Here is a 128,423-nt window from a genome sequence, read left to right on the forward strand (position 1 = left end):
GTGGCCCAGCCAAGTTGACACATAAAATTAGACACCACACTCTCCTTGATTAATGCTATATTAATCAGTTTCCAGTCAGGTAATTCAACATAAAGTATTTATAATATTAATGAGGTATAATTCACATATCATAAAATTCCCCCTTTTAAAGTGTACAATTCAGTGGTTTTTAGTATATTCACAAGGTTGTGCAACCATCACCACTATCTAATTCCAGAAAATTTTCATCCCCCCAAAGAGAAAACCCATACGTATTAGCAGCCAATGAGAGGATTTAATATAGGGAATTGGCTGGACGGCTATCAAAGGACTGAAAAGGCAGAAAAAGAACACTGATGTCATGCAAACATGTAACTGCAGGAAACAGCTACCACTCTTAGGACTGGGAGAACAAAGGGAAGAGATCAGAACCCAGCACCCTGGAAGAGGGGTCTCACAGAGCTGGGACTCAAATCTCTGAGGAGGGGGCATGAACTAATGCCACTGAACCACAAGAGCCCAGAGGGAAGGTCTAAGTTACCTCTGATGGGGTGTGATGGGTCGATCGTGGGATCATAGAGAAACACTGGAAACTGGACCCAACTCTGCTGCCAGGGTAATGCTGACGGTAACAGCAAAACCACAGGAGTATGACCCTTCTCCATCCTCCTGTCTTCCGGTCTCTCTTTAGTGTTCCTTATTAGCAGGACCTGGCAGGGAGCTGTTGGCAACAAGGAAACTGAGTTGCAAAGTTACACCTTCACCGTCATAAAGCAGAGTATAGAAGAGCTTTTAGGAGTGGAGAGATGACAGCTTATAACACCACATCTCTCAACTCTGCATAACCCCAGCCTAGGGAGGGGAAAGAAGGCTTATCTGGAGTTTGGAGGACAGGGATGGCAGAAGTCTTGCTCTTGCCCATGATATTTTCTTCCTGTTGCAATGACTTTGGCACTATGTCCTCTCCCTGGTCCTAGGGCTTGCTAGCATGATTCCCAGAGACACCTGGGCATGGAGACTGGGCTGTTGTGATGTGGGGAGGTGAAGGATGGCAAAAGAGAGCACATTTGTGCCCAAGTGGACTGGATTATACCATATTCCTTTGAGCCACATAGCACATAGTGCCACCTGAGACTGAAGAGAGCTTCTGGGTCAGGTGATGTGGTCCTGGCACATAATCACACTCACCCATATGCAGAACTGCACAAGTTTTAAAACTGGCATTACCTTCCTCAATGAAGTAGAGAAAGACAACAGCACCAGTCTTAGTAGATAGAACTGCACTTCTCTTCAGTACACAAAGCTGGCACAAATGGGGGCAGTCAAGCTTCAAAAAGGTCTGCTGTGACCCTCGCTCAGACATTATCATACACAAGTGTGAGCCTATTGCGTGGTAACCTCTGCCTGTCCCAAATAATGTTGCTGGTCTCTCCACTCTGTGTCCTGACTTCATGGCCTCCATCTGTTTACTTTAGATAAATAAACACTGTTTGATTTACCCACGTAATGCCTGTGTCTGGGTTTTCCTTTAATCCAAGTCCACTATTGACATTTGTCTATACAGTATAGTGGTTGTGCAATTTTCCATTACCTGAAGAGCTTAAGTTTTGAAATGCAAAATGTCAGGGGGAAAAGTCTATTTTTTCTTTGCATTTTCACTATCATCTCCTCTCCAGAAAGAATCAACACAGAATGGCCTAGTTGCTTCAAAGTAGGTGGTAGAGTGGGAAACAGACGTGTCACAGTTGCTTTTTTTTTTAATTTGATTTTGTAATATTACATACATTCAGTTCACAAAACAAAAATGTACAGCTACAGAGTGAGCATCCATGTAGCCATAACCCAGGGCAAGAAATGTCACAAGCCCCCCAGAAGTCCCCATGTGCCCCCTCGATGACACTAGCATCAACCTGCCCTGCAGGTCATTGCTCTGCTGACTTCAGGGTTTGGAACGTGCCAGCTCAGCTAAACGGAAATTAGGCTTCCCAGAATCCCTGAGTTACCTGTAGAATAAGACAGTTACAGTCGTCCGCCTCTCCTAACCCCCAATTTTTTCTTACATAGATTTGGAAGGTAGAAGTGAAACAGCAGCTATGACTTTCTGAAGGTCATCATGGTTAGATATGGTGGCAGACATATGCAGGGGTCCCTCTGGACCCCAGCTTGTCCTCACTTTTCCCTGCCTGCTGAACCAAGAGCGACCCCTGCTGCAAACTCTCAGACCTGGCAGCCACACAGGGGCACTAGACTTCTGGATTCGATTTGCTAAAATTTTGTTAAGAACTTTTGTATCTACGTTCATAAGGTGTATTTATCTAATTTTATTTTACTTTATCTTTGCAATACCTTGCATAGATTTTTGGTATTAGGGTTATGCTTACTTCAAACATTTAGTCAGATAGTGGTCCCACATTCTTTATTTTCTAAGAGGTTTCATATAAGATTGGTATTAGTTTATTTCATCCTTAATTTCTTTATGGAATTTACCAGTAAAGACACTAGAGCCCAGAGTTTTGTGTCTGGGAAGTTTTGTTGGTGTTGTTGTGTTAACAACAAATCAATTTTATCTAATAGATACAGGGCTATTCTGAGTTTCTGTTTCATTTTGTGACATTTCCTGTCAACTGTATTTTTCAAGTTATGTGTCCATTTCATCTATGGCATTTGGTATAAAGTTATTTATAACACCCCCTTACTAACTTTTTAATGTCTATGGTAATAATGCTTTATTTATTCTTGATATTAGTCATTCGTCTTCTCTCTGTATTTTCATGATCACCGTAGCTAGGGATTGATTTACCAATTTTGTTACTTTTTTCAAGGAAACAACTCTTGACCTTGTTAATTTTTTGTGTTATTTGATCTTTTCTATATTAATCTGTGTGCATTTATCTTTTTTTAATTCTAATTACTTTGGGTTTACTGTGCCTCTCTTTTTTTGTTTCCCCTTAGCTTTTTTTTTTTTTTTTTTTTGCATTACGCGGGCCTCTCACTGTTGTGGCCTCTCCCGTTGCGGAGCACGGGCTCCGGACGCGCAGGCTCAGCGGCCATGGCTCACGGGCCCAGCCGCTCCGCGGCATGTGGGATCTTCCCGGACCGGGGCACGAACCCGTGTCCCCCGCATCGGCAGGCGGACTCGCAACCACTGCGCCACCAGGGAAGCCCTCCCCTTAGCTTTTAAAGGATAAACTTGGGCATTTGTTTTGGACCTTTCATCTTTTCTGATATAAGCATTTAAAGCTATACATTTCCCTCTAAACACTGGTTTAACTAAATCCACAAATTTAGTTATTGTATTTTCATTTTCATGCAGTTGGAAACACTTTTTAATTTCCTTGGGATTTCTTCTTTGACCCAGGGATTATATAGAATTACATTGTTTAATTTTGAATACATAGGTGTTTTTCTAGATATCTTATTATTATTGATTTCTCATTTAATTCAATGTTGGTCAGAGAACATACTCTGAGAGCCCCAAATTCTGAATTTAGCTCTCATAAATTCTGCTCTTCCTTAATACTCTTCATCATTATGTTAGCTGACTCAAGTCTTCGAGCAGATTTTTAAAAATAATATTGTGTCTGGCTTTTCTTACTGTGCTAAGTGGGAGAGCTAATCCAAATTACCTAGTCCTTCATTACCAGGCATCACTATAGTTGCTTTTACAAACATGTATCATTCAGACTAAGTCAATCATTTAGCGTCAAACCTATGCCATAAATGCTTTTTGGTGGAATTTTTCTGCATGGAATAGACCAGCTCTTGAAATATGAGTCAAATAAAGTTTGGGCCAAAGGTATTTTCTCCCTCTCCTAGTACAGCCTTCAGAATCAAACTTGGGCGATCTTTTTATTAGGACTTCCAACAGGTGCCCCAAATTGGGGTCCTCTGTCTCAACCAACTTTCACTGCCTATTCAGTTTACAAGAATGTCTCTGACATTTATTAGGTGGTAATTTCTAAGGAGGAAGAAACTTCATTTCCCCTCTTCTTCTTCTATGCCTTGATCCCTGTTTAATCAACCTAAAAGTCTCATTCTGGACTGCTCTCCACCTCGACAATTAAAAACAATATTTTCTAGAAAATTCTACAATGCTCTAGCTAGTCTTCCGTTTTCCTCAAACTCCAATGTCATTGTTTGGCGGCGAGGGTGGGAGGTGCAGGGGGGAGCTTATTCCCCCCTCATGTCTCATTCTGCATGGAGGGGCACCATCCTTTGTAACACTTTTGGCCTCACTCAGATTGGAGCATTAGAAAAAAGAAAGTGGGCATGTGCAGTCCAGCCTCTTCTGCACTTTCTCTTGGGCACATGTTGCCCTAAGGAAGCACATCTTCTGTTATACTCCTCCAAGAGCGAAAATTCCCAAGCCAATATTTCAGGTGGGTACATCTATCCAAATATGAGGTTAGAAAGCCCAAATATCAAGTTCAATCATAAAGGAGCTATTTTGGTGTTTATATGCCTTATTCTCTTGCTGTATTTCTCAGGACATTCGGAAACTAGTGTAGGGTAGGAAGGTGCTACTTCCGAGGCTCTCCTGAACCCAGTAGATATGCTAACCAGTTCTCTTCCTAAAGTGATCAGCCCATCCTTTGTTTAAAAAAGACAACATTCTCATGTTCTCAAACCTTCCATAGAGAGACTGTGGCTCTCCTGAAATGGTTCCTTGGTGCAGAGGCACTTGGATGTAACACATCCATGGGAAAGTTTTTCCACCTCGTGAATCATCTCATCATATTGGGTTGTCACCACAGATTGTCTGGACTATCAAAAACTTCACATGGCCCTTGAATCCATCAGAGAGTTTTAACTAAAGGAGTCTTCATTGTAACAGAGAAGAAAGGTCAAAAGTGGGGAGGGACGGCGGTGAAAATATGGGTAAGTTTCTCTAATGAAAGAAAAACAGTGCTCTTGAGTCTCCAGTGTGATGTGATGGAACAGAACTGAGCTCAAATTCCCGTTCTGTGACTTTGAGCAGATACTTGGCCTCTCTGAGTCCCAGTCCCCTCCCTTAGGAAAACAGACAAATAATGTCCATTTAGAGGGCTGTTAAATGAGGTAACATATTGGAAAGCTTGAAATGGAATGAGTACTCAGTAATGGCAGTTGCTTTTTCCTTCCAAAAAAACCAACTGGATCAAATTTTCTTGATTATCTTAGAATGTCTTGGGGAAGATTCACAATAATACTGAAAACCAGAGAAATAGGAAGATGGGTAAAAGCAAAACAGACAAAACAAAACAACAGAGTTCAGAGAAGAAATGATTCAGTAAGGCAGCTTACATTTGTAGAACTTAATACTTTGCCGAAGGGCTCCCCTAACTGTTATTTGATTTGAGCCTCACAATAGCTCTATGAAATTGATGGGGCAAATACTACTGGGTCCATTTGAAACATGAGGATCTAAAGTTAAGAAATCATACGTGATTGCTCATGGCTCTTCAATGTCCAATCTAGCATGTCTCTCCCATGGTACCCTCTACGTGTCATGGTTACTCTGAAATAAAGACCATATGATGCCACCCGTGTGCACATATGCACCTCTCAGAGTGCAAATCTCACATTCATTTTCTCATTTTGTCCTCACAACAAGGATTTCTGGATGTTTCACAGATGAGGGGCCCCAAGCTTCAGAGAAGCCAAGAAGCCAGCCCCAAGTCACACAGCTAACGCAGAGGCTGAACTCAGGCCTTCTGACGTGGCCAGGGCTTCTGTGCTCATGGATTTTAATCACACGAGGGATATCAAGGGCAATGGAGAGGTGGATTCATGTCTGGGGTGAAAGCAGAGCAAGTGTTCTTCAGCCCGGGAGGAGGATCTTGCACAAGTGGCCCTGGCCCTCATGGTCACAGAGACTGGCACAGCCAGCATTCTGCCCAGGTCGTTTAATATAATCTGCAGCAATGTTGTGATTTATTGATGGCTTTCATTTCCCACTGGGACGGCATGAAAATAATCAGATGAATAATGAGCTCGTGAAGATGGATGCAGTCTGAGCCAGCTCCCACAGAAGGGAAATATATGCTGGGGTTCTGCCTGGAGCAGCGCAGGACGATGAATGTTTCTGCACAAAGCTGGGTCTCATTTGCTCCTTTGGCAGTGAGGCACTGCTCTCTACAGACACAGAGAAGCTTAAGAGGTAATAACACTGGCATTTCCCTGTTCCAGGAGTGGAGATGAGATGAGCAGTGATGGGCTCCAGGATGACAAAACAGCCTGAGCCTCATCCTTGGGGGATAAAAGCTGCATTTAACCCTGTGGTAGCTGGCAGGAAGGCCAGTCCCTCCGAGGTTTTCTAATGCATGGGTGCCTGCCCTACTTGATCATGAGCCATGGGCCTTTCCTGCTGGTGCAGCCATGCAGCTTTACTCATCTGTTGCTGATCACAAGCCACCCCAAAACTTAGGGGCTTCACGTAACAATCATTTTATTACTCACAATTCTGTGAGTCAGAATTTGGGTGGCTCAGGGGGAACGCTTACCTCTGCTCCCTGTTGTGTTGGCTGGAGTGGCCCACCTGGGGCTAGAGGATCCAAGGTGAGCCCACTCACATGTCTGGGGTCATGCTGTCTGCTGTCGGCTGGGGGCCTCAGTTCTCCTCCGCACAGCCTTCCTCCAACAGGACAGCCTGGACTTTTTACGTGGCAGCTGGGTTCCAAAAGCAAAAGTGAAACTTGCAAGTCCACTTGAGCCTGGACTTTGGAGTCCCAGAAAGTCACTTCTACACATTCTCCTTGTCAAAGCAAGACAAGGCTTGAGGCCAGCTCAGATTCAAGGGGTGGAGAAATAGACTTCATCTCTGTATGTCACTGCAAAGGGGTGTGGACACAAGAGGTATGATTCCTTGGGGGTCATTGGGAATCAGACTCTGAGTTGGAGTTTAGTAAGTGAGAAGGATATTTAGGGCCTCTCCTCCAAGGAGAGCCCTTGGGATGGTCACCTGTGGAAGGGAGGGGAAAGGACCTGGAGGGGGCAGAGGGAGATGCTGACCAGCAATCAGGTCCAAAGGGAGCCCCAGCCTATGCCACAGAAGCACTGAAGGTAAAATGGCCCTTCAGAGCTGTCCTGAGGTGGGAACGGTGGCCAGGAGTTCATACACCAAAATCAAAGGATGTGGGTGCCTTGGAAAGGGGCATGACCTTGGGCAAGGCAGTCCCTAAAGGAGCTGACCCCTGGAGGCTGCCTGCCCACAGCACTCCCTGTATCTGGGAACAGGCCCTACACTGAAGGGGCACCAGGACAGCCTTCGTGGTGCCCACCGATGTTCCACCAGGCTTGCCTTCCCCAAGAATCTATTTTCCTCCCAGCTTCCCACCACCCAAAGGACAAGGCAAGACACCTTGGACTCCCCTGGACCTCCCTCTCCCAATCTACCACCTCAGCCTTCCCCTCCCCATTGTCCAGCATCTCCCTCCCTGCCCTACATGGTGCCACTCTTACCTGGATGACTGAGACAACCTCCTACCAGGTTTCCTCCCTTCTGCCCTCTCCCCTTCAAAACCAATGTTTCTGCAGCAGCCAGAGTTGTCTTTCTAAGACAGAAATCGATCCCTGAGACTCTCCTGCTTAAAGCTCTTCCGAGATCCACACAACCTCAAGACCAAACCCTGGCTTCTCGACATGGCTTCCCAAGCCCAGCACATGGTCTGGCCATGGCTCCGGCCACTTCTCCCTTCACATTCCCCTGGACCCTCAGGAGCCCTGAGCCCTCTCTTGTCTCTCTTCCATCTGCCTGTACACTCAGTCCTGTGTATCCCCCTTTCCTGCCTCCCTCATTCCCCCTCAGCCCACCCTTGGCTCACTCTTCAGCTAGCCATTTGGGCTGGCAGCCTTCCCAAGGTCCCAAGCCCACCCCAAGTGTGTCAGGCGGCCTTCCTCACATTTCTGTGGCACTTCCGCTTCCCCATTTCAGCACTCTGCACACGGGTGCAGGTGTAGGTGCCTGTGAAGTCTGCCTGTCTACCCCTGGATGGTGAGCCCACCAGGGCCAGCCCCGTGTTCACTGCACCCCAATGAGGAGAGCATGGCATCATGCCGAGCTATATGCTCAGCACATCACAGGGGCTCAGTCACGTGTTCTCTGGGTTACTTGTGATCTGATAGCTGGAGGGGTGACAAGAGGAAGGAAAAAGAAGGCTGCACCTGAGGTCCTGAATTAGACCAACCTCAGGAGATGAATGCCCTCGGGGGAGGAGGGAGACCTGTTCTGGAAAACGAGCCCGACCTACATCCTGTGCCTGGCCAGCCTCAGCCTGGCATGGTGAGAGCCCCATCTCAGATGCGAGGTTGACCCAGGGCCATGGGAGCCTGAAGGATGCCGGAGGGCACCACTTCCCTTTAAGACAATATCCACATCTCTACTCCCAACTGGGCTTTTCCACACTGGCAAAGCCCTCAACATTTCCTCACAGTCTATCTTCCTCCCGCCCCAGAGAAATGCTGCCAACCCAGTGCAAGAGAACTGTCCATCATTTCTTGAGCTCTTACACTGTCCAGTACACTCTACAGGGATTACTATCCTTGTTTTTCAGGTTAGGTAACAGAGGCTCAGAGAACTTAAGTGACTCACCCAAGGTCCCTGCAATTAGTACATGGCAAATCTGGGATTTGAAACCAAGTCCTGTGTCCTCTGAACACCTGAGATTTTGCATGAGGCCCACAACCTGGAAGACACAGAGCTAACACCTCAGCAGGTACCCACAACCAAAGAGGGATGGGGCCTTGGCAAACAGATCACAAAGTTCATAGTTCTAACTTCTGTGACCCACACTACCGTTCACAAACACAGGACTGGAAGGGACCTTGAAGACTATCTTGCCTAACTACTCCATTTGTATTTAATGTTATTTTGTGAGCCCTCAGGGCTACGGTTTTAAGATCCATCCATGTTTCTAAGTGAACATCTGGCCCGTTGCTTTTAAGTGCTTCCAATGCTGCATCAACGCTGGTTTACTGCCCACCACTGCGGGGATGGACAGCCAGATTACAGCTCACTCCACAGATTCTGCCACCCTCACCCACAGTCATGGCTCTGTCTTAAAGGAGAGAAATCCAGGGCCACGGAATGGGGAGCGGCTGGCAGACATATTCACCTGTCACAGTCATGTCTAGTTAGCCCCCTGGCAACCCCCAGGGGAAAGGCATTTTTCTCTCCTAATTTGTGCACGTCCATTCTGGAAAGGGCTCTAAGTGACCTTGCTTGCATGTTCATACACATGAGAATCCTGGGGCTGGGGCATTCTGATAGGCTGAGCCTGGTCATGAGACCATCCTGGTTTAGGGTGGGTGAAGCCATTCCTTACCTCCCAACAGGGGACATATATGATGGGGAAGGGACACTTAATTCTTCAAAGAGAAGAGCCGTCTTGGCAGAGAAAAACAGCAAGCGTCCACATAGGGCCTCACGGTCCCTGCCAGGCTAGGACACCAGTGCTGGTCAGAGGGGCAGGGTCCTCTGTGAGGGTGGGGCACAGTGCACTTCTCCTAAGGCACAGGGGTGAGTGCATGGCCCTAGGCTGCCCACTGAGAGGGGTGCATCTCCTGTGGTGTGCTGCCACACAGGGCAAAGAAGCCCGATCCAATGCCCCCGAGGTCCCTCTGAGGTGCTGAGCAGGGACAAGCAGGACCCCCTGTTTACCACACACCCCTCTCCCCACCTTGGTCCCAGCCAGAGCATGGAGATGGCGAACCTTGGCTGACACCCTCACCGAATTTGCACAGCAGCAGGCTCGGGGTGAAGAGAATCTCCAGACCCATAACGGAGATCCATTCTCCACTAAATGTGGAGTTCAGGCCCTGTTGACAATGTAATCTCTCAGAACACAGAGGAAGGAGAGTGACTCCTTAATTCTGGTCCCCCAAAGACTGGCTGTTGAAATGGACAAGAAAGGAAATTGAGGACATATGGTCAACCCAGAACATGGCTGAAGACTAGGTCTGTGCCCACATCCCACACTCTTTCCTGTGACCTGGGAGCACCTGAGTCTTGGCATGAAGCACAGGCAGGGCAAGCCACAGAGACAGAGCTAATGCCTCGGAAAGTGCCCACAAACACCGAGGATGGGGATTTGGCGAATCGACCGCCAGCCTCCTTTCCCTTCTGTGGGGCAGCTCTGAGGCCGCTCTCCTGGGCCTCCCAGGGCTCCCACTGGGATTAAGCTTTCCTTGTCCACAGTGGAAACGCGGGCATAACACACATTCCATGAGCTCCCTTCCTTTCTTGCCTCACTTCTCCACTCCCTTGACCATGTCTCCTGGGATCACTTTTCAAAAACTGACCTACACCCAAATCCTTCTCGCAGGTCTGTATCTAGAGGGACTCAAACTAAGATAATGTAATAACCGGGAAAGTAAATATGGAAACCTGGAGATGTAGTAGTAATAGAGTGGATAATCCTACTCTGGGTTTGGAGTCATATGTTCTGTGTTTAATCTGTCTCTACCAGTATATAAATATTTAATATTAAAATGCGTGTTTATAGACTTTAGGAAGGAGATTTCAGGACAAGCAGAGCTGGAAACTCTAGAAACAGGAAGATGACTCAAGAAAGATGGGAGCCTTTTACAAATTCTGAGAATACACAAATAATTCATTCCTCAGAGGCAAAAAGGGCAAAGGGCAAAAGAAGCACCGTGGCAGGCAGCAAAGGAGGCTCCACCCCCAGCCTGTAAACTGGGTGTTGGGAGAATGTGCTTAGGCTTGCGAATATCCCCAGGACAATAGAAGGGGCTTTGGTTAAGTAGTTTCACATGAATACGAAGAGGAAGGGACAAGCTGGTGCTTGTGGCAGAGTGGGCGGTTCACAGGTGACAGTGAGAAAGCAGAACTGCAAAACTCCCTTTTTACTCCTGTCTTTCCTACCAAGGCAAAGGTTTTGGAACTTAAAAGGTGAAGACAGACTGAGTTAAGAGAAATCAACACACAACTGAAGTCCAGGCAGGCGCTGGGGCTTGACAGGGTTCCAGGGCTGGTAGACCTGGTGAGGCTGAGCTTGGACTCCCCAGCTGACCAATCTCCATTCCGAGGGCAGCTGGCAAGTGGTAACTGCGGGTGGGCTGCAGGGCTCTCTCCTTAGTCCCAGCATGTTTTCCACAAACATAATGATGCTCCTAGCACAGTGCTTGTCACAGAGAAGGCTCTAAACCAGCGGTTCTCTCCCCAGGACATTTGCAAGGTCTAGAGACCCCATTAGGTTGTCACAACTGGGTGTGTGTGGTGCTACTGACATGCAGTGGTCAGAGGCCAGGGATGAGGGTAAGCCAGGGTCAGAGGCTTAACTTCCTACAATGTGCAGGGCAGCCCTCACCACAAAGAATTATCTGTTCCAACATGGCAATGGTGCCAAGGTTGGGAAACCCAGCTCCAGATGGATGATTGTTGAATGAATGAGGAGCTAGTGAGCACCCACTTCATGCCCTGTGGATGTACAGATGACTAAGACACAGTCTCTCCCCTCAAGAGTTTATACTCCAGTACAAGAGACAGAGGCAGGTGGCTGTGTAACACAATGAAATGTGCTTTAATGGAGGGGATGGGAGAATAGAGATAAAAGAATCACCAATCCCACTAAGCAAAGGTGCCATGTGAGCTGGGCTTTGAAAGATGAAGCTTGGTCAGGACACAAGGTGGAGATAAAGGGTGAACAGAGGCATTACACGTGCCTGGTGTGTTGGGGACACCACAAGTAATCCAGTGTGACTGGAGTGCATGGTTCTTAAGGAGGAACACTGGAGACCGGTGCCATGGGAGGGTGCCGATGCCATGGTGAGGTCCCTTGACTCTGTGTTACAGGCACAGGGTTAAGAAAGTTTTTAGGCAGATGGTAACATGGTCAGAACGATCTCGTTAAAATAAGAATATATTCATTATCTCTATGGTTAAAAAAATCTTCTCTCATGTAAAGAATTAGTATAACGTTAATCTCATTCATAAAGCCACTTGGATGATCTCACAAAAACCACAGTGGAACATTTTGGATCCTTCTAGAGGACACCAGAACCCTCTGTCCCGTCCACCCTCATGAATCCCTCCCTTTGCCCTGCACATGTGCCAGATTTTTTAAAGTGTACAATTCAATCATTCTCAGTAAATTTACAGAGTTGTGTAACCATTACCGTAATCCAGTTTTAGGACATTTGTTACCTCACAGAGTCCCACGTGGGCATTTGTAGTCAATCCCCATTCTTAACCCTGGCCCCAGGCAACCACTAATCTGCTTTATGTCTCTATACGTTTGCTATTTCTAGATACTTCATATAAATGGAATCACACAATGTGCGGTCTTCTGCCTCTGGTTCCATTCGCTCAGCATCATGTTTCCAGGTTCATCACATGGCAGCATGAATCAGCAGTGTGTTCTTTTTTATTGCTGAATGATACTCCAGTTGGACGCCTGTTTCAAAGACGATGGTTCTAGAATGTAAGATGGGTAGGAGGAGGAAGAAAGAGAAGCCAGGGGACCAGCTAGGAGACCATGGTGGTTGTTCAGGCTGGAGACAAAGGAGGCCTGAGGTGGTGGAGTGGCAGTGGGCATGGAGAGAGGAAGGGATGGAGGTTACAGGGCCCGAAGACAATCTGCTCACAGCGGGCTGGATGGGGAACATGAGAAGCCTAGGGGAGGTCTGGATTCCCACAGGGCTAAGGAAGGGGCAAGGGAGCTGACAGTACCTCTGGGCAGATCCCTACCTGGCTGATGGGGCGGAGTGTTCACAGACCCAGTCAGCCCCGAGGACCCTCCTGGTGGCCTGCTGAGAGGCTGCCTCCTTGGGCCACTGGGATGAAGACATTGAGAACATGTCTGTCACTGTGCTGATGACACAAAGCTGTGAGAAACAGCAAATTTGGGATGACTCAATTCAAAAAAATCTTGGCAGGCTCAAATGATGGGCCATGGCAGAATCTGGGCAGCTCTATGGTGGTTAAGACCTAAAACTACCAGTGGACTATGGCTTTCTGGATACATATCTGTCTTCCTGGCATGCTGTGAGCTTTGTAAGAACAAAGACAGTGCCTGGGGGTACAAGGAGGATCACCTGAAAATGACCCCAGTAGCCAGCTATGGGGCTATGGTTTTTGGGGCCTCCTCTTCTCAGCTTCCTATGGGACCAGAAGCTCCTTTGCTCCAGCAAGAGGGCCTGTCCTGCCTGAAACTCCCACAGGTCCCCAGGTCCCCATGTGAAAGGTGATTGCTTTCTTGGACCACTCCTCTAGTGTCCCTCCATCGGACTAGCAAGCCCAGCATGCCTCTCCATGGGATGTTGAAAAGATGGGGACCTCACGTCTCTTCTTGCTCATCTTTACTTTGTGTGTTTCTCCCAATAAAGTGTGCTCCTTAACCCCTACTGTGTATTGTGCAAGAATTTATGATACTATTTATCATAATTGCAACTAACAACACAATAGGGGTTTCTTCACCTTTGTATCCATGCATGCCAACAGAGTGGCTGGCCCACGCTAAGTGTTTGGTAAATAGCTAATGGATACCTGCCTTAAGAGCAATAGGTTCAGAATTCCAGGTGTTAAGCAAGGATCCTATCACTGTACTCTACTCATTGTGCCCCAATTCTTGGAAACCGGAGATTCTGATAACATTTACTGTAATTTCTAATTTAAAAAGTAGCATATGCTCTCTGAGGCAGATTTGGAAACTATAAGCAATGTTAACTTTTTGACTGACTTCTGTCTCTCGATACAGAAGGAATGTTCAGAATATTTATTCATTCAGACATATATATAGGATACATACACACACGCCACAGATGTTTACTACATAATTGGTATCCACAGGAGGATTTAAGCTTCAACTGAAAAACATCTTTCTGCCATTAAAACTCTTTGGAAACACCCTTTTTAATCAGGGCAGAATATTCCGTCACATGTGGGTTACATGATTTATTTGCCCATTTCCCTCTCGCTGCCCCTTTTGATTGTTGTTGTGTCTGGGGGCCGGCTTTGGTGATCCCTAAGTCTGCATGTCCCGCGTGGGGCTCAGGAGTCCTTCTGCAGGCACGTGATTCTGCTTCCCCCCTTTAGCCCACCTCTCTCAGTACCTGCAAACTCTCCTCTTCTGGTTAACTTGCTCTGGGTTTATGTGCATCCTCACCCCTCCCCCTGCTCCTCACCCCAGGGGCCAGTTCTGCCCCAGTTCCCCGTTTCCCCCCAACCAGCTAGCGTCTAGGCCTCCACAGCCTCACGGTCCTGGAGGCCGCAGTGGTGGTCGTTCCTGGCTCTCTCCTGCCATCTCCTGCCCACTTGCAACATCTCTGGTACTCTAGCTTAATTCCTACAATGCTGGGCCAATGGGGAAAGGCCAGGCCTAAACCAACATGACAACATTTAATAGGTTTAATTGTAAAGTTCCTTACTTATTTGTTCTCAGTTATCTGCATAATAACACTATGAGGCCTGATTTAATTGTATCTGAAAACAGTCCTAGAGGCTTTACTTGGTAATAAGCCCCATAAGGATCAGTAATGGAATGTGGCTGTCAAAAAAAAAAAGAAAGGTAATGCCATTTTCTAGTCACCTTTATAGACTGTTTTTAGGCTCAGGATCACTAGGGGGATGTCTTGGGAAGGCAGATTTCGTTAAAATAAGGAAAAGCTTTTGTAACAGGAGCTGTCCTCCAATGAAATGAACTGGCAGTGACTGTTCATGTTCAAGAAAAGATGGGATCCCTTATGCCTCCAAGACTTCATTGCTACCCACACAAACTCATTACGCACTCTTCTTAAGTGACTGTGGAGAGACTGAACACCCACACCAGCAGTAGGAGGTGTGAGCTCTGGGTTTACACGTGAACCTTCATTGTGCACCTTGCTCCGTGGAGTTACTGAGAGGCCTTCAAAGGCTATGTGAGGCGTGTGGTAGCTCCCTGAGGTGGGTCCTGGCCAGGCCCCGAGGCCAGCTTTTCACTGCTGCTGGGCCATGGCACAGCGAGGCAGCATCCGGTCTCATGAAGTGGGGGGCGGAAGTGTCCTCCACTCTCCCTGACCACAGGCCCCACCCTGCCTTCCCATTGGCCCTGGGGCGCTCTGCTGCTGTCACGGCACTGCCTGCGCTCAAATAAGCCAGGGCAGCTCCAACAGACACTTGCCTGGTACTCATTCAACTCACGTTTCCGTCCTCTAGGCCTGTTGGGTAGATGGGTCTGCAGGGGTGGGTGCTTAACGATCCATTTCCCCTGGGGAGAGGGAGCAAGAGAGGAAAGTCTTAAAGGGCCAACGCAGAGGACACATGAAAGGATGTGTCTGGCGGACAAGAGCAAGTGCAAAAGCAGGGGAGGCAGAGCGGCTTGGGATGGGGGTTGGAGACGAAAGCATTCAACACGGCAAGTAACTTAGCCTGGCTGGGGCTGAGGTGCTGCAAAAAAGGGTGGGTGAGATGTGAAGCTGGAGAGGTAGGCGAGGCTCCAAATAAGAACGACCATACTAAGGAATCTGGATTTCAAACTGAAGGCCATGGGAAGCCATCATCAGAGAACAGTACGCAAAGCCTGAGAATTCAAGGACTATGGGGTGGGCGGTTCCTTCCAAGAGCAATGACCGGCTGAAAGAAAGACTGAAAAGCTCGGATCCCTAAGTTCTTGATCTCACGGGCTCAGCTGGCCAGCAGTGACTGACCTAGGCTTCATACAGCGCTCTGTGGAGAGGGTGGTGCTTTGTCCTCACTGAAACACATTTGGATTCGTTTAGCACGCCCATCACACTTCTGCCAGCACAACCGCCTGTGGACCCACCTTCTACAGACTTGGTATCAAAGACCACCTTGCTCCTAAGGAACCCATTTTTCTGCAAAATTAGGAAGTTGGTTGACAGACCTTATTCAAAGTTTTTACCATGTACCAAATCACTCAGGGGCAACTGGCTTTATAGAAGGGTGTAATCACCTATGGAAAACTCAAGTTATAGCGCCACTGGAGAGACAACATCTTTGAGGTTAGTGCATTGATCTACAGTACATGATATATTCCTTGAACCAGCAACCAGTACCCAGGGCCAGGAACCAAACAGCGGATGTGGAGGTGCTTGCTTGTCACTTTCAGAACTAATGACTCACAAAATTTCTGCTTCCCATCCCTATAATTCTGTGCTCTGTTGGTTTACAGATTCTAATCTTGAGAGAAGAATGTTTCAGTCAGGAGACAAAAACAAAGGTTTCAAAGACTTGGCTAATTTACCTCCTCATACTACTGTGATATTGTAACATAGCTACTACATAATTCAGGAAGAGAAAAGAATAGATGCACCCTAGAAGATCCCCTGGGACTTCTCTTGACACTGCAGTGACCAGTGGTAAAAATGAATGAAAACTATAATCGGTGACACTGAATTGTAGTGTTTGCCAATTTCCTTAAAAACTCCTACTGTGGCCAATTTCAAGCTATCAATATGACATTACTACATTATGAACATGCAGTTAGGATAAAATGAACAGTAGCACACCATTATATGGTTTTTCTACCATACATACAAAAGACAGAAATAATCGCAAAAGGATGGATAATAGCAAAATAATTAGAAAGTGATGAGTTTGGAGTATTTATCACATTGTTTTTAATATAATTTATTTAATCGTGAGTTTATATAATTTAATTTTTAATAATGGCTTCTGTTTCACAAGTGGCCCAAAACATTGCTGAAAGTTTATTAACCTACTCTGAGGAGCCGGTACAAGATAGATCTAGCACACCACTGAGAAGCGACTCCCTAGAAAAAGTGTCATCAAGGGCTCAGATCCCTCAGAAATGAAGGTTTGGGTCCTGGTTAAATAATCCAGCTGAGGTTCTGGCTGAAGGCAAAGGGAACCTTAAATATTGCAGGCGAGGGAAGTCACAAACACCAATTCTGGCCTTGGGCCTACTTGCAAAAAGTAAGACCTGAGCATCTACCCATATTTTCTTCCATTCCATTTATACATTTTTGAGTTTTCAATCATTTTTCTTGTCTTTCCTATCATCACCCCTGACTCCTGGGAGTAGTTAACTGTACAGTTTAGTTTCTTGGTCAGATCACAAAATTGTGACAAAACTAGAAGAGGAAGACATCCTCAGAGACCCTGGACTTGGGCTTGGAACTGGTTACAGTTCTTATGAGACACTGGGTTGACTCGCCTTGAGAAATGGATGAATGCATTTTTTTATTATATGAGGGTTAGGATGGAGGAAGTTTTATTTTGTTGTATTTTGTTTTTGAAGCAAAAATGTAGAAAGAAGGAATATTATTGATATGGTAAAATCCCATAACACACCACCTCTTAATGCAAACCTGGATATAGCACAATTGGTGACTGCTTCAGTCCTCTGCCCAGCTCTGTTCTCAGAAAGAGGCAGGCTTAATTTATTATCTTCTACTTCTGCAGCAGGAGTGAGGAATATGGAAGGAGGATGAAGCTAAGCAGGAAAACAGCAGGCAACCATGTACAGTAAAGTAGAGAGATGGACAGTGTACTCCTACATCACTGGTTTTCTCCCCAGGTCAGGACAATTAGATGAGAACCAACTAAGTAGGAGAGTTTCAGAATCACTGTAACTGTTCTGGAATCCCTGCCTGATGCAGAATCCAGAATCATTCTCTTGATACTTAAGCTGGAGCTGACAGCTGCCCCAAACGGTACCATATGGCAGCTGGGACTTGGCCCTAATTGAATCAAGCAGTGGGACTCTCAGAACTGCCATCCAGCTAGTTCTGCTGTCTCACCCAGTTATTTAGTTTCTTTCACATTAACACATTCCACATTTTACAAGAGTTGAATTTTGGGGGAATTTACTCGTAACTTTGCAACAGTGTTTTACAGTATTGGACACCAGAGGGAAGTTAGTGGATATTTGTATTTTGTTGGTTTGATTTTTGGCTTCCCAGAATTTGAAACCATTTCTATAATTGGGAAACTCCCCCTGCATGCGTCTTAGTATGACGTGGTGCTGATGATGCCCCAAACTCACTTACCCAGCCCCCCTCACAATTAGCACAATTAGGGGCAGCTAGGATGCAGACCTGCCTCGGATCTGGCTCTGAGGAATAGTAGCAGTGGCTTCTCCACCGAACCAATTCTGCAACATGGTTTGGCTGCATAGCCTTCAAATTTTGTCTTTCCATCTTTCCAGTGATTCCATGAGCTTCCTAACACTTTTTTCAGTAAATTACCTTTCTTCTTAAACCAGACAACTGTTCTTGTAACTAAAACCCTTGGTTGACATAATATAAATAATTTCTAAGGGGAAGTAGCAGAGTCTCATTCTAACTTTTGGACTAATGACACAGGAAGTAGGGCCACTCGCTAACAGAGTTCTGTGCACATGGTGGGTTGAAATGAAATGATGAGCCACTTTGAGCAATTCTGGAATCCTTTCTGAATGAGTCTACCTCCAGCATCAACTTGCTACTTCTTTGGTGAGCTCTCTGAATTCTCTGCCTTTAATCTCTCCTTTCATACGGCTTGTCTTCTAGCCACCACTGTAGAGGCTGGAGGGGAGCTCTTATAACCAAAGTGGCTTGATTCTCCCCTGTATTATTTCCTCTCTGTTAATATACATAAGCAAGGACTGACTCCTTAACACCAGTGGTGAGGGGTTTGTAGACATGCATGCAAGCACACATACACCACCACCAAAATTAGTGTCAGAAAAAACAACTCTGAAGTTCATAATTCAGAGAAAGCAGTAAGAACATAATTTGGTCCAGGTGCCAAGACAAACCAACAATCATCCTAGAAGTAGAATTTTATAAAACTTTTGTGCCAAGAAGTACTTTTGTAATAATCAAAGCATCTCTCTTTCAATTCAGGTCTAGATACTAAGGTTAAGTTACTGATCTGCAGTCACAGCCAATAATCAAGGGCATACTCAGGACCCAGAATGAAATTTTGCTCACATCTGTACATTTCACAAAACTTCATAAATTCTCATCATTAAATACATCCCGGGAGGGCCCACATATAATACCTAATGTGATTATATACATACACATACAGAGTATCCAGTAAGACGAAAAGACTTTCTATAGAAAGGCAAGTCCCAACTTCCAGCTGAGCCCACTAATTTCTAAAAGACACCCCTCACTTGATTTAAAGCTCATTTCTCCCCTCAAGACATTAACCTCTTCTCCTACACAGTGCCATTTTAGAAGGATCTCAGCAGACTTTGCACTTTGGAAATTCTACTGTACTCGTTTTTCCATCATGCGCCCTGGCTTTTCCTGCTGACCATCACAGCCAAGGCGTAAATTGGGCAGACCAAGCTCTAGAATACACCCCCATCCAAATGCAGAAGAGGAAGGATATGGGCCGCTGCTCAATGTTTTCATTGTAACACAAAACAACAGAAAAACTCTTTGATTCACTCAGGTTCTAAAGGTGCTGTCCTCTAGATTAGAGAAGGTGTAGCTCAAGGGAAAACACAGAAAACCCTAACAGATCGACGTTTTTCTTTGGACTTTAGGAAGCTCATGAGCCGATTTTGCAGCCCAAGTTTAATTGTGATATGAGGACATTACCCCCACCTTTTGCTTAACCCTCAATTTCCTAATGTAACTACTTTTACTTTGCCATATAAATTTCTTATTTTTCTGAGGAACAAGGTGAATTTATTTTTACCATTTTAAAATTTTAAATAATTATAGAGTCACTGAAAATTTTAAAGATATTAGAGAGCTCTTGCTTTTCATTTACCTAGTTTCCTCCAATGGTTACACTTCACATAAATATAGTAAAGCATCAAAACGAGGAATTTGATATCAGTGCAATATGTGTGTAAAATTCTAGGTCATGTTCACATGTTCATCACATTCGTGTAACTCTGTAACCTTCACTGCAGTCAAGATACAGAAGCATTCCATCACCAAAGATCTCCTTTGTCTGTCCCTTTATAGCCACATTCACTCCCCTCCCTCCACTAGCCCTAACCCCTGGCGACCACTAATGTGTTCTCCATCGCTATAATATTGTCATTTTGAAAATGTTATATAATCCACTATGCCCAACGCCTGGCAACCACTGATTTGTTCCCATTGCTATAATTTTGTCATTTTGTAAATGTTATATAAATGGGTTATGTAGTAAGCAAAGGCGAATATATTTTTGAAGTACAGTTATTTGTTCACTCATCTCTTTTTCTCTAGGTTATTTTAATTTTCTACTTTATTCATACATTCACTTATTCAAGTGGAAGACTCTGGGCTGGGGCAGCCACCGCTGGAGAGAGTTTTTTGAGCACCTCTACTGTCCAGTAGCTTATGAATGGTTTAGGAGATAAAAACCAATAAAACTGATTTTGAACTTCTGGCTTCCAGAACTGTGAGAGGATAAATTGCTGTTGTTTTAAGCCACTGCTTATGGTAACTTGTTACAGCAGCCCTAGGAAACTAATATACTCCCCAACACTAGGGCAGTGCCTTTCTGGCAAGTACTCAAGAAATGTTTGATGAACTTCTCTGAGTTCAGAATAAAAGGAAAAACTCTTCCAAAAGGTAATTCCTGGAAGGCTTCATGGAAGTAGGATTTGAGTTATTCCTTGAAGAACTCGGTGAATTATAATGGGAAGAAATGGAGTGAGAGATCATTTTAAGAGGTGGGAATAAGATGGGCAAAGCAAGGAGGCAGGCAAGCCTAGGACCATGAGGGCAATGACATTGGCCCAGTATGGCTGGGATAGAAGAAGGCCCTTATGGGGAAAGCTGGGGAAGCACTGCAGTACAAATGCCCTGGTTCCCTCATTTATCAGTCTATGCGTGGGTTTTCATTGGCTTTCCTCCAATACAACCAATCTTAAAAATATGGGGAACTTTTACAGATTATCCTTCTAAGACCTGAGCATAAGAAGTGGTATTCTGTGGTGTGCTGTCAAAATCCAAGTGGGTTCTCTTGGATCCCCTGCCAGAAAGCTATTTGGAGCCTAGTAGGATAGAAAGAACATTTTCCCTCCCCTGGGAAATGGCTCCATGGATTACTGACCAACTGTTTACCATTGTCTTAGTTACCATTTTGTAATAGTTCTAGCTCACAAAGTCCATTCATCAGCTTAGTATAGATGTGGTAACTCACATAGCAAACTGATGGGCTTGCCATCTGTCTCCAAGGACCCTAACACTCACTTCACTCCCAGCATTCCGAAAGCAAATACAGTCAGCTCTGCTGTATCCAGTATTCTGCTCAGGCTCTGTTAATGAGCACATCAGCGCATCTGGAGCATAATGATAATTAGTATTTGTGGTGTTGCTGATGATCCTGAGATACAATCAGGTGTTAACAGGCCCTATGAATTCTCAAAGGCCAGCCAAATTACTTCAATACACTTGCTTCTTTACCAAAATTCTATATTAACCAGAGCATTCCATTCCCTGCCCACATTAAAGAACAGAGTTTTCCATAATGGCAATTCCTAATTAATAGGTTCCCCTAAATCCCTGCCTATCTATCCAATATTATCTTTTATTTTTTCAAGAGTAATTGCAGGAAGATTTGGAACTTGAGAGAATATACAGACTTTTGAAGTGGAGGTAAGAGATAGGTAGGCCAATGGAACATAATGAAGATTAAAAAAATAGACCCAAATAGGAATTTAATACATTTTTGAGTGGAAAAAAATGTTATTGCATTGAAGAAAAAAAGATAATTGAATTAATTAGACAAACTGGATAGAAATATGGATAATACTTAAAGTGAATCTGTACCTCATGTGATAGCATTAAAAAAGTTCCAAATGGATTATGTAATACAAACAATATAATTAAAGAACTAGATAAAATATAGATCCATATGTTCAGAAAGAATGTTTAAGGTATGATATATCAATGCCAGAAACCACAAAAGATTGACAAATTTGAATACAAAATTTAAACTGGTGAATGAGAGAAAAAAACAAAGTTAAAGGGAAAAATAAAATGAGAAGGAAAAAAACTGCAACCGATTTGGCAAAGAATTAACATCCTTTTGTAGGTGATTCTTAAATTTAATTGTAATTTAAATGTAATCTTAAATTAAAGGATTAAAAGAAATTCTTGTCCACAAAGTCCAATTCAATCAACCACTCTTAACCTCAGGCTCTTAAAACAAGGGTAGGAAGCCTATTTGTTGGATTCCCTGGACAGAGAAGGAAGTAGCCCCCAAATTCTGTACTGTTATTGCTTTACAGGATAGTCTTCTTTGGAATGGACACATACAAGAGTACTGAAAAAGACACAACAAAGCATTAACTATGGTTATATTTAGGTTTGGAGGGGGTTGGAGGGGTGAATTATTTTTTTCTTTTTTCTGTCTGTATTTTCTAAAAGTTTTCAAATTGAATATACTTTGCTTTGGAAATAAGGGGAAATTTTTTTAAAAATCAGCCCTGGTTCTTAATTGCAAGCAATAAAACCCAATTCTGGCTGTTTTAAGTAAATAGGGGATTTATTAAGAATGCACTGGATTAAGTTTTTTTTAAATAATAATAAAACAATGCACTGGGTATAGTTCAATGAATTATAGAGAAGGTGGAAAACCAGGCTCAGACCTGAGTGGACAGAAAAATCTTCCAAATCACACTCCAAAGTCTGTCTGAGGAGAAAACAGCAGTTGTCCCATCAAGCATTAGATGCTAATCTTTGGGCCACTTCTACCTCTGCACCAGGAACTTGATCTGGGAGCAAACCCAACTGTCCCTGCAACCAGAAAGAGAGACCAGTGCTACCTCTGCCTCTTACTGTCACTTAGTCCCCTAGTCAAAGTCAAGGGCACAGTTGGCAAAATGACCTGCCCTGGGTCATGTGCCTGCATCCCAGGACACCAGGGAAAAGCAAACACCTGACATTTTCAGCCTCTGTAGTGGGTGGGTGTCTCTTCATCTCATGAAGACTCATAAGGCAGAGAATCCCCTAGACATAGAAAAGTGGTTCATATGCTGGTGGTCAAGAGAACAGTAATTGGCTACTACATAATACCTTTTAGAGATTTTCATCAAAAATATAGAGGGAGGTAGGAATCTGAAAAGCAGAAGTAGTTTAAAGGGAATTGTGATGGGGTGAGCATAACTCAGGCAGCCGTGATGCCTCCACATGTGGCAAATTATCTTCCTCTTCCTTAAAATAGGACTTTTCCCCTTAATTTTATTATTATCTCTAAGATTATCTGCTAATTAATACATTATTGGGGGTTAAGCATACCTTTTTATAGTAAAAATTCACTTACAGTAGTTAACATGTTATCAGTAATTTACAAATGAATCCATTTGGTCATACTGCTTTTATAATCCCTGCCTCAGAAAGCTCCGCCACTTCCTATCTTGGAATAGAGGTGAGGGAGATTAAGGAAAATAGGAGTCTATGGTAGGCCTGTATAAGGGGGTGCAAAAGTGGAGGATTTAGGGTGAGTGCATAGGAGGCCTGAAGGGACACAGGTAATGAATGCACAAAGAGAGCAGAAAGGAAGGCAAAAAATACCAGAGACAGACATCTACTTTAGAAATTTGTTTGAAATATCTGTTAACCAAGAATAAGGTGAGAGCCACCTGCCAGAATGGCCATCATCAAAGATTGTACAAATAACAAATGTTAGAGAGGGTGTGGAGAAAAGGGCACCCTCCTACATTGTTGGTGGGAATGTAAATTGGTGCAGACCCTATGGAAAACATTACAGAGATCCCTTAAAAAACTAAAAATAGAACTACCATATGGTCCAGCAATCCCACTCCTGGGCATATCAAGAAAAGATAAAAACTCTAATTCAAAAAGATACATGCACCCCAATGTTCATAATAGCACTATTTACAATAGTCAAGACATGGAAGGAACCCAAGTGCCCAACAGATGATTGGATTACTTTAAGATGGGGTATATATATATACGTGTGTGTGTGTGTGTGTGTGTGTATATATATATATATGTATATGTATATATATATATACACACACACACATATACAGTATGCTTAATGAAATAGGTCAAACAGAGAAAGACAAATATTCGATATCACTTGTACATGGAATCTAGAAAATAATACAAATGAATCTATATACAAAAGAGAAACAGACTTACAGAAAACAAATTTGTGGTTACCAAAAGGGGGGAAAAATTAGGGGCGTGGGATTAACAGATACAAACTACTATGTATTAAATAGATAAGCAACAAGGATTTACTGTATAGCACAGGGAATTATACCCAATATCATGTAATAATCTATAAAGGAATATAATCTGCAAAAATACTGAATCACTATGTTATTCACCTGAAACTAACAAAAGACTGTAAATCAACTGTACTACAATAAAAAAAAATAAGGTGAAAGAAAAAAGTGAATTCTTCCTCATGGACCCAAATAGACCCAAAATGTGGACTATTCTTACTCTTAGTCACTGCATATTAGTCACTGCATTATTCCAAAATTTAAAAGTTATTTACAAAATAGCTTATGTTTCTTACCATCAAGTCCGATGGAAGCACTTAGGAAGATGCACCCTGTTTATCTCATGGCATGTGTCCCAACGGGAGTTTTTACTCCGGTTTGAAATGATGTGCTGGACCCATGGGGGAAAGGCTGGCCGGCTTCAGAACCAGGAATAACTGTGTTCTTCCTAATGGATGCTGTGCCTCACATATGTGATGTTCACTTCTTTGCATTGGCTGGTAGAAAGTTGAGTCAAATTGAGGCCAGTTTCAGAAAAGTAAGCAGAATATTACAGTATTCATGGCATGTTTTCTGGATCCCAAGCTGTTGCTTGCTTTTCCTATCTTTTTAGTATTTACCATTCCCCTTTCCCTCACCCATATTAAGAAGAAAATTGAGAGCCACCTTAAAATCTTTTTTGTAATGAGGTAGGGCAAAAATAATAAATATGCATATTGACATCTCCTTGGGAACCTAAAATGGAAATTCAAGGCACTAGCTCCTTATTCTGGTTAGACACCAGATCACAATTAAATCTTTCTCAAATTCTCTGTTGTCCTGGTAACTGCTCTCCACTTAGAGAACACAGAGGGTGAGATTGCCCAAAAGGGTCTGGAAGGAGAGCAAGAGCATATTAAGGAATTCTCTCTGATGTTCATAACCACACAACAAGCTGTGCCAGAATGGGAGCACAGAGCTGGAGACAAGCCCTCCTCAGGTTACTCCAGTTGCTGTGATGTATTCAGGCTTTGCTGCAGTTAAGTGGCTATGCACATTATAATAACAAGATTGGCTATGGCACACCAAAAATATTGACAATGAGTAGTATTTTGGATAATCACAGATTGCAAATCCTCTTAAATGCATTCGACTCTAACAGTTATATTTAGACTTAGATGAACAGTAGCTGGGGGAATTTCTTAAAGTGTCAATTGGTGTGAATGAATAAAGATGGCTTTAAAGGAGCTATACTGCTTAGGGATTAAGGCCAACTGGAAAAATTCACTTTCACAAAACAAGCCTCCAAGCTCAAGAGAGCAGCCCCTCTTTATTTGATTGAGGCGTATACACTTCAATCCTTAGGACTTGTGCTGGCAACCCTGTGATTGTTCATCTCTCTCCATTTGTACAAAGAAGAGTTTTTAATTGTGCCTAAGTGGGAACTTGCAACTCCTGTGAGACAATCTTTGTAGCAACAACAAAGAGGGGAAAAATTTTAAGTAGCAGTCATTTTTATTTTGGCTTAACAGATTTTAGCAGGAAGACTCTGAATATGAATCGGCTTCATTTTTAAACCCTAAAGAGAATTTCTGAAACAGCCCATAAGGTGCCACTTTAGTTGAAGGCAATTAAAAAAATCCTAGAATAGCAAGAAAGAAAATCACAAAATTTGTTTGGACATTGTAGGGAAAAAAGTTACAAATTACATTAACTCCTTTCCTCCATCCTCCCTGAGTCTATTTGTTCTTAAACTCCTACATAAAATTCTTCCCCAGTTTTTGGAGGTGGGAATGGGACAGAAGGTACGATGCAAATAGTAAGAAAAGTTTATATTATTTAAGATATCGCTTGTCATGATTTAACTGCAACAATGTCAAGTGTTATACGCACTTAATAAAAGGGACTTTTGGATGGTGCAGAATTTCTCCCCGTAGGTGAGTGGTTCTCCTCAAGAGTCAAATTCCAGTCCTTGTTTGACAATGTGGCATCACTAGAAAAAGGTAGACGCTTATTAGAAGTCACTTCTCTCTAGGTCTTTTGTTTTCATAGTCCTTAAGGACCACTGGAGAAGGCACTTTCAAACTTAAATTCTTTACAATGTTGAGCTACCTGGAAACTATTAGAAATGTGGTTCCTCAAAGTGAAATGTCAACAGAGGGTACCCAGCTACTTGGATTTCCTGCAGGCACCACTTTTAAAGTGGCCTTCACCGTATTCTTCCAGCCTGTAAGAAAGCTACTTAATGATGCATAAAACTAATTATTATAAAAAAAGATTGAATCTGAATGGTAGCTGTTCACAATGTGGAAAATCACACTTTTTCATGGCCTATTTTCTTTTAAAATGTATGCCCTTTTCCCATCCTTAGTGTGTTCTGTACATGTAAAAATAAATACTCTTCACAGCAGGACCTGGGCTCGGAGGCCTTAAAACCCAATAAAAGTGTCCTGTAGTTTAATGGTCCTTAAATGCTCGACATCTTTTTCACTTAATGTAAAATCCATCTGATCTAATAGCCATGACTGAATTACAGATATATAATTTTTTTCTATTAAATGTTAATCTTCTGACTTGGCAGAGCAATAGCAGCTCTAAATTATTAAGAAGGCAATAACCTCTCTAAACTCTTTCCTGAATTCAGAATATTCTGTTATCTTGAAAAAAAATTGCAAACCTGTTTAAAATATAAAATAAAAATTGGGCTCATTAAGTACAATTTGATGCCAAATGTCAATTATAAGGGGCATTGTTTTTATCAATGTCTCTTCTATTATTTCACTATATATATATGCATGTGTATGTATGTGTATATACACACACACTTATAACTGGAGAAGCAACCCTCACAAATCTTGGCTTTTTTAAATTTACATATGACATTTTTGTAACCTTCTCTTTTTGGTTGAATTCATTCATCATCAATGTTTGCTCATGCAGGCACAGATAATGAAAATGCCCTCTAATGCATAAATGATGCCACATGCTCTATTATGCTAAATACAAGCACTCTCACTGCCCAGGGAGTCTTATTGGAATGCCATCTTTGCTGCAGGTTTCTTCTTTATTTTTTTCTTTAAATCTCTACATTCATGACTCTCGTGAGCCAAAGGTCCATATATACTGTAAGAAACAGAAGCCACATTAAGAAGCAGGTTAGTATTTACCTGGAGAGGCTAGTATAGACAGTTTTGTTTCAAACAGCCAAGACCAAAACACAGGGAAGAATTTAATTTCCAACAACAAAGTCTTAAATCCAGTTTAGTTAGAGACATCGCTGAATGAAATGGGAGCTGAAATATGTATTTTCCATTTTCCATTTTGTGCACGATATATTTTATGGCGCCATTTGTTTTTCTCTTTCTGAAAATTACTCATAATAATTGTTTCTTTCCTCTCCGAAATTTATTCACAACATTTAGCAGCCAGGAATAAGGTCCAGGTTCTTCTTTCCCTGCCAGACATGTGCAACCACATTTTGCATGATTATCACAGGCAATTCTCTTTTAATCCTTATTTTGGCGCCAGAGGTACTGCCATTACTTTGATGCACAGAACTTGTAAGATGAAAAAGGATCACCACAAGGTTGCAGAATCCAGTGATGAGGAAAATAAAGAGGCATCAAGAAATAGTTTTCTTCCATCGTGGTGAAGCAGATGTCAAAAGCAGCTTGTAACCACTACTATTTCCCACTTGGCATTAGTGTAAGCAGGCACTGATGTATCTAGTCATCATGGACACCAAAAATTAATTTGAAACTCTTCCCTTTTCTTCTTTGAAACAAGTGGACTGAAAACATGAACCACGTTCTCAGTAGATAAGAAGCTCGTGTATGAGAACAATATTTAGGTCCTTGTTAGAAGAAAACTGGTTAACACTGGGGGGAAAAAGTGCTCATGTTCTAAAGCTACAAGATTTTTAAAGCAGCAATTATCCAATGCATTTAGAATAATAGAAAAATTTAAACTGTATAATGTTGGTTAGGGTCAAGAGGAAAGGTTTAAATAAAAAACAAGCTATAAGAAAGATTAAGCTAAATTCATCCGGAATTTTAGAATAGCACAGGTGTAGCTAGTGATTAGAGTCACTGTATTATTAAATTTTAAGATGTTCATTGCATGAATATTTGATTTTATTTTAATAGTTCTTTATAACACTGACCCTCTCTCAAAAGGAATGAGATTTTCTGATGAAGCGGAAGTGATAAGAAAAAAAAAAAAAAACAAGCAACGAATAGTAATAAAGCTTTCAACAAAGGACTGCGCTCCAAAAGGAATTCAGTGATTCTTTCAGACAGCACTCACATCTTAGACAACTGATTTTCCTCTTGGCCTAAGTTCAGACTTCATAGTCTTCCTGAATACAGAATAGCAAAGAGGGCTTCCCTGGTGGCGCAGTGGTTGAGAGTCTGCCTGCCGATGCAGGGGACAGGGGTTCGAGCCCTGGTCTGGGAGGATCCCACATGCCGCGGAGCAACTGGGCCCGTGAGCCAAAATTACTGAGCCTGCGCATCTGGAGCCTGTGCTCCGCAACAAGAGAGGCCGCGATAGTGAGAGGCTGGCGCACCGCGATGAAGAGTGGCCCCCGCTTGCCACAACTAGAGAAAGCTCTCGCACAGAAACGAAGACCCAACACAGCAAAAAGAAATTAATTAATTAATAAACTAAAAAAAAAAAAAAAGAATAGCAAAGAGACCAGCATCACCCATTGTGCATGTTCCATTTGTTAACTATCTAAGAAGCTTTCGCCTTCAGTGTTGTACATGAAAGCTCTGCCTTTGACCCAAAGGTGAGTGAATGAGAAAATGGGATTAATTCAAGGTTACTTGATATTGCATTCTACATAGCTAACTGAAAATGGGTGTCATCATCTATACTTTGCATTCTATCATTCTCTCCCCCAAATTCTCCAAAAATAGCAAATGGACTGGTTTACAGTGTTAAATCTCTTACAAGATGTTCAAAACAATATTTCACAGAAAACATTTTATTGATGGTTGAAGACAAAATAAAACATATATAAACCCATATAAGGGTTCCCTTCCCTCCCCTAATAAGGAAAATATAACACTGAAATGTAAGTATTCAGTTAAGAACTTCTCTACTCTAGAGCTTCGATAGGTAACCTAAAACTCATGACACAGAACTCATGCTGAAGGACAACATTAAATATAAAAACTAAAGAATCCAAATATTGCTTATTGTATATACCTACCTAAAGAATTCAAAATAAATCCGTTTCTGACTTTTCACTTTTGTTTCCATACTGAAGAAACACAATGGCTTATTCTTTGGTGGAGTAAGTTATTGATATTTTGATGGTCCTTTGTCCTTGTTATTACACAAAAATGGGATCAAAAATCTGGTTCAGGATGCTCAAAGATTATTGCTAAGGCACATTTTGCAATTTAAAAAGCTTGGCTGCAATGATTCATTTGTTTAGTTTATTTGCTAACAGTCAAATTAGTCATTTTCAATCTGAATTGTAAATAAAATATTAATAAAATAACAAAACATATAAACTTTCCTTATTGAGATGTAGTTAATAAAAATGGTTGGTTATAATATTTACTATAAACATGTCCAATTTCATTATTTTCTTGCTATCTATATTCTTACAGTTTAAAATGTTATTGCACTTTTGTCTAAAACCTTAAAGACCTGTCTTCTAAAATCAATTTTCTAATGCTAATTTTGCAAAAAAACTGCATTTCACATTATTAATCTCATTAGTGCAATTTTCCTATAAATAAGTACAAAACATTTAGAGGACGCATATATAATGAGTGCTTTGTTACTACAGTAGGAAATGTCAGAGTAATTACTAAAAAAAGTCTAACATTTTTGACACTTTGAAACATCTAGTATACCATTTATCATAGTTCTCTACATACTGTAAAAAGAAAAGTCATTACAAGTGAAAATTAAGATACCGTTGCGGAGATATGAGGAAATTTTATTATAAATTCCTGATATATTCCACCCTTGCCTGTTCTTAGTCTAAATGTAATTTAGCACTGCAAACCATTTGTGAAAAGAAATTTATTTTAAAAGGCATAAAACTTACTAGTGTAAAAAGAAAAAAAATCTGTACCTCCAAAAGAAGTCAAAAGCACTCATTAGGTTACTTCAATAAAAATGGAACTTGGCCAGCCAAGTTACTATGCATTCCTTGAAACTGCCTTAGGTCTCATGGCTTGACTGAACATCTGAATGATCTCTTGATCCACTTAAAAGTGGCTACCAACCCAATTAATTTCTCTGGAAGAAAACTTTAATAATTATTTCAGCCTAATCCCTCTTCAAATGGACCCACTCAGATGACTCATGTTTTATTAAGTACTCAATCAATTAAAAATAAGTAGCCAATCCAAGGCAAAGTGTTACGTTGTTTGTCTAATTGTAAAATTAACATATAAAGAATATAAGCTTTGAACTGATATTGAAAAACTCAGTAACATATTTGTCTAATTTAAAAACCTACAGATGGATCAAAATATACTTTATTTTAATTATACTAGCACAGTGAGGCCCAGAAAGGCCATGGAGTTGCACACAGAATGCTCAGCACCAGCAGGGAAAGCCACCATCGGCTGGTGGATGCTGACGCTAGCACACAAGCCCTTGCCGCATCTGTATGATCTGGAGTAAGGCCGCCTGCACATCTTCATCCATGTGACCCTTGGGAGAAAGAAGGGGAGATATATTTTATGTCATCTTCATTTACACACAAATTCTAAAGACAAGGGCTTTATAATAGAACCTCGTTGGTTGTGATTCACCAAACGCTAAATCCTCACCATTGTGGTGATATGCTAAAGGTTTTATTGGAAAACAGAGTAGAGCTCTATCATAGAAATAAAGAAAATCAATTTAAAAGTAGTGCACACCAGTTGCTCTTAACATCTATTATCAGAGAAGAGATGGATAAACCTCTTTCTTTTTTTTACATAATGGCTCAGATGATAGGGGTAGCATAAGTTACAGATGAGCAAAGTAAACTACAAGGAAATTTTTTTTTGCCTCTGCTGAGTTGTTTTTTTTTTAATTAGAAAAGTAACTAATGAAAAATCCCCATATTTATCTTTTTTACATAAATAGGATCATATATATTATTTTGCAACTTGCCTTTTCACCTAGTTATTGCCTTAATTATTTTATTGATTGATTGGCCACACTGCGCGGCTTGTGGGATCCTAGTTCCCCAACCAGGGATCAAACCCAGGTCCACGGCAGTGAAAGCTTGAGTCTTAACCACTGGACAGCCAGGGAATTCCCTGCCTTAATTATTTTAAATTACTGTGTAATATTCCACTGTATGGATGTATCATAATTTCTTTATTCATTCTCCCAATGATGGGCACTTATGGGGTTTCCAATCTTTATGGGCAGATTCCTAGGGAAGAAATTGCTAGGTCAAAAAAGCAGGCTCAATTTTTAAATTTTGCTAAGTACTACAAATATCCCTCTATAGAGATAATAACAATTTACACTCCCACCAGCAAGGTATAAATGCCCATTTCCCACAATGCCCTGGCCAATGCTACAGACTATTATCTTGTTTAAAATTTGCCCATGCCAGAATTGAAAAATGGTACCTCCTTGTTTATTTGCATTTCCCCCTTTACTGGTTAGGTTGAGACCTTTTTACGTGAATGTTATCCGCTTAAATTTAGAAAGAGACACTTTAAAGTTAAAAAGATGGCAAGAGGTTGATTAAATGCAAGTCAGTATGGTGGGCTTAAAACACTCCCCCTTCCCTTTTTCTTTACTTGAGCACTTGAATGGGTTTCAGCATAACACTTCCTATTAATATAAAAAGTTTTGCTTCCAAAATCTGTTTCTATAACAGCAGGATGTTTAAATTCCAAACATTAGCCATAGTTGACTAAACTGAATTTCTTAGTTAACTTTATGATGCCAGAAGGCAAGACTATTTCAGATGCCAATTGCTTTTGTTATGTTTCATTAGGAGTCAGTGGAAAATAATTTGGAATTTCAGAAGCATACATGAAAAAAAGTTGAAAGGCTTGTCAGTTTGCGGTCTTTCAGCACGAGTATGCTGTTCCCCCCTTGGCCAGTATCAGAGCCAAGTGAGTTCCTCACCCTCACTAACACAGATCTTCTACACTTTTCTACTGTTTTCCCTCCAAAGAACTCCCCATCCTGCTGCCCGTCAATAGCCTCAAATAATTGCAATAATAATATACTTTCAAACCGCAGCTTATTGTCTATCTACTAAAAAGAAAGTAGCCAAAGATGCTTTATCATATCATTCATTCTTTTACATTGGTTTCCCCCTCATCTCCCATAGAGAAGGCAGGCTTTTTTATTTCAAGAATTTGATATCGCAAAATCTTTTCCTTTTTATTATTTAACCTAGTTTTTTCTTTCTTTTTTTTAAATGATATTCTCTGAAGCTTTCTCTCAACACCTTCTTTTTTTTCAGTGTGGACACTTCAAATCCTAGACAATTTCTATTACATCTCACCTGCCATTCTAAAATTGCCTCGACTGTCTTCCCCCCAGAATCCGAGAATTTTGGAGATGCTGATCACAGGGTTTCTACAGAGCATTAAGTATAAAATCCTTCATATGTTAAACATGTTTCTTAGTGTGATTTTTTTAAAATAGCTTTTTCTCATTACACCTCCCAAAGAAGGCAATTCGTAGTCTTCTGCTTCACTGAGATTAAGGCTCAACAAATAAATATTATTGACATTCTAACAGAATCACTTTTTTCTTAAATTCTGTGCACATTTTACTTGTCATTTTTGCACTTTTTTGGTATTCTCTACCTTTCAAAGAAACACTCCTGAGCTACCAAGAAACAGTGAAGTCCTTCCCACTCTCCTCTTTTAGCTAACAGACATGTGTGGATGTCAAGGCATTATCTCCAGCTAGCAATACCATTAACGTGTGCTGCCATCACATGTTGCCAAACTGTCTATAAAATGAATGACAAGCAGATGGAGACAACACTAAATTTAAGATGCTGTGTTGCCATACAGCTTTGTAACTTTCTCTGGGAGATAATGCAAGCCATGATTAAAAGAAACAATTTTAAAATAAGCATATGGGGGTTCAACTACTTTAAACATCAATGACTTTCACATAAATTTACTGGAAAATAAAAAATTATTTTCTCTGAAACAATATCCTAGACAAAGGAGTAGTTCTTCTTTACCTGTGCAGCACTAAGAAGGTGTGTCCGATAAATTGCAATTACTTCTTGGTGCTGTCTGTCAGCATCCTACAAGTGTGGAAAGATGGACAGATCAGAATATCAGCATTCACGTTTTCAAACACATGGAGGCTTGTGACAATGCTGTCCTCAGGCTTGATGCTTCTACACGGTAGTATTTTTTTTTTTTTTTTTTTTGCGGTATGCAGGCCTCTCACTGTTGTGGCCTCTCCCATTGCAGAGCACAGGCTCCGGACGCGCAGGCTCAGCGGTCATGGCTCATGGGCCTAGCTGCTCCGTGGCATGTGGGATCTTCCCGGACCGGGGCACGAACCCGTGTCCCCTGCAACGGCAGGCGGACTCTCAACCACTGCGCCACCAGGGAAGCCCTACACAGTAGTATTATTAAAGTGCTCCTGCTATTTCTTATAACAAACCACCTTGGACCCACCAGATGCAAAATTCCATTACATAATAATAGTATAAACTTTTCTAAAGAATGTGTGGGAACATTCACAGTGAAAGCAATGCACTTACCCTAGGTAACATGAAATTATTGCCTGAGTTCATATCTAATGCCAGGAAATTACCCAGACACTTATCAACTTATGCTTTGGATTATTGCAAAAACTTCCCATCTCATCCCCTGTCTCTAGACTTTATTCCTCTTCATGCTTCCAAGACTGAGGTAGCTCTTTCCTCACATCACTTTTGACTCAAAAACCTTGGGTGACACCTCATTAGGTATAAGAAAGAAATCAAACTCATCAGCTTGATTCTCAACAGTCTCTACAACTTGACCTCAAATACAGCTCCCATGCCTAGCCAGGCTGAGCAGCCTTTTACTACCCCTGGGGCATGCATGCCACTTGATTCCACCTCCATGCCTTCCTTCACACTATTTCCTTTGCCAGGGAGAGTCTCTATTTTCCTTCCACCTACCCGAATACCATCTATCTACAAGTTCCGGCCATGTACTCCACTCCCTTCTTCTTTGAAACCAGCTCCCACCACATCAGTAATCTTTCCTTCCTGGGAATTCATATCACTTAGAATCTGGGACCATATTCTTAGTTCTATATTTGATATTTTTTGTCTCATTATTTTACTTTTCATGGATCTATATTTTGCCTAACTACCCAGAACTCCTTGGGGACAGGAACTGTACACTCTCTTTATCCCTGACAGTACTTAGCATAGTGCCATGAACATAAAAAACCTATTTCTGAATACTGAAGAGACTACCATATCCTTTTGATAAGATCCAAATCAGTAATACATCATCATTAATCTGTAGGGCAACGGTGTCATAAAGTGAACACTTTAAAAAATAACTTTCTTCTATTCAAAAACAACTCATGACAAATTCCTATAGAATAGGAAAATATTACCCAACAATTTACATTTGATTGGGCTATGTTTTACTTAGCCCCATAGCTCATCCAATTAAAAAAGGAAACAAACAAACAATCAGTTCATATTATCCTATTTTTATGGATGAGGAAGCCAAGGGTTAAGGGGAATGTTCCATGTCACTCTCTTTTAAGTGGCAAGGCTTAGAACTGAGATCCCAACTTCAGCTTCTTAATCCAGATGCTTTCTTTTAATATATAAAGGAGATAGATATCCATATAGGTATCTATATGAATGTACACAGATGTTTTCTTTTAATATGTAAGGATATAATATATAAAACCATAGGAATGCCTACCTTCATTCATAAGGATAAAAGACTATTAAAAAAACTTCCTTCAGTTTAGTGGACCAATATTTTAGAGAGTGTGCTACAGCTGGAAAGCTATCAGATTTGGAGTCAGCAAGTCCCAGGATTAAATCCTAGCTGTATGACCCCAGGCATATTTTCATCTTTGTTTCCTTAAGAATTAAATAGGGGGGATAAAACCTTGTAGGATTGTAAAGAAGATCAAGTTTAAAGATCAAGTATGTAAAATGTTTAGTGTAGTGCCTGGTATACAGTAAGCACACAAAAAATGATATTATATCATTAGTATAAGTAACTTTTAGCAAAAATGATTACATTTTTGGATCTGAACATAGCCAAAGATCAATCTGGTTTCTAAATGAGATTTTACCAACAAACAGACGAGACCCTGCACAGATCAGCACGAAGCCCTGCAGGCCCTGGTTACTCACCACCAGCTGCTGCTGCAGGGACTTGACCTGGTGCTGCAGACTGCCAATCAGCTGACTCTGCCTCTTACTGGGACTCCCGCTCATGCAGGTAAGCTGGGAAAGGCCACTGAGTGCTTGTTTTAGTCTTTCCACATCGCTGAGCAGTTCAGTTATCTTATAAAAACAAAGGAGTTGTGGGAGAAACATGTATTAGTCACTTATTCACTTACAATGAACATCTTTACACAGAACTCATTCCTTGAGACACAAAATTTATCTTTATATACCAGAAAGTTGAGGAATGAAGGCTGTCAAGATTGTTATCAACAGTATGTGCAATATATAATTTCCTCTCAGTAAGGGGAAAACCTTTCATAGTTAAGAAAATTAAATGAAATCATAAACACATGTTTGGTATGTAGTATATGCTTAATAAATAGCGACAATTGTAAGTAGATATTGATAACTTGCTATAATAATTATACATTATATTCATAACTGACTTCCAAACAAGCTGAGAGCACTAAAATTCTGGGTCATATGAGCAGACATGTCAGAAAGTCAGTACTTGTACCTGTCCACTGAGGAGGGCTGGGGCTGTGTCTGCTTTCACTTGTCTCTATATCCCCAGCATTAAGCATAGTACTTTGCAGGTAGAAGGCACTTAATAATTATTTGTTGAATGGGTAAAACTGAACTCAATCTCCCTGATTTCTCATCTTCATAGTACATACTTTATTCAACTACCAGTTTTGAAAATATTATTGAGCACCTATTCTGTAAATTGTACCAAGAGAATGAATGCTAAGATGGAAACATAAGTTATGAACTTGCTCTTAAAAACTAGTTGGAAAGGGCTTCCCTAGTGGCGCAGTGGTTGAGAGTCCGCCTGCCGATGCAGAGGACACGGGTTCGTGTCCCGGTCCGGGAAGATCCCACATGCCGTGGAGCAGCTGGGCCCATGAGCCATGGCCGCTGAGCCTGTGTGTCCGGAGCCTGTGCTCCACAATGGGAGAGGCCACAACAGTGAGAGGTCCGTGTACCGTAAAAAAAAAAAAAAAAAAAAAAAAACCTAGTTGGAAAGACTAACCACATCATTCTTTTTTTTTTTTTTTTTTTAATATTTATTTATTTGGCAGTGCCGAGTCTTAGTTGCAGTACACAGGTGGGATCTTTAGTTGTGGCATGTGGGATCTAGTTCCCTGATAAGGGATTGAACCCGGGCCCCTTGCATTGGGAGCGTGGAGTGTTAACCACTGGACCACCAGGGAAGTCCCAACCACATCATTCTAACACGGTAATATATATGTTGTAAATGGATGGCAAAACCAAAATACAACATGCATTTTGGAAGAGGAACAGTTTACTGTAGGATAGATTGGCCAATGAAGGCTTTAGGAAGGTGGGTTAAGTGATGAAGTGGGCATTAAGGAATGTAGAGGATTTAAGTAGGTAGAGAGGAGGGGCAAGATATTCTGTCCATAGGAAGATACGGGGAAAGAATGTACAATGAGTTGGAGGGCTCAATTTACTGGTATGGGTGAGTGCCAAGATCAAGTCTGGTGAGCTCTGCAGCATCCTTAGTTTCTCATAGCCCAGAAACACAGTATTTTTTCCTCCTCTCCCTCACCATTCTTTAGGTACCTTAAAACCCACTGGGTTTTGACCATTCATTTTTGAGGCAAGTGAATCTTGAGTTTCCCCATCTTACCTCAATTCTTGGCTGTACCAGCTGAGGAAACAAAAGGAAAACTGTTTTTGATTTTTATTTGTGTGACTTTACCTTTTTCTCAACTCCAATCTTTTTTTTTTTTTTTTTTTTTTTGCGTACTTGTAGTCAAACTAAAAAGGTGGCATTTAATGGTCACTTTGTTAATGCTTTTGTAAATTTGTCTTGTGGAGTGCTAAGGTAAAGAGTCCTATTCTACTCTGGCAGTTCTGCTCTGGGGTTTCCAATACCAAGCCATGCTTACCTAAAGTATTATTATTACCTTATTATCTTTAGCTTCGATTTGTTTGGCAGATTCCTGTATTCTTCTCTGTAACTCTGTGATTGTTGTTAAGGACTTATCACATCGTTCCTGCTGATCCTTGATTTCTTGCTCAATGCTGAAATGGAGCAATTCCTTCTCATCTTTTGAAGACAGTTCCTTCTTTTTGGCATGCAAAACCTCCTCACATACTTCCTCATACTTCCTGTTCAGATTGGCCAATTTTTCATTTAAGTTGGAAATCTGTGTCTCCAAATCACTTTTCGTTGCTTTATATTTAGACAAATCAACCACCTCCCTAGTCTCTAATTTTTTTAATGCTTGTTTAGTATTCTGAATCTCAGACTGGAGTTTGGAGACCTCTTTGGTTTTGTTTTGGCTTTCTTCTTCCTTTTCTCTCAAGCTAGCTTTTATGATTCCAACTTCTTTCTCAAATGCTTCCTTAATCTGCAAATGCTCTGCCAGGGGCACAGAGGAGTTCTTTTGATTCTCCAGCATCTGCCGCAGTTGGGTCACTGTCTGCTCCTCTTTCTCATAACACCTTTGCTTACTCTTCAGTTCTTCCTTAAGCATCTCAATTGTGCCATTAAGAGACTTTTTCAGGGCCTCAACCTGTTCCAGTGGAACATGCTGTTTCTGCAAAAGAGTTTGTGCTGCAAGGATCTCAGAAGTCTGCTTGGCATTTTCCTCCACCAGCTTCTCTTTCTCGTTCTTTACCTCCATGTATTTCTGCAACAGGTCTTTTAACTGTCTGTTCAGCTCTTCTGTTTTTCTGCTTAATGCTCCTTCCATTTCATGAGAATTCTCAACAAGAACATTTTTATCCTTTAGATCCTTCTGAAGAGTGAGGATCTCCTTCTTTAACTTGTCATTTTCTTGCTTGCACTTCTTGGCCTCTTCTTCGCTGATGTGATACTTCTGTGTCTGCTCGGATAACTGTTCTTTTAGTTCTTTCTCGGTAGCTTTAGATTTTCTCTCACACTCTTCAAAGCTGATAATTGGAGCATATTTTAGCTTGATGCATTCTTGTATTGTGTCAAGTTCCCTTTTCTGGGCCTCGATCTCGGCATGCAGTGTTACAATCTCCTCCTGGCCTTTTTTGTAGTTAGCCAGTATTTCGGCACTGTTGTCCTGGACCTTCTTCATGCTCTTCCTTACAGCATTCATATTTTCCTCATGCTCTCTTAGGCTTATGTACTCAGCTTTTATTTGGTTCTGAGTGTTCTCCAGGTTTCTTTTTAATATTTCATTCTCATCTTTTATTTTCACAAATTCTTGATTTGTATCTTCACACTTCTTCTTCATGTCTACTAATTCTCTGCTGGTTTTATCCAATGTGCTACTCAAAGCAGTTTTAATCTCTTCGTGGGTTTTCACTGGCACATACTGATTACTCATTATCTTTTTCAAGTCAGTGTTTTCAGATGTGAGCGAATATATTTTCTCTTGGTCGTCACCACATTTTTTATTAAGTTCAGATAGCTGCTTCTTAAGTTCAACGATATTGGATTTCAGAGCCATTATCTCTTTTTCGTGTTTCTCTGGAGGTATGAACACAGTTTCCAGGCGGCTAACGTTCTTACTTAAACTGGCGTTTTCCATCATCAATTTCTCCATTTCCAACTTCTTTTCTGTATATTTGTGTGTCACATCTGAAAGCTTTTTATTCAAATCATCAACAATTACATCACGTGACTTTTTCATTTCTTCACTTACTTTTAAAGGGATGTAATGATTTTTCATTTCAGTTGTTAAGTTATGTACTTGTTGGTTGAGGAGCTTATTATCCAGATAGACCTTTTCGATTTCCTTTTGTAATGTCTGATTTTTCGATGTTAACTCACTGATTCTCTTCCCAAGTTCTCCTGACTTTTGCTCTAATCTGCTCTTGAGCTGCTCATGTTCTTCTGGTTTGACCTGCTGAGCCAGTTTGGCCTTCAAATTCTCAAGTTCTCTCTTTAACGGTCTAATTTCGCTAAGTGATCTTTCATATTCTCTTTCCATCTCTATTAATTTTTTTGCCTTCTCGTTTACTTCATTTGACAACAAGCTCTTCATGTTTTCAAATTTCTCTGCCGGAATGGAAAGGGCCAGCTTGGATGACAAGTCCTTTAACTGGCCTTCCATCTCGGTGACCTTTCTCCCTCTCTTCTCTCGCTCCAGTTCACACATGCTCAATTCCTTCTGCAGTCGCTTATTCTCTTCCATTAGCTTGCCTTCATCCCTCTTAAACTCTTCGACTAACATCTCATTTTGTTTGATTTGGTTTCTTAATTTCCCCACTTCTGCAGACGCGCCTTCATATTTCACTTTCACGTCTTTCAACTGATCCTTCAGTTCCTCTGTCAGTCTGTGGTTCCCAGTAGCTGCGTCGCTTGTTAGGTGCTCTTTCAGGGCAAGAAAATGTGTCTGCATTTGTTTCACTTTACCTTCTGACTCATACATTCTCTTCTGAACATCTTTCAAGGCGTCTTCTAGTTGCTTTATCTGCTCATCTGAATCCTCTTTGACCCTTTCACATTCCAATGCTAAGGCTTTGCACTCTGCCACCTTGTGAGCCAGTTCATTTTGGAGCTTGAGTCTGTCTTGTTTTGCAGAATCACAGAAAGTTCTCATTGCTTCTAATTCTTTCTTTAAAATTTCATTTTCTGAATATGAGGTTTGATTAGGTAAGGCCAGCTCTAGTGGTCTTAACATAGATCTGCTTTGCATATGGGCTGGCATACCTGTGGAAGTACACTGCAAAAATAATAATAATAATAAAAATAAAACATCAATTCCAAAAGCCTAAAGAAGACAATTACTTATTTACCAAACTTATTTACCAAACTTACCATTGGTAATACCTACCCACACATGAATATCAACTTTATCAACATATATTTGCTATTTCTATGTTTTATGGCACATAATGTGCTTAGAACTTCAAATTCTGAAGAAAGTCATCAGAACCCTTGAGTAAAAACAAGGCTTTCACAATTTTAAATCTGCAAATAATTCCATAGAATATTATTTTCTAATAACATATATTGACTTCTAAGTTCCCTCAATGTTAACTCCAGTGTAATGTTGTTTAAATTATAAAAATACTACCAAAATAAACCTAGCTAGTATAAGAATTGTCAAGAGAATGATGTTAAGCAACTCACAAAATAGAAACACATTTTCTTCTCTCAAAAAGAAAGATAAATTAGAACTTAGCATACGATCTTACTACAAAACTGGATTGACATCTTGTTTCCTCTATTAAATGCTAACAACAAGGAGTACAATTTAAGTTCTCATTGAAATATTTCATAAGTATCAGAACATATAACCATGAAAGATGAACTATTTCTGTTTTTCCCCATCCACGCTATTACAGTAAGGGCTCTTTTAAAGTCATGTGCTATGAGTAAAAAAGCCATGTGCTATGAGTACAACCCACTATTTTAATAGGCAGGTTTTACTGTTGTTCATTTCAATCCACGCTGCCTTCCCATGGATGAAGAAAATTAACAACATGGAATAATTTCTCAGCCTCAGTCTGCTTCTAATTATCTTTCAACTTACCAGTTATCTTTAGACTAAGACTACTATCATCTACCAACAAACTACTTACACAGCTTCACAATTTCCATACTTATTTTATTACAAACAAATATTTATCTTATGTTCTTAAATATTATTCAGTTGATTGACAACCAGTCTCTCAACTTAGAATCTTAGAAGTTTCCAGCTTAGAGTGACCTTAGACATCATATAGGCTAATTCACTCTTCTACAGAAGAAAGTATGTAAAAAAACCTTTAAAAGCCCAAATATTTATCAGTTCTGCAGTTCATAGAAGGTACTAAAAATGCAAACCTTGTATTTACTGGAAAGTAAAAGTGAGAAGCAGTTAAACAAGTAAGAAAATCAGATAACACTCTGTATTGGAAGCTTTATTTTGTGGTGAATTTCTAAAATATAGAATATATATTTGAATGCAAGGAACAATACATTTAAAAGTCAAGACAAATGCCTTTTGAATTATTCATACCTGTCTCCCCCTTTAATGGGCAAATATGAAGAGGTGACCAACTGCTGTTAAAGAATAGAGGGCTACTGTCAAAAACAATGAAATTGTAATTCAAATCTCTTATTTAAGTCACTGTCACCAAAAATACTCTGGAGGGCACTAGGCACAGCAATATCTGCTTTTATTAAACTCAAGACCACAAGGCCAACTTTTCTTTGATAATGAAAACCTTATTCAATGTGCATATAGATGATAAATATACAATGCTCTTTTCCTCTTTTTAAAAAGGCACAATTAGTTTTATAAATATATTTTAAAATAAAATATTACCTGTGAGTCTGTCATGTACACTTGACCTTGTTTAAGAAGCATATCTTCTTTTCCTAAATAAGTCCAAATAAATGATATCTTAAATATCCATATCAAAGAAGACTAAGCATTAATTTGGTGTTATCTCCCTTATTATTCAAATAAAAAAGAAGCATGAGTTACAACATAAAATTATCCTTGTTCTAAAATATCCATATTTCCCTTATTATTCCTATATACATAAGGAAAGTATGAATATTCTTTTGAATAGATACTAAGTTGGTTTTTATATTTTATTTATTTCTTTTTGGCTGTGTCAGGTCTTAGTTGCGGCACGTGGGCTCTTCACTGCAGTGCACGGGCCCAGTAGTTGCGGCGCACGGGCTCCAGAGCGTGGGGGCTCTGTAGTTTGCAGCATGCAAGCTCTCTAGTTGAGGCGCATGGGCTCAGTAGTTGCAGTGCGTGGACTTAGTTGCCCCACGGCGTGTGGGATCTTAGTTCCCCAACCAGGGATCGAACCCACATCCCCTGCATTAGAAGGCGGATTCTTAACCACTGGACCACCAGGAAAGTCCCACTAAGTTAGTTTTTTGAATTATGCAAAATTGTTAGACTAAATAAGTTAAATGATTATTATGAAATATGTATATTACAGTCAAAATAAAAATGGTATTCTTTGCAACTTATAGGATAAATATTATGACTGTACTTAGCTAATGGATAATTTAATATTCAACAGGAAGTAAAAAATTAGATTTTTCTAGAGAAATTGTTTAAAATTGGAGAATAAACAAAAGTGAAAATTATGTATAGTCTTAAAATAATATATATTTATGGAACATCTAATTTTAAAATGCGTACCTGCATTGAGACTATATCCGAAGATTTCTCCAAATCAGAAAACTATGTTTACGTCTCTTTCCATAAAAAGCAGGCACCAAATATCACAAGATAAATGTCTAACATGCGACAAGGCAAATTTGGTAATGTGTACAATATACAATTTAAAAATCTAGGTCCTAAGGAAAATCAGAGCCTCAGTAATTACCAGATTTTACGTTAAGAGACTACAGGAGTCATTTTAATCTCTTCCTAGTTCCATGTTGAGGTATAACACACAAGTAGTTGGATGAAGTTTTGCAGCAGGAATATCATATACAGTTAGACAAAATAAAGAGGCATAAACATTCTTTTTTTTGCTTGAACTGTGTGAACTGTAATGATAATCTATACTTTTATACTTACTGTTACTGAAATGACTTCCCGATCCTAAATGATTGCTCTGAAATCAGAAAGATACATTAAAACATTTTAGGTGAATACTGCTTCATTTTGTTAAATCCTGTATCTATTTTAGCACTAAATGATCCAGTCATTAAAACCACATTTTCAACATTCCTTGTTTCTCCTGGGTATTATTCTACTCGAACTCACAGAAAGGCAGAACACAGAGAGATCGGTTGGGAATAAACTACTTCACTCAGCATTTTAATAAAAGCAGCCAAGTATTTCAAGGAAAAACTTGACTGCTCAAAAGAAGAAGAAAAATAAACAAGCTCCAAATGAAATGAAACAACCTTGAATGCATACTCTCTGCTGTTTCTTTACTTCAAAAGGAAGGAAATGCCACATTCGCCTCTATAAATCAATTTACTTTACCACCGTTAGGGAGCACGAACCCTGTTTCGCCTGTGAAACATTAGCCTAACCCCCTCTTTCAGAATTTATGGAACACCAATTACCTTTGAAGGTAAAAGGAGACAGAGAGCAGGAAATGAAACTGAGGCAAAGAGCTACATATAGTTCCTAGTAAATCCATCAATACATCAGTTAGGAAAAGGAGAATAATAGAGAAATTTTAGATACTCTGAGTTAAAATATATTTGGATTGCTCCTTATCCCAAGTAAGCCAGACACAAAGAACGTAACATAAATTAAAATACTATACTTTTGAGAGTAAAGATATGCAGATGTACTTCATGTTTGTGTATCTGTCTATATTAGTACTAATAGCTATATGTCAGACTCTGATAGGTGACCATGATAAAAACGGCCCACAGTTCCGTAACTAAACTAATGTTCCATTAATACTTATTGCCCCAAGGGTATGGAAAAATATCTGTAAACTTAGGTAAGCTCTTTGTTCTAAGTAATATTTAATACTAGAGCCTGTAGTAGGTAGTAAATGGGCTTATACATGAATGGGTAAGGGGAGGCCAAGGCACATAAGGAGTTCAAAAAACTTAGTTTGGGTTTATTACCTTGACTTGATGACTCAAATGAAAACAAATGCATGAGTTACAACATAAAATTAGCCTTGTTCTAAAATATCCATGTTTTCCCAAACCTGCTCTATAAGGAAAATGCCTACATATTAAGTATTACACGTAACACAGCAATTCTGTTGGCAGTTTATGAAGAGTTTTAAGTATGTGAGATGATATAGTAGTGGATATTCAATATTTATAAATTATGATTCCTTAGTTTTTAAGGACTGCTTTCATAAATACTGGGTCACATATAAAATGGACCTTGTAATTCTCTTTTTGAAGGTTATAAATCATTTCTAGTATAAAAATTCATCTGACTGGGGAAAATGCCCCCATTATATTGAGTGCAAAAACTTACAAAACAGGATGAATAATAAGACTACCTGTTGAATTATGTATATAACACAAGTTATGTACAAAGAAAGGTCAGAAAGGATGTCAGGTGCTAAGAGTGCTGGGCTTATAGGTGTGTTTATTTTCTTTTAGTTTAACTACATTTTTAAATTTTTCTGAAATAAATATATGTTGTTTTATAAGAAACAGTAAGTATTTTCCTATAGTTTATATTAACCTCATTCAAAGTTACAGACTTGTCTGAAGCTACAGAAAACCATCTATTCTTAAGACATGGGAGTCTACTCTTAGGAGAAAAATAACACAAAAATAGTACCCAATTATAGGTGTCGAACTTTGATGAATACTTCAAAGGCCCACATACACTTCTGTATTTTCTCCAGCTGAGTGTAAAACTAGTATTGTAGTTAGGGGCACAAACTGCCTGAGCTCAGGTTCTGGCTCTGACACTTACTATTATTTATAAAACCCCGCATGGGTAAACTGCTCTTTGCCTCAGTCTCTTCACTTATGAAGTGGAGATAAAAAGAAAACATACCATACCAAGTTGATGTGTTTATTAAATGCATGTAAAGTGCACAAAGCAATTTCTGGCACATGGTTGGGGTCATGAACTTGTTAGCTATCACTAGTTTCACTACTAACCTTAAAAAGTCTTCAAATGTGAAAAGAGATAGAAGGCCCTATACTAGACTGTTCTTTAGCTTATAAAACTGTTTCTAAATAATTTCAGAATTCAGTCTATAAATATAAACACAGGCTCTTGGTTTTATTTTTTTAATGTATCAAGGCATAACTCACCTGCAATGAAGTACACAAGTATACAGTGCAATGAATTTTTGCCTATGTATACTTTGTGTAATTACAACTCAGATCAAGACATAGAACCTGTCTAGCATGCCCAGAAGTTTCTTCATGCCCTGTCCTGGTCAGTAACCGGCCACAAAAGGGTGGCCTCTATTCTGACCTGTATTAGCATAGATTAGCTTTGTCTAGTTCTGCACTTCACAAAAAAGGAGTCAGGCAGTATGTGCTCTTTGTGTCTGATTTCTTTCATGCAACATTATGTCTTGAGATTCATCCATGTCTTTACATTCTTTTTCATAGCTACACCCATATTTTTAAATTTACACACCCAAAATTTACTTTTGTTATGTGCTTTGGAGTTATATTCCACAATAAAGATAAAAGACCCACATTGAATCAGCCACTCTCTTCAGTGACCCCCAATGATGAACAACATTTATAAAATATATATTTTGGCCTTGCAGAACAAATCTATGCAGTTAAAAGTCTGGAGAGTGGTCACCTTTGGTGCAGGGAGCAAGCGTGAGGAGGCTTCTGGGTACTAGTTATGTGCGGTTTCCTGATCTGGGATGTTAGATTTGTGAAAATTCTTCAACTTATTCACATTAACATGTTCTTTTTAACGTGTATTGTATTCTGATTAAAAGTTTTTAAAAAACATAGTCTTGGAAAAACGAAGAGCTAATTGAGCCAACAAAAGATAAGTATATGATCTGAGCCTTATTAACACACTACTCTACCAAACAAATCCATATATGCACAAGGTCCTTTCTGAGATAATCCTGGGATTACCGCTTTTCACTTACATGATGCTTTTTATTAACACAATCATAATCATTGTAATTTTACAGGTAAAAGTATAATGTCTTGAAAAGGTAAAGATGACAAAGAGAAAGGCTGGGGAAGATAAACTGGAACTGAACTAAATGTCAGTTTAGTCAATTTCAATGATCTCATTTAACCTTTAAAACAACTCTGTGGAAAAAAGGACAATCACCCCAATTTTGCCAAAGCAGCCCCAAAGCTCAGAGACTTTAAATAAATTGCCCGAGGTCACACTATAAAGAAGAGAGTGATAATTCAAATTCAAGCCTGACTTCAAGCCCTTTTCCACTGCCCATTATGAGTTACATGAAATAATTTATTTAAGCTTTCTATACCTCAAAATACTTGAATCTATTTTTCAGAGCCTCAATAGTTCTTAGGCTTTCTTCATGTTGCTTTTCTTTAGCTGCCAAAAGGGACTTCAGCTTTTCTTTCTGAAATGGAAAGGAATAAATACAGAGCAAAATCACCCTGTGCTTGAAATTGTGTTAAAAATGTGTTTTAGAAAATGTGAATTAGAATTACTTTGAGGACTATAGTTAATGAATTCTCTAACCTGGTCAATTTTTTTTTTTTTTTAATGGAACTTTTTTTTTTTTTGGCTGTGTTGGGTCTTTGTTGCTGTGCGTGAGCTTTCTCTAGCTGCGGTGAGCGGGGGCTACTCTTCCTTGCGGTGTGCAGGCTTCTCATTGTAGTGGTTTCTCTTGTTGCGGAGCACGGGCTCTAGGTGCACAGGCTTCAGTAGTTGTGGCTCGCAGGCTCTAGAGCGCAGGCTCAGTAGTTGTGGCGCACGGGCTTAGTTGCTCCGTGGCAATGGGATCTTCCCAGGCCAGGGATTGAACCCGTGTCCCCTGCATTGGCAGGCCGATTCTTAACCACTGTGCCACCAGGGAAGCCCTAACCTGGTCAATTTTTAACTATTAGTAGAGTTCAAAATTTGTAGAACTATACTAATAATATACAATATACACAAACAATAATATGAAAAATTCAAATTTCTGTGGTTTGTTTGAAATCTTATTATTTTCAGACATTTTCTCTATAATGCTTAGAATTTTATATCTTTTCATGAAAAGTTTCATAGAAAATGAGCCATTCAGAGGCTCATTTCAGTAACAAGAAAATGCCTACAATAAGCCACGCCACTATACTCAAAACATAATTTTACAGTCACACATAGGTTTTGTTTTTTCCTTTGAGCAATAACCAAAAAGAGAATTCTGTCTCCATGTCAGTTCAGGACTTAAACCTCTACTGCAGTGTTATCTTCAATTTACACAACAATTAACAGCTTTAAAGTAAAACTTATCATCTTACCTCACTTTCCAGATCATCAGCAACCATTACTTCCTAAATTTAAAAAGAAGAAGAAATGTATTTGCACTCTTGAAAGTTTATTTTAAAAAGCATGAGCTTGGCAAATATCTTGTAAAAAGACTGGCACATGTCATTAAGATTGGGGATGAGGCTCTGGGAAGAAAATGCCTATGTGCTACTACTTCTGTGCTCGGCGCTGTCATTCATGCTTCTCACTAACCAGGTTCAGAAGCACTTTCGATTCTTCTGAGACCCCATCGGTTACTTACAACTCTTACCTGCTCTTCCTCCTCACGTGTTCTGTCTACTTCTTCCTCTCTAATCCCACAACTCCAATCACATTCAGTCCTTTGTCATCACCACAGACCAACAGTGTTCTCTGTTCTTAGATCCGACCTTGTTTCATGTAAAGGTCCTAATAAGATATGACTTTCCACAGGGCAATGACCTGATTTTACCTCCTTTACCTGGCACCATAACTTGCTGTGATGGGCCGTCATTAACAATTTGTTACCGATGATAATGACTTGTAGTAAAACAGTTCTGGATTTTTCTGGTATGACGCAGATTATTTACCTCATTCAGCTGAAGTTGTAAACCATTGACTTTGTCCAATAATATTCTCTGTTCCTGCTGAATTTTTCTCAACCTCTCTTTCAGATCTTCATTTTCAATCTCCAGATCCTTAAATAGCAAAGATAACAGGTGCTAGACCAACTTTAAAGGAGCAATTCTTACGGAAGATTTTTCTAAAAGCAGTTCACTATCATAAACAGATATATACATATATAAAACAGCTTTAAGTATAAAGATACAATAATTTCAATGACATTCAAATAATTTAAAATCTATACATGAGAAATAATGCAGAAAATTATAGTCCTATGATAACTAATAAATACAACTATATACAAAGACAGCAAACCATCATGATTCTAATAAATAAGAAATAAAAGCATCATCTGGAAATAGAAAATAGCAGAAGAATATGTCATTTTAAATTTTGCCAAACACCTCTCAAATTTATGAGCTTAACAAAGCATAAGAATATCAATACTTCAGTGCTCTGATAAAACATTTAAGCCTCCAATTGAAGGCTACAGTTCACTTTCTTAACACTACATAGTAAACTACAAAAACCCAAATAAAATGCTTTTGTTTTATCATATGGAAAAGGCTATTCAATTTATATTTTAATGGTATTTCAGTCATAAAATAAACCATTTAATTATGGCTCTTCTTCCAATGCAATCCAAATAATAATTATTTTTTGAACACTTTGACGAACATAAAAGGTAAAAAGTGCTGTGTGGTTAATGAAATTATTTTTCTTAATCAAAATAAAAAATACTCTAAGAAAAAGTTCAGATTTTGTTTATTTACATTGATAACCATCATTTTTATCATTATAATTAATTTTCTAAAAGGAATACAAATTTATGATTTATGGCCCAAAACAGATATATTTAAATGAACAAAAACTTACAGAAAGTTATTAAATTATTTACTTCCTAATCTATATTAAAACAATACTTCCTGTAAGATAATACTGACCCAAATATTCATATCAAAAGTTAATTCTTTTAGAAGGAATTGGGCCAGAAAGTAGAATCACAAAACATAACAAGCTGCCCTTCCATCCCCTACTCAGTTCCCCCGCATTTTTTGCTTCCTTTCTTTTCCCCAACCCCACTACAAACAATGCTGGAATTCTTTGCAAAGGAAGATACCATTTTTTTTTCTTTTTACCTGAATGTTTTGATGCTCCCTCTGATCTGATTTCATATTTACTTCATCTAGCATATGCGTCAAATTTCGCTTTGGTAAAACATAAGAAAACACAGGTTAGCAAGCATGAGAATATAGAAAAGTGCATTTTCCTCAATAGGCAATACACCCAATTAGTGATTTTCAGTTTATCCAAGTTTAAATTTTGCTGTACAAAACACAAGGTGGCAGTGTTTCCACTTAAAACTCCAAATGGAAAGAATCTTTAAGGATATAGGTTTTAAATAAATCAAGTATAATCTAGTTTTTAAATACTAAAAATATAACAGAATTTAAAACCCCTACTGCTAAGTATTTATCTTAACCAAAGTCACCAAATTTTAAAAAGGAGAATTTGTACTAGAGGCAAAACTCACGTTGTACTATAAAGCATCAGCTACCATTCCCAAAAGAAGAATTTGGTGTTTAAAAAGAGGAGGCGGGGGGAGTTACATTAATGTTGAGAGAAAATATGGAAATTACTTCTTTGAGTACTGATGAAATAAAATATCAAAGGGTGTGATAAGAAAGAAATAGACAATCCACTGACTAAAGCTATATAAAAGATTTCTAAATGACTTGGTTGGGTACATGATCTGTTTTTGTACACTTACTGCTTTGAAACTTTATTCCAGCTTAGAGATTTGCTTTAATAAAAACACAATACAATCATTAAACAAGAGATAAAATAATCTTTTTTTTTGCCCAAATTGATCTTTAAATCTACACAATAATTTAGAAAGCTATTTCTTTCTTCCTTTTTGAGAGCTAAAAAACCAAACAAACAAATCGTGAATGCTTTAATTTTCCAAGATAATTTTATGTTCCACATTATTTGTTGACTCATGTGTTTAAACTATCGTCCTAATGAGCTTGGATTTAGAATTAGAGGAACAAGTTCCCATTAAGACGATGCTCTGTATCCACGATTTGGCCCAAACTACATGTCTAGCCTCATTCCTTGTACCAAAGGGCCATTCTTCACGTGGAATCTGACCAGTCTCATCATACCACTTTCAGACCCCGCATTCCCTTCTGGTCTCTGGTTCCTGTCACTCTGCCCCTCTACTGCCCCACGGGCATGTTAAACATGCTCCTTCATCAGGGGCTTGGTACTTGCCCTTCCCTCTGCCCTTGAGGCTTCACCCACAGAGCCGCTGGCTCCCTCCTCACTTCCTTCAGACCTCTGCTCGAATGTCAGTCACTTCCTGACCACACCATCTAAAATAGCTTCCCGCCCTCTCCCTCTTCATTCCCTAACCCTGTTCTGTTTGTTTTCAAAGCAACTGCCATGGTACTAAATACCCATTTGCTTACTGTTCAACTCTCTCACTGGGCTGGGAGCTCCATGAGGGCAGGGAACTTGAACGCTGATATCCCCAGCACTTAGAACAGTAATGGGCATATAGTAAGTAACTGAATACATCTTATTTTTAAAACTATACTGTAGGCTTCTTGATAACAAGGATTATATGTCCCTTAGTATACAAACAAATCCTATTTACAGCAGGTATTTTAAAATGTATTTAATTAACAACTGAAACAATGAGTTTTACTGTCCTTAGCAGAATATTAACTCCATGAATTCATTTAGATAATTCCTATTCATTTAGATACCATTCCCATATTAACATTCAATAATTCTTTCTTTTAAATACATGTATATTTCAGAAATAGTTTTTCTCTTAATATGTGTGAGATGGCTGGTAGTGATATAAGAGGGCACATTTTATTTCCCTCTACACCCATTTAGCTTATCTGAGGAATGGGAGAAAAGGCTGAAACAGCTGATCCAGATGGGAAAGAAAAGTGGCAGCAGGTATGACCCATGCAGGCACGAATTACTTAACTGTGATGGACTGAAAGGGAAGCATGCTTTCATACAGCTTTCAAATTTAGGTACGAGCTACAGAAATGATATAGGATGATAACAGGATGGCTCAGAAAGTACCTGATTACCTCTCTTCGGGGTTTGGAAGTGCTCAGGTCCCTCTCACTAGAGAAAAGCTGAAAGCCTGGAAGGAGACAGTCAGCAGAAGAGGAGAGCTGCCTACACTAGCTTTGGGTGAGATGGTTTAAGAGTGCGCAAAGCAACCCCACTCACTTTAACTCGAAGAGATTAGGGGAAATGATTAGACATCTACTGAGACTGAGACACAAAACCAGGGTTAAATAGTGATTTGATAATAAACTTAGTGCAAGGTATGAATTATTTCACGTAGTGTGTTTTTTTAAAGTCAAGTCCTCATGAAATTAAATACACACAGCAAAAAAAGAAAAAGAAAAAGAAATAAAAATGTTAACAGTGGCATTGAAATCACATATATAATCAGTTTTGAATTCTGTTTTCTTCATTTCTTATTGCTTGGAAGAATTTTCCCACATCAGGGGATATTCGACTCTGTTACTAAGGGAGAATAGGAGAAAAAGTCTACCAAGCTAATATTCATCATCAAAGAAACTCAACAGGGTGCAATATTCCACACTTGAAAAGGCTGGATGTTCAAGCCCAGCAATCAGGAGTCTACTTATTTCCCACTGGATACATTCATTGTAATTAAGACCCACTGTCTCAAGCTGAGTGACAGTATCTGGATAAAGCCTCAGAATCTCATGACCTAGGTTCTACCTGGGCATGATTAACTGGGAAGAGAGAACAGCATGCAGTTAAACTCAAAACAGTTATACATAACCATTACCCAGGTTTACTCAACACTTTACTTAAACTGCACAATATACATAATTTTTTAACCTGTTGTAAAGATGGTCCTTTCTTCCAAAGTTCTCTCCCTGAAGATTTAAAGAGAGGGAAAGGGAGGAGAAAGAGGAACAGTGAAACAGCAGGTTAACTTGGGTAGATTTGCATTCCCCGATTATATAATTAAGTCAATATTAAAGAAATAAATTTTTAAGTTTTTTTTGAAGTTTACCACCTTACAGTTAAAACAACAATGAAATATCACTTTTGCCTATCTAATCGGCAAAGTATTTTTTTTTTTTGCTATGACAACATCCCTGTAGATGATATTCAATGCCAGGGAGGGGAGGCAGGTGAAAGATACAAAATTTAAAACGTCCTAAATTAGAAGGCAACTTGTCGATATATATTAAAAGCTTAAAAAATGTGCATAACCTGAAACCTCTTAACTCAATTTCTAGGAAGTGATCCTAAGGGTATAATAAAAATATGCTAAAATATTTATGCATAAGGACAGTCACTAAATGGTTATTTATATTAGTAAAAACTGTATAAACAACTTAAATGACACCTATAGAAAATTGCTTAATTAAATTAAACTGAGATGGAATTTTATGCATCAATAAAAATCATACTGTAGAAAAAATATTTATTTATGAGGGAAAAGTCTTCGAACTATATTACACAAAAAGTAATCTACAGCTCACTACAGGTGACCTCAATTTTATGCATAGAGAGAAGACTGGAAGGATATTCCTCAAAATGTTAGTAGAGGCTCCTCAGTGGTAGAATGAGTGGTTGATTTTACTTGCTGTGCTTTTCTGTGCTTTCAAATTTCTCTTTAATAAGCATAGGAAAATACTTGGCACAAGTATTCAATAAATCTTAGTTGAATATTTTAAATACATGTTTAAACAATGATTCTTTCTTTAAAACTTTTTAAGTACAAGAGCTTAAGCACTTCACCCCTCCTCATCAAAAAATATATATTAGTAAAACACTTTATTTGGCTCTTTCTTTTCAGTTCTTAAATTACTCCACAGTAGAGTAGGGCTGACTGGATAAACTGGACAATAAATGTAACACACACTGCCTCGAAACAAGTGACTATAATGAAAATGCCCCCCGCACAGCTGGGGCAGAGAGGGAGATGAAACAATACTGCTTACTGTAAGGAGCGTTTTGCCTCTTACCAACTGTAGCTCTACCATCTAAATCTTTAAAACCTGGTCTTTATTAACTAGCACTTCTCTAGTGACAGAAAACTGCTGGTACCTTTGTTGGTATTTTCTGATGCAGTCTTCAGTAAGGTTACAATGTCCAGATTGTCACCAATTCTTGCATAGTAAGAACTATCATGGCCAAGGGCATCCAGCAAGGTTACATCAGCACCATTTCTGATTAAGACTTCTACTGCATCTTTGCAGCCATACTCGCAACCTAGCATGAGAGCAGTCCTAGAAGGTAAGACGGAAGAATAAGACCTTGAGAAGGATCCAAAAAAATATTTCAGAAATCTCTTTCAGAGGTCCCCTTCTTAAAGAACAGATATTACTTTAAAAAGCCACGTTGTTATAGACACAGATTTGACTTCATATTTTCATCTTACATTTGAACTCCATTGCATTTATAAAAACATTTGTTTTGTGTCTTAGTTTGCGGAGCTAACATTTTACATCTACCTACACGCATTTGTTACTTCTACTACCAAATTAACCTCCTTTATTCCAGTCCTTCTATGTACTACAAGTTAATTGCCACAAAGATCTTCCACAACTGATACTGTCACCTTATCTGTGCAAAACCTACAACGATAAACCCAAGCTATTTAAATCACTTTGCAGGCCTTTCCACGTCCCTCGCGGCGGGCGGCGGGACAGAGTGGCACAGTCCTTTCCGAGGGTTCTCGGCCAAGGGCTTCATCACGGGCGCTGCTGCCGCCAACCCCACTCCTCGTTGGAGAGAAGATGGAGGGCCGGAACAGTGCCAACTCCGCTGGTGGGTGCGGGGCCCTTTTCATCGGGTACTTCATTTACTTTGACCCCAAGAGATGGAGTGACCCTAACTTCAAGAACAGGCTGAGAGAACAAAGAAAGAAACAGAAGCTTGCCAAGGAGAGAATTGGACTTTCCAAGTTACCTGACCTTAAAGATGCTGAAGCCGTTCAGAAATTCTTCCTCAAAGAAATACAGCTTGCAAGAGTTACTAACTCAAGGTGAATACGAGAAGGGTGTGGACCATCTGACAAATGCAGTCGCTGTGTGTGGACGGCCACAGCAGTTACTGCAAGTGTGGCAGCAAACTCTGCCACCACCAGTGTTCCAGATGCTTCTGACTAAGCTCCCAACAACTAGAGAACTGTAAGTGCTCAGAGCTTGGCTGAAGATGATGTGGAATGAGAAACAAATGTCAACATAATAATCTCAGTTAAAAAATATTTTAAAAATCTTAACTTGGAAGATGATCAGCTCTGGGGGAGTAAGGGCAAATAAGCTTGTTATAGACTGTCCTACACTGAAATCTACCAAAGTTAATTTTTACTTTGTGTAGATCCATTTGTCCGTTTTATTTATTTTCCCAGTGAAAAGTGTATTTTGTTAGAGAGGTTTTCATTTTATAAATACACTATCAGTTACTGAAAAAAATAAATAAATCACTTCGTGAACTGAACCACATCATGCAAACGTCACCAATGAACCCCTTCTATTCCAAAACAAGAATCAGATTCCTGTTCCTGATTTCTCTCTTTAGAAGAGCCTTTCTTCTCCTACACATCTCCTTCACATTTTCACACTTAATGTTAAAATTTGCCTTCTCAAATAAACCTTCTTTGATTAACCCCATTATCATGGACCACTGGTTTATTCTGCCATGATAGAATCGTCAGCACTTAAACATTTAACAGTATAATTAGCAGATCATAATAATGCAACAATTAAATCATCATGGAAATTTATAAGTACTCTAGAAATTCTCTATTTTTACTGCTGAGGCAACCAACACTTAATGAAATGAAGTGACTTATCCTATATATGATTCTGTCTTCAATTGTGAATATTGAATTTCATACGGAAACTGATTTTTGCCTTTATTTGATGTCTGTTCTATTCCTCTTTTATACTCCCCGGTAGTTGCTGGAATGCAGTTTTACATAAAACAGGCATTAACAAATTTTTTGTTATAAGGGAAAAAATGTTATAGGTAAGACAGGAAGAAAGAAAAGAAACTTGAATACAGAGTGTCACAAACAGATTTTAATTTGCCTTTAAAACCATTTGCTATGTAGTCTAAATATAATACACATTGCCCTATCGCATTGGTTTTTTTTGTGAAGTTCCAATGAAAAAACACAGACAGACAAACATACTTGGAAAAATATAAGAGAAAGCATTGTATACGTGGATCAGCCAGATCACCCCTTTCTGATCCTAAAATTTATTTTTCAATCAAATTTTCTTGAACATGCTTGGAGCCAGATCATAGTATCACAAAAACAAAGTAATATAAAAAAAGCCACTTTCTTAAAAATCACATTAATGATTTAATTGCTTAAGAATTTCCTCCTTTGAGATGCCTGAACAATGAAAACAATCAGAGCTATAAAATCTGACATCCAAAGACTAATTATATTTATCTACTTCCAGTGAAGTACAAACAACAGAATATGTGTTTAGAAGAATAAAAGTAACTGAAAAGAAACCAACAATTTTACCAGTAATCATCTATACAATCTCAGAAACTTGTCATACATTACTGTAATGCTTCAACTGGTGGAAGGGATGTATTTCAGATACTTTGTTGTCAGAAACTCCGTGACTATAAACATCAGAATTATAATATAGCAAGCAGCATGATACACTAGACCCAGAAAAGAGGACAGAGAGAATTACAGATAGAAATTGTTAGTGCACACCAGCTAAAATAACATCAAATACAGGTGCAGAAATAAATTAATGAAATCTGTATTGGGGTATGGAAATGAACTCAGTTTCAGAGAAGGAGGTGGCATTGTGCCCAGCAGAAAGGAGAGAAAACACCTTGAGAAAATCTACACTGAAACATGTCGAGCTCCAGGACACGCAAGAACTCCTTTACTCTCAAAAGATTCACTAATGAAGAAGAAGAGACTGTAAATGTAATTTTTTATTCTTCTTCCTTATTTGAGCCCATTTCATTAAAGATTATTTTATAAGCTCAAAATAACTAGGATATAATTACTCTTTTCTTCAGGTCTTTGACCTGAACACAGGCCATAATCACTGCCTGTATTTCGAGTTTACCCTGTCATCATCCCCTATTTCCCTCTCCCTCCTTCTTCAGCCAAATCTGAAGAGTAATAAGAAGTGAGTGCTAATTCCAAGGAAGGGAGAACCACAGAGGATAGAAAGGCCAAGTCACAGCAGCAGAGCTTCAGGATCACTGTGTATCGAGCTGGTGTCTGGGGAGCCGTGATAAAAGAATTACCTGTTTTGTTTGTCTCTGGAATTAATATCCGCCCCTCTATCTATCAGCAGTTGACATATTGCTGGCCTACACATCTGAGTAGCCAGAACAAGTGGCGTCCGCCCATCCTAAGCAACAAGAAAAATAAGACAGCATTCAGACAACAAGTCTCCCAAAACATGAAAGTCAGAATACATGAGTTGAAATGAGAATAAACATAAACTGACTTACTACATCTTTGGTATTCACTGAGGCCCCGTGGTCGCAGAGCAGCTGTATGCTAGAAGGACAGTCTGCCATAGCTTTGAGGAACAAAGGAAAATGATAAATGGTGAACATCTGTTGGTAACACGTGGTGTTTTGCTAGACCCGTATAAGGCCTAAATTCTTCAATCTCTAAAGTACTAAGCTTCACATCCTTCACTCTCAGTTTAGCATTATAAGCATTGATTTTTCTATCTGAAAATGGATTAGACAAGATCATTTTGTAAATTTTGTATAATTTATTAGGACCAAGGAACAGTGTCACTCTTGCAGAGGACAAGAATATACTGCTGTTCTAAGGGTAAACACTGATAATGAAAATCACACTTAAACTTTCTATTTATAGTATATTTTAAAATATGGCTATAACTTACTGAATCCTTGAAGTGTTAGTGCAGTTTTTTAAAAAGAATCATATACTTTTTTCTTTATAGAAGACCCACAGTAAATGAAGTATGATTCATACAATTCATATTTCCTTTTCAAAGCAGAAACTGCAATGTCTGCCCTTGATGCAAAAGCAGGGTCATTTTGCTAAAAATTATATTATAAAATCACATGATGCCTCTTCTCTGATCAACACTAGAGTTCATATTTGTATCAGGAAAAAAGTGGTCAAATTCATAAAGTACGATTGTGTTTATACTTTCCACGAGTTTTTATAAAAGTTTTATAAGTTGATACTAGTTTATTTGTACAAAAAAGTACTAAGTCAGCGTTCTTTTTTTTTTTTTTTGGTGCAATTCAACAAAGTAAAACCAAACATACATTAAAAAATCAAGTAAATTTTTCATTTCTGACGTCTTTAATCCAGCAAATCTTTTATATAAAATATATAATCAATCTTAGAAAAAAGATAAATTGAAACTGAATACATTAATTCAGGAATTATAAAATAACAACCATTCAGGCCCAATTAAAAATAAGAATGAAAAAATGTAAAGCATAAAAAATTCCAGAGTTATACTATACTGAACAAATCAAGTCAGTATTAAAGGTGCGATGATGCAGAATGCCAGCAGTTCATCCTTGTTCCATGGTAATAAAACTGTGTTGGGCACAGGGTGGCTCACCTAGACCACAGTTCCCAGTCTCCTTTGCATGCAGGCATGACCACATGAGTTAGATCATGCCAATGGAGTCTGACATGAGGGACATGTGCTACCTTCTGAGTCTAGGGCTTTAAAAAGTGGTTATACATTCTTCCATAATCTTTCTCCTTCCTGCTGCAGGATAACAGGTACCTATTATCAGCTTCAGCTTTAAAGATGAGGACAACACCCCAGGCAATGGTAGAACTGCAAAACAGAAGAAATCTGGGTCCCTGAATGACTATAGGAAGCAGAGGTACAAGCCAGTCTGATCATTAGGGCTGTGACATGAAAGAAATAAATTCTGTGTGTGTGTGTGTGTGTGTTTTAAAGCAAATGTTATTTTATTTTGTCACAGCAGTATAATCTTATCCCTAACCAAGACAAAAATTGCTATCAGGAGTCAGGTGCTGTTGTAACAGATACCTAAATTATACAGCACTGGTTTAGTGGTTGGGTACTAGGTGGTCAGTAAACATATTTCAGGCTAGAAACCTTGGATTTTTCTCATACTGTGGCAAAACATTTGATAGATCTATCATCTGTGCTAATTTACAAGGTACACTGTGTGACTATGGAGCCTTTCTAGGTGAAGCAATAGAGAAGAGCCAAAATTTTAGGGCATATTGGCAGCTGCTTACTGCTTTTAGTAAGAAAGAGATGAGGTCAACAAGAAAGAGATGAGGTCAAGCAAGAATTAGTTATGAACACAGATGGAAGGGAATAGAGTTTCTAGATATTTGGGACCTCACAGGTATAGAGAAGCCAATTGTTTCTCTATACCAAACAGCAAGATATAAAACTATTGTTGGTCACAACTTTTCTCAAAGACAGCCCAATAAGGAAAAATGAAAAAAAAACAAAAACAAAAAAACCAGATCCAGTCCTGGAATAAAGATCAGATTGAGGATACTATATTCCCATCCAAGACTATTATTTCAGATGACTTTGAGGTGGCAGTATTAAAATGAACAAATGAACTTATTTACAAAACAGAAGTAGAGTCATGGAAGTAGAAGTAGAAAACAAGCTTATGGTTACCAGGGGATAGGGTGGGGGAGGATAAATTGGGGGATTGGGATTGACATACACACACTACTATATATAAACTAGATAACTAATAAGGACCTACTGTATAGCACAGGGAACTCTATTCAATACTCTGTAGTGGCATATATGGAAAAAGAATCTTAAAAAGGAGTCGGTATATGTATATGTATAAGTGATTCACTTCATTGTACACCTGAAACTAATACAACATTGTAAATCAACTATATTCCAATAAAATTTTTTAAAAAACCTCTGTAAATTAACCTAATGTTCTACGCAGTATTGAACATTTTATAAATAAATTTTCTAAATTTTGGTTAAAAAATAAAATAAAATGAGGTAGAGAATCATGAGTCCAGAAATAAAAACAAGAAATAAAGGAGGGTTAAGAACTTTATGTCCAGAAAATAAATGGTTCCTGACATATGGAAGTGGCTGGCAACAAATAGGCCAGAAACCTACCAAGGTTTTGAGGGAATGCACTACCCCAAAATCCAAAAGCCCAGTCAGCTAAAACTAATAACTCTTCCTGTGCTTAAGCTGCCTATATAGAGGGCATACTTTCCAACATCCAGTTTACCTGTGATCTTGGAGGATAATGGACAAGAACCTCCCAGAAGGCAGAGCTAGGGCCCACAGAGGACAATAAGGGATTTCTCCTAGGAAACAAAACCAGGGGGCACCTGAAGGAGCTAACCAAGAAATTTACTCCAAGATCTCAGTTGAAAGCCTTTGCAAGTTTTGCTCATCAGTATTTGATACCTGCTGTTGACTAGTGACTGCTGTGTATTTCGCAGTTCTCCTGTTTCCAAAAGGGAGTCTTTATTTTACTTATCCTGTTCTTGCTGCATCACTATATTGTAAGGAGCAGATCTCTTTTTTTTGAGTTTACAAACTGTTGGACCATGAAGAGCCATTTCAGAGCCAAAAATACACAAGTGCACATCAAACAGAAATCCGACTTTGAGGTGGCTTCAGTGACTGAATTGGTTATGTATCCTCTCCCTTGGGGTGGGGATAATGTTCTATGTGTGGGAAGTAGGGGCTGCAGGAATATCTGGAAGGTCAGAGGGCTGGACTGTGGCAATTGTTACCAAAATTTGTTCTCCCCTTCTTCTACAGTGTAGCAACTCAGCCATGACTAGTTATCTTGAGATTACATTTCTGGGCCTCCTTTACAGATAAATACAACCAACTGACTTTGCTCTTGTTGATGGATTATGAGTAGAGGGCTATTTACCACTTCCAAATCTGAGCCTTAGACTGTGGGCATGAGCTCCTCCTATTCTCCTTCCCTTTCCTGCCAGCTGGAACGCAGATATGGCTACAACCCTGCTGCAATGACATTGCTGAGGAAGATACCAGAGGAAAGTGGAGCAACAAGATGGAAAGAATTCAGTTCATGAATGACCTCAAGCCACCTGCCAACCTATACCACTCCATTTTTTTTTATAAGCAACTGATATTGGAGTTCTTTTACTACATCGACTTGGTCTTCATTTAACTTCACCTGTATACCTACTGAACAAATATTAAAATTTCACTCTGTTAAGTTGTACCAGTTTAAAAAACAGGGATAATAAAATCTATAATATACAAAAAATTACACATATTTACTGTACATATTTTGATGAGTTTGGACAAATGCATACACTGTAATACCCTCACCACAATCAAGGTACTAAACATATGGATCACCTCCACAAATTTCCTGTGTCCTTTTGTGTGTCTGTGTGTTTTTTGGGGTTTGTTTTTTGGGGTTTTTTTTGGTAAGAATACTAAGTACTCTATCCTCTTAATATATTTTAAAGTACACAATACCATATTATTAATTATGTGCAATATATTATATTACATTATACAATCAATATATACAATTTTTGTATAATAATTATACCTCAATTAAGCAGTAAAAAAAATAAAAACAACGAGGAAAAGTTGAACACTGAGTAAATGATATTGAAAACATTTTCAAAGGCATTAGGTGTAATAATGGTATTACACTTAGGTTACAAAATAAAATCATTATCTTTCAGAGATAAAAACTGAATTGTTTATGGATAAAATTATATGATGTCTTGGATTTGATTTAAAATATGCCAAGTAGAGGAGAATAATGGGTGGTGGTATAAATGAATCAAGATTAGCCATATGATGACAACTGTCTAAGCTGGATGAAGGGTATAAGGTATTTTAATATGATAGTCTAACTTTATGTTTGAAATTTTCCATAATAAAACATTTTAAATAATTTTTAAAACATGATTATTAATAAGGTTGGATGGATTAAAAAACAACTATGAGAAGGTAGTAGGAGAATAGAAATATCATGTGACACATATTTATACTTCATTAAGCAGCAAAATCATTTTAAAATTTCCATCAAACACAATAAATTAATGCTACAGAAATGAATTATATTTTTTTATGATTTTAAGTTTAATTTATAAATTTGTTTTGATGATTCCATAACTACACAAGCTTGGTAAGTATATCACATACGAATCTAGGTCTATGTTTTTATTTATTTTTAAATTATTTAATTATTTTTATTTACTTAAGTAGTAATACAAAATTATCATAAAAATATAAAATATAAAATAAAACTATAGAAACTCACAGGAGTCATTGTGAGGCTTAAATGATAATGTATGTAAAAATGTTCTGCAGGGCTTCCCTGGTGGCGCAGTGGTTGAGAGTCCACCTGCCGATGCAAGGGACATGGGTTTGTGCCCCAGTCCGGGAAGATCCCATATCCGCGGCTAAGCCCGTGAGCCATGGCCGCTGAGCCTGTGCGTCTGAAGCCTGTGCTCCGCAATGGGAGAGGCCACAACAGTGAGAGGGCCGCGTACCGCACACACACACACACACACAAAAAGTTCTGCAAATAATAGTACTCTATACCAAAATTTAAAAAAATGCATTGTGTGAGAGATTAAACTATCATAAAAATACATAAAATATTTTTAAAAAGGAAGAAAATCAAAAGTATAAAAGTTTGAAGGAAAATTGAAGTATAATACATTTTTAACAGAGACTACTCTAATCCTCTAATCTACCAAGGATATTCCATATACATGAAAGGAAACAGTAGGGGTTTTTTTGTTTTGTTTTGTTTTTCCTTTGAACGCCTAGTTAACTAGGAATTTCAGTCTTAGAGGAGTCTGCCCAGGGGTCAGACTATCTTACATTCCAAAAATCCTTAAATATTTAACTTTTTTCTAATCACTTTCTTTAAGACACCTAAAGAATAATGCAGATAAATTTTGATATACAGTATGGTTAATAAAATCTTTGAAATTACTAATATAAATCTCTTTTAAAATACAGCAAATTACAATGATATGTAATTCAGCACTGACACCTCTAAATCAAAACAAGCACCATCACCATTAATTAAGAAGTTACTACATGCCAGGCACTATTCATGATTCAGTTATAACCACTACTGCAGTAGTATTAGTAACTTCATTTTGCAGATGAGGAAAATGAGGTTCAGACATGTTAATGAGGTAAATACAGTTTTTAAGAAAGAGAAAAGTCTTCCTCATTCCCATTTCTCCTACCAGTTCCCAAGCAAACACATGGTACTTACAGCTCCTTGAGAGCAGGATTATGGTTTATTCATCTTTGGACTTTCAGTATCTAGCAACCTGGCCTGTAAATATTGGCTGAATGATTCTTTTTAAGCCGTACAATCCAATAAATTTCAAATCTGAATAAATAAAAAATTCATAACATTCTGTTTCTCCATGAATTATACAAATATATTCATGTTAAAACTTTGAAATTAATTTAAATGCCCAGCCATTTTAACAAAGATTTGTTTATGTCCAAGTGAAACCTTTGCTTATTACCTGCATCGTGAAGTGCGGTTCTTCCCTGCAGGTCTACACGTTCAGTGGGACAACTGTACTGTTAAAACACAGAAATTTAGTAATCTAAGAAAGTTTTATTTTCAAGATAAATATCAAGACTCAAATGAACAGCTGTTATTTAATCTTAAAAATATTGCATTTATCAAAAACTCTAAAGAGTACTAGACAAGCCATAAATATTTTGACATGCGACAAATATAATAACATTATACTGTAAATTTAACAGTATTCCAGTAAACAGGAAAACATATGGTACATTACAATAGCATGAAATATAGAAACTGTTATTGCTTGGGTTTTTTTCCAGCAAGAATTAAAACTTGAACAATTGAATCAGTAAAAACAAATGAGTTCTGCTGTGAAACTTAGTGGCAAACATGTTTAAGGAAATGTCTGACTAGACCTTTCAACTGAAAACGTAGTTTAGCCCACTAGTTCACAGAATTTTGTGGTTGCCTGATTATAAGCTTAACTAATGCTGTTATTATATAGTCTGCGTTATTGATGTTTATACAGACATATATAGATCCTATGCTGTATCACTTCATCTCAAGTCATATACCAGATGACAGAAAATTCCTATCGCCAGCTAATGTCAACAGGAAGGTCAAGTCTTTGTTGTTTATTTTTAATACACTGAGTTATGCAATTCACTTCCCTCAGAGTTTTTGCTCTTTATTGTTCACATTCTTTCACAAATGATGGAAAAAATATTATGTAAGCTAATAGTCAAAGCTAGCCTACTATTTTCTTTGATCTCAAGTTCCAAAAACACATCTGTTATTTGCAGTCAGAATAATAAAGTCAAAGTATTAACCACTTTTACTACCTGTAGAAGTTTTTGTAGACACAATGCATGTCCATACTTTGCAGCCAGATGAAGAGCATTCCTCCCTAGAAAAGAAATAATTTTAAATATATGATAAGGGTTATTTTCTTCACATGTGAATTCTCCTTAGAAATGTGCTTCAGTTTTCCAAAATCAGTTGACAGACTACTTCATTTGTAGGCATGCTTTAAGTTTCTAAGATGTCTCACCCAGTTTCATATTTTAATTAGAGATAATGTACACACCAAAACAATGAAGGTGGGAAGAAAAAATAAACACACAAACTCATTACAGAGCAAGAATTTTGTCTTATTCACCACTGTATCTCCAATACCTGGAGCAGTTCCTGAAACAGAGTAAGTAATTAAATATTGCCATAGGAGAGAAGGAGAGAAAGAGAAAAAAAAAAGGAATGGGGATAGGAGGGAGAGAAAGATAACTAGATTTCACATAACATTTCTCAATAGGCAGTGTGGATACTAAAATGGAGAAAGGTTAAGAGATGTGAGTCAAAGAAAGGGTATTCTCTAACTAATTTTTATGCTTCAACTAAAATTCAAAGTTTACAAAGAGATTCTGTCTTTGAAAATCAGAAAATTTGTTCAAATATGTGATTAAAATGTACAAATTTAAAAGAAATGATGAGGGGAGCAGGGAAGAGGTCACCAGATAATCTGGAAGGTTAACTCTGAATACTGAAAAAGGTAATTTGCAGAGAACATTCTACCTCCAAACACTATTTCTCCTAATTGTACTTCTTTGCACAAATATCTTTCTTGGATGGTGAAAACTACAAGGGTTTCACCAGACTATTCCATCTTCCAATCTTTAATGCTCTTAATTTCCCTCTAACTTCACAAACTTCTCCAAACATAATTGTACTTCACAAGTAGACCTTTCTGCTAGAAAGGTAATGTGTGCTCTGTTCATCCTGGTTGAAGGAATAAATTGACTTTCAACTCTCATTCACTTTTATATGCACGTAGATAGGTGAATAAGTTTTGCTGGGTCTGATCATTTCTGTGTAGCTAACAGGTTCTAGAGCAAAAGGCAGTGAGTCCAGACCTTTAACAGATAACATATTCAACCACTCCTAAACATCCTCTACAATTAAGTCAGATGTAACAATTTCAAATTTCAATTTGCTACTGGTCATGGACAAACTTTCTAGAAACATTTCACATCCTGAAAAGTGACTAGAATAACTGGCACTTACATGAGAAGTAAGAGAGAGAATGGAGTGGATAGTGAGGATAGACACAGTGGCAACTGTCCCCGGTGTTTACCAAAATGCCACAGAAACTTGGTCACATTAAAATGTCAGGTCAGGGCTAAGGGAATACCAAATCCAGCCACTTGAGATAGTACAGCAAAAAATCATGGAAATATGACATCTAAAGCATATCACCCTGAATTACACCAAAGGCGCGTACCTGGCAAGACCTGGGTCACAAATACCTCAAAGCCACACTAACTTGAAATCTGGTTATTTTCAATCTACTTTTATATTGCTAGCAAATAAAGGAGTTAAGATAAAATACATAAAGATTGTTTAATCAAATTTTTATCAAATATCCACATCTGGATTATAACAGACAATATAACAGCAAATGAGACAAGGTCCTTGTTCTCAGGAAAGGACAACTCTAAAGACAAACATAATTAAACCCATCAATAAAAACATGACTAAACAACAGCAAAAACAAAAGATAAAATGGGTAAAGCAAGGTATGCCGGAATGCAGTATATGAAAAGACGTCGTCTGCTGAGCTTGGGAAAGCATTTGAGCTTCATCTGCACTGAAGGAGGGAGGGCAAAAGTCACTTAGATTGGCCATTAGGCCGAAATGTCCAGAGCAGAAAGAACACAGACAAAAACAAGAAAGACACGTGTTTGAATTGGAATCAGCACAATAAATAAAGTCTTATGAATTCTGAAATGGTATGGTTAATCCAAAATTTCTAAAAATAAATATTCTTCTGCATCAGTGGAAAACATATATATAAGTAATAACAGTTTTTTGTTCATTCAAAGGTGGCAAATAAATTGAGTTTAGTCTTCAATTAAGGTAACTTTAGGTAAAGATTTTCCTCACTAACTCATTTGTGATCTCTCCCTCTCTCCCTCTCCCCCCTTGTCTTCCATTTCCAAACACAATGCTGGTTAACAGTAATGTATTTATTTTTCCATACATGGAGTCATAGGATAAAACATTAAAGTTGTTAAGGACATTCTCTGCTCTAGGTCAGCTCCCGTATTTAACTGAATAACAAAGTAGAAGTGCAGAGAAATAAGGTGCCACAGGTCTCAGAGAACTGAGAATGATTGTCCAGATGAACAGAAAACTAAAACACTGAAGAAAAGCAATAGCTATACTCAAATACTTAAAATGTATCTTGTGATGTGCAGACAAACTTATGCTGTAATATTTTAAAAGATAGACATAGGCATGACTAAGTTTAAGCAGAAGGCCTGATAAGAGACAGACAAACTATTAGAAATAATTTTTATAAATATAGCTTGCTAAACACAGACCAGGTCTCCTCATGAGGCATAATGGTTAAAAACACAAACTCTGACTGCGACTCATCCACTGAAAGACCCTGGGCAAGTCGCTTAACAGCGCAGTGCCTTGCAGCCTCATTGGCTTGATGTGAGGATAAAATGAGTTAGTACATGTAAAGCGCTTAGCAGAGTAGCTAAATCTATGTTAAATAAGTGTCACCTCTTCTTGTTATGATCACTACTGGTGATGTTGTTATGATGAGACAGTTAGTTCCTCAACACAAGAAATGTCCAACCAAAAACCAAATGACCTCAGGACAGCGAGAATTCATATACTGAATAGTATATGAGTATAAACTAAATGGCCCCTAAAGGTTCTTCAAAGTCTGAGATTTTAGAATCCTGTAGCACTACCAAGACCAGCCCTAGACCTCAGGTCTCCAGCTGCTCATCCGTTCGGTCATCCTTTCTGCTACATCCCCAGTACTTGCCCTCTCCCCCAGAGCAATACCTCAGCTAATTAGAAACTGAAAGTTAAGGACTTCTCTTTGTAAATCACATTAGGTCTGATTTAGAGCATTGGCAGTGGACGATGCTTGTCTTCTCTGTTTGTAACTGACTATGGAGGCAAACGTACCTGCGGTGTCACTGGTTGTAATATCAACTCCATGTATGAGGATGGCATTCAAACACTCAAGATTCCCCTTTGAGGCTACAACATGAAAGCTAAACAAAAAGAAAATACTTGTTATGGCATGGAAACTACTCAAGGTCAACTTAAATGTTACATAAATGTCACCTTATATTCAATACTCACACATACACACACACACGTGTGAACATGCATTTTAAAGGCTACATTGGAACACCTATATATTTAATACAAGAAAAAAGAAACCTATCTCATATTACTGAAAAACTCATTTTAATCCAAATTTACATTATTACCTCTATAGTTTATCATTTCAATAACAAAGGCACTGGTGTTTGGACCTTAATAAATGCACTGAGAAGTTTCTATCAGATTATTTTGCTTAGTTTCAAATATACTGAAACCACCAAAACAAATGAAGTTACCACGGAATGCTAAGGCCAAAGACAGATCAAAACACTTATCCATTTCTTTAGAATTATCATATTAAACCTGGCATAGAAAAGTCTTCAAAACAAGCTAAGCTACACTTGAAAGCCACAAAAGATCTGGCATCATCTCCTTCCTGAAGTACTACCACATTATTCTTCCTTTTACTCAGAGACCTGTATGACTGGTTCAAATTTCACACAAACAGACAGAGTTGAACACGAAATAACTTTAAGCCATCAAGTACTCAAGATACATGATAAAATATCCCATTGTTTCTTTGATCATCTAATACTTTCTTAATCAATAAACATTTACAGAAATATTTTGTGTGCATTAAGAACTGACACTGTAAGTAAATACTGTAGGACTTGTTGGCAAAGGACGTTGAACTCAGGTCCTAAACGAGTACCGTACCCATGGTGAAGATGCCAGGAGGTAAAGGCTCAGCAGGGTGCCTGGATACAGACACACTTGGCAGCAAACTCCCTGTCGGGGTCTTCCCTAACCATACCATTTGAAAATTTTACATTTCCCCATCCGCTGCAGCCTTAGTACTCCTAGCTCCCCCATCCTGGCCTTCATTATTCTAAATAGGATTACACATTTTCTAATACTATATATAAATTCAAGATTTATTTTCTTTATGGTCTATTAATCTTTTCCTACTCAACTAACTAGATGAAAGCGGGAATTCTTGTCTGTTCTGCTTCCTATTATATTCCCAGAACCAATGAAAGTACCAGACAGATGATGCACCCTCAAATATCTGAATAACTGAATGCTTAGAGACAAAATCTGGAGATAGCTAGCAAATTCATTTCCAGATATTACAACACTAGTTATGCCTCTATTAGTATTACAAGGGATATAAATGCAAACTAGAGACTGAGCACTACTAAGTAAAGTAAACCAGGTTTGTGTAAAGTTTGAATTAATCAATCTCTTTGCAACACTGAAGTGGGGGATTATACTATGCAATGCACCATGAGAACCTTTTGAGGAATGGTAATTTCCGTCAAGCAAAGGTTTTTAGTCTTTCCAACAATCTTGGGGATCTCATTTTTTGTCTGCTTGTTTTCATTTCTTAGCTCACAAAATCTGAAAGACTTCTTTCTTCAAAATAACTCAACATTATACGGATGATGCACTTAAAAGGGCAGAAATCACAGCAAATCTACAATGCATTATTAATACTGTTGTGCTATAAATGGTAGATGTGCTTCAGAAAGAAGATATATCAATCATTAAATTGTATACAGAGTTGCAAAGGAAATTTGGAAAACTGCTTTATAGAAATACTCTTTTTCAATTAAAAAAAAATCAACTTTAAGTTTTCGTTTTTTAAACAAGACAAGTACTTTTACTTCTATAATAGGAGATCCAGGTAATATGGACAGTCCCCACCTCTGAGGACAACTAGAAGAGCTTCATAAAAAATAATACATCTGCTTGAAGGTATCAGTAGGTTAACAAGATAGTGAAAAATTACTAGGCCAGTATGCAGGGAAGGACAGAGGCCCAGAGAGGTGAGCTTGGTATTTGGGGCTACTTTTTGTCTAGGAGCATTTGCTGATTCCAGAGAAAACAGCTGGGAGGCTGAACAGTACTTTTGACAGCCTGAGGGGATGGGGAGACAGGAATTGGAATCCATGGCTCTCCAAGTGGCAGTGAAGCTTCTTGGTGAACCTGCCCCATTTTGCCTGGGCAAAGGGCTACACCCTAGGAAAGAGGCGAACAGGAAGAAAACAGATCCTTGCAGTGTCTATGGCTAGCCCTCAAATATTTCATTTTTGAAATTGCATAGAGGTCAAGAAGGACATGTTACTTTTGTCTTAAATTTCAAAAATTAAAAACAAAAAAACTCATTCAAAATAACATTATTTTTATAATTACAGAAAATACATTTGTAATATGTCCTATACTTGACTAAACATAAAATGCTTTAATTAAGAAAGAATATAGTTTGTGTGTGAATAACAAAAGGAAAATATTTTATCCTATGAATCCCAGAAAGAATTCTACTTCCTACAGTGAAAACCTCAGAAACTAATACTACTCAAATATTTCACAAACTAAAGTTTATAGTTAATCAAATTACACCAGATTTTCATAATTCTGACCATTAATACAAATAATTTCCCTCAAAATTGAACCCTAGATCAAAAAAATCTGAACAAAAACTCAAGTAATCATTCATTTAAAACATTCAAAGCATGGACGCACAGAACTGAAGAAATTAGGTTTCACTGAAGATTTTCATCCCAAAGAAGATCCTTTTATCTTTTAACATCTTGGCATTTTGGAAAAAAAAAAATGAAAAACAGTCAGTTTTAGATATTAAATTTTCACTATTTATACTGTGAGCCCTATAAATGGTTTAAAATTAGCAAAAATAGAAGCAGGACTCAAAAATAACCAGTTTCTGTAGCTATCAAATTGCCTACTTGATAAAACTGAAACAGTATAAAAAAATTGGAACTTCTCAAACTTTATTGCTCTTATGAACAACTTAAAGTCGCGCTTTGCTATTTTTCACTATACTTAAATATCTAAGCATTCTAAGGTAGTGACCTACATCAAACATTAACTATCCACTTCCTAATATTCATTTCTATATTTAGTATCTGGTTTCCAGTTATAATAGTCTAAAAAAAAACTTACGCAAGTATAAGGCGGAGAGGAATTTTAGGAAACGAGACTTTTCACCTCTAACTTTGGAAGGTTTCCCAGATAAGGTTTTAACTGCTATATTTATAGAGGGTAGTAACAGAAGCTAGATCTACCCTTTAACCCAACTGCTCCCCATCCTCAACAGGAAGAGAAATGATAAAGACTGGGGAGGGGTGAGAGAAAAGATGCCTGGTTCATAAGCATATAAAGTGCTCAGTAAAACAAAAGCGAAAGGGTAGGATCACTACCTGTATCTCCCTAAGTCACACTAGTCATTCTGCCTCCCTACTGCCTTAAACATTCTCATTTAAATTAATTACCCAAATATAAAAATGGATTGGGGGTTAAGAGGAAAAGGCAGTGTAATTTACAGAACTCTTCCAAGACAGAAAACTTGGGTTTACATCACAGACCTGTGACATTTTTTTTAATTTTTTTATTTTTTGGCTGCATTGGGTCTTCCTTGCTGCGTGTGGGCTCTCTCTAGTTGTGGTGAGCGGGCTTCTCATTGCAGTGGCTTCTCTTGTTGTGGAGCATGGGCTCTAGGTGCGCAGGCTTCAGTAGTTATAGCACGCGGGCTCAGTAGTTGTGGCTCGCGGGCTCTAGAGCGCAGGCTCAGTAGTTGTGGCTCACGGGCTTAGTTGCTCCGCGGCATATGGGATCTTCCTGGACCAGGGCTCGAACCCGTGTCCCCTGCCTTGGCAGGTGGATTCTTAACCACTGCACCACGAGGGAAGCCCAGACCTGTGACTTTTAATGAGACTAGACCAAGTTATTTAACCTCTGTAAACTTTTTCCTACTTTTTTCAAAGGGCCACTGTGAGGATCAAATATGATAAGGAGTATGAAAAAGCTTATAAACAAAATTGCACCGAATAAAAATGCACCAAATAACCCAGGCTATGGTTTGCCACTGCGTCCAAACAACTAGACCACTGGGTAGTATTTTAGTATTCTTTCTCTCACTTGAAAATCTTTCATATTGAGAACAATTATTAGTCAAAATTGTTTGAAAGTGATGTTGAAAGGTTTTATAGTGTGGGTTTTGATAAAGGTTTTTTTAAATTAAATGTTGATAACCATAATTCACAAATTTCATTTGTATCCCAAGGGTCTACCCAAATTCCCTTCAGGGAATTATCGTCAGTAATACTCACGCAGATCTGCCTTCCACATCTAGTTTGCCTGGATTGACCCCCTTTTTAGCAAGGATTGAGGACACTTTTTCTACATCTCCCCTTTCTGCTGCTTTCATCAATCGGTCATCATATTTGTTCCAATCTGCTGCTTGCTACAAAAAAGAAAAAAAGAATGTAAACATGGCATATTATATATATTAGTAAGACTTTCCAACGTAGGGGAGAAAAAAAAGAGAAGGGAAAGCAGTAATGTATAATACATCACTCAGTTACCAGCTGCACCCCAAATTTCCTTGTCCCTGTTGTTCCAACATCACAAAAAGAACCTTTCCAAAACACCTGATGTACAAGAAATATTTTAATTATACTTTTGAGAAAAAGGATGTCTCTCCTGTTTTCTGCCCTGTTTTCTTTGCCTTCAGAGCAGAGAAAGGAGATGAGTAACTGTTGAACACCTACCCTGTTCCAGGCATGAATGACTTGAACAACCCTAGTAAACTAGAATTATCATCCCCAATTAACAGATGAGAAAAATCAAGGCTCCAGGGACATTAAATGACTCAAGCAGCCAAGCCCAATCAAGATTTCTCATGACTTCCAAAATCAGTGTGCTCTTTTTTTTCCTATTCTGTAACTCATGCTTTCAGATTTGGCTCTGATTATCTCCCAAGACCCTTAGATACAGTGGAATTCTGCACATCTTTTAAGAACCCCACCACCACTACTCGTTTAAAAGGCACTGTTCAAAATATAATTATGGAGACAAATTACACACACGTACACTCAAGAGAAAAAGCAATCCATTATGCTTATATATTAGGATAAAAAGAAACTTCTACATAGAATAAAATGAAAAATAAAAGACTCTAAAGTATTAACTACTTAAAAATCCTAAAATTATAGGATCAGAGATGACTTTCATTTTCTTCCTTCTTTACATTCAACATATATTGTTTTTGTTAAAAAAGATTTTTTATTTCAACAAAACTTAGTGCATGTGTATTTAAAAGGAAGCTCAAAGACAATGTTTTAAAATAGGAGAATGTATCACATGATGTATATTTTAATTATATCAAGGTTATCTTTAGCTTTGATTGGAGAAAATATATTCAAGACATTCTGAAGCCAATAACTTCAACCTTTTCTTAGTAAGTAGAAATGTAGAAACCAGCACTAAAATATACATTATTTAAACAAGTAAGGTTTTAGCCTTTTAAAATTCTATACAGTAAACTTGTTGCTAAATTCTTTTCTAAGTCCAGCATCACTTCTAGAACAAAAAAAGATGTACATATTTTTCACTTAACTTACAAAGCAATTCCTATATCCACAAATACCATAACAAATTTCTGGGGGGGGGTAATGAATCACTTAAATGAAGCATATCCTCTAAATGTTTGATCAGTATGATTATTTTATATCTACTATCCCCTCTAAACCAGAAAAAATAAAGCAACTGATTTTCTAGCTAAATAAGCAATGTATTCATTAAATACTTGAAGTGAAAAATATAAAAACTGAATATGAAAAAAGATAAATACATTAAAATTTTAACCCACCTCTGAAATCTGATTCAAGTACCTACACAGACTTCAGAATTGTTGGCTCTAGTCAAATTTGGAGATGAATTCACTTCTTTCTAACCTGAAAAGTTCAAACTACCAACTATGAGTAGTGGCTAAGCCCTACTCACTGGCTCAAAGTCTAAACTACATTTTAGGCATCCCCTTTCTTTAGCTTTAAAACGAAACAATCAGTTTCTAACTCTAAACTGGGGAGTGGTAGTAGATGTAGGCTTTGTGTTTTCAAATGCCTAAGGGATTAAGTCATGTTTAGCACACAAACACTTGCTCTAAATTGATCAGTTTATCCTTGCAGTTAGAACAACTCAACTTTATTTCCAGGTAAAGTCCTGGTGGAGAAAAGAGCTATGTAAAACACTAAAACAATTGTAAAATCCAAAAGTAAGGCTCTTTAAAAGATAATTAAATGAGATTAAGGTCTCATATTATCCTGTGATTCTCAATTCTACTCCACTAAGCATTGTTTTCCCTCTTGGTCCACTGTCAGTTAACAGAAATACTGCTCAATTATTAAGATTCTATTATATGCTTTTTAAACACAGAAAAAGAAACAAGAACTTTTGTTTTCTATCACTAACCCCAATCTGCTAATCAAATAAAGCAGAGAGAATATAATAAGACAAAGAAACCAAAATTAATAAAACAGTACATTTTAAAAGAATACAGTTCAAAAAGCCTAGCCCAGACTCTTGTTACACTGGACTACAGGGATACCTACTCCGTTTTTAGGAGCACAAGAAAACCAACAGTTCATCATAGACAGGATTTAGTTTCTTGTTGCTAACAGCAAACTACTTCGCATTAAGTTACAAATCTCTGTAGCTCACAAAGCAAGCCCTCAGAGAAACGCCTAACAAGTGACTCGGTCCTTCTCGTTACAACTCTTCCTGTTCTGCAGTCTTCATGCTGGGCTACACTTAGCTTGGATCTCTAACGATATTTTCTGCGTCTTCAGAATCCTTCTCCGCCTTCATAACGCTTGAAAATTATCTTCCCTGCTGTGCAGCACTTGAGTAAGAGCAGCCCCAAATCAGGTACTGTAACTCCTCCTATTTGTTATTCTTTAGAAGCTGTCTTTCAAAGCTGTCCCTTTTCAGGGACTCCACTGGAAAACCTCAACTCTGCATCCTGCCGCCTGAACACTGCAACACAGACCAGCGTCTGTGCACGATAAAGCTGTCCACATCCGAATCATCCCGTAAGCAGTGTGTAGGCTGTCTCCCATTGGTCAGGATCTATTTTAGATTCCATAGGCCTTGACAGCTGAGTGATAGATAGAGAAGGGCAGCTAAGAATATACTGTAAATTCATGCTTCTCCTCTGAGTAATAAACTTGAGGTCTGCTAGGGAAAAATGACTCAAACACATTGTAAAACATGCTTATTATATCAAAGCAACTCGCGTGACACCACGACAAAATTGTTAAGAGACAAATTTGGTTATTCCACAAAACAATATTTAAAACGAATGTCAGTCTCAGGATCCTCTATCATGAAGTTATAATAACCTTGATAAACAGAATATAAAATTCTATTTTAAGCAAATGTGTCACACTTTAATTTAAGGAAACACACACACACAGAAACATTTTCAGATTTTCTCCATTTTCCTTGTACCCCTATCAGTCTCGTTCTGCATACAACCAGGTTTCAGCTTACAACTGCTGCCAGTCTGTCTCCTAACACGTTAAATGAGAAGAGCCAGAGGCACTGCCAAGACATTAAATAGTCTGCATTATGATGAATACTTTTCAACAGATTTTAAATTTAACTCAGTACTCTTAATTTCCAAGTTTAGCACCCTGCCTAATATAACAAGTAAATATTTTATCAGTGGAATCAAATTATCTAGATTCAGGGATTTTAACAAACAAATAAAATGACTGAATACTAGAGGAGACAAATGCATAAATCACTGAGCAAGACTGTAAATAAAACTGCATTTGGGGACAAAGCAAACAACCTCTCCACATTCTCCATGATGCTTAACATGCTTGTACCACAACATTCCTTACATTATCAAGGATGGTGACAAACGTCTACAAGCTCCAGGATGTTCTGTACCTTCTAGTTCCCACAGAAGCACGAGAGTAATTTACACTTCCTCCAAAAAGGCAGATTTGGGAAATCATTTCACGGGAATGCTAAACATCCTAACACAACTGTTTATAGGAAGGAGGTAACTCTATACTATAGATCATGCTGCCAGTTAAAAGTTCTGTTACGGATTTCATCAAGAAATCCATTTCCTACTATTTAAATTTAAAATATTAGGTACATATTCTAATTATAAAATATATAAGATCATATACCATAATGTTTTATTTTTGAAACAATGATTTTTTTTTTCCCCCAAATCACATTAGACATCACAATGGATTCTTGGCTGGACCCAGTGACTCCACCCACTCCATTTCAGCCCTCTTCAGAGGAAATCTGGGTGGGATAGAACTCAGGCCCTGTCCTTTGGTTAACAAAGCAAGCACATTCTTTCTATATATAGGACAGCAAAGGCAAAGGAAATAAAAAGACAGGGGGAGATCTGTAATGAGTAATAAAAGCCATATATGGAGCTGTCTGTGCTAATAACTAAGGCTCAGGAGATGGGATTTATGTGCCCTCCTATTCTGCGGATATCCAGAACCTCCCCAGCCTCTGTGACTTACTCTCTTGTTCCTACTCTCGTTCCCCCCTTCCAGGTATTTCCCAAGAGCTCTAAGCAAATTCCCACCTCTGCTGTCCCCTGTGCCTGTAAGGTTCTTCCCTCACCTTCATTCTGGTTCTTCTTAAATATCACTGCGTTAGAGGGCTTCTCAAACCTCTGTATCTAAACAGTACCAGCTCCATCCTACCCTTGCCACTCTTTATCTTTCTGCCCTGTTTCACTTATCTTCATAATAGTTATCAGTATCTGCCCTTATTTCATATGTTTACCTGTTTATCAGCTTAATGCCTGTTTCTGGTATTTACTTCAAAAGTAATCAGAATAATCAGGGGGACAGATTGAATTCAACAGCACATTAAAAGGATTATACACCATGATTAAGTGGGATTTATTCTTGGAAAGCAAGGACGGTTTATCACATGAAAATTGATCAATGTAATACACCACATTAACTGACTTAAGGACAAAAGTCCATGATCATCTCAACTAATGTAGAAATATCATTAAATAAGATTTTAAATCTTTCATGATAAAAACACTCAAAAAACTGGAAATAGAAGGAAATTACCTCAACATAATAATGGTAATATATGGGGGCTTCCTTGTGGCACAGTGGTTGAGAATCTGCCTGCTAATGTAGGGGACACGGGTTCGAGCCCTGGTCTGGGAGGATCCCACATGCTGTGGAGCAATTAGGCCCGTGAGCCACAACTACTGAGCCTGCGCGTCTGGAGCCTGTGCTCCACAACAAGAGAGGTCGCGATAGTGAGAGGCCCGCGCACCACGATGAAGAGTGGCCCCCACTTGCCACAACTAGAGAAAGCCCTTGCACAGAAACGAAGACCCAACGCAGCAAAAATAAATTAATTAATTAATAAACTCCTACCCCCAACATCTTCTTTTAAAAATAATAATAATAATAATGGTAATATATGAAAAGCACATAGCCAACATCATATTCAATGGTGAAACACTTATCCTCTAAGACCAGGAACAAGATAAGGATGCTCACTCTCACCATTTTTATTCAACTTAGTATTAGAAGTCCTACCCAGAACAATTAGACAAGAAAATGAAATAAAAGGTATCCAAACTGGAAAGGAAGAGGTACAATTATCTCTGTTTGCAGATGCCATGATGTTATACATAGAAAACCCTAAAAATTCCACAAGAAAAAGAAACTGTTAGAACTAATAAATGAATTCAGCACAGTTACAGGATACAAAATCAACACACAATAATCAATTGTGCTTCTATATATACTAACAATGAGCAATCCAGAAATAAAATTAAGAAAACAGTTCCACTTACAATAGCATCAAAAATAATACAATGGGGATATATGTATACTTACAGCTGATTCACTTTGTTATACAGCAGAAACTAACACAACATTATAAAGCAATTATACTCCAATAAAGATGTTAAAAACAAAACAAAAACACTAACTTGAAAAAAATAATAATAATACAATAACTAGGAATAAACCTAACCAAGGAAGTGAAAGACCTGTATACCAAAAACTATAAAACATTACTGAAAGAAATTAGAGAAGACACAAATAATAGAAAGACAGTTCGTGTTCAGCTTGGAAGACTTACTATTGTTAAATGTCAATACTACTTGAAGCAATCCACAGATTCAATACAATCTCTATCAAAATTCCAAAGGCATTTTTTTCAGAAATAGAAAAATCCAGCCTAAAATTCATACTGACTTTCAGAGGAAACCAAATAGCCAAATGATCTTGAAAAAGAAAAACAAAGTTGGAGGTCTCACACTTCCTGATTTCAAAACATATTACAAAGCTACAGTAATCAAAACAGTATGGGGGGGGAGCTTCCCTGGTGGCACAGTGGTTGACAGTCTGCCTGCCGATGCAGGGGACACGGGTTCATGCCCTGGTCTGGGAGGATGCCACATGCCGCGGAGCGGCTGGGCCCGTGAGCCATGGCCGCTGAGCCTGCGTGCCCGGAGCCTGTGCTCCGCAACAGGAGAAGCCACAACAGTGAGAGGCCCACGTACCGCAAAAAAAAAAAAAAAAAAAAAAAGGTTAAGATGGTAAACTGTGTTTCTTTACCACAATTAAAAGTAAAAATAATAAAACAAAAGAAATGCAATCTCTCACAATATCATTAGCATGATTCATATCAATTAATAAACTTTTTAAAAACAAAATTAAGAGGGTGAGGATATACATGAAACAAGATTGGCCATAGGTTAATAATAGTTAAAGCTGAGTTATAGGTTCATTGGGGTTCATTATACTAAACTATTCTCTCAACTTCTGTATATTTCATGCACTTTTGATACATGGTCCAATAAATCTGATGTATAAACTTTTGAACTATATTACATGCTTATTACCAAGACCCTTCACTGATTCATTAATACGGCAGGAAACGCAGTATATATCCTTTCCACTCAGTCTTCTCTGGATTACAATGAAGCTATTGTCATTCACAGCCATATGCTTACAAGATGAGCCCTGTGCCATCGAATGAAAGCATTCTAAAAAGAAGCAGTAAGTTTTTTTAAAAAGCATTAATGTTTACCACATATTATAATAAATATATTTCTATATTTCAGTACTGTACTGGTTTGAAAAGAAGATATTCATCAAACTCAGAATGCAGCAAGCCAACACATCTATGGTAAAAGTCAAAATACAGCTATTTCTAGACAATAAATATAACATTCTAACACATAGCAGTTATTTCACTAGGTAGATCTAAATGGATGATAGTGTTAAACTCTAGATCACCATAAAGGAAATCACTTAAAAGTCCTGACAGTGACTCCCTCATATTAGCATCAACTGCAAATTTGTAACTTTTTCAGAAATTAAATGATATTTAAAAAATTTTTAAGTAATTCATCTTCAATGTAGAAAATATATATTTAATTTTACATATAGAAATGACCTATAATTCCACCATGCAGAAAAAAATTACTAAAAATTTTGTATATTAAGCTCAAATTTCTTCTCTGTTAAAAGGTTTAATCAAATTTTTTTAAACATAAATAAGTCCAACAGTTGTTTCATTTATGCAATATTTAGGATAGAAGGTCTCCTGAGAAGAACTTTAAGGATGCAAATAAACAAGTAGACTTTAAAATATATGCAAATTCATATAAAGTACTTACATATTTAAGGGATGGACTCAACAGACCACAGCTAATATGATTTGAAGAACAGTTTTAGACTCAAGGCAATTTTGGATACATTATCCAAAAGACAAATATACAGGATTACCACAAAACTTTAATAGAAAACTGCTTAAAACCAAGAAAAGTCATGCTAAAGAAAAGTATCTAATTCACAGATCTTCATCATTCTGGTGTCACAGACCCCATTAAGATCTGATTAAAGCAATGGACCCTCTTTTAAAAATTATACATAAGCACAGAATCAGAAAAATTTACATTTATTTTCAGGGGGTTCATTGATCCCCTCTCTACAAATATGGAGTCCATGAGCCCCAAGATCAAAAACCCCTAGTATAGATAAGGAGAAGCAGCAAAAGGGTTTTGTCTTTTATATAATGTTTATAAAATAAGTACTGAATAACTGCCAAAAGATGTGATATTTGTTCAGTAAAAATTTACTGAGCATCTATGTGTAAAGGGATATGAATACTTGACTCAACATTCAAATATACATGATCATTCGATATGTGCTACACCACACGTTAGGTGCTGGATATACCACAGGGAACAAAACATACATGAGACCTGGCCTCAGGCAATTCACAGGAATAAAACCCAGTCACTTTCTTTAACTGATCTCACAATATGAAAAAGACACAGATATATATGTAAACATGCACATAATCATAATACACTGCTATAATACCACATTAATTACATGTAAGCTATAGAAGTAGTTCAAAAGAGGTAAATCAGAAAAAAATCTGTAGAAAAAAATGACTAAACTATCTACTAAAAGATGAGTAGGGAGACGAGACCAGAGGCTGAACTCTGGATCTGACAAGATGGCTGGGCTACCCCTCAGGATTATCAAGGAAACCCAGCGTTTGCTGTCAGAACCAGTTCCCGGCATTAAAGCAGAACCAGATGAGAGCAACACCCGTTATTTTCATGTGGTCATTGCTGAGCCTCAGGATTCCCCTTTTGAGGAAGGGACTTTTAAACTTGAACTATTCCTTCCAGAATACCCAATGACAGCCTCTAAAGTAGGTTTCATGACCAAAATTTATCATCCTAATGTAGACAATTTGGGAAGAATATGTTTAGATATTTTGAAAGGTAAGTGGTCCCCAGCACTGTAGATCTGTACAGATCCAGGCTTTGTTAAGTGCTCCCAATCCAGATGATCCATAAGCAAATGATGTAGCAAAGCAGTGGAAGACCAATGAAGCCCAAGCCATAGAAACAGCTAGAGCATGGACTAGGCTATATGCCATGAACAATATTTAAATCAATCCGATCGTCAAGTGTGCATCACTTCTCCAGTTCTGCCAAGACTTCTTCCTTTTTTGTTTGCATTTAATGGACACAGTTTTAGAAACATTACAGAATAAAAGCCCGGACATCTTCAGTCCTTTGATGATTAAATGCCCATTAGCAAATATGTCTTGTCCTGGTTCACTGTTGTAAAGCATGAGCAGAGGCTAGAAGTATCATCTGGATTGCTGCGAAACATTTAAAAGCAATGGCTCCTTTCTGCTTTTACTCATTTCCCCCATCATGGTTTAAGTAGAAAGCACTGTGAATGAAGGTAGTTGTCAGGGTTAGCTGCCGGGGGATAGGTGTTTTTCTTTATTTTCTTTATCTTTTTTGGTGAGGGGGAGGAAGTTAGTTTTTTTTTTAATATTATGGGCTCCTTTCCCCCTTTTTTTGATGATCTAATTGCAGTGGTTAAAAGCAGCTAGCCAGTTCTTTAGAATATGCTCTCTAGCCAAGTCTAGCTTTATTTAGATGCTGTAGATGGACAAGCTTGATTGTTTGAACCAAAATGGGAACATTAAACAAACATCACAACCCTCACTAATAACACTGTGACTTTGCTGTCAAGTGTAGAGTCCTCCCTTCAAGAAAAAGCTTGTAACCATTTTGTATGGTTTGTCTGGAAACTTCTGTAAATCTTATGTTTTAGTAAAATATTTTTCGTTATTCTAAAAATAAAAAATAAATCAAAAATAATATAAAAATAAAAGATGAGTAGAGAAATCACCAGGTTTGAAATAGCACCACAAATTAGGAAACTAAACACAACTGTAGCCCTTTATGGTTTATGAAGCACTTCATATTCATGATATATCAATTTAAAAATCTATTCACATATGACTCCCATACACATTTGCAACCCAGGCTTCTCTATCTCCAGGCCCATGTATTCAAATATCTTCTTGACAATTCTTCTTCAGTGTCTTAAAAGTGCCTCCATGTCCCAAACTATAAACATGTTCTTCCTCCCAAAGTCTGATCCTATTCCAAGTTTCACTAACACAGTAAATGATACCATGATCCATCTAGTTGTACAAGACAGAAACCTAGAAATGAGTCTTGACACCTGACTCACCAAATCCCGGTGAGTTTACCTCCCCATTATTACTCAAATCCACCAGCTCATCTCCAGGTCCATCGACATTACCCTACTTCAAGTTAGCACCATTCCTTACCAGGATGACTGCATTAATCTCCTAAACAGTCTGTCTATATTCATTCCAGCCCGTTCCCTTGTATTCTCCACACTGTAGCCAGAGTGATTTTCAAAATGAAAACTTAATCATACCACCACCACTACACCACTCCCTTCCAAATACCCTCTCCCACCTCACTTAAAATCCTTCAGTAGTTTTCTGTTCTTGTAGAAGACAGACAAATTCCTTTATGATGTCTACAAATCCCTGAATGGTGTTACCCCTACTACCTCCCTCAGCCCCATCATATGAAATACTAACAGTGTTTCTCATATTATACATGCAGAAATTGAGTCACTAGGAGATTACGGGATTTCGTATAAGGCAATTGCAGTTAGTTGCAGGATGATTAGAGATCCTATTGTTATGACTTCTTGTCCAGTCCTTTCCACTAATTAAGCTATTTCCATTTCTCAAATCATCTGAAAATAAATCTTTGATGTAAAAATGCAAGTATCTTTAAAAATTTAAACATCATAAAACTTAGATGTCCTTTACAGCAAAAAAAAAAAGGACAAAAATTTCCACATTTGCATATGCAAACTTTAATGACGCACCTACTACATGTCATGCATGGCACTAGGGATATAGAAGTGAGTAAAACAGCCAAAGTCTCTCTCCTTTTTTAAACTACTTTATTAAAGTATAATTGACATGTAAAAAGCAGTACACATTTAATGTATACAACTCAATGAATTTGAGAATAAGTCTATTCCAGTGAAACCACCACCACCATCAAGGCCATAAACATATCAAAGTCTCTCTTCTAATGGAATTTGATATTCTAAAGGAACAAAATAGGGTTAAACAACTAAGAAAAAAAAAAAACTATCAGATGAGAATTGGGAAGGAGATGCGATGGAATGCTGGGGATAGATTATCGGGTTGGGTAACCCAGAAACTTCTGAGAAGGCGATATTGAAGATGGGATCTGAGTGAAAAGGAAGAGCCAGCCTGAGAGAATTTACATTTCAGAAGAGAACAAGCAATGAAGTGAGTTTGGCATGGTTGAAAGAAGGCCAGTTTAGCTGACTAATAAAGAGTAAGAGGGATCACGGGATGAGGAGGGGGAGGGGGGCAGGCACTACCAGATCTAAAATGTGCGTTTCCCCAGTTTTGTCATCAAAATTTTTCAAAAGGGACTTCTTCAGGAACTAAAGCAACTCTTCTTCATAAGGTTCTTTTGGCCACCTTAGAATCAAGTCTAAAAAAATAATTCATCCTAAAGTGCTACTTTTTTTCACTTCCAAGCATTTATATTGAACAATATACAGCTAAGTCTTAACTTGCCTTGAAATGTTTTTAAGATTAATCAATTATCTTAATATAATAGATATCATAGTGTACCTCACCCACCTCAGACCTGGAAACCTAAACAAACTTTGCAATGAACTACACTAAAAAAACCACCATAAAAGAGAAATAGCACCCGAGAAAACAGAATTTCACAATCACATCCTCAAGATAAGGCTGTTCAAGAAAAAGAACATAGAGGCAACTAAATAAAGTCTTCTCCGAGGGGAAAAAAATCCTAAATAAAAGCTAAACAACACATACATTTAGGCAACCCCCTAAATATCTAATTGAAACAAAGTACAACAGTCTTCCACAGTATCCCACAATTATCACCATTCCCGTTACTAAACCCAAGACAAGCTCTGCCACAACTGAAAATGGAGCAAACAGCAGAAAGCAAAGCTCATGAAGCATAAACATTCCTTGAAGATTAGGCTGCACAATTAAAAGTTGTTCTACAGTTCACTGGATTGATGACAGAAATATTTCCCCCATTCCATTTAGTCCAAAGATTATTTACTCTTCTTTCTTATATAACAGCAAATTAGAGCTTACATAATAGAAAAAGGAAAAAAAGAATGTTAAAATAAACCAGGAAAACAAAAGCTGCGCATCCACTGTCTTCTTCCCAGACCCCGGACTCTCTTCCCTTTCTGATTTTTCCTTATCCTTATTTAATTAGGCCCCATCTTATCCTCTCAAGCCTTCCACTGTGTGATCTGAAAGTACTATATAGTCAAGGCTCAATGGAACAAATAGAGGAAAGGGAAAATTATACCCCATCAATCATTTTTCTGATTAAGATGTTAACAGGCTTAATCCTGCTTTACTGGATCTCTCTACATAAAAATGTCAAGCACAAAAAAGACAACAATAATAATAACTATTATTATTACTTAATAAATCTAACATCTTAAGGACTGAAGGTGTTATGAAATCTAAAAAAACTTTCAACAACTGGAGTCAAAAATACTCAGTACTGCTTTGATAAGATTTCCTAACCACCCGGTTTGATTCTATTCTAGTCTGTTGTATAAATACCAGACTGTCTACCCCTAACTATTGCAGGTATTTGTTCCTTTATTAGAACTGTCTAGGGACCCAAAAGAGGTTATTTAAAATAGACAGGAAGGGCCTCCCTGGTGGCGCAGTGGTTGAGAGTCCGCCTGCCGATGCAGGGGATACGGGTTCGTGCCCCGGTCTGGGAGGATCCCATATGCCGCGGAGCGGCTGGGCCCGTGAGCCATGGCCGCTGGGCCTGCGCATCCGGAGCCTGTGCTCCGCAACGGGAGAGGCCACAACAGTGAGAGGCCCGCATACCGCAAAAAAAAAAAAAAAAAAAAAATAGACAGGAAATTGCCTCTCCAATTTTAATAAGCATCATTTGTTTCATAATATTACTTACTTCACCCTTCCTCACCAGAAGAAGCATTAAATTCTAAAGTAAATATATATATAGATCTTAAACACAAAAAATTATAAATGTATATCATACAAGAATATAGCTCTCAGGCTGGATAAATAAGATTTTGTTTAAGATTCCCTTTAAAATGTTAAGCAATTGGTTATTTGGGAGAAATAAATATAAACTTTTTCCCTAGAAAATTTTAGAAAAAGTGTATTCAAATTAGAATTCTTTAAATGCCTAAATGTCATGATTGAAATTTTTTCAATATTAAAGGTAAAAACAGAGAAGGGTCTATTATGCCTCTTACCCCACCTTACATACACCAATGAACAGAGTAATACCTCTGACTAGTTTTAACAAACATTTTGGCTAATGTTTGATATATATATCTCAAAACAGGAGGAAGCATTCTATGTTTATTCTTGATAAAGTAAAAAGTAGGACAGATACACTTAAAAAAAAGCCTCTGATGGGGTTCGACCACAGTGAAAAATAAGAGATATTTTTGTTTCTTTGGCTTTCTATTTTTTCTTGGCTTTGCAAAGAAACATTAGCTAAACAAAAATATGTTTGCTAGAACTCAAAAGACCCTTCAAGAATTGAACTAATAATAAATCTTACCCTACTAACCAGTATTTTTAAAATTAAAAGTGGGAAATATAAAGATACATACAAACAGAGGGTTATAAGAAAATATATATTTTGTAAACACATTACAAGTTAACTGCTTTTTTAAAATTATTAAATGAATAATAGTTCTACACATATGCATAACCCTTCCCACACAGCTTTTTAAGCAGGATTTCCTTCCAGTGAGTCTTAATATATTTCTCCCATATTAAAAATACATGACCAAATTAATAATGAGAAAGAATGAATACTCTCATGATATTTAGGTATATAACAAGAAAACACAGCATTTAAAATAAAGATTCAGTTTCAAAATTCTTTAAGAAATACTTGTTACACTATAAGAAGAACTCTCTAAGTCATATTGTTATTTCTACTTTCCAAATGGGGCATAAAGAAACTAAGCAATTTACAGCGTTGGACTGTGCAGCTACTATTAATTCCTTTCACTCCTGTAAGCCCACCCTTTGCTCTACGACTTTGCCATGATTCCCATCAAAAGATGGCATTTATTTCCTCATCCCATAAATCTGGGCTGGACTTGTAACTTACTTTGACAAATAGAATGTGGCAGAAGTGACCCTGTAGAACTTTGAATCTAAGTCTCAAGAGACCTTACAGCTTCCCCTCTTGGGATGCTGCTGACACAGCGTAAACAAGTTAGTGACCCAGATCATGAGAGAGCTTAAGAGAGAAAGAGCCCAGCCACCCAGTCATGCAATCTAGCATAAAGTGCCAGACACATCAGCGTGGCCAGCTTAGACCACCCAGCACTACAGGCGCTACCAGATGACTTGGCAACCACACGGGTGACCCCAGACAAGACCAGTGGAACAACCATGCAGCAGAGCCCAGCCCAAACTGCTGACCTATGAAGTCAGCAGCAAGTAAAACAGCTGTTGTTTTAAAACACTACATTTAAACCTAGGACTGTCTGAACCCAGGGCCTAGACTCTCTCTACTAACATAAGCTACAATTTACTATTTGGTTGGGAAACAAATACATCTTGTACTCTAACTCAATTTTACAGATACAAGAGCAATCAAATTAAAAAATAATAGTTTACTTTTTTTTAACCCATTACCTAAAAAAAAGGGGATGAGCTGGGCACGGAAATACCTTTTCAACCATCTTAAAAGAAGGAAAATAGATACATACAATGAATTCTGCAATTGTAATAATATGAAGTTGATCAAATTTTATAGAAAAAATACTCTCTTCATTCCCAAAGATACACAAGTATTCATTTAAAAACTAACAGCATTCATATATATTTTATCCATAAAAACTGAAATCAGCATGTGATCTAAAAAATCTGAATGGCTGTGCAATGAAACAGTTAAGAAAGTATTAAATTTTATGAATCTAGTAAAATATGTGGCTTTCAACAATAAAACATTGCTACTGTAATGTTTAATAAGTATACATTCCTACTTGAATGGAAATACTGAACTAGGAGTGGACCATAACAGAGCAAGGACCGCAAGCACCATTTCTATGTATTCTTTAAGGGTTGGCAAACATTTTCTGTAAAGGGCTAGATGGTAAGTATTTTAGGACTTGCAAGCCATGCAGTCTCTGTTGTAACTATTCAACTCTGCCACTGTAGAATGAAAACAGCCACAGATAATATAAAAAAAAAAAAAAAAAAAACAGCATTGCTGTGTTACAATAAAGCTTTATTTATAAAAAAAACAAAACAAAACAGGCAGCGGGCCACAGTTTGCCAACCCCTGTTTTAGATGCTCAAATATCTTCAGCCAAAATACATCTAGTTTATTAGTTGTGATCAAGCTAGTTTGTTTGCTGCCTTACCACGAGACCTATTAGAAAGTACTCTCTGTATTCATACTCTACTCTCTGCAAAATACCATTAGGTACATATGAGGGTAAATTTTATGACAACTTGGCTCTGCTATGATGACCAGCTGTTTGGTCAAACAGGAGTCTAGATGCTGCTATGAAGGTATTTTGTAGATGTGATTAATAACTGAAATCAGCAGACCTGAAGTAAAGGAGATAACCCTTGATAATTTGGGGTAGGCCTCATCCAATTACTTGAAGACCTAAAGAGCAAAATCTAAAAATTCCCAGAGAAGAAGCAATCCTGCCTCATGACTGTAACACAGAAATCCTGCCTGAGTTCCTAGCCTGCCGGCCTGCCTTACACATTTCAGATTTTTCAGCCCCAGGCTCATGTAAGCCAATTCCTTAAAGTAAATAAATCTCTCTCTTAGATACAGATATCTATGAGATACAAATATATAGATATCTCCTATTAGTTCTATTTCTCTGGAGAACCCTGATTGATACAATATATTAAGGTAATATGACCTTAAATTTTAAAAAGGATATACTCTGATTTTTGTGCATTATCCAAAACTATGTGAGAAAGTTGTGGTAGACAGTATTATTATTTGAGATTATTCAATCCCCTACTTCCTTGCAAGATGATTATATAATACATCCACATGTAGATGTGTGACTTGTGCATATCTCATAGGGAAAGAATAGACGTCCCTGGGTTATTGATTTGGGGACTGCCCATGTCATATGTTTTGGCCAACAGAATGTGAACAGATGTGATCTACACCACATCTAAGCAAAAACTTGAAGCAGCAACACGAATTTGGGCCAGCCTTCTTGCTTCAGTACTTTGTCAAGAGATTTCATACAACAGTTGCTCCTTCAGCCTTGGTTCTGGAGGGGAGTCACAGGCTATTTCTACAGAGCTGACTCACAGTCTACAACATAAAGTCAGTAGGAAATATAAGTTTGTTATTTTGAGAAACCACTGAAATGCGGAGGTAATTACTACAACAAAGCTGAACACTGTAGAAATTGGTACCAGAAGTAGGGTGCTACTTTCATCACCACCACGACCAAAAATAATAAAAGTATGTGATGTAGGCGTTGAGGCCAGGCGGCAGACAGCAAGGAAACTGTAATGGCAAACCACATAGTGTAGTGGTAAATAAAACTGTTAGGTATAAAATATTAGACAACTTGGTGAAATGATTGGACTTGTGATTGGCATCTAAAGTGGGAGAGAGGCAGTCTTGCAGGACTGAGCCCTTAACCTGTAAGGTCTGAGTTAAGTCTGGGTAGTGGCAGAATTGAGTTACCTTATAGGACACCCAGTTGGTGCCCACAGAGGATTGGAGAATTGCTTGGTGTGGAAAAACCCACACATACTTGGGAGTGCAAAAGTATTCAGTGAGTTGTGAGTAAAGGAAACAAATGTTTTCCTTTCACCCAGTAAACCCTTTCAGTGGAACAAAATGGCTTGGAGGGGAACTCCCCACAGGAAGAGACAAAGGATGTGGTCCCACAGAAGCCTGATCAGTTCAAGATAATTGTATTGATGTCTAGAGAAAAATGCATATCTCAAAGAATTGAGGATATAGCTAGCACATGGCACGTGGATCTGACTAAAATCAAATAGATAAGAAGACAAAAGACATCTTCCAAAACAATCCACAGACTGAGTTAAGGGTCTGTTATTCTTCTAGACCATCTTTGGGTCCCCAAATTTCTGTAGACAAGAATCAGGCCAGGAAAGCTGCTCAACACTTACCTCAGTCACCAGCTAAGAAGGGTATACCGTCCAATACTCTGTTCCAATATGGATGAACATGGTATATTAAAGGAAATACCTCACAGAGGGCATAGCCAATGGCCACGGAAAACAGCAGACTAGAGCGCCTCACACAGGACCAAAACCAGGGCCTAATCAAGGAACATCCCCTAGTGCCAAGAAAAGGAGGCCTCACTATATTTACCCAAGAATATTCTTATAATTGCCAAGGACAATTGTAGTGTGATTGCTCTGTGCCTCCATTCTTCCCCTTTCTTAACAGGAGGGTTTACTGTGGATAGCCTAGCCCTGCTCCAACATTGTATGTTGGAGAGATGGAGGGTGGAAGATAACTGGTCTCTGAGTCAAGAAAATCTACATACAGAAATGATGTAGAAATTCTAACGACTGAAAGAAATTCTTGGGGTATTTTTCCCGAGGAAGGGATAAATAAATCTAGTATGTAGAAGGGAAGAAAGTTAATATTTGTAATCAAGAGGACAGATTGTGCTAGATTATATTATTGTTCACTCTTTACCATGCCCATCCTTGGAAGAGGCTATACAGCCCTGCCCATTAATTTATAACTTGTCTATACCTCCAATGGGAACAATATTTGTCCCTGTGCCTCACTGACTTTGAGCGTAGCCACGTGACATGCTTTGGCAGTCATGAAGCACTCCACACCTGAACAAAAGCTTTAAGAGGTATCACAAGTTTCAGCCAGCCCTCTGAGTTCTCAGGGCCACGTAAATGGCAGGTCCAGACAGAGGCTGCTCCTTCAGTCTGGGTGTTAGAATGAAAACATGTGGAGTAGAGCCACTCTGCACAGGCAGCCCGGAGTCTATGTGTAATGTAATGTGGGTATAAGCCACCAAAATTGGGAGGTTATTTCTTGCTGTAGCAAAGTTGATTAATACAGAAATCAAATGAAGCAAAAGGTAAAAGGGGGAGGGGGCTTCCCTGGTGGCGCAGTGGTTGAGAGTCCGCCTGCCGATGCAGGGGACACGGGTTCGTGCCCCGATCCGGCGAGATCCCACATGCTGCGGAGCGGCTGGGCCCGTGAGCCATGGCCGCTGAGCCTGCGCGTCCGGAGCCTGTGCTCCACAACGGGAGAGGCCACAACAGTGAGAGGCCCGCGTACCGGAAAAAAAAAAAAAAAAGGTGGGGGAGGGATTCTGCGATGCATAGCTATTATTTTGGTAGCTGAATATAGTGCAAGATGCCTGTGGTTACAGACTAGTACAGTTACTGAAGGATCTATATTTCTGTAGTAGTTAGGGGTATGAGTAAATACAGATTACTAAAAGGATAAATAAGTTTAGTTTAGTTGCTGGAAGTGAGGTTGTGGCAAAAATAAAAATAAGGTTGCAAACCTGATAAATTAACATTTATTATTAATAATAAGCACTTCATATACACTTTACATAGTCCTCAACTATAAGCAAAAAAGACTGTTATTACCATCTTCATTTTCCATATAAAGAGAAACTTAGAGAAATTTACTGACTTGCCAACGCTAAACGGCTACCAAGTGACACAGTAAAAATTCAAATTCAAGACTATCTAATTCTAAACTTCAATTTTTTTCTATACCATGCTGGCACAAAAAAGGGTACAGATTATTTAATAATCGTTCCATAGAAGGGTTACCTTGGTTTTATACTTTTTACCAATTCTACAAAATGGATGCAAGAGAAAGCCGATACCATGAACTCAGTTCTAAGTCTGAATCCTATTAAATAAATATATTATTCATATGCATTTCTTCTTTTATACTCTAAGATGTTCTTATTAATGTGACAACCAAGATTCCAAAATAATACATCTTTTATTTCTACTGAATACATTTTCTTAAATTCAGACTACAGTAATTCAGAAATTTGAAGATTCAGCTTAAGTGATGGCCTAAATTTACCTTGCTGATATGAAAAGGATTTCTCAAGCAAATCAATAATGCATTAAAATGATCGGTGATGCATTTTAGATTAAAGGAATATTTTAAACACTTCATAAACCATTTAATAGCCCTTACCTCACCCATATAAACAAAAAATAAGAGCTTTTTAATTATATAACACAAACTCATGGTAGAAAAATTATACAAGACTAATACATATTCAAAACAAAAGCAGCAAAGACAACCTAGCAAAACCATCATTAAGGGATAATAACAACTTTATATTTTGTTACACATGCTTCCTCATTTTCAATACCTAGATATATATTTACTTTTAAATCAAAATACACACATTTCATTTAAATGGTTATTCTTAATATGCGTTCAATAGAATTGCTTACGAATGAATATTCCTAACTTGGAGAATTCCAAAGTGTATTCAAATATCAGTCTTTCTGGCTCCCCCTGCTGGACACTAAGAGAAGCTTTTTATTATTATTATTCAATTCGTTTAAACACTCAGTCTCAGAGAAGCACTAATTTATCATTATTAAAAACATCTTTGGGAACTTGTCTGAACGTACAGTTTGGCCAGAAAGAGTACAATGGTCTATTGTTGAGGGCACTCGCTCCTACTAGCCAACAGGGATTTGGCATCAGAAAATCCGGGACTAAGTTCCCAGTGAGTTCCCAGCTTGATTACTTATTTGCTAACGACCTTGGTCAAATTATTTATTCCTTCGGAGCTTCAGTTTCCTCATCTGTCAAATGAAGGTAATATCAACCACCTCATTCGTAAGGATTAGAGTTAACAGAACAAGTGCAAAATAAGTGGCAGTTAAGTATTACTGCCGCCGCCACCACCACCAAGGAGCTGAGTTGTGGTTACACAGCATAACTCCTTAAGAATCACTACACAGCAATCAAATGCAAAGAGATTAACTTTTACAATGTAAACTTACTGTACTTACACTCTTTTAATAACTTCCCGTTGCTCTCAAAACCAAATCCTTAACATGACCTCTAAGATTCTTCACGGTCTGGTCCCTACTGACCTCTGAAGTGTAATCTTGAAGCTAGATACTCTTCTCCCAGCCCTCTAATCTCTTTTCATAGTGAAGTTCTTCACAAGTACCAGGTTCCCTCACAGGGTACCTGATAACAGCATTTCCTTCCTCTATGCTACTTAACAATAACTCATTTTTTTAGATCTCAGCTCAGCTTTTGCAGAGACACTTTCTCTGACTTCCCAGACCAAGTCAGACCTTCATTATTATGTATATTATGGTATACCTCTCCTTCACAGAGCTTATTACACAGTGCTGTAGCTTTATATTTAAATGTGTTAGCACTGTAATACTGTCTCCCCCCCTTGTCTGTCTACAAGTTCCTCAAGATCAGGGAGTAGCACTCCGTATCCTCACAACCTAGCCACTTGACTGCATAGAGCAGGCACTTAAGTATCTGTTGAGTGACTGAATAAACTTAAATTAACAGATAACTGAAATCAAAGAATTCTTTCTAAACCTGACTACTTCACATACAAAGGTAGCCATATAAATATAAAGCAACATTATGAATATTTTCTTTTGTATTACTTCTCAGGCAAGCTGCTCATAAAGTCTGTTCATAAAATCTGATAGACAATAATACACAGAAATATCTTTAACACATATACTCAAAGAAAATGTTGTGCCTTTCAAAGAGAAGAATTTTTAAGAGCACAGAAACCTAAATATATGATAGTCCTTTAACATTATTTGATTTAAATTTTTTTAAAAAATTAATGTCTGTGACTTGCTTTTGTAACAAATATTCAGCTGAAAATCTGTCTGAAACTGAGTGTTTTACACTGTACTACAGAGTTTTACTTTTCAAGGGAATCTGTGGTTGCAAAATAGTAGAGCTAGCAATAACCAGCTAAAAGGTGTGCTTCGTGGCTTCTTTCACAAGTATGCATACTGTACTATTTTAAACCAACACATACCTCCAATTGCCTTAAAGAGTGAGAACTTTTTATAGATTTAACTCCTTCCTTACATAGTAAGCATTTCCAAGTATACAGTAAATTTTGGCCCCAAATGGCTTTTCCTCTATTCATTTATACCAAAGCCAGAAAACAAGGAAAGCTCCAACCAAAAAAAGCAACAAGGTTTGCAACACATCTCCTAGACTCAAATCTTATTTGATAGAATATTTGATAAATTTATTTGATAGATGTATTAGATAGATTTTTGTCTTTATTTGATGATTTTAGCAAATCCTATGACTGCAAAATAGCAATTGTTATTTTATCCCCACAAACCTTTTCAAAATGCTGGTACATCTAAGATGTGGGGGTGAGGGGAATGAAAAATATAAAGGATGATAAAAACTATATTTTGTTATAAATCCTATAAACCATGGTTTCTCAACCTTGGCACTATTCAAATTTTGCACCAGGTAAGTTTTTGTTGTGGAGGGTGTGTCCTATGCATTGCAGGACGTTTAGCAGCATCCCTGGCATCTAGCCACTAGATGCCAGTAGTACGCCCCCAAGTTGTAGCAACAAAAAGGCCTCCAGATATTGCCAAATGTCTCTCAGGGAACAAAAGTCACTTGTAGTTGCGAACCACTGCTACAAAGGAATGAATTAAGGTAAAGACAACTTGGTCTTATTCTTGCCAATATAACCTAATTTTACTTTAAAAGGCCGTTCAAATGATTCTAAAATGCAAACTTTACGTACGGACATGTAAGATGTATACCAAATTCTTAACAGTTTACATATTAAAAATTCAAAACTTCATTGACAATACTTAGATTCCTGCTAATTTAACCAAAAATATTACCAGATTTTTGAAGTCAATATGAAAGACGTTAATTGTCAGAAGTTCAACTAAACTAACAGTACTGGCTCTAGGATTTGGTGTGGTACATAAATAAACCCCAGATTGGTCTATTCTTTCTATTTTTATAACAAATAAAAATAGAAATAATAGAAATAAAAGAAATGGTGGTGTTTCTCTCCCAACCTCCAAATATAAAACTCTGTCTCAAAACTACAGTTCATGTCCAATCCTCCTCTCTTCCCATTTCAAGGCAATGGCAATATACCTCCCAATTCCACCTCTGACTCTAGCACCGATTACAAATGTGAAACACGCCAAGAAAACCTGCGTAATAAATTACAGGAGTAGAAAGTCTCAATAAAAGAAGGAAGAAAACAACAAATCAGCACATTCCCTGGGCATATTGAAAACCTAGTAGTCATAGTCATGAAATATTTATTTATTGATCTAAACTGTTTTTCACAATACATATGTTCATAAAATGCTATATACAAACCAAACTGCCTCAGATGCATAAACTAAATATTCTCTAACTTACATTCATGTACAAATCTGTGATAGCTCTGGCCATGTGAAGTCATATATACAAGAACCAATTTAAAGACACTTTCTGGATTCTCTGGGTGAAAAAATAATAGTCTCTCCTTCAGAGAAAAGAAAAGAAAATGGGATAACTTGCTAACCCAGTGATGCACCAATGAGCAGGGCTGGGACCAGGGTAAGGGGAGTGAAGTGCTTAGGGCACCAAATTTAAGGAAGGGCTCACTGTAAGGGGCAGGCAATGAGCCAAAACATGAGGCAAGCACCTGCTGTTTTACTCTCACCTCCAGTCCATCAGGAATTGCACTTAACAGCAGAAACAGCACCCTGATTTCTGCATCCCCAAGGTCTGTCCTATACTAAACCTTGGCACTTACACCTTACTCATCATCTCTGTGACCCCTCAAAGAACCACAGGGCCTGCCTAACCTGCTAGTCTGATGGTACCAAACAAGGAACCGGGGAACCCAGCAGAAAGAGTCACCCACACGTATACAATTGGAACACTTAAGTTTTGAAATTATGAAGGCTGGAAAAAAGAGGCATTCCAGGAGCTCCAAGACTCTGTTCTTTATAAAGTTGGCCTTGCGTTTAAAAGTGGTTTATAATTTTTAAGCATGCGTATTCACACTTTCAATGGAAATGTTACCATTTTCAACATCTTTTCCCAATTATTGCTATTTAACTGAATCAATGTCATCACCCAGGAACGCTGAAAAGCAATAGTATACCTTGTGGTTAACAATGTTGGTTTTAATAAAGCAGTTTCATACAAAAAATAACTATAGGATAGGGTTTCATCTCCATGATGCAATGCTGTTCTTTTCCTACTTATGGTCCTCTTCAATGCTACCGAAGAGCAGACACAGGAAGTTTATCTTATAAGTCAGAATCAACAAAACCCCTACATGATCACCTCACTGCATAAAACGAGACACTTCATTTGTCTTAGGAGTACACCCAAACACACCACCACACCCAGCAGTGTTTGTCAAGGGTCCTAAGTGGAGTTCCTTCCTCTTGTGACTCACCCTTTCCCACACTATGGAAACAGTTCAACAGCAGGAATGCAATTAGATCTAAGCAATTAGGAAAACTGCTGTCCCATCTCCTCAATTGTGCATAGAAAGAGCTCTGATTAGTAGAGCTTAACTTGTACGACCCCTTGCAATAAAGCTCCTTATTAAGGCTAAATCACTTCAAGTGGCTTGAAGACAAGTAATATTTGGAACAAGGCCTTTCACATCTTTATTTTAAAAGCCATAAATAAGCAATTTAAATCTACCTTTCCAATGGCCACGTCTTGACCTCTACAAGGAATCTCTTTTCCAAAACTGTGCAGGTCTGTGCGTTCCTATCAACACAAGACAGCAAAAGCTATTTCCTCAGCAAATCAGTGATGTGGTGAATGTTAAGGAACATAGGGTTTTAGTTTATTACCAACAGGTTCTTTCTACCAATGATCTTAATTACATATATTTAATAATTAAGCCAAGGGAAAACACTAGGAAGCTTTTCACGTGTAACACTCGCCGGTAAGGGCCTTTCAGGGCTATGAACTTGCATGTTTTCAGTAATAAATTTCCAAATAAAATTAAGTTCATAGCTTTACATAAATAAGTATATTAAAATTATATTAATATAAATATGTTTTAATTATAAAAATTAAAATCATAAGCAAGAAATGGAAAATAAAAATTTCATAATCGATAACGATGATCATCTTTGTATATCCCCTGCTGGTCTTTTCCCATGTGAATTTTTACATGACTATTATCAGGTTGTACCTATATTTTTTATTCTGATTTTTTTCACTTATAAGATTTTCATTTCTTCCATAGAATTTCTTCATATAGCAGTATAGACTATGGCAAAACAGTCCTGCATTTTCTACTGCCGTGTAAAAATTACTACAAACTTAGAGGCTTAAAAACACTTATTTATGAGTTCACAGGTCAGAAGTTCAAGTGGGGTTGACCGGGTTCTTTGCTTAGGGTCCCTCAAGGCCAAAATCAAGGTGCCAGCCAGGCTGGGTTCTCATCTGGGAATAATTCGCTTCCAGGCTCATTCAGGTTATTGGTAGAATTCCGTTCCCTGCAGCTATAGGTCTGAGGTCCCTGTTTCCTTCGTGGCTGTCAGCCCAGAGCCTCTCTCTCAGCTCCTCAAGGCCTCTCGCATTCCTTCTCACATGGCCCCATCCATCCTCAAGCCAGCAACAACATACCAAGTCCCTCCTGTCCTTCAAATCTCTCTGCCTTCCAATTCTGCTGCAACCCAGAGAAAAGTCTGTTTTTTAATTCTCATATGATTAGAATAGGTCCACCTGGATAATTTCCCTTTTGTCTAACTTGAATTCCAGTGGTTAGTAACCTTAAATTACATCTGAAAAATCTCATTTACCATGTAATATAACATAACCATGGGCACCGGATCTCATCAAATTCGAAGTCCTGGAGATTAAGGTGGGAAATCAGGGAAGGCCATTTTTAGAATTCTGCCCACCATATCTCTGTCACAATAGAAAATGTATTTCTAACTGTGGATTATATAGTCAAAAGCTTAAAGGTTATCTAGCCACTGGGCTAGAAAACTTTAACATCCTTTCGAATCCTAAAATGCTAAAAAATCTAATATTTAAACATGTTAAAGAAATAAAGTGTAAGGTTATTTTAGTAAAGAAAATAAAATTATATGAATTTAAAAATTAGTTAAATTGAAAAAGGAGCTGAATTTTCCCCTAGTTTAAAAAAAAAAGACATATTTTTGCAAAATCGTCACCTTTTGGAGCCAATTTTCTAGTTACACCAAAAGGCGAAGCATGAATGTGGAAACAAAGGTTAGCACCAAATCATAATGCCTGGGTGAACCAGAAGCAAAGAACTCTGAAACCAGTGACAATTTCTATAGTACAAAACTCTAGGTTGATTCTTGCTATAAAGAGTAGAGGAGGGGACTTCCCTGGTGGCACACTGGTTAAGAATCTGCGTGCCAAGGCAGGGGACATGGGTTTGAGCCTTGGTCTGGGAAGATCCCACATGTCGCGGAGCAACTAAGCCTATGCGCCAGAACTACTGAGCCCACGTGCCACAACTACTGAAGCCCACATGCCTAGAGCCTGTGCTCTTCAACAAGAGAAGCCACCGCAATGAGAAGCCCGGGCACCACCACAAAGAGTAGCCCCCGCTCACTGCAACTAGTGAAAGCCCGCGGGCAGCAACGAAGACCCAACGCAGCCAAAAATAAAAATTAATTAATTAATTAAAAAGAAAAAAAAGAGCAGAGGAAGTAAATGGGCCAAATGAAAACCTAGCACATAGACTGGCTATTCTACCCAAGGTTCATTATGGAAAACTAAGACTAAGGATACAACCCTGGGATCAGGCTGGCAAGGCATTTCAGAGTGATTTGGCCAGCTGAGTTTGGTATGAGATAGTCCCCATGCCCACCACATAAATCTAGCTTAAAAAAAGGGCGGGGGGAAGGGGAGGGAAAGGAAGGAAGGAAGGAAGGAAGGAAGGAACCAAACCAAACTGAACCAAATCTGGCATATAGAAGGTGTTAAATCAATATCTGTTGAATGAAAGTAGAATGTAATAGACCATAAATGTTTGTTAGCCTTCAGGAACTGGCCCCCTCTGGACAGAGAAGAGAACTCTTTCTAAATCTCAGCTACTAATGGGCTAAACACTACTAATAGCCTGCCAATAGGCTGACACTGGGTCCAAGGTGGGGCAATCTTCAAGGGGACTGGATAGCAGTTCCTGGGAGCGAAAGAAGAAAATGAGGGCAGACAATAAAAGTGTTAAGACCAAAAATAAAGTCTGAGAAATATGAGTGGAAGTGAAATTTTTAGTCTCAGAGTAACTGTAATTTATACAATGGCAAATATACAAGTAGATAGAATGTCCCTCAGCAGAATTCCAAAGACTTGTTCCCAGCAAAATAAGTGAGATTCTGCTTATTTGTATTAACCAGTGGAAAGAGTATATTGATAGCTATGAATGATACCGCGGAATGAGAAGCTCGTACAGTTGTAAATATAAAACACTAACTATAGCTCCAACTCTATCAAATGCACACATAACATCTTCCTCAGGTGGCAAAACACTCTAAATCGAGGGTTCTTATTCACCTGTGCTTATCATGATTATTAGCATAGCAAGTTAAGCTTTCAAAAGTATTTTTCAAACAACATCATCAGAACTTTGAGCTATTCATCCAAATTGACTATGAATCAGTGTACTTTAAAACGAGGCTAAGTTGCTACCATAGGAAGATGGAGACAGTGTTCTCCCCGCCCCCCTTGTGAGTTATTACCTCCAGTCTGGGACTGTACCTTCCCCACACTGCATCAGGTGCAGGGGACTTAGTGGGACTCGCTCAAGGCTAGCAGGCAAGGGCTCTGACCACTTGTCTGTTGACTGTGTGGCTGGCAAGTCACAACTTCTCTGGGTCTCAGGTGACCCATGTTTCTCTAATGTATGCCTCTTCTACATCCCTTCCAGCATTGTTATGACTCAGGCCCTCACTAATCCTTGCCTATACTACGGTAGCACACTCATAAACAATCTGCCCACCTCAAATCTATCCTGAACAGAGCTACCACAGTAATCCATCTAATAAAACACTTTTGATCATATGATTCGCCACCTCGGCATACACAGGACAAAGTCCAACACTTAGAGTGTGGCATATTTTAAGCCATTCCAAGATTTAACCCCAACCTCCCCTCCTGCCTATCTCCCCTTCAATCCCCTTGCCTATTATTTTGGTGGCAAAAAGGTAAGCTGACAATCCAATTGCCCCTTTCCCCAACTCTGACATTTCTCCTCTCCATGCCTCTGCTCTTGCTGTTCTCTCTGAAAGGAATTTCTTCCTTTCCTGGATCACTCCTACCCACTTCTTTTAAGTTTCAGATTAAGAGCCTCGTCCTGCAGACTGGTGGTTGCCAGGGGGCAGGGGAGTTGGGAAGCAACTGCTTAATGCATACAGGGTTTTCTTCTGGAGTAATAAAAAAGTTTTGGAACCAGACAGAGATGGTGCTTACACAATACTGTTAATATACTATATGCCACTGAATTGTTCACTTTAAAATGATTACTTTTATGTTATATGAATCTCACCTCAATTAAAAAAAAAAAAAAAAAGCTGCAGCAGCAGTTCCCCCTGCAAAAAAACCTTCACCAACTCCTCAGCCCCAGATTGGATCAGCACCTTGTACATTCCTCTATCACAGCAGTTATTACTTTATATTATCCATTTATAGAGCTCCCATATAGTATTTTGAGCCTCTTTATCTTCCTCATCTTCTCATCCCCCAGTGCTTAGCCTAGGCCCTCAAGAAATATTTTTTTTAATAAATAAAAAAATAGAGATACCATTTACCTCCCTTGGGGCAAAAGGCTAGGGCAAATGATCTTTTGAAGATCTAGGTTATATAAAAGCCTATGAGAGGGCTTCCCTGGTGGCGAAGTGGTTAAGAATCCACCTGCTCATGAAGGGGACATGGGTTCGAGCCCTGCTCTGGGAAGATCCCACATGCTGCAGAGCAACTAAGCCCATGCACCACAACTACTGAGCCTGCGCTCTAGAGCCCGCGAAGCCCGCGCACCACAACAAAGAGTAGCCCCTGCTCGCCACAATTAGAGAAAAGCCCACTTGCAGCAACGAAGACCCAACACAGCCAAAAACAAAATAAATAAAATAAATTTTTTAAAAAAGCCTATGAGAGCATGTATTAATTGGAAAGAAAAAGATCAGGAAAGACTGCTATTCATCTGGTTATAAAGGATAAAAATGGAATGACCTCTGGTGAGATTTTTTCAGTGAGTAATAGTAAGAACTAACATTTATTGAGCTAACTGCAATTATTAACCCCATTTTCCAAATAAGGAAACATAGATTTAAGTAACTTGCCCAAGGTCATAAAGCTGGTTACTGGGAGCAGCAAGATTCAAGTCCAAGTTGTCCAGACTGCAGACCTTGACCCTTTAACAGTAACACACCAACCTGCCCCTTCACACTGCTTCAGGCATAGTTTCAAGAGCTATGAACGGACAGTCTTTGGCCCACAGTGTGCCTTTTCTAAGGCTGAGAAAACACTCCATTTTCCATTTATCTACTTATCCATTGCCATGAATGTTGTTTATATTTCATAGTGTTTTTAAAATACAAAATGTTAATTTTTTAAAAGAATCCAACAGTCAAAAAAAATAGAGGTAAATCATAAAGTAGATCTCCCATTAAAAAGACCTCTCAGGGCTTCCCTAGTGGCGCAGTGGTTGAGAGTCCGCCTGCCGATGCAGGGGACACGGGTTCGTGTCCCGGTCCGGGAGGATCCCACATGACGCGGAGCGGCTGGGCCCGTGAGCCATGGCCACTGAGCCTGCGCGTCCGGAACCTGTGCTCCGCAACGGGAGAGGCCACAACAGTGAGAGGCCCGCGTACCACAAAAAAAAAAAAAAAGACCTCTCACGTGTCAATCAGCAAGTGTTTATGGGCTATTCCTCATGTACACAGCAGAAAAGATAAGAGTATGCCAGCCTAACTAGAACCACACACACAAAGACTTCCCCACTGGAGACTCATTTTCATGGTACCCCAACCTCTGCACAAGGTAAGTATCTTGTGGATAAGAAAACCATGGAATAACAAAAAACAGCTAGAAGAAAAATTACACGTTCACTTTTTTAGTTGAGAAAGCATGATTGTTTTATGTCCTTCCCCCCCCACCTTTAATAATGCCACAATCTGGTAAGAAAAAAATTAACCAAAAGTCAATGAGATTTAAAAAAATATATTTGTGCATCTGAAAGGGAAAACTTTACTACGGAAAACTTTACTACAGAGGTAATGTTAAGCCTTGACAACATATCAATAAGGTCAATATTAAAAACATATCATTTCCCCCACCCCAAAAAGCATATACCCTTTTAGACACACATGTATACACGCACACACACCCCTCTCCAGAGAGTAAGCCAACAATTTTTAGTTCTACTGGATTCTCAGGACTTACTTTACCCATACATTCTCCATCTAATGCTAAAACCAAGGATGATGGGATAATATACTGGGTGAACATACAAATATACACAACAACAAAAGGCGAAAGGGATACAATATGACAGTATTAATATCAAACAATGTAGAATTCAAGACAAAAGTTATAATGGGACAAATTACAGATTTTTATAATCACTAGTTATACTTTAAAAGCATATAAAGTAGCCAGGAAACTTAATGTATCAATTATCACAAAATTAAGTACATAAAGGAAAAACTGTTTGAAATATACAGGTGAGAGAACAGAAACACAACTATAGTGAAAGACATACTACTCTCATAGCTATAATAGGCCAAAAAATAGCAAAAATAAAGATATAAAGCTCTTAAAGATCAATATGAACAAGGCATCAACAGAAAAAATGGTCAAATAACACGAATAGACAATTCTTAAAACAAGAAGTGAAAGTGCCAATAAGCATAAAAATATCACACTCCCTAGAAATTAAAAACACAGATTAAAGCAATAAATTTTTTGGTTCATAAATATGTTTTAAATGATAGCATCCATTACTGGAAGAGTATGTGGAATGCAACAATTTTATACACTGCTGGATGGAACACAAATTGGTTTTGAGACTTACCAGAAAAGGCCTTCCTTTTGCCCAAACACCTCACCGCACAATTTTTTTGGTCTTTGGCTTAAGGTACAAATCCCATAGCTTTAAATTTTAAATTATATCAGTTCACAATGGTTAAGGACACGGGTTCCAGAGTCAAGCCACCTGGCTCTCCACTTATTAGCGATAGCACCTTGGGCAAGTCAATTATTTAACTGCCATCTATAAAATGATGGCAATAGTACCCACTTCTTAGGGTTGCTGTGAGGATTATGTGAGTTCATGTAGAGCACTTAGAACAATGCCTGGGACATACATGCTCAAAAAATATTGGCTATTGGCACTTGGACTTCTTATAAGTTATTTCTATTTAAGTAAATTCACTAGCATTTACTGAGTTCTCCTAATGGGACATTTGTATCTGCTCAAGTCATTTCAAGTTACTTGTAATTTTAAGTACAAAGTTTCTTAGAATCAAATATGATTCAAAAAGACATACGTATCATTACTGCAGCATTAAGGTAATTAAATGCTGACTAAATAACAAAGAGGCACTATGAAATCTTTAAAAATAGCCTAACCTGTGGCTTATAATCTGGTGAATAGAATTACAATTGACTTGTTTTGTTCTTTATCTTCAACTATATTTTGTTTTCTACAATGAGCATGTATGACTTTTATGGGGGAAAAAATATTTTTAAAAACAACAGATAGCCATTTATCCTCATTGGTTCAGTCAGGCATCTACTCTCTCTCAAGGGCACTTGCCAGTCTGATTCAATTATATAAATACAGTTCATCAAATCCCATCCTTGGTCAGAGCTTTAGTCACTCAACTGTATCGGTTCGTGTTTTACACTTCATTTTGGAGACTATACTATGTGGAAATAAATTAGTCCACATCGATAATATTCAGGATTCCTGAGAATAAAAAAAGTCCAACAGACAAAACTGTTTTTATAACTATAAACAAGTGAGTTTATTCTTGTGTTTTTGTGCTATATTTTTAAACCTGGAAGAGCTATTACTCTTTCTAACTATATAAAAGCTATATAAAGCTTTTAATTGTTTTATGATTTAGGAAAAGGCAATATGCATGTATTAGCCTATCATTCTGCTTATAATTTCAGGAAGTACATTTCAACTATCTATTTTTAGGCAAATTGCCTACAGAAATCAATTTGACTTCTCTTGCATAGATAAGCTCATGCAGGTGGAAATTTTCAACCATCTGTTATATCCGTTATGTGAGGTTTGACAAATGCTTGCATAATCTGTAACAGGACAGTAAAGGTTTCCATATGATAGAGATGAAACAGAGAATACGTGAGTTATGTTTAAATCTAATATTCTGGGATCTAGATTTCTTCACCAAGGCTACAACCATAAGTTAAACAGAGTTAATGAGAACAAAATTTTGCTGGCTAATTTAGCTAATTCTAGGGGGGGAGGGAAAATGAACTTGTTAAGTTATTAACAGGATAATTTCTGAAGATGAAACTTTACTAACTCCAGTCAGAGATCTCTAAATGACAGTTTAAATTTGTCAAGGAATTCAAAGTTTTAATTCAAGGTAAAAAACAAAAAGGAAAGAAAAATCTTCCTTTGACTATCCCCCCAAGCTGTCACCCTATAATTCCTTACTTCCACTGAAATTCTTGTCAATAACTCATCTGCACCATCCCTTACAAGAACAGCAAAGTTTGTTTTCAAACCCGATGCTCCCACAATAGGCAATATCATTTCACAGCTCCACACCACTGTGCTCACTTCTCTTTTGCCTGCAATACCCTTCGAACTGTCTGTCTGGCCCAGGTTCAAGCTTCTCCTTTCTACCTTTATCCCTGACCCTACCCTACACATCTGTGCTCTCATAGCAATTTATACACACCTATTGATATATTATGGCTCTTAACATACTGTAGTATTGTTATTTTATGTCTAGCTCTCTAAAATTCATGAAGGCCATGACTTGATCTTGCTTATTATAGAAACTTTAGAACATATACAAAATAATATCACAAAAGTAAATACAGTAGTATCATTACCCAAGCAGCTACAATAATTATTAACTCACAACTAATCCTATTTCAACTATACCCCCCACTTACTTCTCCCACCCACCCACAGATTTTGAAGCAAATTCCAGACTTCACATCATTTCACCTGTAAATAGTATACTTTTAAATGTTTCCCTGAAAGACAGACCTCTTTATAAACATAACCCCATTACTACCATTGTCACACTTAAATCTTTTAAAATAATAATCCCATAATATCAACACAAATCCAGCTGGCATTTACATTTCCTCAATTGTCTTATAAACTTTTATTTTTACAATTATTTAATCAGGGTCAAATGAAGTCTACCATTGTGATTAGTTAATATGTCTCCTAAATCTCTCTTAATATCTAGATTTTTCCTCCATTTTTTTCTTCTTCTTAAAATATATTTTTGAAAAAACTAGGCCATTTGTTCTAGAGTTTCCCACGATTAGAATTTTGCTCATTGCATCCCCATGTTTCTCTGTCCTCTGTATTTTCTGTAAAATGGTGGTTAGCTCTACAGGCCTATCATATTCAGGTTTGGCTTTTTTGGCAAGACTATTACTTAGTAGAAATGAATATTTCCATCAGGAGATAAATTATGTCCAGCTGTCTTTTTTTTGAGACATTAGTAGCTACTCATAAATGACTGTCTGGATTCTATAGCCATTAATTCATGGGGAGCTGTAAAATTGTGATATACTAATTCTATTGTCCCTTCTTCATCTATTAGCTGGGGTAAAATACCTGTTATAAAGAAGAAACTTCCCCTTATTGAGTATTTGGTTACCCTGAGAAAAAGCCCACATTTCATTCTTTCTCTTTATTTTCTGGATCTTAAAAGAACACATCAGTTCTTTATTATGAACTCAAAGATTTATTAAACAATTCAGTCCACTGCCATATTATCCTTATTGATGACCAAACAGTCCCCATCACTGGTCGCCTCTTCAAGTTGGCTCCCTCTTGAGTCCTGATCTTTGATAACTTCTTTGCCTTCTAGTGTGACAAAGGATGCCATGCTTATCTTGCACATTTTCTGCTCCCAACTTGGAATTATCCATTTCTTCAAAGATGACCTAATTATTAATTCAGTCTTGAGCATAGTTCATGTGTGCCATAAATGTTTCCCAAACTAAACAAGGCTACTGCCTTATTATGAAACTAATGATTTTAAATTTGAAAAATGTGTATGATGCACAATAAATAAATGCACAATCATTACTCCACTCTTATTAAAAGAAGTAATTAAAATGCTTAACTACTCATCATTTAAGTTTTTGGACTCAATATGTACTAAAAGACATACCAAAGCAACTCAACCCTTCTGCTTTGGTATTATAATAAAGTTCAGCAATTAAAGTCAGCGTGATGACCTGGGCAAAACTGCTGCTGGGCTGAAATCCAGAAGTATAAAAAGAGGGCTTCTTTATTGTGATCTTCCTTCAAGAACCACAAGAAATACAACGCAGGGGTAACCCTAGGAAACTGAATAAAGCTTTAATTAAGGTAAACATTTTTAATTAAAGGTTGGCATCTTTAACGAAAATGAGTAAACACTGCTCAATTAAGTATCATGAGTTTAAACTAAACATAACTATTTGTGATCTTAATTTTCACATTACCACAAAATCATCAATATAAGAATAACAATAACATCCTTTCAAACACGCCCATATCCCTGAGTAGAAAACACAAATGCTTCATTCTCGAAATCACAACTAAAACAAAATCATATTTAATCCTTTATGCTTTCTAAATAATCTCAAACTTGTACTCTTGGTGGGAACCAAAAGAAGTTTTTTAAAGATTTTTCAGTTGCTATATTTGTAACTCTAAATTCTTTTAGAAATGCCGAAATGTTTTCAGGGTACTGAGACATTACAAAGATGATTTAGAACATATTTGATTGCTGATTTATAAAATTCATTGCCCCATCTTAACAGAAGCCTAAAGAAAGGGCAGCAAATATAATCACTGCAGAACCTCCCAGGTCAGAGATTACCAGTATAGGTACAATTTAAAGTGGAACCCCCCTTCCAAAATGTCTCCTTGCAATACTGCTTTGCAGTTTAATTACTACTCAAATTTCCTAATCTGAACTAGGTGAAAATGAAACAAGTCTATTCTCACTGTACATATAACTGTACACATAACTGACTGTATATATAATTGACTAGATCTGAAATAGCACTTTCAGTCATTTTTTTTTAATTACCACTCTTACTTTTTTTTTTTTTTTTTTTTTTGGCTGTGTTTGGGTCTCCGTTGCTGTGCACGGGCTTTCTCTAGTTGTGGCGAGTGGGGGCTACTCTTCATTGCGGTGTGCGGGCTTCTCATTGCAGTAGCTTCTCTTGTTGCAGAGCACGGGTTCTAGGCACACAGACTTCAGTATGTGCAGTATGCGGGCTCAGTAGCTGCAGCTCACAGGCTCTAGAGCACAGGCTCAGTAGTTGTGGCGCTCGGGCTTAGTTGCTCTGCGGCATGTGGGATTTTCACGGACCAGGGATCGAACCCGTGACCCCTGCATTGGCAGGAGGATTCTCAACCACTGCGCCACCAAGGAAGTCCCTACAGTCATTTAATTATCCCTCTCAGAAACCCGAAGCTCCAATTTAGTAATTAAAAATAAATCTAACAACAAAAATTGTCTTATTTTATGATCAAAAGCTGCAGCTATCTCCAGATTTAGCTAGTAAAGGACTCTCAAATGTATTCTATGCACAACTTATAATTGTGAACTATATTTATTTATATGTGTATAAACACACTCCCGTTTAGTGAACTCTAAACTCATTGACGTATTTATAACCGCGGTACTACTCAGAATATTTGAAATGCCTTATATAACATATAATTATAATTTAGCATGTTAAGCTAATATGCTATATTTCACATATGATAATATCATAAAATATTTACATACCTCAGTCTATTTCTAATGTGTCTCCAGATAAGCTTAAATAAATACATGAAGAAAACTATTTATGAAATACACATTTTAAAATTCTTTCTCAAAGTTGTACAAATCGTAATCATTTCCCTGATGATTAAATGAATGCTTTAAGATTCAAAATAGGTAGCCATGAGGGGAAAGTGGAAGAGAAAGAAGAAAGCAAGATGTATACCTCTTACCTTACACCAGAATAAATTCTATATGGATTAGAGAGTTAAATGTAAAAATGAAACAACGAACAAAAAACTAGATGAAACCAGGGAGATTTTTCTTTTCTTTTTTTTTTTTTTTGCTTAATACTGCAGAGTGGAAAGGCCAAGATATAACATAAACTTAAAAAGTCACAAAATAAAAGGTTGATAAATTTAATTGTACAAAAATAACTACACTCTGCATAGCAAAAGCCACCATAAACAAAGTCATATGACAAACAACCAATTAAGAAAAAACATTCATATTAAAAAGGCTAGGGCTTCCCTCGTGGCACAGTAGTTAAGAATCTGCCTGCCAATGCAGGGGACACGGGTTCGAGCCCTGGTCCAGAAAGATCCCATATGCCGCGGAGCAACTAAGCCTGTGCACAACTACTGAGCTTGCGCTATGGAGCCCATACGCCACAACTACTGAGCTCGCGTGCCTAGAGCCTGTACTCTGCAACATGAGAAGCCCACGCACTGCAACAAAGAGTAGCTCCCGCTCACCACAACTAAAGAAAGCTCGTGTGCAGCAACAAAGACCCAATGCAGCCAAAAATAAATTAATTTAAAAAATAAAATAAAAGGTTAATTTCCGATATAAAGTACATACAAATGAATAGGAAAGAAATCAACAACCAAATAGAAAAATGGAAAGGGTAAACTGTTCACAGAAAAGAACATGGAAGGAGCTTTTAAAAATATGAAAAGATACTCAACTTCACCCATAATAAAAGAAATACAAATTCAAACTATCCTGAGATACTGTATTTACCTATCAGGCTGGCAAAACTTAAAAATCTGAGCGAAGTGATAATTGCTCACACATTAGGTACATGATGCACAGAGGAAATTTAACAACATTCTTTAAAATTACATATGCACATATCCTTTAACCCACCAATCCCACTTTTAGGAACTGATCCTACAAGTATATATACACACACACACACACTTGAAATATATACAGGTTTATTCATCATAGCATTTTTTATTATAGGAAAAGGTTCAAATGGGGATGCTCTGAAAGGGACTAAATACTGGAGTTTAAAAAAATATATGGAACAGCGGGTACAATGTGTTACCATTTCTATAAAGGGTGAATACTTGTATTAATATTTGCTTGTATATGCTAAACTCTCTCTGGAGGGCTATGCAAGCAATTGATAACACCATTGGCCTCTGAGAAATGGTGGGGGGCAGGCAGAAAAACTGAAGGACACAGGTGGGAGAGAGGCTTTTTGCTGTAAATTATTTTGTTCCTTTTAAATATTAAGCCATGTGCTATGTTACCTATTCAAAAGCAAATAAATAAAATTTAAATATTTTTGAAGGCACAAAGATTTAAAAAACGATGCTCAGTCATAACAATACATACACATGTGACCAAACAGGACATTAGAGATTATGGTTTATAGACTGAAAAGCAGAAGGAATCTATTTCCCTTGTACATGTATTGTACTCTATCATCAATGCTTGGTTTGGTTTTATTAGTCATCACACTCATTTATTTTCATTTGAATATTTTACAAGATTTATTTGAATATTTAACTAATACTGAGAGATGTTCATTTTTTTAAGCAGGTAGATTCTATTTTTTCATATACCATATATTTCTCTTTATTTTTATGCTGTTATTTTAAGAAAAATAACAGAATGCTCAGTGTAACAAATGCTGAAGATTTAAGCTCAGAGAGATGCGCTTCACGTGCCAAATGTATAAAGTGCAAACTGGCATGCTGATAATACCAATAACAACTAAATACTCTGCATTTCTAGAAGAGAAAACAGGCTAAAATTAAGGTGTACAAAACTAGAAATGGGATGTGAATCGTTGTGCAAACCAAATGGGTATAATACTGTGAATAATCCTAGAAAAGTGTATCTTTAAAGCTGAAAACAACCTGCACTACAAAGAAGTTGAATCTTTAACTCAACTACCTATAGTGACCTCTGATATCACTAAATGACGTTTCTGCCAATTATTTTATTTTAAAAAATAATGTGAAAGTAATCATTCCTTCTATGGGCTAATTAAACAATTTCATGCTTTATTAAACAATATCAAATCATCAAATATCATGCCATCTGAAGCTATTCCTTTTTGTTTGTTTTTTTCAGTTGGGAATTAGAGTCAAGTTTCGCCACAATTTCCTTTAAGTCCAAGTAAAATCATCCTAGAAGTAGTCAGGTGGGGAGAAAGGCACAGTTCTGAATTCACTCAAAGGCCAAAGCAGATTAATTAGTATTCTCATAAAAAGTATATAATCATTGGGTAAAACCTATGTAAACTTATTAAGGTCAGTTTTAATTACTCCAAACGGGCAACCAGGCATTTTGAGCATTACATCTCGTTTACGTTTCTGACTCTTCCAAGACTTTTAAAATAACGTTTATTCTAATAATACAGAATGTTGGTGATATGGCCAACTCTTCTAACTTGCCAAATTATCTAAATCCCAACATCTGCAGTCAGGCTGTTTCTCAAGATTTCTGTTCTCCTGCCAACTTAAAGAGAGGCCTTGAGAACAACTTCTTAGCGTGCACACTGAGGCCGGGCTGCAGATCTGCGCCGAATGGAGGTCTACACGGGTCTGTCCCACAGGTGAGACTTACACGGTCCCACAGGGCAACCACCTTCACTTCCAGGGTCACCACCCATTGGGGGCGTTGTCTTTACAACTACGCCCGATTCCATCTGCCTCACTCAGAAATCAAACTTTCCCAGGGACCTCGCGACAGCGTCCAGAACACGACTTCCACCCAGCCCGGCAGCGCTCACCCACGGAAGGTCCGGAGTCCGGGAGGGGCGGCGCCAGGTCCACTGCCCTGCCCACCTGGACGGCGGGGCGCCAAGCCCCCGCCCGGCCCGCAGCTCCGGGGACAGAGGGGCGCCCGCCTGGGCCCCGCGGAATCACGCCGGGTCAGAGCGCGCGTGGGATGCGGGGGCCAGCCCGGGAGAAGGGAGGGGCTGGGGTCGCCGGGGAAGGGCCGGGGTGGGGGACAACCCCGAAAACCGAATTGAGGAGGAGGGTGCGATCCAATCCCGAAGGCCAGGAGCTGGGAGACCCCGGGATGAGGGGCGGGAAAGGGATCCGTCGAGGCCCGGGGGCGGCGGTGGGCAGGGTCCCCAGGGTCTCCGGGCCGACGCGGAGCCCTGGCCAGAAGAGGGAGGAGGAGTCGCCGGGGCCGACCCAGCGGGACGCTCTGAGGCAAAGCCGAGCAGAGGAGGACTCCGCGGCTCGCGGGAGGGCAGCTCCGGGAGTCTGGGGCGCCCACGGGCCGCGGGACTCACCGCGCTGGCGGCAGCGGCGGCGCCGGACGACGCGGGGCCGGACGCGTCCTGCCTCCTCAGGCGGGACTTGAGGCTCTTCATGGCCAAGTCGGGGCAGTCCCTCTCCCGCTGAGCGCGGCGCGTCTGATCCGCGCGGGAACCTTAGAGTCTGAGGGCTGCAAGCGCGCAGAGGAGACGGCAGCGCTGGCGGTCCGGGCCCCACCTGCCTGCCACCTGGGGGCCCCCGGCAGCTGTCGGCCCCTGGCGGCGGTCGGCCCAGGGCCTGCGGCGCGGCTCCCCTCCCACAGCCAATCCGCCTGCGACCCTGGCGGGATGGGGCCGGCCCCGACCAGTAGGAATCCGGGAAGGGGGAGGGACTTCCCTTTCAAACTTAATAACACCCTTCCTCTCCCTGCTGGAGAAAAAGTTTGGAACTTCTGATGGAGGAGTGGCAGGGGTGGGCGGCCAGCGGTCTGGAGAGACGCAAGAGGCAGCCTCCAGACCATCGGTGCCCGCCTACCTGGGTGATGGAGCCTCAGGTCTAGAGAGAGCATGGGGTCCAGACTACACCAGCTCTCATCTTCCCGGACTCCCTTCCTCTTCCCAGCCACGTGCTCTTTCCCAAGGAGAGTTCCCTTCCTTCCCTCTGATCCCAGAAAGCGCTCCTGGTCACCTGCACACACACCGGCTTTCAAGAGCAACTTCCCTTACATCTGCTGATGTTTTACTACACAGTTCCCAGTATCTGGAAACAACCACGCACATCAGAAACTACAGAAAAAAAACAGCTTCTAAAGAATAAGGTGCTGGTTGTACAGAAATACAAATAGTTAAGAACAGACTTTGAAAGATGTTATAGAAAAATCAAAGCACATGTCAGGTGCTCAATAATTATTTGTGGAGTCCATAAACCACTACTTTGGAGCGAAAGAGATGGAAAATGGAGGGGGAGAGCTTTAATTAAACAATGGCCAAAGTGATATAAAAAGCTGTAAAAGAAAAAAATATTGTCCTTTCTTCAAAAAAAATGTTTGTTTCCTGTAGAAACACATTACTGGTAAAAGCATACAGTGAAATTAATTCATCCTACCCAGTAATCTGGATTATTGAGAATTATTTAAGGGAAGGATGGGTAAACAGGCAAGTGAGCAACACCCAATAATTTGTTGTTACAGTGACTTCTTCAAAAGTCTTCCTTGGAGTCAGTTTTTCCCAGCAAAATGTTTATTCTAGCATTCACCAATTTGAAAAGACAAACAATCCACATTTCCGACTAGCAAAGTACTCTTTTTGTCTGAAAGGTCAGTTGCTTCTTTGGAGTTTCCTTAGAATAACTCAAGGTTTTATTCAAATAGTGTAAGAAAGTTTTCAGAACTCTTTTGGAGAGACAGTATTTAAAGACCGTGTTAATCCTTAACAAAATAGTAAGTAACAATGCACTACTTGAGAAAATTAATAAATTTTCTCTTGATTAGTTCTATGGAAGGAAATTTTCTTTGACTCCTCCTCCTTCCTCAAGATCCACAGCCATTCAGTTTTGTTGGCTCTTCATAGTATCTGTGGATGGCTAGTTCCTCTGTCCTCAGCTGCCATTGCAGATCCAAAATGATCTCATACCTGGATATTATAGAAGCTTTCCAACCGGTCACCCGATATCTAGTCTCACCTCTCCTGTTACCAATAAACTACCAACCATCATCAAAAAATCTTACAAAATATTCCCCTCTTGCTAAAAAACCTTCAGCAGCTAATGAATAAAATTTACCTCCTTTACTTGGCATTTAAGGCTCAACAACATGAACCCAACCCTGTTCTCCAGCTGACACTCCAAGCAAATAACTCTTCAGCCCATTCCTCAAACATGGGTCTTGCCTTTTAATTTCCATACCTTTATGCATGTTGATCCCTCCTCCAGTAATTTTCTCTCTGTCTACATTCATCTAACAAAATCCTATTCCCCACCCCAAGAATGATGGAAGAGAGCACAAAGGGAGCTTCTAGAGTATTGCACTATTCTATCTGATTATATAACTAGTGTGCTGGCTACATAACTAATGTGTTCAGTTTGTGAAAATTCAGTTAGCCTGTAGTCTTTATGATATGTACACTTTTGTGTGTGTTATACTTTAATAAAAAAGTTTTTTAAAATCATACATCCAGGGCCTCCCTGGTGGCGCAGTGGTTGAGAGTCCGCCTGCCGATGCAGGGGATACGGGTTCGTGCCCCGGTCTGGGAGGATCCCATATGCCGCGGAGCGGCTGGGCCCGTGAGCCATGGCCGCTGGGCCTGTGCATCCGGAGCCTGTGCTCCGCAACGGGAGAGGCCACAACAGTGAGAGGCCCGCATACCGCAAAAAGAAAAAAAAAAAAAAAAAATCATACATCCATTCCAAGTGCCCACCTCTCTAGTAGAGCCTTCTCTGATCACTCAACTGAAAGTGATCTCTCCATCCTCAGAATGATTACCTTGAACTTCTCAGATGATACTAATACATATGTTCTGAACAAGCATTATTTCACTACTAGACTTCAAACTTCTTAAAACTAGGGAATAACTGATATATGTTTGAATTCCCTAGAGTACTCAGCATGTACTAGGTGCTCAAGAAATATTTCTGAATAGATTGATGCATTCTTTTTGGTTATTAGAGTGAATTATAATTTGTTGTGTGTATTCATGTAACACAGGATTGGTACTTTCCCTGTGGTGAATACTGGGTATCTCCTGTAGCATCCAAGTTCTCGTAGTCCTGGCATCTTTTCATTGTTACTGGATAAAGCAAAGGAAGCAGACAGAGCCACAGTACAGCTTGCATCAGTTTCCAAAAATGTTTGGGCAAGTTATTTTTATGAACTGTCTGCACAATGTCCCCATGGTGTCTTGTGTTCAGTGGCCTTTGTGGATTTTTTCCAGGCTAGAAACTTGATAGCTGATGTCTGCTTATTCCCATTTGAGAGCTGCTAAGTAAATAGCACTGGTTTGTATGTGCAGTACCTCTTTTTTATATTGATCTGGAAACTCCCCACATGAAGTAAAGTCACTATTATTAGCATTCAGCCAGACAGGTTTTGTTTTTTAACTATTACCACTATTATTTATTTTTATCTTCCCTTCAGAGCAAAAGGCACTTATCAAATCTGGAAGGAATTTATTTGGTATCATGCTGAATCTATATGAATATTTTTGTTAGTTTTGCTTCTTGTGTTTTATAAGATATGAAAACCAGAAGGGAAATGCATCTTTAAAAATTATTTTAATAGGTTACACATGCACAAGGTAAAGATTCTCAAATAATACAGAAGGGGAAAAGTGAGTCTCCTCACCGCCTCTATTCTTTGTCCCTGGCTGTCAAGGAACTTGTGTTCTAGACTGGGGGACAAAGCTAACATACACCGCTTAACTGGAAAGCAACTACTTACTGAGCTGTATGGTAGATTGCAGATATGGGTGGTATTCAGGGAAGGAAAGATCAGGAAATTAGTCTGCGTGAAGGGAGGGTACCCAAGGTTGGGAGGAGCTTCAGTGAGTGCACTGAGAAGGGACACCAAGATGACAAAGGATTCCCGGGGGACCGGCCCTAGCAGATAAGAAAGCACCGTTGGGAGCTGCTCACTGATAATGATGTGCTGATAATGGCAACAAGACGACAAAGACAAGATGAATTAGACACACAGAATCAAAAATTTACACTTAAAACGATCCCCTTTCAAGCAGGAAGATCTCCTTCAGACAATCTTCAGTTATGAATTTTATATCCAACGACTTCCCTCTTCATTTTCAGAGCTTCCTGTCAGTCCTGGTAGCCCCAGGGAACCCAGCCAACAAAGTCAGTCAGTAATTCCATGGAGGATCCCAGAACATCAGTCATTCTCTGCCAGATACCAAAGCAGATAGGTGGCAGAACCACATGTGGCCACGGGGTCCTGAGGAAAGACACCTCCACCTACAGCTCATATGGCAGCCCCAGGAATGAAAGAGCTGAGGCTGTTCTCACACCTTCTTCTGTTGCCACAGTCAAAACTAAAACACAGTGCAGGGCTTCCCTGGTGGCGCAGTGGTTGAGAGTCTGCCTGTCGATGCAGGGGAGACAGGTTCGTGCCCCGGTCCGGGAAGATCCCACATGCCGCAGAGCGGCTGGGCCGTGAGCCGTGGCCACTGAGCCTGTGCGTCCAGAACCTGTGCCCCGCGATGGGAGAGGCCACAACAGTGAGAGGCCTGCCTACCATAAAAAAAAAAAAAAAATGCATAAGAGAGTTTTAAAAAAATAAATAGGTGATCTTTGGCACTAATTTTAAAACCATCTGCATTTCTAGTAAGCTCTCCAATGACTGCATCCTGGAAAACTAGGGTGGGAGGAAGAAAAGTGGGAAGAAGAGATAGCTGCTTCCCTCTTACAGAAACTTCTTTAATCTCCCCTGCTGACGGTTGTTTTGTGCTCTGCTATAGCAATCTTGAGCCTACCAATTACCTCCTGAAGAGGGCTGCTTTCCATCTAACTCTCTGTCCTCCTTGGCATTTACAGACTGTCATTCACCTATGACACATCAAGTGTGTCATTAGCTTCAGTACTGAAAGAGGGAGAAGAAAAGCAGGGAGGGGCATGGTCAGGAACAAAACCAGATTTCCCTGAGATAATTGAGCTTACACCTAAAAGCTGCCGAGATACCCACAATTATTTCTCTGAATTCAGTTTTAATGTCAGAGAATCCAACCCATTTCATTTCGTGAAAATTAATCTTTGTTGTCAAGTCTTGATTACACAAAGTTCCAGAAATACTGTTGGCCTCACTTTATGAGATTGACGGCCCTCAGCGCTCATGGCAGAAGCTCTTGATTGCTCCTTTTAAAACAGGCTACTCATCCTGGAACCCAGATAAACGCACAGCATTTGCTTCAGGAATCAGTAACCATCTGACTTCCATAATGAACTTTCCAGGATTCCAGACCTTGGATTTTTCTTATCTTGGCCAGCACACCAGGATATGCACAAACAATGAGGCAAAAGACTTTCAAGCCTTCAGCACTGTCGAAGTGGAATAGAAAAGTTTCTTGCTTTTGAATTGAAAATATGGCAAATAAAGACTATCTCTATGGATTTTTTTTTTTTTTTTTTTTTTTTGCTGTACGCGGGCCTCTCACTGCTGTGGCCTCTCCCGTTGCGGAGCACAGGCTCCGGACACACAGGCTCCGCGGCCATGGCTCGCGGGCCCAGCCGCTCCGCGGCATGTGGGATCTTCCGGGATCGGGGCACGAACCCGTGTCCCCTGCATCGGCAGGCGGACTCTCAACCACTGCGCCACCAGGGAAGCCCTATCTCTATGGATTTTAAATGATAGTTTATGTGTCCTCTTTATAATTTTTCCCTTCCAAATCTCCAGGGTTCTTTTAAAATTCTGGCAAGGTATTATTAATACTCCTGAATGAATAATTACCAGTAAATTATGTGACTGGTATACCTTCAGTTGCTCCATACCGATCTTTGCTACTCATCCTAATGAAAGGACATTCCAGACAGAATAAGTCAATCTCACTTTCAAATATGCTTGGTAAATGCCCCAAACTTTATGCTACATATTTAACAGTGATCTTACGGTAGCTTAAATTAAAATTACCATTGACTATAGTGGTTTAAGTTATGCTGAAAAGAAGATCATAGGCAAAATATTAGATAAATAGATGTTCTAATAAAGTTATATGTAAACACAGCTTATTATATATATTAGATATTATATTATTATATTTTACATCATACAAGATTATATTATATTATTATTTATAAGTACTATTTATACTTATATTATTACTTATAAGTACTATGGAATTCTTTCATAAAATATCTTCACAAATTAATCTTCACAAATTAATAAATCTTTATGTAAGTCTTAATTTTCATATTAAAAAAATTGAACCCACATTAGTGTGGGTAAACCTGTATTGCAACAGATTAATCTTAAAAATCAATGTCGTACAAGATTTATGTATGTATGTATGTACGCTTGGATTTGGTTACCAAAAGACTCAGACTTTTGCTTCCTGGATGAGAATAGCTTGCAAAAAATTTTCCTCTATGCCCCTTCTTCAAAATTATTTGTACCAGGGCTTCCCTGGTGGCACAGTGGTTGAGAGTCCGCCTGCCGATGCAGGGGACGCGGGTTCGTGCCCCGGTCCGGGAGGATCCCACATGCCGCAGAGCGGCTGGGCCCGTGAGCCATGGCCGCTGAGCCTGCGCGTCCGGAGCCTGTGCTCCGCAACGGGAGAGGCCACAACAGTGAGAGGCCCGTGTACCGCAAAAAAAAAAAAAAAAATTATTTGTACCAATGTTTAAATTACTATCAAAAATTAAAATTTAATTTTGTATCAAATTTCTCAGTAATACTTAATTACAATGCTTATTTGAGAGAAAATTTTAAATTAAGGTACAATTCTTGTATACAGTGGCATTATTCCACACTGCATATAAGCCATGAGGGCTGTTTTGAAAGCATACTTTAACTATTCAAAGAGATTTGTCCACTATGATGTCCTCACGAATTAGCCATGTATATTTTCTTTACACCATCAACATCGATTTAATACAAGCATCAAGACATTCAATAATAATGGATTGATGTATGCTTTCCCTATTGCTATTTTATGAATGCTATTGCTACAAACAAAATATATAAAATAACTAATCAATTAAAATACCAACACATTCTGGACTTCAAAAGAGTTACATTTTAATTTTGTCATATTAGGGAGAAGCATTACCTATTATGCTCCATAAACTTCAGAACCATCCCCAGACCGAAACAACAATTAAGAACAGTTCCTCTGAACCTTGGGAGGGTGTGGTTCATGAATTAGCCTAAGATCAAGGCAGAGCATTTTAAGCCTAAACTAAAAGGCATCTTTCTTCCACTCCTGAGACAGGAAGAGAATAACAAACTCTCAAGATGCAGCAGCTTTTCGGCTCATAACTCTGAAGTGACACTTGTCAAGTCAACAAATACAAATAAGCCTGACAATCCAGAGGGTTGGGCTCTGATTAGCCAAGTAAGTCCTAATTAAAGTAACCTTAGGGAATCCACAAATATGAATCACAGCAAACCCCTAACGACACAAAGCTCACACTACCACATGAACCCTTATGGCCAGAAAGCCCCATCCAATATCACATTGCTCCAAGTCAACACTAGATGTCAACCCTTTCAATGTTTTCATTTAAATCATACTTCTCTCCAAAAAGAAACGGAGGTGACATAACAAATCTCACTACCATACTTCCCATAACAAAAGCAGGAAATAAACCAGAGGAAGGGACTGTTAGAACAACTACTATTGCTGTCCTGGGTTTGAAATTTGGCTTTCCACTTCCTAACAGCCAAGGCAAGTCAAAAATGGAAACCATTAGTGACAGCTCTAATATGGGGAAAGGAAGAGGCACAGCAGGTTCTCCAGAGAAGTAAGTTTTCCTGATGCTGCATTCTAGAATACATTTCTCATACGGGTGTGGCATTACATACAGGACAGTGAGCAGTGTAGCAGTCAATTTCTCACCTACATTTACCCTTGTAGTATTTAGAAATACCTTGTTCAGTGTCCAGAATGGTCATGCATTCACTCAGCAATTGTTGGTTAGTCACAGGTCATGTGTGAGGCAGTGCAGGGGAAACAAGGGAACAAGGTAGATGAGGGGCTTTGCTGTCATGGAGCTTAATTCTCACAAGCACGGTGGAAGGGAGGAGAAAATGTAAACACACAAATAAGTGACCAAGATAAATTCAAATAGTGGTATGTGAGGAAAACAGAAAGAGTCACGTGTTAGAGAACAAGAGAGGAGAGGCTACTGTAGAATGGGTGGTCGAGGAAGTTCTCTTGGAGAAGTGACTTTGAACTCAAGTCTGGAGGACTGAAAGGAGCCTGCCAAGTGTCTATGTGGAGACAGAACACTACAGGCAGAGGAAACAGCAAATGCAAAGGCCCTAAGTGGAGGTCCAACTTAGCAAGTTGAAGGAGCACACTGAAGACCAGCGTCACTGCAGCGTAATGGCAGAAGTATAGGAGCAAGATGAGTTTGGAGAGGCAGGCTGGGGCCAACACAGTCTTGTGGGTCAAAGTAAGGATTTTGGATTGTTTTCTAACAGGAAGCTAGTTAAGGTTCTAATAGGAAGCTAATTAAGCAGGGGATGTTGGGATCTTATTTATATACCCCAAAGAAATTTCTGTTTCTGCGGAAAAAAACTGATCATAAATGACCAAGAGGGAAAGCAGAAGGGTACAAAGAGGATTGGGTTATAGCCTAGGGATAGAACTGACTTACTAGTAGATTGGATACAGAGAGGATAATACCTTAGACAACTAGGTGGATCGTGGTGCCATTTACTGAGTGGGAATGACTACAGGAGCTGTATTTCAAAGGGGAAGTTAAGAGTTTTATTTTGATCATGCTGGTTTGAACTTCCCACTGGGCGTCCAAGTGGGGATATATTAAGTAGACAGCCTAAACAGCAACAGTGAAACTCATTGGAGAGGTGGGGCTGGAGACACAGATTTGGGAATCAAGGGCAAAGAAATGGATTTTAAGGCCATGGGACTAGATGAGCTCTGTTATGGAAGAAGAGGGCCAAAGGCCAAGACATGGATACTGCAACATTTAGAAAACAAGCAGAGGAGAGGCAAGGAGGAGGAGACTAAGAAGGAATGGCTAGAGAGCAGGCAGAAAACCAGAGGGTGGTGATGCAGCAGCCAAGAGAGGATGGTTTTTCAAAGTTCAGCCCTGCCAAGTAGCACTGAAAGTTGGAGAAGCATGAAGACAGATGAGAGACCACTGGGTTTGGCATCATGGATGGTACTAATAGCTTTGACAAACAGTTTCCATCAGTTTTGGCTAAAGTAGGTTAAAGACAGAATGGAAGGTAATGGGGTGGAGACTATAATCAATGTGGTGTGAAGGGGAGCAGAGAAATGGGGATAGTAGCTGGAGGGTGACAAGAGATCAGTAGAAGTCTTTGTAAGGTGGGAGCTACTAAAACATTTTTGTAAGCTGGGAGGAGAAGGATCCACTAGAGGGGGAAGGACTGACGAAACAGAGAAGGGGGATATTCGTACAGATTAAGTCCTTGAGAAGGTGAAAAAGGGGTCTGATGCCTCACATAGAAGCTTGAACCCATCATCTGTAGTAACAGGAAGGAAGGCAGAAAATACAGGTACAGACATGTATAGGTTGGTATGTTTAGCAGAAAGAAAAGAAGAAGGTCTCAACTGGGTTGCTTCTATTTTCTCATGAATCATGATCATCAGTTAAAGGAAAGATGGGCAGTGAGGAAACAGGGCTTTCGGAAGTTTGAGGAGAAAGGAGAAAGTATGAAATAGCCAATATCTTTCAGTCTTACAACTCCAAAATATCAACTTGATCTTCCTGATCTAAGAGATTCTCAATGCTATTCTGGGAGTATGAAGATAACTACTCAACTAATCTCTTTCTACCAGCAAAGGGATCCACTCAGACAGGGACCACCAATATCTAAACCACCAAGCAGCAAATATTGGTTAATTTGTGTTCCTGAGCTGTATAGGGATTGGTCAGAATATTTGTCCACCAAAATACCACATCTCACCTTGTTGTGTGTACGTACCTCACAGCACAAAGTGCTACTACGACAGTTACCACATGATAACTAAAACTTACTGAGATACTCCCATGTACCAAGCACCGTGCTAAGTTCTTTACGTGTGTTATTTCTTTAATACTCCCAACAACTAAGTGAGCAGCATGTACCATTATTATCTCAGTTTTATAAGTGATGAATCTGAAGGTTACAAAGGCTAAATTATGTCAGTATGAGAGACCATGAAGTTGTCCGTGAGGTGGGAAGGACAGAGAGTCAGCAATTATTAATCATGCCATGTAATTAGAAAAAAAGTTTGTAAATAAATGTAAAACCAAATCCTAATCAGTTATTCATGCTTGTTAATAATTTGCCCATATGTATGACGGATTCACTTTGTTATAAAGCAGAAACTAATAAAAAAATCATAGAAAAAAATAATAATAATAATTTACCCATAGAGAAAAAAAATCTATAAAACCAAAACTGAAATCAAAGACCTATACCTGTAGATGGATAGGATTCACTATAGAAAGTTAAAATACTTTAGAAAGTCCAACACTGAAAAATGGGAACTTAGAAACCCCTGTTGACTCAGCAAGGTCTGTCAAAGAGGCTGAAAGACTGAACCAGTGGTGTGGTATTGGTAATTCAACAGCTGACATTTTTTTTTGGTGGGGGGAATCCTGGCTGGCAGTAATTGCCAGTCTCCATGGTATAAATACTCCCATCTCGGAGTTCAAGCTAACATAGAGTTCAACCAGCTCATAAAAATTCCTTAAAATTTACAAATCAGCTGTTATAGGTTAGCTCCAGCACATCACTGGAAAAAACTGGTATGAGCCCTTCTGGCACCACCAGACCTCATGCTTCCTTGGGTATGTCTAGCAACGATAATTTTGAGATCTCAGAATTTCAATTGGTCTGACATTATAGGCCCTCTTCTATGGGCCAAATGAAAGAATTAAAAAGAAAACTCTAGCCATGAAGAATACTGATTCTAATGTATTTTTGATATTATGGTTAGGAATGGGTGCAAGAGACCATCTTGTTCCAGTGTTTGTCTTTTGTTCATATTTTCTCTCTTTTTTCCAAAATATTGAAATAATGAAGTGAATAAGATATAATCACATATAGAGATTCAGAGTGGTCACTTCCTGTGTTTCAACATCCCTGTGTAGTTCCAGGCCTATGTTCTTAAAGCAGTAGTTATACGGCTTCCTCAAGTAAGTGCTGAGAAGTTGGTGTTGACTTACTGGATAATGTAAGTGACTGAGTTTTCTGTATGAAAACAATTCACACACAGAGATTTAGCTTAATATCACCTTAAACAAAGGATTCATTGACCTTCTAGTTTCAGGTTTAAGACTATGAATATTCACCAGAGTGGTGCATTTATGAAGTCATGGGTGATTGTTATGTGAACTTTCAAAAGGATGTCTTCCCAGTTTCATTCCTAGTTCATGTCAGAACAAGTATGGTTTACACTCCAGGGCTGAAACAAGACTCTAGGGTGGAATCAAGTTTTCTTTCAGACATGTTCCCCAGATTTTTTTTTTTTTTTTTGCCAATGTTCCTGATATTGTAGGAGCACTGCATCCTCTTGTCCACTTTAAACAAAAATCTAGTCAACGCTGTCCAAAATTGAGATGCTAAATACATATTTCAAAAAAATATTGAAATAGCAAATAGCATCATTAAAAACAGGAAAAATTAAGCAACATGAGAGTTTGTGATTGAGAAAATTAATTGATTAATTCAATACTACCCTTTTTAAAAGATTTTTTTGATGTGGACTATTGCTTTTTTATAAATTTATTTATTTGGCTGCATTGGGTCTTCATTCTGCTCGTGGACTTTCTCTAGCTGCGGGGAGTGGGGGCTACACTTTGTCACGGAGCGCAGGCTTCTCATTGCGGTGGCTTTTCTTTGTGGAGCTCGGGCTCTAGGCGCGTGGGCTTCAGTAGGTGTGGCTCACAGGCTTAGTTGCTCTGCGGCATGTGGGATCTTCCTGGACCCGGGCTCGAACCCGTGTCCCCTGCATTGGAGGTGGATTCTTAACCACTGCACCACCAGGGAAGTCCTTGATGTGGACCATTTTTAAAGTCTTTATTGAATTTGTTACAATATCGCTTCTGTTTTATGTTTTGGTTTTTTGGCTGCGAGTCACATGGGATCTTATCTCCCTGACCAAGGATCGAAACTGCACCCCCGGCATTTGGAAGGTGAAGTCTTAACCACTGGACTGCCAGGGAAGTCCCTTATTGAGTACCTTTCAAGTGCCAGGCACTGTTCAGACTCCTTGAGATTAATCATTGTTCCTGAAGGACAAAGAACAGAAAGTGAGCAGTGCCCATGTGGCTGGAACAGAATGAAAAAGGGCAAGAGATGGATATGAACTGAGAGATGTAAGGTGGAGTGGAAAACTACATCATGTTGTTCCCAGTAGGATATTATAAAGGCTCCAGACTTTTCTCTGAGGGACATGGGAAACCACATCGGGGCTTTGCAGTAATCCAAGTGAGAGGCAGTAGTGACCAGACCAGGGTAGTAGCAGTAGAGAAGTGATCAGATTCTGGATATACTTTGAAGATTAAGCTGATAAAAATTTCTGATGAATTGATAGGAAAGATGAGAGAGAGCCAATTAGGAATTGGAGCACCTAGAAGTTGTCATCCCTAAGGTGATGAAGGCTGTGGGTGGGCCAGGTTGTGGCACAGGGACTAGAGTGGGGTGAAAGCCAGGAGGTGGATTTAAGAGATTTTGGAGAAAGAATTAATAGCCTTTGAGGACTGACTTGGATGTAGTGGGTGGAAGAGTGGAAAGTTAATGATGACTTCCTGGTTGTTAACTTGCACACCTGGGTGAAATAATGTTACATTTTATTTTATTTATTTATTTATTTACTTATTTATTTTTTTTTTGTGGTACGCAGACCTCTCACTGTTGTGGCCTCCCCCGTTGCAGAGCACAGGCACCAGGCGCGCAGGCTCAGCGGCCATGGCTTACGGGCCTAGCCGCGGATACGGGATCTTCCTAGACCGGGGCACGAACCCATGTCCCCTGCATCGGCAGGCAGACTCTCAACCACTGCGCCACCAGGGAAGCCCTGTTACATTTTATTGAAAGGGCACAGCAGGAGCAGCAACAAGTTTGTGGGGTAAGACAGTTTGCTCAGCTTGGGATATGTTGAGCTAGAGTTGCCTGTACCGCATCCTTATCTAGTAGCACGGAGGCTATTCGGGTCTGGAGCTAAAGATAAAATCTCAGATGTTGTCAGCAAATATAAATGGTAATCTGAGCCATAGGAATAGATAAGAAGTCCCAGGAAGGGTGTAGAGTAAGCCAAGCCTAGGACAGAGCCTAAGGAATGGCAGCTTTTAGAGGATGGATGGAGAAACCTAGACCAGCAAACTCTAGGGTCACAGAGGCCAAATGTCAGTAAATATTAAGTGCAAGTGATATAGACAGAAGCCAATAGCCACTTTCCTTCTGACATCCTCACACAGAGCACAGCTTGTCGAACACTCAGAACACTTCTGAGCCACACCTCTGCCCAATCTTCACTCAGGAGAGAGCAAATAAACCTGAGGGGCCGGACACAGCAAGGCTGTTTGCACCATTGATCACAATTATTTGGGACATTTATTTGCTTTTATATCTTGGTATTTCAATGAAACGAGGTGCAGAGAAGTTGATTATTATAGCAGTAAATCGTCTATACTAGCAAATGCTCAACCCACTGATATGAGAACCATGGGTTTAGCTACATGATGGGGAAGGTCTGTATAATGATGTTTCCACAAAGAGCTCACATGAGATCCAGTGACTCTTAGAGGTCCTGCATGCTGATCTCCATGGCGTCTGTACTACATGCATGACATATCTGTTGGCAACCGAATGGCTCAGTTCAAAGCTGAGGCTAGCAAATTTGGGGTCTAGGGATCATTAGTCTGCTTCTCATCTGTAGCCACATCTTGGACTATTCCCTTTGCACTTAATGTACAACTTCTGTCCATGGTTCAACACTCTTCTCAAATCTGGCTGCCATCACAAATCCTTCCTTCCTTGACCGTTTCAGCCTATGGATCTTTTTCCTTCCTATGAACTTTTATCACAGTTTCTTTGTTCATCTGGTTCTTGATGATATCTGGTTTGAGATTAACTTTACTCTTGATCTTATTTCACCTCTGAGTTATTTGCTGTCATTAGGAAGAATATGGAAGGCCTTGACATCTTCTATTCATTCCCCTGGAAGCTCACATCCACCTCTGTCCTTGGCATAGGTAATAACTAATTACCCATTATATATATAATATAGACATATATCTAATCATATATAAACATGATTGTGTCATGTTTATAGTGTTAAGGTCAAAAGTCATCCTACTCAGGACCAGCTACAGTCTGAAGCAATTCGTTAATTATTGAGGAAGGCATTGAAAAATAAGCTAAGGGCTTCCCTGGTGGCGCAGTGGTTGAGAGTCTGCCTGCCGATGCAGGGGACATGGGTTTGTGCCCCAGTCCAGGAAGATCCTACGTGCCGCGGAGCGGTTAGGCCCATGAGCCATGGCCGCTGAGCCTGCGCGTCCAGAGCCTGTGCTCCGCAACGGGAGAGGCCACAACAGTGAGAGGCCTGCGTACCGCAAAAAAAAAAAAAAAAAAAAAAAAAAAAAAGCTAAGATCATGTCTAGGCTAGGTACAATACAACTGATTCATTTATTTCTTACATTTTAATGTAAAAATTCAACAAATCAAAGAATCACACATTACATAATGATGATGCGCCAGTTATTGATTTATTGCTTCTCATCTCCAAATCTACCCTTCATTGCCCAGCAAACCAGACGCTGTAAACATTTCTCTTTACCTGATGGCATGATGTTAAGCTTTGTCAGTAGAGGGTTCTGGAGGGATACTGCAAAAAAGCAGGAGAAAGGGACTTCCTTTCCTGGTTCTGGTGTGCTTTCTTTTCTTCTTACTCTTGTGGCTTTCCTGTGGCAGGGGAAGAGGGGCACAGTTGGTGGAGGCATACTCACCTCAAGCCAGTTTCCGTGGCACCCTACAGGCACTTCTGTGGAGTTCCACGAGCACCTTAGCTGACTTTCCAGTGAGACCTGCAGCACTCCCATGGGCAGCTCCTCAACAAGTTTTTCAAGTGCTGCCAGCCCCAGCCTATAATACCTCAATGAATTTCTGTGCCATTCACTGGGTTACAGCTATAAGGTCTTTATCTCAGCCTTGGGAGTGGGGACTCTCCAAATCTGTCCCTTCCTTGGGTACTCTGCCTCAGCCCTGGAGTAGGTCCTAGGCTGCTCCCTGTATCTGCTGTTCCAGTATTCTTCAAAGTTTGCTCTACCCCTGCGTTGCTAGTTCTGTTATGAGTTAATAGTTCTTTATATTAAACCTCCCCTGTTCCTAGTACCATGTGGTTTCTGTCTCCTACCCTGAATGACAAAGGTAGAAAGAGAGAGGGTCATTTCACACAACTCCCTCACTTTATAGGTAAGGAGATTAGACCAGAGGGACCAGAAAAGTAAATGCCTTGCCCAAGTCACACAGCTAGTGAGCACTCGAGTCAGAGGAAGTGACATCACCTAATAGTCCTTCACTCGACTAAACAGGCATAATGGATACATTGAGTGAGTGGATTAATGAATTAAGGCTCTGAGAACAAGGCTTTGTTGGGGCAGATCAGGAAAGAGAAAGTATAAAGGCCCAGGAGTCTTTGATAGTAATGAAGAAAATTATCACTGAAACAAGAAAAGTACACAGTTAAGAGAGGCCAAGACCTCTTAGCAAAGAATTTGCTAATTGCTTCACAATGGAACAGGCTAAACCAATAGCTTGACTTCAGGCCACAGATGGCCAGGGGGTTGGCGGCAGTTTCTTTTTTTTTTTCCACATCTTTATTTGAGTATAAATGCTTTATAATGCTGTGTTAGTTTCTGCTGTACAAGAAAGTGAATCAGCTATACGTATACATATATCCCCATATCCCCTCCCTCTTGAGCCTCCCTCCCACCCTCCGTATCCCATCCCTCTAGGTCGCCACAAAGCATGAGTTGATCTCCTTGTGCTATGCAGCAGCTTCCCACTAGCCATCCATTTTACATTTGGTAGGGTGTATATGTCCATGCCACTCTCTCACTTCGTCCCAGCTTCCCCTTCCCCCTCCCCGCCCCCCTGTGCCCTCAAGTGGGTTCTCTGCCTGCGTCTTTATTCCTGCCCTGCCACTAGGTTCATCAGTACCACTTTTTAAAATTCCATATATATGCATTAGCATATGGTATTTGTTTTTCTCTTTCTGGCTTACTTTACTTTGTATGACAGATTCTAGGTCCATCCACCTCACTACAAATAACTCAGTTTCGTTCCTTTTTATGTGAGTAATATTCCATTGTATATATATGCCACATATTCCTTATCCATTCATCTGTCGATGGACATTTAGGTTGCTTCCATGTCCTGGCTATTGTAAATAGTGCTGCAATGAACATTGTGGTACATGTGTCTTTTTTTTTTTTTTTTTTGGCGGTACACGGGCCTCTCACTGTTGTGGCCTCTCCCGTTGCGGAGCACAGGCTCCGGACGCGCAGGCTCAGCGGCCATGGCTCACGGGCCCAGCCGCTCCGCAGCATGTGGGATCTTCCCGGACCGGGGCACGAACCCGTGTCCCCTGCATCAGCAGGCAGACTCTTAACCACTGCGCCACCAGGGAAGCCCCATGTGTCTTTCTGAATTATGGTTTTCTCAAGTTATATGCCCAGTAGTGGGATTGCTGGGTCATATGGTACTTCTATTTTCAGTTTTTTGGAACTTCCATACCGTTCTCCATAGTAACTGTATCAATTTACATTCCAACCAACAGTGCAGGAGGGTTCCCTTTTCACCACACCCTCTCCAGCATTTATTGTTTCTAGATTTTTTGATGATGGCCATTCTGACTGGGGTGAGGTGATACCTCATTGTGGTTTTGATTTGCATTTCTCTAATGATTAGTGATGTTGAGCACCTTTTCACGTATTTGTTGGCCATCTGTATGTGTTCTTTGGAGAAGTGTCTATTTAGGTCTTCTGCCCATTTTTGGATTGGGTTGTTTGTTTTTTTTGATATTGAGCTGCATGAGCTGCTTGTATATTTTGGAGATTAATCCTTTGTCAGTTGCTTCATTTGCAAATATTTTCTCCCATTCCGAGGGTTGTCTTTTCATCTTGTTTATGGTTTCCTTTGCTGTGCAAAAGCTTTTAAGTTTCATTAGGTCCCATTTGTTTATTTTTGTTTTTATTTCCCTTACTCTAGGAGGTGGGTCAAAAAGGATCTTGCTGTGATTTATGTCATAGAGTGTTCTGCCTATGTTTTCCTCTAAGAGTTTTATAGTGTCTGGCATTACATGCAGGTCTTTAATCCATTTTGAGTTTAATTTTGTGTATGGTGTTAGGGTGTGTTCTAATTTCATTGTTTTACATGTATCTGTCCATTTTTCCCAACACCACTTATTGAAGAGGCTGTCTTTTCTCAATTGTGTATTCTTGCCTCCTTTATCAAAGGTAAGGTGACCATATTGTGTGGGTTTATCTCTGGGCTTTCTATCCTGTTCCATTGATCTATATTTCTGTTTTTGTGCCAATACCGTATTGTCTTGATTACTGTTGCTTTGTAATCTAGTCTGAAGTCAGGGACCTTGATTCCTCCAGCTCCATTTTTCTTCCTTAAGTTTGTTTTGGATATTTGGGATATTTTGTGTTACCATACAAATTGTAACATCTCTTGTTCCAATTCTGTGAAAAATGCCATTGGTAATTTGATAGGGATTGCACTGAACCTGTAGATTGCTTTGGGTAGTATAGTCATTTTCACAATATTGATTCTTCCAATCCAGGAGCATGGTATATATCTCCATTTGTTTATGTTATCTTTGATTTCTTTCATCAGTGTTTTATAGTTTTTTCAGTATAGGTTTTTTGCCTCCTTAGGTAGGTTTATTCCTAGGTATCTTATTCTTTTTGTTGTGGTGGTAAATGGGATTATTTCCTTAATTTTTCTTTCTGATCTTTCATTGTTAGTGTGTGTATAGGAATGCAAGAGATTTCTGTGCATTAGTTTTGTATCCTGCAACCTTACCAAATTCATTGATTAGTTCTAGTAGTTTTCTGGTGGCATCTTTAAGATTTTCTACGTATAGTATCATGTCATTGGCAAACAGTGACAGTTTTACTTCTTCTTTTCCACTTTGTATTCTTTTTCTTTCTTTTTCTTCTCTGATTTCTGTGGCTAGGACTTCCAATACTATGCTGAATAATAGTGGTGAGGGTGGACATCCTTGTCTTATTGCTGATCTTAGAGGAAATGCATTCAGTTTTTCACCATTGAGAATGATGTTTGTTGTGGGTTTGTCATATATGGCTTTTATTATGTTGAGGTAGGTTCCCTCTATGCCCACTTTCTGGAGAGCTATTATCATAAATGGGTGTTGAATTTTGTCAAAAACTTTTTCTGCATCTCTTGAGATGATCATATGGGTTTTATTCTTTAATTTGTTAATATGGTGTATCACATTGATTGTTTTGCTTATATTGAAGAATCCTTGCATCCCTAGGATAATCCCACTTGATCATGGTGTGTGATCTTTTTAATCTGTTGTTGGATTCTTTTTGCTAGTATTTTGTTGAGGATTTTTAGGTCTATGTTCATCAGTGATATTGGTCTATAATTTTTTTTTTGTGATATCTTTGTCTGGTTTTGGTATCAGGGTGATGGTGGCCTCATAGAACGAGCTTGGGAATGTTCCTCCCTTTGCAATTTTTTGGAAGAATTTGAGAATAATAGGTGTTAGCTCTTCTCCAAATGTTTGATAGAATTCACCTGTGAAGCCATCTGGCCCTGGACTTTTGTTTGTTGGAAGATTTTAATTACAGTTTCAATTTCATTACCTGTGATTGGTCTGTTTACATTATCTAATTCTTCCTGGTTCAATCTTGGAAAGTTGCACTTTCCAAGAATTTGTCCATTTCTTCCAGGTTGTCCGTTTTATTGGCATAGAGTTGCCTGTAGTAGTCTCTTATGATCTTTTTTATTTCTGTGGTTTCAGTTGTAATCTCTCCTTTTGCATTTCTAATTTTATTAATTTGAGTCCTCTCTCTTTATTTCTTGGTGAGTCTGGCTAAAGGTTTATCAATTTTGTTTATCTTCTCAAAGAACCAGCTTTTAGTTTATTGATCTTTGCTACTGTTTTCTTCATTTCTATTTCTTTTATTTCTGCTCTGATCTTTATGATTTCTTTCCTTCTACTAACTTTGGGTTTTCTTCGTTCTTCTTTTTCTAGTTGCTTTAGGTGTAAGGTTAGATTGTTTAGTTGAGATTTTTCTTGTTTCTTGAGGTGTGCTTGAATTGCTATGAACTTCCCTCCTAGAACTGCTTTTGCTGTGTCCCATAGGTTTTGGATCATTGTGTTTTCATTGTCATTTGTTTCTAGGTATATTTTAATTTCTTCTTTGATTTCTTCAGTGATCTCTTGGTTATTTAGCAATGCACTGTTTAGCCGCCATGTATTTGTGTTTTTTACATTTTTTTCCTGTAATTGATTTCTAATCTCATAGCGTTGTGGTCAGAAAAGATGCTTGATGTGATTTTAATTTTCTTAAATTTTCCAAGGCTTGATCTGTGACCCAAGATGTGATCTATTCTGGAGAACATTCTGTGTGCACTTGAGAAGAAAGTGTATCCTTCTGCTTTTGGGTGGCATGTCCTAAAAATATCTATTAAGTGTATATGGTCTATTGTGTCATTTAAAGCTTGTGTTTCCTTATTTATTTTCTGTCTGGATGATCTGGCTATTGGTGTAGGTGTGATGTTAAAGTCCCCCACTATTATTATGTTACTGGATGGTTGTTAGCATTTGCCTTATGTATTGAGGTGCTCCTCTGTTGGGTGCATAAATATTTATAATTGTTATGTTTTCTTCTTGGATTGATCCCTTGA

At 38.8% G+C, this 128,423-nt stretch overlaps 1 protein-coding gene and 2 pseudogenes across 4 annotated transcripts; 2 read left to right on the top strand and 1 right to left on the bottom strand.

Annotated features, from left to right (window-relative positions):
- Nucleotides 1-30,080: 30,080 nt before the first annotated feature.
- Nucleotides 30,081-109,162, bottom strand: UACA (uveal autoantigen with coiled-coil domains and ankyrin repeats). 2 transcript variants are annotated; one of them, XM_082617736.1, is made up of 19 exons: nt 108,874-109,162; nt 70,679-70,812; nt 66,405-66,493; nt 63,263-63,327; nt 62,413-62,470; nt 56,382-56,452; nt 56,172-56,278; nt 52,983-53,164; nt 51,762-51,799; nt 48,992-49,060; nt 47,819-47,926; nt 47,243-47,275; nt 46,261-46,359; nt 42,915-42,951; nt 41,691-41,743; nt 37,362-40,100; nt 35,392-35,544; nt 33,241-33,306; nt 30,081-30,734 (listed from the first exon to the last, which is right to left on the bottom strand). In XM_082617736.1, the coding sequence occupies exons 1-19, from the start codon at nt 108,952-108,954 to the stop codon at nt 30,663-30,665; spliced, it is 4,254 nt and encodes a 1,417-aa protein (XP_082473862.1). In that variant the 5' UTR covers nt 108,955-109,162; the 3' UTR covers nt 30,081-30,662. The 2 variants fall into 2 exon arrangements, with proteins under 2 accessions (XP_082473862.1, XP_082473861.1); XM_082617735.1 differs by lacking the exon at nt 108,874-109,162 and adding an exon at nt 72,962-73,411.
- On the top strand, nt 53,639-54,106 carry LOC309802602 (mitochondrial import receptor subunit TOM20 homolog; annotated as a pseudogene). Its single transcript has one exon. The product of its transcript is annotated as a mitochondrial import receptor subunit TOM20 homolog (transcript).
- On the top strand, nt 78,813-80,384 carry LOC309802816 (ubiquitin-conjugating enzyme E2 N-like; annotated as a pseudogene). The gene has a single exon. The product of its transcript is annotated as a ubiquitin-conjugating enzyme E2 N-like (transcript).
- Nucleotides 109,163-128,423: the final 19,261 nt, after the last annotated feature.

This window comes from Mesoplodon mirus, assembly GCF_964341445.2.
Source record: "Mesoplodon mirus genome assembly, chromosome: 4".
Lineage (NCBI taxonomy): Eukaryota > Metazoa > Chordata > Mammalia > Artiodactyla > Ziphiidae > Mesoplodon > Mesoplodon mirus.

Bases quoted from the DNA above. Each gene is read 5' to 3' on its own strand.
- UACA (XM_082617736.1), bottom strand. From the start codon at position 108,954: ATGAAGAGCCTCAAGTCCCGCCTGAGGAGGCAGGACGCGTCCGGCCCC. The intron at 47,276-47,818 runs GTAAATAATCTG...TTTTAAATTTAG, and splicing joins TACAACTTCAGCTGAATGAG to GAAGTAATGGTTGCTGATGA. The intron at 42,952-46,260 runs GTATAGAAAGCT...TTCTGATTTCAG, and splicing joins ATAGATTCAAGTATTTTGAG to AGCAATCATTTAGGATCGGG.